Raw genomic sequence first — 144,179 nt, forward strand, 5'->3', positions numbered from 1 at the left:
GCGTGACGGCCACACCATCTTCCAGGACCTGCAGAAGCCTCCCCAAGATGAGTGGGGTAAAACTCAGGATGCCATGGAAGCCACCGTGGTCATGGAGAAGAACCTGAACCAGGCCCTTTTGGATCTGCAAGCCCTGGGTGCTGCCCGCACAGACCCACACCTCTGTCACTTCTGGGAGAACCACTTCCTGGATGAAAAGGTGAAACTCATCAAGAAGATGGGCGACCACCTGACTAACCTCCACATGCTCGCCAGTCCCCAGGCCGGGCTTGACGAGTATATCTCTTCAAAAGGCTTACCCTCAAACTCGACTAGGAGCCTTTGGAGCTCAGAGGCCTTTGAGGGGCCCCTCTGTGTCCGCCTGGCATTGGGCTTTTGCCTGAGCCTCTCCCTGCAACCGCTAGGCAGCCTTCTAACCACCCTTGTGCCCTTGCCCATGCCGTGGACCAAATTAAAACAATAAAGCTTTTTGCAGAAAAAAAAAGTGGTATATATACTCGTATACAATGTAATATTACTCAGCCATAAAAAGAATGAAATCTTATCATTTGCAACAACATGGATGGACCTAGAGGGTATTATGCTAGGTGAAATAAGTCAGACAGAGAAAGACAAATACCATATGATCTCACTTATATGTGGAATCTAAAGAACAAAATAAATGAACAAACAAAACAGAAACAGACTCAAAGATACAGAGAACAAACTATGGTTGCCAGAGAGATGGGAGAGTGGTTGGAGGGCTGGGTGAAAAAGATGAAAGGATTAAGAAGTACAAATTAGTAGTTACAAAATAGTCATGGGGATGCAAAGTATATTATGAGGAATATAGTTAATAATATTGTAAAAACTATGTATAGTGTCAAATGGGTACTAGAATTATTTGGGGGATTGCTTCATAAATGATACAAATGTCTAACCACTACACTACACAACACACCTGAAACTAATATAAAATAATATTGAATATAAACTATAATTAAAAGAAATTGTCATGAGATTTATAATACAACATAGGGAATATAGTCAATAATATTGTAATAACTATATACAGTGCCATATGGGTAATAGACTTATTGAGGTTTTCACTTTGTGAGGTATATACATGTCTAATCATTATATTGTTTTGTACACCTGAAACTAATTTAAAAAATAAATTAAAAAAATAATAATAACACACCATAAACACGATGGTCAAAAACACCTAAAATTCAACCCAGGGCTGCTTTACTGCTTATCTTTCCAAAAGCTAATTATTTGAATTTTGTGTTATGGAAAACTTATTTCATGCTAGCCAGTATCATTAATATGATACACAAAAAACCAAAATGTTTAGGTGGAAAACATGCAAAAAGCTATTTCAGTGAGATGGTATCTCCCCACGAGAAGGACTACATACTTCTCTGAGAGTACTGGTTCTTCAGTTCTGAGTCAAAGCATATTCTCTTTTAAAACCTTTGCTTTTGGAACGATTGGACACACTGTTGGGCATTCCATTCTAGGTTTTAAGAGAGCAGGGGCCAGAACGAAGGGACGTGCTCTATAGTCAGTGAGATTCACTGTAGCCTAACATTCCAGTCCTGATCAATTAATGCTCCCAACTCAACTTCCCTGTTCAGATGGGGATGACAAATTAATAAAGGTAATAATTCATCCAGCAAAGAGCAATACTGTTTGTCACCGTGGAATAGAGAAGACACAATCTTATGTTTTTCTGCATGTTGTTTTTCTTGGGGTACCTATCCTTGAGCAGACTGCACAAGTGATTGCAGAAGATGGGGAGAGGCACTGAGGATACCTGGTCCACTGCTCTCACCCCTGCACTTCAACACAAGTTGCTCCCCAAAAGCAATTAAGTGTCTTCTTAGATTGAGTGCCCCGGCTCTGAGAAGCCCAGGTGCCCCCAGATGACTACACAAGTCCTCTAAAAAGAGTCACTGACTCTTGGGGAGAGAAGCTTCGTTGGCCATCACATTTCTTGAAACTTTCAGTTCTCTAAGGACTGCAACACACAGTACTACACACACACGAGAAAACAACTCTGGAATTTAATGAGCCTTGCTTCTCAACCCTCTGGTTTTGACACCAGTAACTATGACTTGACTGTAGTAATTTCTCTGTCTGATAACCAGGTTTTACCCAACAGTTTCTTGTATTTTGTCAGCATTATTAGCATGAAGCACAGTCAGTCTGAATTAAAGATCTGTTTCCACTAGCAACAGCGGAAACAGTGAGATGCTGGGCTAGTCATGTGACCTTGTGAAACTTCTATTTATTTGCTTGCTTATTTGTTTATTTAGTGAAATAGTCATCATCCTAATAATACCTACTTCTTAAGACTTTATTATCATTAAGTGGAATAATCCATGTAAATAGTTTGTACATCTGACATATTATTAAAGCTTAAATTTTAGCAATAGTAATAAAGGTATAATTAGCTAAAATTATAGCTTAGTCATGATAAATTATCAAACTTTCTCATCATCATCATCATTACGATGGTTATTGAGAAAATTGGTGCCAGAGTTAAGCAAACCTGCTTTTAAATCTTGTATTTACCACTTATTCTCTTTGGGTTGTTTTCCTCCTGTGTAACAATCTACCTCAAAAGATTACTGGGAGGGTTAAGTGAGCTGTTAAAATATGTTAATAAACAAAACCTTAGGGCATTCCTAATGATTCAGTATTCAATAAATAGTTAAATTGCTCAAAAAGAGAGCTCAGTGACAGAACTCTCTTCTCAGCGAAATAGGAGGTCATTGATGCTTTTTTTCCAAGGGTGTTTTATTTTTGTTCGTTTTGAATTACTTTGTAGTAAAGCAATCAGGAACAGAATTGGCATCCTAAGTCCATCAGTCAATCAACAAATATTAATCAAACCTTCTCAGTTCTTGGTGCTCTTAGTTTCTCAGTAAGTGGTTCATTGTTGTCTTGAGCCAAAAGAAATACTTAAAGATGCCATTTATTAAATAATGAAATCTAAACAATTCAGTAAACATTTATGTCTTAACAATGTAGTAGCTATTTGAAAAACAATCCACATATATTGAAAAAAAACAATACTCGTTTTTATTTTGTTTTTAAACAACGTAGAAGGAGCTCTGGAATGAGTGTTAGTGCAAGTTTTTCCCATGTGTCTGCCCTTTCCAATGATGCACATAATGATGTATGTACTTTATGAAAAAATGACCAATAATTGCAATAACTAATGGGATTTGTGCTTTTGCTGGGCACTGCATGATTTCTCAAACTTTGGAATCAGATTGCATGCAGCCGCTCTCATTTCCTGCTCCACGTTGATTTTGGGACGACATTTGCATTTTATCACCACAACAAGCAAAAGCCCAGCTGCAATACGTTTGAGGTCCCTGAAAGGAACGCGAGTGATCAAATGTTGAAGCTGAAGTACTTCAAGCTGATAATCTGCTCTGGGTCCTGTACATGTTGAGGATGGCTGTGTTTCCCTTGAAAATGTAAAATATCTTGGTGCTCTTGCCAGTTTGCTAAAGCTCATGGGAGATTGGGGTGCCTCAGTATACAGTTTAGGAGCTACCAGAGTAGTTAATTACCATGTGCCAGGAACGCTTCCACACTCTGGGTTTAATGCATGAACCAGATGGACGCAGTCTGTGCCCCACGAGTCTTACTGGTGCTTAGTGGATGAAACCAACTTTAATTAAATCATCTGACCAAAAAAATGCATTATTGTTAGGTTGGTGCAAATGTAATTGCGGTTTTTGCAATTATTTTTAACCTTTTCAACCACAATTACTTTTGCACCAACCTGATGCAAACTGTGGTAAGTACAGGGAAGTAAACCCAGCATGTTGGGTTTACTTCAGTGAGACCTTGTTCCCAGGCCTGAGGGAAGAGTCTGTCTACAGTCGGTTCTCAGCAGGTGTTTCCTTTGACAGCCACAAACCTTCAGCTTTGCACTCAGCACCATTCTTCCTACATCAAAGGCCTGGACAAAGAACAAACTGGTATGTCCAAAATTGGGGAATTAAAGATAACAATGTTAGTCTTAATGAGATGCATTGGGTGGGGACGAGGATGCCCACAGCTACCTCAGTATCATCTTGTCACCCCTGGTTCTCAGCAACGCTCTTCAGAGGGAGCTCTCCAAGAGAGATCACTTTATTTCAATAGGTGTTTGTTACACATCCTAGAGATTGGGCCAGGGTGAGTGTCTGGGGCTTTTAGAATAGATGTCTCTTGTCCAGATCCCAGGCAAGATGCTGCTTACAACGTGGAGCAGAATGTCTGGTCTCATGAGCTTTTGTGCCCTGGGCCCCCGCCCTCATCTCCAGATCCTGTGTTTTTTAAACTCACAATGTGTAAGAAACTGAATACATGGGGCAAGGCCCCAGTCCTCCCTTGCCAAACTAGCTGTTTGGAGTAATAAGATTCTCAGAAGATAACATCGCAGGAGAGAGTTTTGACCTTAGCCTCTCATCCCCCTAGCCCAAGATCCCACCAAAATACCCGCAGGCTGCCTTCTAGCCCATTCTAGGGTTGACGGAGAGGCATGAACCTGGAGCTCCCACTAGTGGCAGGAGTGGGTAACCACCATTTCTTGACTGCATTTGTTTTCTTCATGTATTCACGTGGGGTTTAACAAGTAGGCCTATGGCCTACAAGAAGAATTCCAAAACACTGTCTTCACCTTTATGAGGACGTTTCTCCAAACACAGGCAGTTTTCAGTGGACCCACAGGAAACAAAGATGCTTCCAGGCCTTTAAGAATGTCTCTTCATTGTTGAGGTCCAAAGCCTCAGCTACTAGGAGGGAAGTGTAGCCACCTCATTGCTACCACCGCCTCCCCCCACTCCCCACTTCTTTCTTTTTCTGAGGACTGTTAAGAATCAAGAGGTGTGAATTTTACACACACACACACACACACACACACACACACACACACAAGATTAGATTATCCCTGCCTTCTACCAGCTAGGAGATACGTCGGGCAACTGGGGAATCTGGAACCAGTGGCTTAGAAAAGCTCTACAAGGATTAAGAAAAGCACTCTCCTCCCCCGTTTCCTTGACCATGCTTCTCCCCTGTCTGCCTTTTCTCAGCGTCAGAATGGTGAGATGGGGGTTGGGGGAAACAAAAAGGAGCTGGGGAAGTTGCTCAGCAGTCCTGGAGTCTAGGCTGCAGAGCCACCTCCAGCCCAGGAACAAAGGGCCCCTCTACTGCCATAAGGTTCAATCCAGGCCCCTGAGGGATTCAGCTGTAGTTTGGGGCAAAATCTTTACAGTAATAAAGAACGTACAACTGTCTGGCAAATCCCCACAAATCCACCACAGCAATAGCTAGGTGGGTGTAGGTTTGGACATGCAGGGTTTTTAGACCAAGTAAAATACTGTTTCATCACACCGAACTAATAAAAATATTATTATTAATAATAGTTTAATAAATAATCTAATAAAAATGGTGTATGCTACAAGTAAAAGCCAGTTTTTGTGACCCTCATCCAGTGTCCTTCTCATGGCATCTCTGGGTGAGAAAATTTTTAGAGTTCTGATTTTACTCATCTCCTGTGATAGAAAATTTTAAACAAGATGAAACAATTGCCCATCATTTCTAGTTATGAAGATCTTAAAATTTTTATTGATGTGCGGAAGAAATTCTGAAATTTTTCCTGTGTCATTGAGATCTGTGACAGTACTGCAAAGGTTACCAAGTGGTATGGGCGGAATTGTGTCCCCCTCAAAAATTCCTAACCCCCAGTACCTCAGAATGAGACTGTATTGGAGATAGAGCAATTAAGGTGAAATGAGGTCATTAGAAGAGGCTCCAATCCAATATGGCTGGTGTCCATATAAGAAGAGATTAGGACACATGTGAAGGGCCGGAGAGAAGGCGGCCATCCACAAGCGAAGGAGAGAGGGCTCAGAAGAAACCAATCCTGTCAACATCTTGATCTTGGACTTCCAGCCTCCAGAACTGTGAGAGAATAAATTTATGTTGCTTATGGCAGCCCTAGAAAACAAATACATCAAGGTTGGCAGCTTTTCTGGTAAGTTTAATTATGAAGCAGAATTCATAATGACATTATAGAATAGGCTAGAACTGGGATACAAATCCAGGTAATTCTCATTCTGAAATCTATGTAAATGGCAAATGTTATTAATTGTTCACCACCTTGGGCTGTTTTGAAACAATGGCTTTCCAAAGGCTATTAAATAACATTTTGGGGGAAAATGTTTGTTTTGTCTTATGTTTGTTTTATAGAAAGATTGCTTTCTAAGTGGCACGGAGGGTAAGTACATTAGGGTTACTTCATCCCTCCGTCCTAGCATATGAAGCTTCCTTCTGACTGAAGGTGTAAGTCTGGCTCCCGCATCTCTCCCAGGAATTTTCTCCATACCAAGTGCTCTGATGTGAACATGGTTCCTGGAAGACAAAATGGAGGAGCCAGGTCCCTGGGGTCTCCATGAGCTGTGTAAGCACATTCCTGCACTGGTAGCTTCTTGTGTGCACAATGGGTCAAAAACTTGAAACTCCCCAAAGTGACTTTATATGAGATAACAACCTGTTTTCTCAGGTTGCATCAAGAGCGCTAGATGTCCTCATTGTGAGCAAGAACCCTCATCTTTCAGCCAATGTATTCAGAGGAGCTAGGAAGACCCTCTGCCCGACTGGGAGAATACAGTAGTTCCCCTTATCCACAGTTTCACTTTACGTGATTTCAGTTACCCACGGTCAACTGCAGTCTACAAATATTAAATGTCCCCAACCATAGACACCATCTGCTCCTGACATTCAACCACTGACATTGTCATGGCTGGATGACCCAGGATCACTGGAGCAGATGATCCTTCTTCGGAAAGATCACCAGAAGGTCAATAGTAGCCTAATGTTACATCATAACGTCTTCATCATTCATCTCACTTCATCTCATCACATGGGCATTTATCATTTCACATCATAAAAAGAAGGGTGAGTACAGTGAGTACAGTACAATAAGATATTCTGAGAGACCACATTCACTTTTATTATATTGTTATAATTATTCTATTTTAATATTAGTTGTTGTTAATTTCTTACTGTGCCTAATTTAAATTAAACTTTATCATAGGTATGTAAGTAGAAGGAAAACAGTATATACATGCTTTCGTACTATCCAAGGTTTCAGGCATCTACTGGGGTTCTTGGAATGAACCCTATGGATAAGGGGGGCTACTGTATTACATGGTGGCAGGTCTCACTGTGAGAACCAGTGTGTCAACAGGGAAATGGGGCACAAAGCCTTTTTTAAGGAGAATTCTTTGTTCTGGGGGGTTTTGAAGGCAGGACAAACCCTAATCCTCAGGCTAACAGCTCACATTTGTCTAGCGCTTTCCCATGTATCACCCTATTTGGTTCTGACAGCCTTCTTGGGTGATGGATAGGATCAGCCTCACCATTACAGGCGAGGAAAGTGATGTCTCACAGGGTAACCACGAGGGACTACACTGCCAGTCCAGTGAATGGTGTGACGATGTGTACAGACGAGACACAATTAAAGCAGTCGAGTGCAGTTTCCTGAGGCAGTAGTGTCTTAGCAATTGTCTTGGGCCCCATAAGAGGATAGCCACGCTGGGCTGAGGAACATGTTGAACAGACGTGGCAGCTCCTGGGTAACATGGGGAGTGTACTTGAATGAAGGGTGGGTGGGTGGGGGTCCCTACAATACAACGGGGCACTGGCCTGACCATTCTCTAAGTGCTCACTATACCAAGTGAAGGTATTTGAGCTTGTCCTGTTGGCAGGCAAAGGTGTCTGAGGCAGAGTCTCCTGAGGGCACTATTAGATGGATAGTATGCCTGGAAGTAGACTAAATAATTACAAATTTGGAACAATTCCCCTAAGGTAACACCCCCATTTAACTTAATCAGGACCACCCACCATCCAGACTAGAGAAAGGAGGTAATTTTAGAATGGGACGTCTGTGCTTCTGAATTTGCAGACTACTGGTTCTATCACTAAACTTTTTGATATTGACTTCTTTATCTACAAAAAGAGCTTCTCATCTGCTATAAGTAATAATGATAGATAATAATAATAATAGCTTCACTTACTAATAAAAAGCTATTTTCAGATGGACTTCTTGGAAAATCTCTTGAGACCTAAGAATTCTCTTACCTCCTGTGTTTCTGAGTTTTTATCAAGCTACAAGTAACAATTGTGGCATGCCTGAACTTCCTCTTTCTCCACGTGCTCCGCCGCCCTTTCTCCCCCACGGAGACAATCAGTTGTATATATAGGGAGTCAATATGGCTCCTTGGTGTGAGATGAAAACTGCGTTCACCGTGGGCTTGTGCAGCCCTGCAAGCGCTGGGTTTAGCACGCTGGCTGTGTGGAGGAAAAGGCCTCATTCCCCTGGGTGAACCGTCAGGGTGCAACGTTTGGAGGGCCGAGTGTGGGCTGGATTGGAGCTGCGCTCGCCCCCTCAGCTGTATAAATGCACATGGCTGCCCAGTCAGGAGACACTCACCCACCACAGTTCCAAATGGCTAGCTCCCTCTGCCTGCTCATCCTCTCTGCATGGTTTCTAACCATTGCTCCACCTCCCCCTCCCCCAGCTATGACCTTCAGTTTAGTAATCCAGGAAGAGGCCTCCACCTGCCTTGTAGTCTCTGTGCAACTATCTTTTCCTGTCAGGTGCAAACTTCACTTATGCTGTTGCCTCCCTTCTCACTTCTCTATGCCAGTAAATCTCTGTTTCTAGTTGGCCAAACTTGGCCATTAAGATGTGAAAGCAGACTAATTTTCCAAAAGCCAATTTGTCAGAGGAGCAATGCAGCCAATTACTGGAGATTGTATAAATTGTTAGTAGTGCCCTAACGTGCCCCGACTCCATCTCCAACCCCAGAAGCTGTCAGAAAAAAGCTTTCCTCTGAACATGAGACAGTTTGCAGAGTCACAGTAAAAGGCAGGAGCAAAAGCAGAAGCAACTTACTTTGCTGTAAAACAGGGATACTGCTATCTAGCTCTTGGTTTTGTTAGGATTAACTCAGTTAATACAACTAAAACACTTAGGCTGGCAGGCAATATTCAGCGCCCAATATATGTTGGTAATTCTTGCTTTTAAAACAATTATTCCTTTTAATCTCACACATGCATTTAAATTATATGAGTTAAACTATACACTGGATAAAAAATAAAAATAATAATTTAAATTGGAATGCCAGGAAAAAAAGAGAGCTAGCAATCACTAGGGCCAATTCAGTGGTCCATATCTTTGGTTTTGTTATTTCCTGGGGAGGGACGAGGGGCTGGAGATTGAGTTCAATGACCCATGGCCAATGATGTAACCAAATCGTACCTATGTAATGAAGCCTCCATAAACACTCAAAAGGATGGGATTCAGAGGTTGGTGAACATGTGGAGATGTGGGGAGAGCATGGAAACCCCACACCCCTTCCCCATACCTTGTCCTATACATCTCTTCCATCTGGCTGTTTCTGAGTTATATCCTTTTATAATAAAACAATAATCTAGCAAGTAAACTGTTTCTCTGCGTTCTGTGAGCCACTCTCGTCCAAAGAGGGGATTGTGGGAACCTCTGATCTAAAGCTGGTTGGTCCGAAGCACAGGTGACAGACAACTTGGACTTTTATTTGGCACCTGAAGTGTTGGAGCGGCAACAGTATTATAGGACTGGACCCTTAACCTGTGGGGTCTGACACTAACTCCAAGCAGATAGTGTCAGAATTGAGGTAATTGCTTGGTGGTATTGGAACAAACACATATTGGACATATTAATTTCAAGTGTTCAAATGAAAAAAATTGTCTCTTAGAAATATGATACTGTGAGACTAAGCAAATTACTTAAGCTTTGAAGCCTCAGTTCTCTCTTCAGTAAAATGGAGATGATACTGGAAATTACCTCCTAGTTTATTGTGAGACTTAATTGAGATGTTGCAGGTGAAGCGATAGGGAATAGAAAGCACTCAAGAAATGTATATTTTTTAAATGTCTCCAGTCAAATGTATCTCTTCTAAAATACTCAGCTGCAGGAGGAAGACTCAGTGTTGTAACATTTCATTGTCTCTTGGGTACTATTTACTTGTATTAAGGGAAGATATCACTGGCAACACAACTACCCAGAATGTCATTGTGCAGAGATCAACTATCTCAAGATTGATATGGCAGATGCTGGATGTTGTATGATTTCCATGTATTTTATTTTTCCAGTAACCCTCAAATTCTTTGGGGGATAGATTCCAATACTCTCAGAAGATAAAGGAAAACACACAACATTGACTGTCAATGACTAAATAAGTGCAGGAATAGCAAGTCAAACAATTGATGTACCTGTAATTCGGTCTTGTACGATGAGATCTTACATGAGAAATTCGAAGGTGATAATAGCTAGATTCTAAGGGTATTAGTGTTGCTTAATAATCAGCATTTCAACAAGTGAATAAACTCAATATTACAGAGTATGGCATTGGCTTTTCCTCATTGGGTTTGGTTTTTCACTGAAGGTAATATCCAGCTATAAAATATACACAGTACTTGATCCAGACCATCTGTTTCCTGGTGATCAAGTTCAAGTTGCCACAGAATGTGTCTGGTGTCCAGCCCAAGGCAAGCTCACAGGCAAACAACTGCCCTCTTTTGCAGCCAGGAAGGAGTGATTTTTAAGGGAAATAGGGCTTTGTATCTTAGTCAAAAAGCACTAATGGTAAAAAGCAAGAAACAGAGGGCAAGTTTGGGTAAATGCATCATTGGATGGGCCTTGTTTCCAAAGCAGACCCATAGCAACACTTCCTCTGCTCACTGATCTAGCAGGAGTATTCCGGAAATCATCAGACCATGTGAAACCGGCTGAAGACATTTCCAGTGCCCTACACTCAAAGCTGCAAGCCTCCAGCCAGCACGGGCTGATTTGGGCTGCAGAGTTCCACATGGCAGAGCCTGTATGTAACTTATGACATATCTTCACCTTTCCACTGCGCTAATTGATGTCACCTTTGTTTTCCAAAAGGCGTCAAAAATCCACAGAAAATAATTATTTATATTTTTAAGTAAATACAGTTAAGGTGCTACATTTTATTAAAATAAATGATTACTTTAAAGTACAAAAATTTCCTATTGTTATTCATTCTTGAAAAACACAAAAATATAGAAAAATGGACATCTGCTTTCCTCAACTTCCTTTCTGGAACACTGAGGTCATGAGGGTGAAGTCACACACCGCCGTCAGCGGCAGGGAAATATCATTCAACTACAGACAAACATCGCAGTGAAAATGTTAAGATGAGGAAAGGAGGGGAACGTGTGATCCTGTTTCCTCCCACCAACACCATCCATTCACGTAGAGTCCTCTTTGCATACTAAAATAACGGCAAAGTTGTTTTTTGTTTTTTTGTGTTTTTTTTTTTTTTTTTTTTAAGGAAAAGCAATTCTTAGGCACCTTCTCCCCAGATTCTTATTCAATTGATATGGGGTGGGATCTGAGCTTCAGAATTTTTTTTAAAAGCTCCTTTAGGTGATTCTGTTGTGTAGCCCAGACTGAGAACCACGGTCTTAGAGCAGCAGCAGTAAGACAAAGTAGGTGAAAAATAGCATATTTTAATTGTGACCAAGAGACGAGTCCAGGTCTACATTCTGGAAGCCCTCAGCAACTGATGTCCAGTAAGTGTCACATCATGATCCCGGGAAAAGAACTCCTGGAGAGAAGTCAAGAATTACAAGCACTGCAGAATAGTGGGTTAGAGGAGCTCTGAAAAATCATCAGTCCTCATCACTGTGTGAGCACTCGCAATTCAGCTTTTGTTTCTGGGCCTCAGTTTCCTCAGTCATTAAATGAACAGGTTAGATGAGAGAAGCCTCAGGGTGTCTTCCAGTGCTATTATTCTATGATCCTAAGACAGTTTTCCAGTGCAAGGAAAGAGAGGTTGACATTGCACATTCGTGTTGGTATTCTCTGCACATTCCTTGTCTGAAGTCATTCAGCAGCAGTCTCTGCTGCTGGCCACATGGCAGCCTGGGCCCCTTGAGTGAACGGCAGCTGGACCTCCAGCCTCAAGCTTCCCTCATCCCGCCTTCTCTGGCAGGATGAAGGCTTCCGTGAGATTCTTGTAGAGGCAGCCCAGGTGAACTGCAAAAGCAGTCTCTAAGTGATCTCTCTGCTCCCCAGCAAGCGCATGGCTTGACCACTGATGGTATCTGCAGAGGAAGTGGTGGAATGTGGAAGTTACATGACGTCAGTGCACGCACATCCTTTTGTCTTGAGCCTGAGAGCACAGCCAATGTGGTACTCCCTGTACTCCTGCTTGGCAGCTTGGGGCTGCCTCAGAGTCTCCTGCTTCATGCTGTTCTGAGGAGTTGGGCTCTGAGCAGCGCTTAAAGGATTGGTCAAAACACAAGAAAAATGTTTATTGCTTACATCCTCTACAGCAGGCTCTGTACTAGTGATGTCACACTCTATCTCTCCACGCCACATACTCTAACCAAGATCCATTGGCAGGAAATTGCTAGGGTCTGAATATTTGTGCCTCACCCCTCAAACTTATATGTAGCATTCCTAACTCCCAAAGATGGTGATATTAGGAGGTGGGTGGGTCTTTGGAGGCACATAAATCATAAGGGTGGAGCCCTCACGAATGGGATTGACTTAAAAAAGACACCCCCCCAGAGTTCCCTAGCTCTTTCTACCGTGTTGGAATGCAAAGAGAAGTTTGCAACTCAGCCCAGAAGAGATCCTTCACCTGGCCCTGATCTTAGACTTCCAGCCACCAGAACTGTGACAAATACCACCCACGCTGTATTTTGTTACAGTAGCCTGAATGGACCAAGGCAGGAATCATCCCAGCTAATCCCCTAATACAAAGTGTCCTCCTCGCTAGGGCATATATTCACTGGAAAACCATCAGATCTGCCTCAAACTCAAGAGAAAAGTGTCCTGATACATGACATGCTTAAGGTTGTGAGGTAAATGAAGATTTTTGGTGGGAAGAGGTTTTAAAGTGCATGCTGCAGACTTTTTTAGACTCAGTATCTGTGCGGGTAGAAGATGGGATAAGGTAAAGGAGGTGGGGGGCTAGAAAAAGGCAGATTTAGTACATCCTGACCATGGTAGGGCTTTGAAAGTAAACGTGGGAGCTCCAGGGTCCAATTGAGCACCAGTGACATAGGTCAGTCTCTGAGTTCTGCCTTCCAGAAATTGGCACTTTTGTCCAGGTGGGGCCTGGAACTACCTTGTCATGCATCTCATGTGTAGCCTTTTGGGGCATTGAGGACAGTGGCACCAGACTCCAGATCTTTTTTCTTGACCCTTCCTGGAACTCATGAGGAAATCCTGGAAAAACTTTCTTGCATTCCCCTCTTACGGAAGCTGGCATAGGAGCAAGTAGTGGCAACTTAAGCAAGCCAGCTTTCCTCTTGATCGCAAAGAAGAACTGACACTCCAGCTTCTAAAGTTGGAATGGTGGCTCTGTTATCTCATAGTACTGGTGGAAGGAAGAGGACCAGAGGCATCGTGAGACCAGGAGGAAGTTGGGTTTCAAAGGTAGTCTTTCCATTCAGTCTGAGCTCTTGCTCCGAACCAGTAAGATTCTACAACATGGACCTCCAAACAACAGACTTCCGGGCCTCCTCTTTGCATCTTCCCTTTGGATTTGTGATGCCAGCCACTTTCTTACTTGAGTTGTTTTAGCACCCCAAGAATGAGTGTAAGTAACCCATAGGAGAACACAGGAAAGAACACATGCCTGGCAGACCTGCAGACACTTCTCAACCTAAATTAGGTGTTCAGGAAATGTTTCCATGTTTGTTATTCTGTAGTTAAAAAAAAAAAAAGTAAACCCCAGGAAATCAAATATTTTATTGCTTTACTTAATAATGTTCCAAATCAGTCCCCTTCTACCTCCCAATCTTCTGCAAGCAGGCGTCTAAGAGAATGTTCTAGGTGTTGTCCTTGCTCTCCATTGGTCTGGTCCTCTGGGGGGTGGGGGTGGGGGGTGAAGCAGGACCTGAGTAGCAGAACTGAAAAACACTGAGCCCCCGTCTGCATCTTTCACTTTGTGAGTCATACGTCATGGCCACACGCAAGGGGGAAATAACCAGAGGGAAGAAAACAAACAGAGGAGGAGAAAATGTAAGAAAACAAAGGGAGAAAAAGGAATAATGGAGGAAACATGCTCAGGAAGGCTAAACTCTCACCGTGATAACCATAGATTTCAAGCCACTGATTAAGCCATGGGGCTTCAGGAGTTCAAGTAAATTTATGGGAGCAATAGGAAGACATGTGTAAAACTACATGGGTAATACCCGTTGGGAAATCGGACCAGTGGTCTCCGGAGCTGGAAGCACATTTGGGAACATCTATTTATATTTGTTTTTATCTCATCGTTATCCGATTTCTGTTCTGTGTGTGTTTTATAATACACATGACATATCAATACGTTAGTAATACATGTATTTAATTTATAAATAAATAAATATTCCTATATTAGGGGGTTTATGCTCAAATATTTTCTACTGATGGGGTACACAGTCCAAAGAGCTTGGAGACCACCTAACTAGAAAACCATTAAGGACTCTATCATCCTACCTGGCACCGCCTGGGGCCTCACCAGGGGCCTCTTCCAAGCTGGCTTAATGTCAGAGGAAAGTCAGCTGCCTGGTGGAAAAGCCCCTCTCCCAGCTATTCTACAGCGCATCACGCCACTAGAAATCAGTTGCATTTTGGTGAAGCAGAAAAAATATTATTATCATCACTATACTATCTATACTTCCAACCAGCCTCTAAGAAAATCACACCATCGTAGGCCAGCCCTATGTAATTGTGGCCACTGAAAGGCGAGTGGGGACTGGAATCCAGTTTGTGCCCTGCTCACCAAGCTGTGTACCTAGAGAGGACCGCACCTGCTCCAAGGAAGGGGAGCCGTTTACTAACTGTCACAAAGGCATTGTATGGATCAACAGCAGGCCTGTTTCGTTGTTGTTGTTGTTGTTGTTGTTGCTGTATTTGAATATAATTTTCTCATCCATTTTGCTTTCATAAATACAGTTTATTGCTTGGTTTCTCTTAGTTTAGTAATATTTTTGAATTTCCAATCCTTGGACAGTGTGCATCATGGTGGGAATGGTAGAATGGGGCTCTGGCTTCCTTAGGTGCAGCCCCTCAAAACAGCACACACGGTAAACACTAGAAAGCCGAAGATCATTTTCAGCCCCTAAGTCTCAGAGACACCCTGAGGCCATCTGACTAGGTGAGTTGTTTCACACAGAAACCAAAGAATTCAGCCTCAGCCCAGCCTCTGTTGGGCATAGCTTGTTGCCTGGGTCCTGGGATGTAGCCTGCCTCCAATGGCTCCATTGGACATAGCCATCCAGCCATGGAAGGTTCTGTTTCACTCAGCCTGAGACCACAGTGGAATATGCAATCCTTTTGAATATAGCCACAGGCAGTCTTAGATGTCCACATATGTCCCCGCTCCCCTCATCTTCCTACAAATGTCATTGGTCTATGGACTGGGAAATGTGACGTTTCCTCACAAAATGTTCTCTCCTCTTAGGGAGTAATTTTGCTTCCCAGTCATCAGGTAGCAAGAAGAAAGGAAGCAGGGCTGGGCCGCTGCAGCCTGCCTCTGCAGTACTCGGGGAACTCTCATGCGTCCGTCTTGGGCTCCTTCATTGATTTGACAAATTCCTTGACTTCTTCTTCCAAGGCCTTGTTCCTCCTCTCAACATCCTCCCGGGAGCGCTCCACATTGCGGAGGCTGATTTCCAAGGCTGCAGACTTCTTCTTCTCTTTCTCCAGTTCTTCATTGAGCCTTACCACCTTAGCCCAGACGTCGTAATTTTCCTTCTCAAGGCTACAAGGGAAGAAAGAAGAGAATGAAAGAATTGAGTATTATCTCTACATTGCCCCTTCATCTTTGCTCACAACCTCTTCTGTCCATTGTCCTTTCTGTATCACAAGACCCATACCCATCCTGTACCTCTTATTTATGTCCCAACCCCCACGTGAGCACTTCCTAGGAAACCTGAATTCCCAGAGCCTGTCTGAGCTCCTATTTTGTCATTTATCACCATCTTGAGACATCCCTTGTGTTGTTGTTTTTCATGTCATTTTACATTTTGTATCTTCCTCCAGATAGTAACATCTTTGGAAGAAGGGACTATCTCTAATATACGTATATTTTCACCCCCACAGCACCCTGCCTCTCTTCTGCTTAAAAGAAATGTTGATTGACAGCTGAAGCCCCATCCACATTCCAGATTCCCAACACCTTTGCACGTGTGAGTGCCTTCTCATCCTGCTTCAATGGTGGGTACGGACTAGAATCTTCTATTATTATGGTCTGGTAGGAATCAAGATTTGGAGAAGCACAGGAAACTTCCCTTTGGGAAGAGCAGTCTTAGCAGTCCCACCTCACTTCTGGACCCTGCTCCAGGTCAAGAATCTGTTGGGATTCCTGAATTTGGAGGATTTTCATTGTTAATGGCCAAAATCCTACTCCAGTCCCAGGTGCCCCCCTGTAAGCTGTGCTGAATTAACTCTTAGGAATGAGCATACATAGGCCATTTTTAAGCCTATGTGGGGAAATTGTGCAATTGGAAATTTGCTTCAGAATTTCATTCTTTGAGGTGCTGCCTCCCTGTTTCCGCAGTGGCCTGACCATTTTAAATGGAGACTTGAGTTCCTGTTTGAGCCCATGCCTTGCTTCTGTCTTCAAGAACTTTGGCTCAGGGGTATGCAATAGCCCCTGTTCAGAGCCTTGCCTATGCCTATCTATCTCTTCTTAAAATGAAACTGGTCTCATTCCTTTTGGTCCTCCCATAACAAATGTACTTTCCTTCTCTGAGGTCTCCATATACCTCTTGCTTTGGGGGACATCTCAAATGAGACCCTGCTCTATCTTGACCACTCATTCCAGGGGAGATGTAGGATCTGAGTGGGCTCGGCAGCTGGCTGACCTAGGTTCAAATCTCAGGCCAACGAATGATGAGTTGTGTGACTTTCAGGCATCTTTTTATTCTTTCCAAGCTCCCATTTCTTCTGTAAAATGGAGATATTAGCCATTCCACAGGATTGCTGTGGGGATTAGATGAGAAGGTCTGCCTAAAGCATGACGCTTAGACACTATGGGCTGTTAATTCTCCTCCCTCTGCCAAAGATGGGAGGCCTCCTGATGGTGGATTTAGAAAATTTTGTTCCATGGCAGCCAGTTCTTTCCCTAGTCTGTCAATGACACTCATGGTAGCGTACAATGGGAGTCTTCTCTGGGGCTGCTTTGGCCACTGCGAAGACATCACACAAGCCTTACAATTCTATACAGGATTGATTTTAGGAGCTACGTGCTGCTTCTAGACGGCCAGCTCACTGTAGGGAACAAAGGATGAGGGCTCACAAAAGTCTTCCTTTCATGAGCCTGAGTCTTAATGGACTGAAAAGTACCTGTAATTTGAAAACCTCGTTAGTTCACATTTCACTACCTCATGATTAGTGTTCATATGGGCTAAGCTGGATTGAGGCTGCTCATGGAAAAATCAGAGGTGTGGAGAAAGACTTCAGGAAAATAGTTTATCTACCCAGAAGAGCAAATTGTGTCCAAGCATCTGAGGGATGTGCATGAAATTGTGGCAATAGCCACCTCACTGACCTCCTGCTTTCCTTTGCCCTCTGCAGCCAGACTGCAGTGGGCAGCCAATGATCTGGTAAAGCTTCAGCCAGGTCCAGCCTTCCAGGATCTCTGTCTTACTCAGGCTTTAAGGTGGCTGACAAGCCCCTATGTGCTCTGGCCTCCTATACGCTTCTCTGCTCTCTCTCCTCTCAGTTACTCCCCCTGCTCCAGCCAGCACTGCTCTTCCTAGGCACGAACACACTAGCCCTGCTCCCTTCGCCAGCCTCTGCATGTTTGGTTCTGTCTGTCTGACCTGCTCTTCCCCCATATGTGGACTTGACTTGTTTTCCCTTCTGCTTTAGGTCTTTGCTCTAATGCCACCTTCTCAGTGAGGCCTTCCTGATCACCCTATTTAACACTGGAACCCCCTTCTCAAAGCCCACCCCAACCTCCTGCCTTACTTTGTTTCCCTCCATGTCATTTCCCACCATCTGGCATTACTTATTTGTACTGTCTGTCTGTCCCTGCTAGAAGGAAAGCTCTATAAGGGGACTTTTGTCTGTTTTGTTCAGTGCTATTCCCCAACAGCTGGGATGGTGACTAGCACGCAGTAGGTGCTCAATACATATTTTCAGTATTAATGAATCACATTGATATGAAAAAAATTTAAAGTTCCTCTTAATTCATTAAAGCATATTGATCCTTAAATAACCACTATTTGTTTAATTAAATGCATTGGGGTGACATTGGTTAATGAAATTATATAGGTTTCAAGTGTACAATTCTACAATACATCATCTATGTATTGCATTGTGTGTTTACCATCCCAAGTCAAATCTTCTGTCACCATATATTTGACTCCCCTTTACCCTTTCTTACCTCCCCGCTTCCCCTTTTCCCTGTGGTAACCACTAAACTGTTGTCTGTGTCTGAGTTTTTGTTTGTCTTATTCATTTGTTGCTTTCAGTTTTATATCCTACATGTGAGTGAAATTATATAAAGAACCACTATTTAGAAATATTTGACTGAGCTACTTAAGCTACATACTTAACTTCTCATCAATTTAATTTAAAGCTTCGAGTTTTCACTAATTTAGTCATCTCATTACTCCCTTTACCCTTTTCCTTATTAGGCCCAACGTCTATAAATTCCTGTATCTTCTAAACTGAAGGTGTATAATGGCACTCCTTTGGCAGATGAGAACATCCATATTGCTTCTTAAGATGGAAGCCAAGTGGCTACACTCTGTATGTGACTTACTTTTTAATCTGTTCCTCATACATTTGCTTCTGTGTTTCTATTTCCTTTTGCAGCTCCTGGACCATCTTTTGCAAAGATTCAAGTTCTTCTTCTCCAGAGTTCTTTGTCCCAGGCCCGGTTTCAGAATTTGGGCTGGCAAGAGTATCTCTTTTGGAGTCACAGGCATGGGAAGAAAGTGCACCTGCTTCATTCCCAGGGCACCCAGGCAGGGTAGGGACATTATCGTAGGTGGAAGTCCTCTGGGCATCAGAAAAGTTTGGCATACCTTGAGATGCTGTTCTTCTATGCCCTTCCCCTGCCTTCATCTCTGAAGAAGATGACCAGAACTCATTTTTAAAGATCCCCACTTTGCTGTTGTTGGCACATTGAAAAGCTGCTGTCAAAAAGCATTTCCGGTTAGGGAGTGTCTGAGTCCTTTTACGTGACTGTAGTTTCCAATCTCCTGGCTTTTCCCTGGAGGCTTTGCTACTGTCTTCTAGACACTTGTCACTCGGCTGTTGTCCGGTGGGGCTGGTTGCCTCCGAGTCGCTGGTCTACAAAAAAATGGCCATGGATGTTACATAGGTTTTTCCCACATGTGTCATGCTCCAAGATAAGAATGAGAAACTTGAAAGAAAGTATATCTTGGCTGCACACTTATAAAATTATTAATTAGAAGACCATCTCTTCATTTGTCACGTAAGTCGATTATCTGAGTGTCCTTTTCTAAAAGGACTTGAAGGAAATTGTACTTGAAGGAACTCATATTCTAGAGGTAAAGCACTGACGAAAAGCATTGTTTGTTTGCAGTAAAAGAGTCCTAACAACTTTAGCTTGGGGAGGCTTTTCTGACTCAAAATGACTCAAAATCCAGAAGCCATAAAAGAAAAGTTTGATAAATTCAACCTCTATGGGTTTCCTAGACACCTCAAACTAAAAAGAACAAAATTAAAACAAACAAACAAAAATCACCATAGGCTAAGTCAAAAATGAAAGAAAAAATTGGCAAAAATATTTGCAATGTATATCACTGACAACAGGCTGCTCTCCCTAATACACAAAGCTCTCAAAAATTGAGAAGGAAAAGACACATAACCAATATACATATGGGCAAAGAACAGGCAACTGTCCTTTGCAACTGGCCCTCACACATAAAAGATATTTGGACTCTCTTATAATAGGAGAAACAAATTAAAATTGAAATTACTGAAATATCAGTTCTTACTAATCAGATGGGCATCCCCCCAAAAACCAAAACACAATAATTTGACAACACACCTCTGGTGGGGAAACTGTAGGGAGACAGGTTATTTTATGCATTGCTGATGGAAGGACAAAATGGCACAAACTTTATTTGACAATTTTAATAAAAATTCCACATTACAAATCTATTTACCTCTGACTCAGTAACCCCATTTCTGAGAATTTAGCCCAGAAACACATCTACCTGCATACAAAATGAAGCGTGGTCAAAATTTTTCATTGCAGTCTTGTTTGTAATACAAAAACATATGTATAGGGGCTGGTTAAGTAGATTACGATATATGTGCAGAATGGAACACTATACACTTGAGTTCAAAACATGAAATATTAGGTCATATGAGGCAGCTGTCTATGTCATGTCAATAACATAAAAAAGGCTCTAGGATATGCTGTTAAGTAAAAAAATTCAAGATACAAAGTGGAGTGTGTGTGTGTGTTTGTGTGTGTGTGTAGTGAGACAGTATGTATGTGACAGTTTATGTTACATTTTGTGTAAAAAGGTAAGCAAATAAAAATTTACATTAATGTCTGCTTATAATTACATAAAGGAACACTGGGAAGATAAATAAGAAAATAAAACCAAGACTAAAAACAAGAAGAAACAGAAAATCTTGACAGACCTATTACTACTAATGAAATTGAACCAGTAATCAAAAAAACTCCAATAAACAAAAGTCCTGGACCAGTAGGCTTCACAGGTGAATTTTACCAAAAATTCCAAAAAAAAAAAAAAAATTAACACCTATCCTTCTTAAACTATTCCAAAATATTCAAGAGGAGGAAGACTCCCAAGCTCATTTTATGAGGCCACCATTACCCTGACTCCAGAACAAGACAAAGGCATTACAAAGAAATAAAATTATAGGCCAATATCCTTGATGAACACAGATGCAAATGTCCTCAACAAAATATTAGCAAGCCAAATTCAGCAATACATTAAAAAGACCATACACCATGATCGAATGGGATTTATATGTGGGATGCAAGTTTGGCTCGATATCAGCAAATCAATTAATGTGATACACCACATAAACAAAATAAAGGATAAAAATTATATAATCTCAAAAATCTGAAAATGGAACTACCTTATGACCCAGCAATTCCACTCCTAGGTATCTATCTGGAGAAATCCAAAACTCTAATTCAAAAAAATTTATGCACCCCTATGTTTACTGAAACACTATACACAATAGCCAAGACACAGAAATAACCAAAATGTCCATCAGTAGATGACTGGATTAAGAAACTGTGGTACATTTATACAATGGAGTATTACACAGACATAAAGAAGAAGGAAATATTACCACTTGCAACAATATGGAGGGACCTAGAGAACATTATGTTAAGTAAAATAAATCAGACAGAGAAAGACAAATACCATATGATCTCACTTATATGTGGAATCTAAAGAAAAGAATAAACGAATGAACTAATCAGAAACAGTATCAGAGACATAGAGGAAAAACTGAGGGTTGCTAGATGGGAGGGGGGAATAAGGGGGAAAGAGAGGGGATTAGAAAGCACAGTGGGTAACCACAAGATTGCCACAGAGAAACAAAAGTCAACTTGGGGAATGTAATCAATAATGTTGTAAACATTTTGTAGGGTATCCAATGGACACTTGTCTCATTAGGGAGACCACCTCAGGGATAATGTAGATGCCTGAGCACTGCACTGTACACCTGAAGCTGAAGCTGAACAATAATGAATGTCAAATATATATTTACAAGAAGCGGAGTACAGCATTAGGAATAGAGACAGTGGAAATGCAATGGCTGTGTGCAATGTCAGAGGGGTAGTGGATGGGAGAAGGGGGGTTGTCACTGTGTGAGGGATATAAATGATAAATGTCTAACTATTACATTGTTTTGTGCACCTGAAACAAATAAATAAATAAAATTATATGATCATGTCAATAAATGCAGAAAAGGCATTAAAAAAAAAATCCAGCATCCATTTATGATAAAAACTCTCAGCAAAGTAGGAATAGAGGGAATATTCCTCAACAGAAAAAAAAAGCCATATATGACAAACACACAGCTAACATCATACTCAATGGGGAAAAGCTAAAAGCATTTTCCTTAAAATCAGGAGCAAGATAAGAATGTCCACTTTTACCACTTTTATTCAACATAGCACTGGATAGTCCTAGCCACAGAAATCAAACAAGAAAAAGAAATAGAAAGTATCCAAATTGGAAAGGAAGAAGTAAAACTGTCATTATTTGCAGATGACATGATACTATAGAGAGAGAATCCAAAAGATTCTACCAAAAAAAAAAAAAAAAACACAAAAAAACAACAACACCCAACTAACCAACCAAACAAGCCTATTTGAACAGATAAATGAGTCTGGTAAAGCAGCATGACACAAAATTAATATTCAGAAACTGGTTGTAGAGAAATTAAGAAAACAATCCAATTTAAAATTGCATCAAAAAAGAAAATCTAGGAATAAATTTAACCAAGAAACTAAAGACCTGTACTCAGAAAATTGTAAGACATTGAAGAGAGTAACTGAAGAAGATACAAATAAATGCAAGCTTATACCATGTTCATGGATAGGAATAATTAACACTGTTAACATGTCCATACTACCAACAACAATCTATAGATTCAATGTAATCCCTATCAAAATACCAACAGTGTTTTTTTTTTTATAGAACTGGAAATAATCCTAAAATTTATATGGCGCCATAAAAGACCCCAAATAGCCAAAGCAATCTTGAGAAAAAAAGAACAAAGTTGGAGGTATCACTCTACCTCATATCAAATTATACTACAATCTGTGGTAATCAAAACAGTATGGTAGTGGCATAAACACAGACACATAGATCAATGGAACAGAACAGAGAGCCCAGACATGAACCCACGCCTATACAGTCAATTAATCTCTGACAAAAGAGGCAAGAATATACAATAGGGTAAAGACAGTTTATTCAATAAATAGTGTCAGGAAAATCGGACAGATACATGCAAAAAATGAAACTAGACCATCTTCTTACACCATATTCAAGATTAAACTCAAAATAAATTAAAGACTTAAGTGTACGATCTGAAACCATAAAACTCCTAGAAGAAAACATAGGCAGTAAACTCTCTGACATTATTCTTAGTAATATTTTTCTGATATGTTTCTTTGGGCAAGAGAAACAAAAGAAAAAATAAACCAATGGGACTACATCAAACTAAAAGTTTTTGCACAGGAAAAAAAATCAACAAAACGATAAGACAACCCATCGAATGACAGAAGATATTTGCCAATGACACATCCAGTAAGGGGTTAATATCCAAAATTTATAAAAAAATCATACAACTCAACACCAAAAAACAAGCCAATTAAGAAATGGGCAGAGGACCTGAATAAACATTTCTCCAGAAGACATACAGATGGCCAATAGACATATGAAAAGATGCTCAACATCATTAATCATCAGAGAAATGCAAATTAAACCCATAATGAGATATCATTTCACATCTGTCAGAATGGTTATCATCAATAAATTAACAAACAGAAAGAGCTGGCAAGGATGTGGCGAAAAGGGAACCCTCATGTACTGTTGGAATTGCAAATTGGTGCAGCACCATGGAAAACAGTATGGAGGTTCCTCAAACAATTAAAAGTAGAACTACCTTTCTAATCCCCTCACCTTTGCCCTTATCCCGTCCCCTCCCATCTAGCAACCCTCAGTTTTTTCTCTGTATCTCTGAGACTTTCTGATTAGTTTGTTCATTTATTCTATTCTTTAGATTCCACATAAAAGTGAGGTAATATGGTATTTATCTTTCCCCATCTGACTTATTTCACTTAGCATAATGTTCTCTAGGTCCATCCATATCATTGCAAATGGTAAAATTTCACTCTTCTTTATGGCCAACTTTGGGAAATATAGTGAATAATTTTGTAAAGATTTTGTAGGGTAACCAATGGACAGTTGTCTTATTAGGGAAATCACTTCATGGACGGTGTAGATGCCTGACCACTGCAGTGTACACCTGAAGCTGAAGCTGAATAAAAATGAATGTCAACTATAATTAAATATATAGATATATACAGTTACAGGATGTGGAATACAGCATAGGTAATAGAGTCATTCGAATTGTAATAGCTGTATGCGATGTCAGAGTGGTAGTAGATTAGGGGAGGGGGTCATCACATTATGAGGGGTATAAATGTCTAACTATTACATTGTTTTGTACACCTGAAACTAATTTTAAAAGTCATAAAAATAAATGCATCTAATTAAATGTGTGGTCTTAAAAAACAAAAGTAGAAGTATACCTTATGACCCAGCAATTCCCCTTCTGGGTATTTATTTGAAGAAATCCAAAACACTAATTCAAAAAGACATATGCACCCCTACGTTTACTGCAGCATTATTTACAATAGTCAAGTTATGGAAGCAACCTAAGTGCCCATCAGTAGACAACTGGATAAAGAAGAAGTGATATATATATATATATATAATATATACATATATATGTATAGATAGATAGATATAAGTGGAATATTACTAGATTACTAGGCCATAAAAAAGAATGAAATCTTACATTTGAGACAACATGGATGGACCTAGAAGGTATTATGCTAAGTGAAATTAGTCACACAGAGAAAAACAAATACCATATGATCTCACTTATATGTGGAATCTAAAGAACAAAATAAACAAACAAACAAACAGACTCATATATACAGAGGACAAATTGATGGTTGCCAGATGGGAAGGTGGTTGGGGGTTTGGGTGAAAAAGGTGAAATGATTTAGTACAAATTCGTAATTACAAAATAGTCATGGGGATGTAAAGTACGGCATAAAGAAAAAAAGAAATTAAAGGCAGGGAAGGATAGGGTGGGTACAGATAGAGGAGGGAGCAAGACTTCTCCATGTATCTCTTTTACTTCTGTCTTTATTATTTTTTGAAATGTGTATATGTTATACTTTTTAAGTTAAATTAAAAAGAAAAAGAATGACTGCTAAATGTAAACTCAGAAAGTCAGGGCTCTAACTCTCCTTCTAACCCTTTTTGCTAATCACCTGTTCAGCAACCCCATCTGGAATCAAAAGTATCTGGACCTTGGGGTGAGAACTAGACCTATATCCCATTCTGTAACTTTCTAGTGTTGCCATCTTGGGCCAGCTGGACAACCTCCCTGAGACTCAGTTCCTCAGCCATAAAATGTCCATGATAAATTCTGCCCTACAGAGTTACGGTGAGGACTCCAAAGGTGATCTATTTAAATTTCCGAGCACAGTACCTACCCATAGATGCCCATACAGTTACAATCAATAGCAGAAATCTGTCAGATGAACATAATAATGGCTACTCTCAAGGATTCCTAGGATGATTCCATTATATGAAGTATGAGCATTTCTAAACATTAATTTAATATTTGAGTGTTAGTAAGGTGCATTGTGTCCAGATATCACCTATGAAGCATCACCGTCACTATCATCACTACCTAATTTTTTTTTCAGTCCTTTCTTAATCATCCTCAGGATTACCAGTACTGTAAGTAACTTACATTACCTGGACAACCAAAACATTCTAATTCATTTCTTGGTCACACATAAAGAATCAGGCTGCTATATAAAGTTTACATGTTCTTTTTTTAAAAAAAAATATTTGTTTCTATAAATATATAAAAATATTTGACCTTTGTAAATTATTGACCTCAAATAATCTAAATTTCAGAGTCTGCAGAGTTTTCTGACATTAGGAACGTGAGCCCCAACCCTTCATTACAAACGAGGAGGTTGACATTGTTGAGACAGCGTATCAGGAAATGAGAAATATTACACGAACACATCACATACGCTGAGCAAGGAATCACGTTTCATGGATTAGCAGGAAACCAGTTCTCTCTGGACTTTGCCCGGAATTTTCAACAACCCTCACTAATACATTTACAAGGTGGTATATCTTTTTCCCCATTGAACTTCCCTGGATTGTGTTCCAAAGTGTATTCCTTTGGGTTGGGCTTCAGTAAGGAGTCCCACTGCTCAGTCATCTGGTGATGGGCACACAGGTCCCTCATCCCACTACCAGGATGCAAGAAGAGACTACATTTTGAAAGAGGCCAGGCTTTCAAGATGAGTTCAAACGAGTCTGTACCAGCTGTGCCCACGGCCACAGCATCATCCCAAACTCCCCAACTTGCCACCCCAGAGCCGCTCATAAATAGAATGACATGGACTAAAGGAAGTCAGATGGAAGAAGGAAGGCTCTCTGCACCTTACCACGTTACTGAAGCTGTCTGCCCTAGAAATGGGGGCACCTTCACTGGCATCCCAGCCCACAGAGCTTCGAGGCACTGGAGGTTTCTTGGGGTCATTTTTCTGGGCCGGGGGTGACAGAGGCGCATCCTTGGACTTGGGGAAAAGGACTTCATGGTCTCTGATCATCATGGTCATCGCTCTTTGAATTTGAGGAGCACCTGAAAGAAGAAGAAAGATTTGTGGTGCTTGACCGTGGGGCAGGAGACAGGCAGTCCTCTCCAAACGTGGCTCTAAAAACACAGGGCCCCAAAGGACCTCCTTTTGCTCCTCGTAGAACCCTTCTTAATTGCTTGAGGTAGGAGACTGTGGTGAAATGGAAGGGATAGAAGAAGGATGTTGGAATGGGGTGAACGAGGGTTATTTTCAGCCTACACTCTCCTGCATCAGTCTTTAATCAGGAAATGAGCAATCTAACAGGAGAGAAAATGACATCTATCTCTCCTAATGTGGTCCTCAATATATTTGATTTCTTGTTGCACACATAGTGAATATGTGACAGGCATATTGCCTCCCCAATCCACATAAGACATCAGTACTCTATGCCAAGACTTTTTTCACTGAACCCAGACAATCTCAGAAGACTTTTCAACACAGCTTTAACAAGTAGCCTTTTTGTGACTTGGCTTATAAAATGAAACTCATTTTTTCTCTCTGGCTAAGGGTATTTAAACATAATAAACGGTTAAGAAACACTAGCTAACTCCTTCTGTGCTAGCCTATTGTACTGTGTGACCATTGTGTAAATCTTTAACCTCTGCTGTGATCTGAAAAATGGACATAATCCCTGTCCGGGTTTGTTTACAATTCAAACACAATAATCAGCTGAAAATATATGGCAAATTGCCGATCAGCGCACAAACATAAGGACTAGTGTTGTAACGGTTGTTACTCCCTCTGCACCTGCCTGCATCACAGGACCAGCCATACCTCTCATGATCACAGCAGGGTCTTCCACCTTCGACCTGATGAGATTCACACCAATCACAGTAGCCAGATTATCCACACTCATCTTGTTAACAGCAGAGTTCAGCTGGATTTGATGTAGGAACCTGCGGACAGCCAGGAAATCCCAGAGTAGGAAGTAGGAAGTTGCCAGAAGGAAACACTTCCGGGTACCAATGAGATCTCAGAGATGGATCCCAACTCTTGCCTCCTAATCTCAGGAAAGGGACCAGCCTGCTCTGCCCACAAGAGTTTAGATTCACCCAGAAAAGAGGCTCCAAGATCAAGGAAGAAGAGAAACCAGGAGGGGCCTGCCCACCTATGATGGTGGCCTAGGGCTGGGAACGGGGAGGAGAGTCACACTGGTGAAGGCAGGATCCAGTTCAGGGAGCTAAGAGACTAGAAGGACTAAAATAGGTATGTGACTGCCTCTTATTCCGCCCTTATAAGCTTATCTCCCAGGCTCTTAGCACCCATCCCACTCCATCTCGAGAGAAGAAAACTGTGTCATGAGAAAATCTCAGAGATGGGAATTCACAGTGCCTCCTTGCTCTCATTCTCTGATGACAGCACCAAACATCTCAAATTCTCAGCAGGTGCTCAATATTAACAATTTTTACTATAATTCTACCTATTTGAGGCATATAGTTCTCAGAATTACTATTAAAAAAAACTGAACAGGTCAACAAAGGATTTCTAAATACTCTCTCTAAAAACCATTTTTAAATGGATAGGCTGAAGCAACATAAAATTCCAAATACAGAGAAATTATCAAATAAATGTTGGTGGGTCCAACGGAGGCAACGTTATGGAATATTATGGAATTATTTATAATCCTATTTCATGACATAGGGAAATGTTCACAATGTAGCATTAAGCCAAAAAAAAGCAGGATACAACTATATATATCTATATATGATATATAATTCTAATTCAGTATAAAAAAATGTTCCACTATATATTGATGTAAAAAATCTATCATAGAGAGAAAAACATCCAGAAGGAGACACACTCAAGCATTAATAGTGATTTTTGATGGGTGAGGGGATTATAGGTAATTTCTATTTCTTATTTCTTATTTATTTATAGCATTTTCTTGTTTTCCAAATCAAGCATGTATCATTTTTATAATCTAGAAACTGCCAGAAATTATTTTTTAAAAGTAAAGATAAATTTCATCTCTGTCTAGCATGGAGATTCAGGCTCCTAACTCAGCCACACGCTAGGTCAATCCACATGCTACATATTGCCACAGAGATGACACACAGTAGGTGCTCAGAAAAAGAAACAGAAAGGGTGGCCTGAAATGAATGTCGCTGGAGTGTTAAGTTATGGTCCAGAGTCAGGAAGATGGGAGACAGTTCTAGAAACATTATAAGGATGCTGGGTTCTGTTGCATGCATGTCCCAGGTCTCTCTGGGCAGAGCTGGGGAGGGCCTGAGGAGGCAGCATGGACATTTTGTGTGCCAATCAAATTTTCAGGGCATCCTTTAAATTGTCAGAGCTATGTGAATAGAGTTGGCCTTCCAAAGTCTGGACCGGAATCTTTGAGTTCAGAGACACTCTTTCCTCCTCTAACTAGGGGCTTTCTGACGTGGCAGGGGACATTTACCTGCAGATGTAGCTCAGGAGGTTGTAGTTCTCTTGAGGAAGGATGGAGAGCTGTTTCATCAACTCCTGCTGAGCCTGGAAAGAGATTTTTAACACCAGTAAATGAGCCTGCTCCCTTGCCAGCCATGAGACGCTGGAACATAATTGGTGTGTATGTGCAAAAGCAACACTTGGGCAGTCTCTTCTGTGTCCACGGTTCTACATGTGTGTTTTTAATAACTTTTTGTTTTGAAATAACAATAAATTCACAAGATGTTGCAAAAGTAGTAGTGTTTTCAATAACTTTTTATTTTGAAATAACAATAAATTCACAAGATGTTGCAAAAATAGTATTGGGAGGCTCACCGTTTTTTTGTAGTCTATTATTTTGTTTGTCTGTTGTTATGTCCTCTTTCTCAACTCGGAGCTATGCTGAGACAAGTACCATTTGACAACTTGTACTCACAATAACTGTTTGCTTAATGAATGCCTGAGCTGTAACATTCCAATAAAGAATTGGAATATAACCAAATACCCCCAAGTCACTTTAAAAGTCGTTGGAGAGGGAAGATGCTTTGAGAAGGGTTTCAGCAATTATGGCCTTGCTGAGACCAGCTGGGACACAAGGCCAGGCTGACCGATCTGGAGGGCAGGTGAGAGGTCAGAATATTCCAGCTTCATGATGACCCTCAATGTCCGAGACAGTCATACAAGGAATGCATGTGCCAGAGAGAGGAAGGGCAGGAAGCTACAGACCCTATAGGTCACTAAAGCTGAAAGAAACAAAGAAAAGCTCCCTGTCCTTCCTCTTTCTGGCACGTGCATTCCTCGGATGCCCATGCCATCATGGAGCTGGTATATTCTGATCTCTCACCTGCCCTCCAGTGTGGTCAGCCTGACCTCATGTCCAACAAGGCCTTATTGCTTCAAACCCTTCTCAGATACACTCTCCTTCTCATACTAATTTTAAAGTGACTTGGGGGTATTTGATTAGGATCCAGTTCTTTACTGGATTGCTACAGCCCATGCAGGTTGTCACCATGATTGGCTTCATTTGCCTTTTGTTGCCGAGGAAGTACCAGTTTCACAAAGTATCTCACCAAAAGGCATGGGCCCCCTGACCCACTGTTGCTTGTCTACCAGAAGAGGGTTCAGTAAGCATCACCTCCTTCTGAAGCAGTACAACGAACTCTAATGAGAGACCAACCTTTGCCTCGTCTGCATTCATGAGCTGTCCGCAGAGCAGGAATCCCTCATATTGGCTCCAGGGAACTGCGGGCTCTGGGAGGTCTCGGAGGTAGAGCTTTAGCAGGGAGGCCACTGTGTGGACATCTGTGTCGCTGGAAGAAAATAAGCCATGCTCTTTGAAAGCAGAACTCCAGAACTCTCCTCACCTCCCCGCCGGTGATCCACTGACGAGAATCCCAGGTTCCAAAGCAGAGTCTTGAAGAAGAATAGAGTCTGACGAAGGTGTGTCTAACCAAAATACTTCTGCTAATTCTCCCTTCTGGAATAATAACCTCCAATACTTTTTTCTTTACCTCTTCTACCCAACTGCCTCAAAAAAAAGTTCAAGTTTTATTTTTTCATTAAACCTTCAACCGTTTAGTCTTCATTGCTTTCTTCTTTCTCCAAGTCACTTAGCACCCCAGAATTTAGCATTCTGTACTTAGTGTGTCATTTTTCATGTGATAACTCCTTTACATCCTGGTCTATTGATCTCTTTGATCCCTCAGAGCCTTGAAATAGTTCTGGGATTCATTCATATGTTTATGCAATCATTCATTCAATCAGTAAGCACTGATAGAACCAACGAGGTGCATGATACCATGTTTCCCCAAAAATAAGACCTAGCCGGACCATCAGCTCTAATGCATCTTATGAAGCAAAAATTAATATAAGACCCAATATTATATTATATTATATTATATTATATTATATTATATTATATTATATTATATTATATTATATTATATTATATTATATTATAGATCCAGTCTTATATTAAAATAAGACCAGGTCTTATATTAATTTTTGCTCCAAAAGACGCATTAGAGCTGATGGTCCGGCTAGGTCTTATTTTCGGGGAAACACGGTACTATATCAGGGACTGGGATTTCAGCAGTGAACCTGAGGGACATACAGAATCCCTCATCTCATCGAGCCACATTGCTACAGAGATTCAAACATTACCAAGTCATTACAATACTGTGTGGTTAGTGCCATGACAGAGGTAGTCCAGAACCTGGGATTGTATGGAAATATGAAAAAGGGACACTCAATGTGGAGTTAAAGGTCACAGGAGACTCTTCAGACAAGGTCTATAGAGTGACGAGGAGTTAGCATGGAGCAGGCAGCCTGGAGGGTGGGGCGAGGAGGCCCCACTACAGGAACTGGGACAACATTCCTACGATCGCCTCATTAGCTGAAAGAGACACGGTTCTTCAGCTCAGTGTCTGGGTTACAGCAAGGGTGAACACACGGCCCAGGAGCCAAATCTGGCCCACTGCCTATATTTGCACAGCGTGCAAGCTAAGAATGGATTTTACATTTTTAAATGATTGGCAAAGCAGCTCGAAAGAAGAATATTTCATGGCATGTGAAAATCTTATGAAATTTGAATGTCAGCGTCCACCAATAAAGTGTTCCAGGAAAACAGCCATGAGTGTTCGTTTTTATAGTCTTTGGATGGTTTTGCACTGTAAGAGCAGAGTTGAGTCATTGCAGCAGAAACCGTCTGGCCTGCAAAGCCTAAAAATTTCATGGGTAGCCCTTTAAAAAATGTCTGCTGACTTCTGGTTTACAGAGCTTTTGGATTTATTTCACAGACAAAAATAAGTCTCAATCTACCATATACTTGAAGAAATACTGATTTATTTCATACCAAGAAAGACTGGTATTCTTAAGAGGCAGTCCTGGTAGTATCTCGAAAGCTGTCACATATAAGAGATTCAGCGAATCTGAGTGTCTCCTTAGTTGTAGCGATGGGGAATATAGAATCTGCTGGGTATAGAAATACCTCCTGGAGGAGAGACAGGAAGGGTGGATTGGATGGGAGGAGGAGAAGGGAGGCATTGAGGCAGCAGAAACGAGAATCCCAGGACTTGACTGTAAAGCTCTGTTTTGGCATTTTGTGTACATTTTTTGTGTGTTTGTTTTTGATAGCCAGTGGTTGGGGCTGTCTCCTGAATTTGCAGCCTGTGAACTCTGTACCTCAACAGGAGAACTCAGCTGGCACAGAGCTCTGTCTATGCTCCACTGATGCACTCAGGAAATCAGGGGTGGGGATTCTGGAAAAGCCTTCCGTGCTGAGTCACTGCCTAAAAATACCCCGGACAAAGCCCTCTTGTCAAAATACACAAGAAGTTCCCAAGAAAATGTCAGAAAGACAACCAGCTGCCACCTTTGCAGGAGTGGCATTCTCCTAACGTCCCTGCATCACAGTACACATAGCGGGCTGAATCAGAATCCAAGGTCTCTGGTTTGATTGAGGCCTCCCGCTGCCCCACATCCAATCAGTCTCCCAAATACCCTCAATTTTACTATCCAAATGTCGCGTGAATCATTCTAAACCCCTCCCCTCCTCTTTTGCCAGGATTTTGCCCAGCCGCCTCTCTGGCCTCCTGCCTCCAGGGTTCCATTCTCCAATGCATTATCCCTGGCCTGACGCAGCCCCCAACACACAAAACACACCAAGGGAATGAATGTAGAAAACAAAGAATTTAAAATGAGAAAAACAATATGGAAGAGACGTCAAAAACAGACTCTTTTGAAGAGAAACAATAATAAAAGAGAGAAACTGTTCAATAGTTTAATCAGGAGAAACTAAGACAGCAAAAACATCCAACATTAGAATAGGAATTATAACCACAAATATTGTATTGACTCTTCAAGGTTATAATCAAAGGACATCATTAGCTATATACATCATCTTAGAACCTTGAAATCCATAGACAGCTGCCCCATTCGTTTTACCAGGGGAAGATAAGGGTGGATTTATTTCACAGCCAAAAATCAACTCCTCATGCTTGTTTACTGTGTCTCAGCTTAAATGTCCTTTTCTTGGGGATTTCCCTAAATTCACCAGACCATGTCAAAAGCCCCCTCTTCTGAAGTCTCATAGTACCATCTATTTTTCATTTTTAGCACTTCACGCAACGGCAATGATATTGTTATTTCTGTACATTTTTGGTTTAGTGTCTGGGCTCCATTAGAACAGGGCTGACTCAGATGTCATTTTTATAGTGTAAATTTCCAGCATGATTTTTCCTGAGTTTGCTGTGTTCCTCCAACCCAACGGAAATTTTTTTTTGGAAATTCTTGAATGATTTTTTTTTTTTTTAATCAAGGACTAAGGGTAAGTCAGGAGCCAGGTGGCTTCTGAGTTCAACCCCTGATCTGCCAGAGATTAGCCAAGGCCCCTTAAATGGCTCTGCCCACCCTTCCCTTGAAGCACTGATCTTATCATGCAGAATGTCTACGTGTATTTGTCATAGAAATGTGGGTATCGGAAACGTATCATCTTTGTGGCTGGTCAGTATCCAGCCCAGTAGAGACTGGATGAGAGATTTTTAAATTCATATTGATACGTTCAATGAGAGCCAGATACACCTGCACTAGAATCTGTCAAATTAGAGCTCCTTTGTTTTTCTCGTTCTAGAGAAGCAATTTGGGGAATCTCCCAGTGGAACTACACATATGACCAATGTAGAGGCTCCAGATGGGTACCCACAAGAGTCATGGACTCTGTCGCCCGTGCTGATTTCATAGGTGCAAAAGCTCAAGCCTAGGGCAGGTATTTGGCAAACCCAGAAATCACCTCTGTTCTTCAGGGTTGATTGTTCACGTTTCTTTACCAACAGCCCACCTATGTCTTTGATCAACTCAAAGCTAATTAAAAATATAAGAAGAAAACTGAATATAAAGGTGGTGAGTTTCATTGACAGGTGACTGATAATAGCATGAAATGCCATTCATGGTGCTGCCGAAAGGTCCTCGATGCCCATGACCTGCTATAGTTCCAGGAACACCTGCGCCCATTGATTTTATGTTAAAATATAGCACCCTGGGTAAATTAACCTATTACAGGCCAAGGGCAACAAAGACAGACATATGGTGGTCCAAACTAGGACAGTGGCTGTGAGAATGGAAGCAGATGAGCTTTAGAGATGCTTCAGAGGGACAATGGGCAACTTTGAGCACTGGAGTGGGAGGTGAGGGAGAGATGAGCAGTGAGCCTGTCTTTACAGCATGACACGCAGCTATTCACCCTGTTCCTCAGCCCTAAATAAGCTCATGGGGAATTTCAACCTTTTGAAACTGCATAGCATTCAGTCTTACTAAATCCTGGTTTATGGGCTGCTGATTTGGAAAGAACAAAGGCTCTTTCTTGCCAGCAGGACAAGCACACATAGGCCACCAGGGCAAACATTGCACAACAGTCAGACACTGTGCAACGTCAGGGTGGGTGTTGTACTACCTGAGCATGGCAGAGAAGAAAACCTCAGTTGGGTGGCTGGAGGAGGTGGGGTGGGAGGGGGACGGTGGGGAGACATGTCCCTACCCCTGATATGCCCCCAACAGGACTGGACAACCTCCACAGAGGAGACTCGGGAGAACACCAGGCTGCCAAGCTGTCAGTATGTACTCCCTCCATAAGGGCTCAGAACTAAATTCCGAATTGGACAGCACTGTGGTCTCCCAAACTGAATGCTCATTCTGGCCACTTCAGGAAGACTATAGGAACCCTTGTTTCTAGATATGGTGCGTTCTCCCCTACATTGCATGTGCTGTACAACCATCTCAGCTCTTCCACGTTCCTCACCTACCCAGAAGGGTGGGCCTGAAGCTTAGTTCCCTGTGTCTCCCCTACTCCGCACTTCCCCTATACCATAAACATCTCTTGATTCTGCCCAGTGGGCTTTTATTCTAGTTCCCACCATCTCTCAGGTAATTAATTGATCACCATACCCTCCTGTGCTCCAGGCTCCCAGGTTCTGAATTACGAGCAAAACAAAAGGCTCTTTCTGTTGCAAGCCAGGGCTCTTGGAAGTGTCTGTGCGAGACCCATAGCTCAACTGGATGAGAGAGATCCTCTTACCCAAGTAAGGCAGAGGGGAGGGCAAGGTGAGGATAGCGTACCTGTCAAAGGAGGGCCGCTCTCCCGCATCAAAAGCATCTCTGAGCTGCTTTACCAGGTTGTCCTGCCCAGGCAGTCGGAAGATGCCCTCTTCATTCAGGCCGTGCTCAAGGATGAACTCTGCACACTTCTCCACCAGGATGGGTACTAGGTGGAAGCCAAATTTCTGCTCATAGGCCACGGTCTCATCCAAGCGTTGGCCAAACACCGCTGGGAAGAGAAAAACAGGACCCGTCCATCACTCTGACTTCCGTTGGATGAATTGACAGGTCCAAGTGCTTTGCCTATTTCTTGATTTTCAGTGTTACCTATGACCTCAAAGGTTTTAGGGAAATGATACTAAACTAAATAAAGGAAACAAATCACTCCTAATATTTCCTGAGGCTATAAATTTGGGGCTGGAAATTGGGGCAGTCTCTGTCAGTCTTTTTCTATTGACACACATGTTCACGTATTTAAAATAACAACTCACTTCTACCGAGTACTTGTGTACTAGGACTTGTGCTAAGCACTTTGCACAACTTTTCTCATTTAATCTTGACAGCACCCCCATGAAGCGGTAGTATTGTTATACCCACCTTACTGTTAAAGACACTGAGTCTTAGAGATACTGATGAACTTGCCAAGCTCAGGTGCCAGGGCACAGTACAGTCAGAACTCAAGCCCGGGCAATAAACACAAGAGAATGTGCTCGTAACCACAGCAGCAAGCAGGCCATTTTTTATTCTGCTTGTGTCATATAGTATTAAAGCATCAGTCTATCACATGGGTGTCCCATCGTGTAGTACACCGTTGCAGCATTTTTAAACATTTAGATTATTTACTAATTTTTACATTGCCACAGAGAACAGTCATCCTGGAATGGATGTAGTGCAATGTATTATTTCTAATTAATTGCTTAATTAATTATTTGACATTTGGATGGATGAACATGGGCTTCTCATTCTTTTGAACTATTTCCTTAGGGCAAATTCCCACATGTAGAATTACTAGGTGAAATAGTTTGAACATTTTTATCACTCGATGGTATGCAAATTGCTTTTCAAAAATATTTTTCCAAATTACACTGCCTCCAGCAAAGCATGTGTGGACCAGCTTCATCCCAGCGCTATCAGCACTTGGCTCCACCCCAGTGGTATAACAAGGTTAGTTTGTAAATCAGGAGAATTGCTGGCTACTCATTGTTTTCCCCATACCCTTTGTGTCCTGGAGGTTCAGAAGACAGGTCACGGTTTCAGTTCTGTCCTGCCTGAGTTTCCCTCTGTCATAATATGGGTTCTACTGCATCGACCACTTCAATCAATGGACACGGGTTCCCAAAGCCCTTTGGTTTTCCCCATGATTCTCTTTCTCTCTTGTTGGTCCCCTATATCCACTCTCTAATTAGCGTGGGTTCCACCTATAAAAAGCTGTAATGAATTCTAGAATCTCTCATGTCCCTTCCACCCCCACCCACTGCCCTAGGCCAGGCTGGACTCCTCTCCCACCCATGACTGTTTCTTCTAACATGTTTAAACCCTCTTGCTACTTACCTTTCTAAACTACTGATCTACCTGAGTACATTCCCCCCCCCACCCCGGCCCGTTTTTAATAGTCATCCAATTATTTCCCAATTGCCACAGAAATTTTCAAGTTACCTTTTCAAAGTCTTAGTGGGTTCCTCTGCAGCCCCTCCCTCATCACACCACAGGCTAAGAGAGGAGCGCATCTGATGTAGGAGGAGCTGAGCAGGTGGGTCTCTGTTCTCCCTACTCCCAACCAGACCCGCTGGGCTGTTGTCTGTCTTATTGCATTTCAGTGCGACTGATTAAATATTTTTGTGGCTAAAGTCTAAAAGCTGGGGCTGGCATTCCTTACTGAGGTGGGCATTCAGCCTGGCCTCTACCTACCTTTCTTGCCTGACTTCCTGCCACGCCCCTAAAGCACCTCCCCCTCGTGTTCCCAAAGCCCACAGTGCTCTCAGGTCTTCCTGCCCTTGGATGGTCGCTTCTCACTGCTCAGTTTATCTCTCTCCTCCCTGTCTGCTGGAATTCTATTTGTCTTCCTAGGCCTGACTCAAATATTGTTACCTCTGCTAAGCCTTCCCGACCCTGGCCTGAGAGACTCTGTCCCTACTCTGTGTACCGTATTCCTTCTCAAACATCCCAATCCCTTTCCACACTGCGCTATGATTATTTGTATGTCCCTGTGCCCTTTGCACAACTGTAGGCTCCCTGATGCTGGAAACATGGGGACAATCTTTTTATTCCCAATGTTTAGCATAAAGCCTGGTAGAATGTCAACTCATTTTGCTAAATTACTTAATGAATTATTTCATCTTTCTGTGATTAATGATAATTATGGCGTTTCTTTAGTTTAAACACTAGGTGAGATTGTCGATGAGTTCAGCTTCACATGAACATTGATTGAGTGCCCTGCCATGTGCTCTCAGTAGGCCACATGGAATGGACTATACAGATAAGGGAATGTAAGACGTAGTTCTTACATTCATTTAGCTCACCATCGAGTTATGAAAAATGAAAGAACCCATGCAAAATCATGAGAAAAAAATTAGAGGATATATACAATACAGATTTCGGTTCCTATTTGTCTGTGAAAGAAGCTGAATAGATACTTTCATCAAATTGGAGGGAAATTATTGAAATGATCTGACTTGAAATATAGACCACACGGCGTTTGTAAAATTCCCTTTGAGGGGTCCACAGAGAGGTACTTCAAAGGGAAAGGCAGATGTGTTTCAGAGCAGTTGAAACAGTACTCCACAGGGAAAGATCGCCCAAACACAACGTGATGGTGTGTGTGCACGGAGACATGGGAGCTGTCAAATGTGAGCTCCATTTCTGAGGTCCCCAGGCAAATGCTCCACTTTGCAGGTGATCTAGAATCACGTTCTTCTTACACTTCTCTGCATAGCCAGTTCTCTAACTTTTCTCCTCCTCTGAGTCTATCTGCCTTACCCTGTGTTCCTTCTCTATTCCTCCCATCCTCCACAGTCAGTCATTTCAATGTCACTCTCATCAGTATGCTCATTTTCCAATACTCCTTTCCTCTTCATTATCTCCACTCTGCCAGTTTCCACTACCCTCTCCATGCCTCCATCAGGCCACTGAGAGCTACGAGGGAACACAGCATATTACATCATGGAAATTTGTATTTCCAATCCCTGTAAGACCTTGGTTCCAAATCTTTACCACTCCCATTGAGCTCACCACCCATTCCCTCTCCTCTCTGTTTCAGCAGGTGACCTTATCTCCACTTTCCCTTACACCCGCAAACTGAGGATATTGTGAGTGAACTCTCTCATTTCCGGTCCCTGCCTCTGTTATCCTTCCTCTTGTCTGTCTTCTGGGCCCTTCTCAGAGAAAGAGAAGGACCCTACGCTTTCCTCTTAAAATGATGTTTACTTGAACTGTAAGTTCCATCCCTTTTCACCTCTTCCAGGATTTTACTCCTTCTCTTCTGCATCTTAAATTTTTCTTTTTCAATTGAAAACAACCCACATGAGTCTAAGTCTTTATCAATTTATTAAAGACTAATCTCCTATCCCAGGTCTCAAACAACCAACACTTGCCTTTCTTCTCTTCGCCAGGATACTCATCGGAAAAACGTGTCTACAGGAAAGAGTCGTCTACTCTCACAGCCTTTACTTCTTCCCTTAGCATTCACTTCTCAACGTCTCAATCCAGCCCAATCTGGTTTTATCAGCTTGAAGCTTTCCACCTAATCTGTTCAATAAAATTTCTCGTGCCCTTCTAATGGGAAAATCTGGCCTGTGTTCATTCCTCCCTCTACCGGTCTTCACTGAAGACTCTGATGCTGCTGATTCTTCTTCCTCCTCTAGACTTTCTCCCTACATGACTACAAAACCATGTACTCTCATTTTATTCCCATCTCCATGTGGACCTTGTTGTAGTCTCATGTCTTGTGTTCCTTCCTCCATCTGCTCCTTTAGTGTATCATGTCCTGGCATTCCAACTCAGACATCCTCCAACTCTAGACACTCTCCATGGGAAAGTTCATGATTCCATACACGTCCATACCACCTATAAACTGGTAACTTATACATCCACATGTCTGGTCAAGATCTCTCTCTCTCTCTCTGCGTGTGTGTGTGTGTGTGTGTGTGTGTGTGTGTGTGTGTGTATGATCTCTATCTCCATCATTTCTTTCTCTTTCCCTCTCTTTCCTCTATTTCATAAATTCAACATCTAATGGCAGTTCTTGCAGTGTCTTCTCCAATCTTGCTCTCATGCCACTGCCAACACTTCCAAATCACCACTTCTCCCGTAGCCTTCTTCGCGGGCCATAGCATTCAGCCAGCCAATCAAACAATTAAGCACCAGGCACTTTCCTAGGCACTGAGAACACAAAGCCATTAACATAAGGTACCTGCCCTAGACTAACCCAATTAGCAAAATTGTTGAATTATCTATAACACCCCTCTTTCCCTCCAGATAGATCAGTACATTCTACAATACACTTTAAACCATCTTGCTTCTCTATCCTTGCTGCTACTTTCAAAATTACTGCAATGGTTTCTTTTGCAACTCTGTTTCTTCCAAATTTCTTCCACTGGAATTCACAAATTATTCAGCAAACACAGACTGAGCATGTGCTGTGGGCCAGCCACTATGGTAGCTGGAGATCATGACACAAAGAATGAACAATGGTCTTTGCTCTTGAAAATTTGGGAATGAATGCCCTTCCTCCTTTTCCCCACTTGGAAACCTGATCTTCCTACAGCCAGAGTTCAGATGTCTTTACCTCAGCAGGACTTGGTCACTGTCTCCTTTGTACTCATAGAACTCTTGTATATACCTCTATTCTACCACTTCTCATGTCGTTTTATGATGCTTTATTTCAACATCTCTCTCTTCCACTGGACTGTGGGCGCCTCAAAGGTAGACAGCCCGTCTGGCTCACCATCTATTTTTATCTCCCGGCACAGAGCCCGACACATGATGGACCAGCCTTTAATGAGCTGTTACTACCTGCTGTCTCCCATCCCTCTTGTTCTCAGCCTCTTCTCTCCTGAATGCACTCTGATCAGCATTTCTGCAAACTTGCACTCATCAGGATCAATGGCCTATTTTACATTCTTAAATCCTGGGGTCACATTCTCAATCTTCATCTTAATTGCTCTATCAGCAACATGTGACACAGCAAATCACCCCTCCTTCCTGAGACACTTTTTCACATGGCTTTTGATCCACCAAGCTGTCAGTTCTCCATTTATCTCATTGGCTGCTCCTTCTTAGCCTTCTCTGATGATTCCTCCTTTTCTCCTTGTCCTCTGAATATCAAAGTATCCCAGGTCTTCCTCTCCCCATCTGTGCATACTTCATAACCAAAGGGCTTTAAATATCACCCATATGATGAAGACTTCAAACTTTCCATCTCCAGGTTAGAAATCAGTCAAAACTATTCCCTTCAACAAGACATAACCACTGCAAGTTCTAGAGACATCAGGACCAATGGGGTCCCTTCTTATGTGAGAGAAAGGTCATCCTTTTTTTCTTTAATTTGTCCATGTCAGGCTTCATCACTCTTCATCTTAGATCGTATAGAAGGACCTTCGAGTGTAAAAATCTCTGAATCCCCAGAGACCCAATCCTGACTTCTACCTACTTCTGACTTCTGGCTCCTAATTGCTACCCTGTGATACTGGACTGACATAAAATAGCCTATATATGGAGAAATTAATGGACCAAGACATCCCAGTGAGACTAAGGAAGAGGCTGGTGAAGGAGGAAGACAGCAGACAGTGGGGTAGGAGATACGCAAAGACCATTCTTCACCCCCAAAGACACCAAGGGACAAAAACCCAGGCTTCCCCTTCTGTACTGTGCCCTCCTAAGTTGTACCTGCTCCTTCAGGGAACTCGTACCTTATTGTTTTTTCTACCTTCTTCCAGCAACTCATTCACTCAGGACTGTTCATGTTGGATCAGTCAAATCAACAAAAGCATTTCCATTGCAACAGGTACAAATTTTAATTAATTGGCTAAGTGTAATATGTAATATAACAATTATAATTATTGATAAATTTAATTAAGCTAATTTTATGACAAACTATTCTAGAAGCTTTCACATGTGCTCTCATTTAGTCCTCATAAGAACCCTAGGAAGTAGATATTACTGTTCCATTTACCAGATCAGAAAACTGAGAGTCAGATTAGCAATTTGCCTAAGGTCATATTTGTCCCTTGATTCTAAATTCAGTGTTTTAATCCCTTTTGTTTAAAATCCGTGGGATAAAATTGTCTAGGAGAGATTTCAGACATCATCACCTCTGAAGGAGAGGGAGGAAAGGGTGGAGACCTGCCCAGTCTCTACTCACAGGCCATCCTCCAGCCTTTACTTCTCAAGCCCCCTCCCCAGACTTGCTAAAAATGCCCAGGACACAGGGTTGGTGGGGAAAGTGAAATGGAAAGATTAGCTGTCACTTCCTTCCTAACCTGGCCCTCCTTCTCCATTACTCAAACACTTCTGGATTCAGGATAAGCCCTCCAATTCAGCCCAACAAGGCCAGGAGAGCCCGCCCCACCCCCTCCCCACAGACCCTGTCAGCCAAGCACTAGTACTTGCTTCCCAAGGATTCAGTTCCAGGAGCATCCCCATCTCTGATAGAAGAGAGAAGGGGAGCTGGGCAAAATGTCTTTTAGTGGAAGAATTGAATCACAAAAGAGGGAAGAAATACCTTTCTTTCGGAGCTTGGGGGTTTTCCTCCTGAAATTCCAGCAAAAGATCAGTGCCACGGTGGGAAAGCCACAGCCCAGTTCCCACTGCGGCATCCTGGGAATACGAGGCAGGCAAGGGTGAGGAATCGCAGCCTCTGCTGGGCCAGCCTCAAGCCTTTCCTCCTCCCCAACCTGGGAGAACCATCCTCTCTCGCTTCCAGACCATCACATGCTTGTAAATATTGCTTGGGTTCTGAATTCACACAGAAACTCTGGGATCTGTCGGCACCTGCCCCAGCCCTCCCTTCCTCCTTCCCACACCACTTCCCCTCCCCTCTCACCTTTATACACATGACTCTTGGCTTTTAAAGAGTGAACATAAAGCTGTCACGGCCCACAATAAAAATAAGTGCCTCCTTTTACTTAGCAGCTAATTGTCAACTGCCATTCAAGGGATACCATGGAGGTGGGTTAAAAAAAAAATCCCCCACACAAGCCCTTACCAGCATCGCCCCATATATCAAAGCATCTGGCAGGAACACAGGATTTCACTTAGCGTTGATGAAGCCAGCCCACCCTTCCCTGGAAATGCTTTCAGAATTGCAGGTGGCTCAGTCAAGCTTTCCGATAGAACGGTCTTCGAGGTGGGTTGTTAGATAAACTGAAATGATTGCCCCCCTCCCATTGAGATGATTTAGCAAATAGTGCAGGAACGCTACCAGACAGGCCCAGGAGACTTGAAATGTCTCTCGGCATCACTGGGGTGGGGGTTGGGAAGGGGGTGGGGGTGCTGATAGGCAGGAGCAGGAAGGATTGCCAGGAAGGGCCCTGGGCAGTGTGATACTGCCAACCAAGTGTTCATCTCTTCATTCACACACAGGCCAGGGAGAGAGGACTCATCTTTGATACCACAATCTCCTTCCTTGTTGAATTCACTCTTCTGTCCTGGCAATGTCACCTCTGAAACATTGCACAAACCTATTTACTTCTCTCCCTCTCCACCACCTCCCTCTTCCAATCCACCTTAGAAGGAAGACCAACATCTTTGACAAGGCTAGCTTCACTGTTATCATCTTCCTCTCAATCCAGAGCCTATTCTCCTTTCTGTGACAGGACCTTTGCACGTGCTGTTTCTCTGAGACACTTCTCTTCCCCTTTCTCTGCCTAGTTAGCCTCTATTGGCCCTTCAGACTTATGCTCAATCATCACTAGTTCAGGCTTCCCTGAACTTCTTGACAAACAAAAATTTTCCCCCCACATGGTATCATGTGTTTTTCCTTTGTGGTACTTTGCAGAGTCGTAATTTTACGGTTTTATTTGGGGTTTTATAAATTGATTTTTGTGTCTTCTACTATACTGTGAGCTCTTTGAAGGAAAGGGCTTTGTCTTTTCTTTTCTCTCTCTCTTTTCTCTCTCTCTTTCTTACTGTTGTACCCCCAGTGCTAGCACAGTGTGTGGCATATGACACATACTCAAGAAATATTTGAGTAAGTGAATGAATCTGTACGTGTCTGTGTTAGATTTGGGGGGACAGGAATGAGAGAGTTAATGAAAATAAGTAAAAATCATCCCTCTTAATGTCCAGTTTAGCCAGAACACATGGAGTAACAACGAATCACAGAGACAGCACACTCCCACAAGCTAAACTGTGCTGTAGGTTGTGAAATCATGTTCTGAAAGACACAGAGAACTTAAAAAATGAGAGGAAGCAAAGGAACCCTAGGTACTTAACAATTCAACATTTATATTCTCTGTGCCTAGTGCTAGCAAACACACAAACACACTTAACACACGGGGCCAACCCAGGCTCTTATAATCTGGTTGGGCTCAGCAGAGCTATGCACAATTTAGTGCAGTGCTTATACGCCCAGCATGGCCTGAGAAACACTTCTGATGGCCAGCCTCCAGAGGAAGAGGGCAGAGCAGGTCCCAACTGAGTAACGATTTGTAATGTGGCTTGCCTGCTCCCTGGAGATGGGACAGAGACCAGGTTTCAGTGTGCGGATCCAGGAAAAGCAAAGCTCTCTAACTAAAAGGAGGGGGTAGGCGGTTTGGAGAAAATGGGCAGCTGTGAGTCTTGGAACAAGTTACCAGAAGTGGAGATGTGATCTCCTCTCTTCCCTTTCTCCTACTTAATTCTAGTAAACCTGGAATTGCATCCAGAACTTATGGGGAAGTTGCTGACCTCTAACAGGTGATATTATGTTTTACAGTAAGAAATACATATTTGGTCTGTGACTCCTTTCTTGGCACAGAGGTCCTGAAACTCTTGGAATTTCTTGTATGAGAGCTATAAAGGTATCTTTTATCTTTTGGAGAGCACCTAAGGATGGGAGCTGGTTGCCAGCGGAAACAACCATGTGATGAGAGGGTTGGAACTTTCAGTCCCACCCTCCAACTCAGAACTCAGGGGAGGAGAGAGAGGCTGGAGGTTGAATCAATTGCCAACGGCCAATGATTTGATCAATCATAGGCATTTATTACAATGCCTATGTAATGAAGCCTCCATAAAAACCCAAAAGGACAGGGTTCAGAGAGCTTCCAGGTTGGTGAACATGTGGAGATGTGAGGGCATGGAAGCTCCCTGTACCTTTCTCCGTACCTTGCCCTATGCATATCTTCCATCTGGCTATTTCTGAGTTATATCCTTTTCTAAGAAACTGGCATCTAGTAAGTAAACTGGTTTCCTGAGTTCTGTGAGCTTCCCTGGCAAATTAATTAAATCCAAGGATTGGAACCTGGATCTGTATAGAGAGTCGGTCAGAAGCACAGGTAATAATGCGGACTTGCCATTGGCATCTGAAGTGTGTGCAGGGTTGGGGGCAGTCTTGTAGGACTGATCCCTTAACCTGTGGAATCTGATGCTATCTCCAGGTAGGCAGTGTCAGAATTGAGTTAAATTGTAGGACACCCAGCCGGTGTCTAAGACATGTAGGGAAACACCTACGCACCCACATTGGAAGTGGTTCCAGAATCAGATAAGATGAGAGGAATGTTTGGAGCCAGCTACGAGGCAGGAGGAGCCAAGGGGAAGAAGTTGGGTGTGCCATGAGAACCATGTGGGCCATCTCTCCCATCAAGGGAGAAAGGGAGCCAGAAAGAGGACTGGGGCAGGAAGAGGCCTTAGCTCTGAAGAACTGTCACTAGAGTGACCCTTAATAATTCAAGTTGGGATTCATTACCTGAGGTGTGTAGATGGACTACAGGGTCTGAATATATCCTGCAGCTGAATGCAAAATTGTTTTGTCTGAACATTTTTCTGGGGAGAGTATCCATAGCTTTGATCAAATTCTTTAAGGGGTCTATGAACCATAAGGAACTTCACTGAAGCTCACCATTAACATGTTTGGAGGAGATCATTCTAGGGGGAACAACCCATTTACCAAGTAATTTCATAGATAAACCGATGGTCAACTACCTGGAGAGCCTACGGGAGTAGAACACAGTGATGCTATGGGAAGAAGAGGCCATTCCTTTGCCTATTCATTTAATAAATATTTACCGAGCACCTACTATGTCAGGCCACTGTTTAGATTCTGGGATACAGCATTACACAAAACAGAGGGGGGAAAAATCTGCAAAGTAGATTGAAGCTTTCATTCTAGTGAGGGGAGACCAACTGTGAACAAAACAAATGAGTAAAATATTTAGCATGTCAGAAGGGGATAAGTGCCAAGGAGAAAAATGAAGCAGGAAAGAGGGATAAAGAGGTCTGGGAGTAGGGGAAGGAAGGAGTTCAGAGTTAAACGGGATGATCAGGAGCAGGCTCACGGAGGTGGTCTTTGAGCAAAGACCTGAAGAAAGCAAAAGCCCAAGCCATGCAGCTACCTGGGGATTCCAGACAGAAGAAACCGTAAGTGCAAGAGCTCTGAGGTAGACACATGCCTGGGGTGTTTGGGGAAGAGCAAGGAGACTGGGGAAGCTGGAGTGAAATGAGCATGGGAGAGGGTTCTGGAAAACAAGGTCCGAGAGGTAATGGTGGGGGCAGATTGTGTACTATGAGTCATCGTAAGGCTGGAGACTTCTATGAAAGAGAAAAGAAGCTATTGGACAGTGTCGAGTGGAGAAGGGTCTTGATATGATAGGTTTAACACGTTCACTCTGGCTGCTCTGTTGAAAACAGACTGTAATTTGGACAAGAGAGTATGGTACCTCAATCAGGATGGAAGCAGGGAAGGTTGTGAGCTGTGGACAGGTTCTGGGTACAAAAAGCCACAGAAAGTTTCACAAAGGGCTGCAACGAGGCTGCAGCAACATTCTCAGATATTTGAGGGGGCAGGCACTGCTGATACAGTAGACCCAGATTAGGGGTGCTTTACAAGTGGCATCGCGCTGTGGCAGAAGAGAGCTGTTTACAGACGCAGGAGCCCTGGCTCTACCCCTGGGCTGCTGGGCTCCTTGGAAAAATCATTTATTTCTTTAGGACGAAGTTTCCTGACTTACAAACAGGAAGAACAAATGTCTGACTTGCCCCGGGGCTTCAGACCGGACTCCTCAGTCTTCAAATGCCTTCTCATCCTGAGATCTACGATTTGGTTTCAAGGAGAGGCTTAAAACATTTGAAATGCTACCTCAGAGCCGAACTGTTTCTTGAATAAATAAAGAGTGCTGCACTCATGTTTCTCCTCCCTTGGACTTTCCCCTGCCTACAGGATGTATGCTTCACTTGCTTGTCAGGCTGGTGGCCTTGGGTGGGGGGAGGGCGAAATCCCTGTGTGGCTTATGACAGAGTGCAGCAGTTCACTATGACAAGGCTTAGCCGAGCACCGCACAGGGTGCAGATGCTGATTACAGCGCAAAGGCAGCATTTTGACTCAGAGCACGTGCATAGTTAGGCGATATCCACTACCCTGATCAATGCAGACAGCCTAAAGTGCTGGCTGGGGGAAAACAGAAAATGTCAACAATCTCACAATCCAGGGCAATAAGGAAGGTTGCAGCTAAGCTTTTGCAGGCTGGACAGTATCTAATAGAGCTTTAGTAAATAAAAGCCTCATCTCAGCCTGATCAGCGCCATAAAAAATATTGTGTTTAGGAACTGGGAAATGGTTAATGAAATTATGCTCTTTTTTGTAATAGGTTGCCACTGTTCAGGATGATTGGGACAGGCACTCTTGAGTTTGGCTGTCCCATTCAGGTCACTTCTTTTTTTGTAACTCTTACTCGGCAGGTCCCAGGCCACAGAACTGCCTCCTTGCCCCGGATCCTGGGTTCACAGGTGGACTCCACACACCAGTGGAGATCACCTGGGGAGGGAAGCTAGGGGCTCGGCAATGAGTATAGCCTCAGAGTAGTCTTCTTTGAACACTGTTAAGGAAAGATCGTGTCTGGAGCTACCTCCTTTCCATCTCTGAAATAATACAGGTAAGTCTGCAGGGGTCCTTACCTCCAGAGGGCGTGCCAGCGACTCTCCTAAGGAATTTAACCCACTCCTCCATCTCCGCCTGAGAGCTGGCCATCAGGACATAGGAGTCCTGTCCCGTGCGACACTGGTCCCATGAGGCTGGAGGAAGAAGGAACACTAATGAAGGTCTTAGAGTAGCAAAGGGCTGGAGCAAGGGAAAGCAAAGAGATGCCAAACCTGAACTGCCTCCTTGGTTCAACTAAACAACCAGTCAAACAACACCAAAGCATTATCTACTTAGCCTCAGTGGCACTGGGTATCTGTGCACACTTATTGTTTTTGCTGAAGCTTTAATTCTATAGAGAAACCACTGACCACAATGGTTTGCAATTGGGATGACTTGGGTTGAGAGGCGCTCTCTTGGAGGACAGCAGCCATTTTCTACCAAAAAGGAAATTCATGGGGTGGGGAGAGGCAGTTTGAGTATTAGAGGGGACAGGATGAGCACATACAATTGGGAGACTTCAGTCTATCATGCCGATCATGGATACTTCCCTAAGCTACCCTTGAACACAGTTGTGGGACTGAGGAGACACAGTGAATACATGTGTGCCTTTCTCACAAAACTGGTGCTTCTTGTTCAGGATTACTGCTCTCCTGCCTGCACAAGACATCGCAACTCGTAGGTTCTCAATATATACATGATGGACAAATGAAGTTTGTTAGGACTTTCTTTACCATTTTCTCTTCAAACCCAAGATTATAAAAAGACATAGATAGTGTTTCCTGGATTTGTGTTTTCAAATGGACAAAACGGTGAAGGAAATAACAAGGGGGAATGGGGGGGTGGGAAGAAGAGATGAAGAGAAAGAATGAGAGAAAGTGACAAAAAGAACAATAGGGAAAGAGGGAGAAAAGAGGGAGAAGGAGAGCATCAAACATAGGTCTTAGGAAGGACATGAAAATAACAGTAATACCTTTCAATTACAGGATGTTATTAAATTTTGAAGTGCATTTGTAGACATCAACCCATTCTTCTCTCAATGTCAGGGCATTTCCCTTAAAGAGAGCCTGTTCTAATACCACATTTGTGCCCAAACCTATATTTTCTTGCAGGAAAACAAAACACATTTGTGCTTCTTAATTCCTTCACCTTTTTCACCTTACTCCCCACCCCACCTCGCATCTAGTAACTATCAATTTGTTCCCTGTATCAATGAGTCTGTTTCTATTTTGGTGTTTTGTTTTGGTTTGGTTTGGTTGGATTTATTTTGTTCTTTAGATTCCACATGTAAGTGACATCACATGGTACTTGTGTTTTTCTGATTCATTTCACTCATAATACTCTCGAGGTCTATCCATGTTGTCACAAATGGTAAGATTTCATTTTTTATGGCTGAGTAATATTCCATTGTATATTCCATTGCACCAGTTCTTCGTTATCAATCATCTATTGCTGGATATGTAGGTTGCTTCTGTATCTTGGCTACTGTAAATAGGGCTATAGTAAACATAGGGGTGCTTATATGTTTTCAAACTAGTGTTTTGGATTTCTTTGGATAAATACGCAGAGGTGGAATTGCTGGGTCATAAAGTAGTTCTACTTTTAATTTTTTGAGGAAACTCCATGCTGTTTTCCACAGTGGCTGCATCAATTTGCAATCCCACCAATAGTGCACGCAGATTTCTAAGGACACTTTCTTAACATCACCTCCTCCCACTTCAAATTAACATCCTATCCTTATCTCTGTCACAGCAGTAGCTAAATTATCCTGAACATTGGTTATCTTATCATTAAAATCTAGGTAATAACTTAATAGGTCTAAAACTAAAGCCTTGATCTTCCACCCAAAGTTTGCTCCATGCAAAAATCCGTTTATCCTATTGTTTCAGTGAAAACCTCAGAGTCAACCTTGACTTCTCTTTCCCATACCCAACCCACCAACAAATGAAGTCCTCTCTACCTTCAAAATATGTCCAGAAATTGATTATTTCTCATCCCTTCACTATACCCACCTCTGACTTGAATAATTGCAATAGCCTCCTCACTGGTTTCTGTGTTTTGCCCTAGCCCCTTTTTATTCTCAACTCAAAAGAGTTTTAAAACTAAGTCAGATCATACCACTTTGCTGCTCAAAACTTCCCAATGGCTTCCCATCCTTCTAGGATAAGAACTAAACGTTTTATAATAGCCTACAGTGCCTGTAAAATCTGTATCCACCCCTAACTAAACCCCCTACTCTTCTTTCCTGTCACAACTCCACTGTAACTACTTTGGTTTCCTTGGTGTTTCTTACACATGTGAAACAGGCTCAGAGACTTTGCACTGGCTGTTCCCCTTCCTGGGATGTGTTTTCTAGATGTGTACTTGGCTTACTCCTTCAGCTCCTTCAGATCTCGGCTCAAAATTTACCTCAATGATGCCTGCTCTGCCCATTCTATTTAAAATGACAAATCAGTCATCCCCACCTCACAGCACTTTTCCTTGGCTTAAAATTTTTCCATAGTATGTATCCCATCATAAAACTATAATGTACTCATTTATCTGATTTGTTGTCAGTCTCCTCCCATGTAAGCTGCATGCAGGCTGACCAGTTTGTTCTTTGCTGGACCAGTTCCTACAATGAGTGCTAGGCTCATATCAGGTGCTCAATAAACTTACTGTTTAAATTAATGACAACATCTAATAAGGAAATATGAGAATTAAATGCAATATATGCAACAGAAGAAATAACCCTCTTATCCTTGATGACTTCCTTTGGGTGGGAGAAGAGTCAGTTATTCTGCTAGAGGTAAATGGGAAGAGAAAAGTTTGCCCTAAATTTGTTCCTGTCACAAATAAAGAAAAACGTAACTACAATAAGTCTTCTCTATAGCCTTTGTGCAACCAACACTGGCAATCATAGAGAGAGGGCCCTGGGTGGGACGGCCATTTCTTATGCCAGTATTGGCCCCTAAGAATCATCTTGCACAAGAGGATGACAAAAAGAGACACTGAAAATTCTGGGCATCACAAAAAATAAAGAGTTGTCTCACTTTAGGTTGGGTAGAGGCTTAGGAATGATGGAGCCTTTAGAAAAATCATTCTCTACCTTACTAGTATTGCTTTAGAATTGTAGTTTGGAGAGAGGGAGAGGGGAAGGGAGAGGGAGACTGAGAAAGGGAGGGGGAGGGAGAAGGAGAGGGGGAGGAAGAGGGAGAGGGAGAGGGAGCAGGAGAGGGAGAGGGAGAGGGAGAGGGAGAGGGAGAGGGAGAGGGAGAGGGAGAGGGAGAGGGAGAGGGAGAGGGAGAGGGAGAAGGAGAGGGAGAGGGAGAGGTTGAGGGAGAGGGAGAGAGAGAATCTGTTTAAGAATTCCCCTAGCAGCCCAGGAGACCTTTTTGCAAGTACGAGTGATAATGAGAGGACAGATCTTCACCCTACTGGAGCACAGCAATCCTCGAGGGTACTGACATTTGGTGCAAAGCCCACAGTGAATCTGCAGTTCTCAGTAGGGCTACCCCAAATTGAAAATTCAGAATTTGGAACACATGTCACCGTGGATGGTTGCTTCCCATGAATTGTGCTGGGAAAGGGATCCTAGGAATGGAAGAAGCCTTGTGGGAAAGCAGTGGATTTATCCTAGACAGGAGACACTGAAACAATAAGCTATTCCTCTGAGGAGAAAGAGAGATGTATAGACCTTCAGATAAAAAAGCAAGGAAGGGCCCGTGAGAGGCCATCTGGGAAAAGCTGAACTTCAAAAAGAAAAGTTTTTCTTTGTTTTCTATAAATAGTCATAGCCAGTTCTAGGATTGGTTTCTACGATGTCATTTCCTCTAGTTCTCTAATATCTAGTTCTCTAATATCAAACTCTTACATGGCACTAACTGTATTCCAGGTACTCAGTGTTTCATGCATAGTTCTTAATGTAATCCTAACTACCACCATCACTGTTGCCATTTTACAGATAAAATCAGAAAAGCAGGGAAAAATTAAATAACGTGAGCACAATTACACAAACAGTAAGTGGCAGGGCCAGGATTTGAACCCTGGCAGGGTGGCCCCAGACTGGACCCATCTAACCTCTCTGCTACACTGCCTTCTTCATCAAGTTTCTCATGCACACAGCTGCCTTGTGAGTGGTAAGGAGGGAGTTAAGGAACCGGGTGCTGAGGGCACTTGTGGCCTCCCCTGCTGTGCTAGTACCTGCCAGCAGACTGGCTGCACCCTGGGGTTCTGGTGGAGCTGGGGCTGGCCAAGGAGCAAGAGAAGCAGCCTCAGTGTGACTGGTTCACACAAACACAAACTCCCCTGAGACGAATCGAGACAAATTCCCCTTGCCCCAAATGTGTTTGAGGAAGGTAAAGGAACTCTTGATTGGGAAAAGCGCCCTCCGGGGTGCTGCTAACATGTGCAGGAGGTGAATTATAGCACCTCACATGTGCTAGGTGCTCCGTAAGTTGGAGCTATCGTTTCTTATTAGGTCATGTTGAATCATAGGAGACGTGACTGTTGAGTTTTCCACCGACCAAATGGCAATTTCACGTGGTTCAATTGACATTTTAACGGTTAATGTTAAATGTCCCACTCACCTTCTAGGCTGAACTCCGTTTAGCAGCAAAGATAGTGTACTTTTCAGATCGGTGTCCCAGAGCCTAGTGGGAATACCTGACTCCAAGTCTGCACTCATTAAATGCTTACAGAACTGAACCAAACGAGCACCCACTGAGTTCACTTGCTAGTTATTGAGCTAGTATAGGTTTCTTAACTCTATAAGAGCTACTGTGTATTCTTACTAGGCTGCTTGGTTAGTTGTTGACAGACTCACGGAATATAGCTCTGACTTCTAGGATCCAGAAGGAAAATGGGAATGTAATACGCATCTGTCCCACCTTTGGTCGCCTACCTGGAATGACTTCAAAGACAAATTTCCCCGCTTCTTCTGGGTTTACGGCGATCTCTTTGATTGTACTTCCTGGTAGATACATACAACCCTGAAATATCAAAAGTCAGCAATTTTATCTCCTACGAACTAACATTAAGTTAGAGGACAGATAGGATAATGATGGGATTGGGGAGTGGAATAGGTGGAGAAGAGCATGGAGTTAGCTTTGAATGGGACCCTCTGCTATTCAGGCCTCAGTCAAATTAAGTGGTAGCCACGTGAGAGCAAACTGGGTGCTCAGAGAGAAAAGGACAAGGTCCTGACAGGAGAATGAGCTGAGACGGCACCCTCACCAACACTTGCTTCGTCCTATTTTTCCAAGAACCCAACTTCCTGGCGAAACCAGACACCTGATCTTTGTGAAGGCAATGCTGAGCCTGAGTGGACCATACTACCTGCTGGGCTCCCAGAGGGGCCATTGAGGACTGAACCACAGCTAGCATTCTAGGGGATGGAGTCTTCCCCTTTGCTAAGTGCCTTAAATATATTATTCATTTAACCCTCCCAGCAATCCTCCAAGCAAGGTATCATCCTGCCCAGTTACAAGTGAGGATACTGGGCATCGGAAAGGTTCTATAATTTGCCCAGTGTCACAGAGGTAGTACCATGTTTCCCCGAAAATAAGACCTAGCTGGACAATCAGCTCTAATGCATCTTTTGGAACAAAAGTTAATATAAGACCCGGTCTTATAATATATAATATAATATAATATAATATAATATAATATAATATATAAAATATAATATAGTATATAATATATTATGATATATAATATAATATAATATAATATAATATAATATAATATATATATAATGATACCAGGTCTTATATTAATTTTCGCTCCAAAGGTGCATTAGAGCTGATTGTCCGGCTAGGTCTTATTTTCGGGGAAACACAATAAGTGGCTGAATGCTAACTCATCTCAGAAGTGAGTTCAAAGCCTGTGCTCTTCACCATCAAAGTTGTCATAGTCGAGACCCTTCAGCTTAACGTCCCCTGGAAGTGGGGAGGAGGATCATGGATCCCTAGGGGAGGGGGGTGACTGTGCAGTAGGGTGTGTGACGTCTTAGACCTGATTATGTTATTAGAAAAAATAAGTCACTTTCACGACGGGTAGCTTTGATGCTTTACCATTTACTGGGCACTGTCATCTGCAGGATCTCTTTAGATCCTCACAACAGCTTCAGAGCAATAGCATGGCAAGATTTGCCACTTCTACTTTGCAGATGAGGAAACGAACACTGTGAAAGGCTAAGTGACTGCATGAAGGGACAGAGTTAATTTGTATTAGAGTTAGTTACTCATCGTTTACATCTCAGTGGTTACTGGAGGTAGCATGTCTGATTGTGAGCTGTATAGAATAGACACGTGTGTCTTTATTCCAGAACCAAGTATGGATGAAGGAGATTGGCAGCAAAGAAGCTACAAAAGCAAGAGTTTTAAGGAACTCTCAGATCAGCTCAGGAGCCTCAAAGAATAAATGTTTCTTGAGGGTCTAGAAATAAAAATGTCTAAGGCTGAAGGAGAAAGAGAATAGAAGAAAAAGAAGAGGAGGAAGGAAAGGGGAAGAGTAGAAGGGAGGTGAGGAAGGAAACAGGAAGAAGGAGGAGAGGAAAGGAAAAGGAGAAGAAAAAGGAAAAAAATGTCTATAAAAGGGAATTCTGCATTTTTTTACATGTCTCTAATTTTATTACTTAGAACTAGCCTCCACCCACCCACATCTTTAAATATCTATGGCCTCAGAAAAAAATGACCCTAAAGTTGTGCTGTTGGGCTACTTTGCATGAGTTATGGCACCAGAATAAAAGGTCATGTTATTTTTAGATAGAAGGGAACACTGCCTGGTAGGAAGGAAAAGAAAGTGCGATTTCAGGGGTACCTGCCTCTCCTAAGTACCTCTCCAAACTAGTATGTAATACCCCTATTATTTCATTTAAAAATAGTAAAAAGAAAATACAAAATATATAAATACCATTTATTGAGCTGTTACTAGGTGCCAGGCTCTGTGCTAAATGCCCTGAACATATTATCACATTTAATTTTCACAAGAGCTCTATGAGGGATGGGCTAATATTTTCCCCATTGGAGAGATGAGGAAGTAAGGCTCAGAGAGGTTAACTAGCTGATCCAAGATCACAAAGCTTGTTAATAGGAAAGCTATGATTCAAATCTTGGTCAGTGGGATTCCAGAATTACAAGTAAGGCTTTACTTACAAATCCCCTTTCCTTGCTGGAAGAAGTCATGATCAGAATTAAACTTAATCACACCAAGGCATAAATGACATACTATTTCCTCATATTGAGCAAGAGAGTCTTGAACATCGTAAATGAATAGAGGAGAGAGGAAGAGTAGGAAATAGTAAAAGAGACATTAGTGAGGGTGGGGGGGGGACACTGATGGGCAGCAGGAAATGTCCCATACAAGGAAGGGCCTAAGTTGCCCATGGGCACTCTCATGTACTTGGCAAGTTGATTAGGGTAGACCCTGTGCAAAGATGGAAGGAGGGCAAAATTTATGCTGGAGGCCACAATTCCTACAACAATGAAATGGAGAGCAATGGGATGGTGGTATGCCAGAACCCACTTATATTGGCTCAGGAGAACTGTTACATTTTCAGGAATTCTGTGAGCCAGTTGTCAAACAGAGCCATTTTAAAAAGTAAAATTATAATAACTTACAATGAAATATTCTATACTAAAAATAAAGGAAATAATATGCAGAATTCATCACTTCCAAATTACGTACTATATTTGACTATGATTTCTGTTCCTGTGGTTATTTACATCTAATCCATCTGTGTGGTCAAAATACTACATAACATTGTGCTACTGCGTATCTCTTCTCAACCCTGTGTTCAGTGATGTCATGTTGGTTGCTTGAATCAGCTTTGGTGGGAGTATTTACACCACAGAAATTGGCAAATGCTGCATCCAAATTAACTTCCCCCACCAGAGAGACATTTGTTAAACATTTACCAGCATACCACCCATAGACACCTGCCTGGGTAACTTCATAGAAAGCAAGAGACGAGACAATGGGACAATTAAGCCAGGATTATCTAAAACCATCATTGTTCAAGCAGAGACTTCCAGGCAATTTGCTAAGATTCTGTTTTAAACAACTTCCCTCACAAAGAACCTTTTGCAAGAGTTATATAAAGCTAGGTCATAGAGTTACAGAGCATATATGGTGAGAGCTAGACAGACCTTCCTGAGAACTCAGAGAATAAAATTGCACAGACTTCTCGAACCCTTCTATCGAACCCCAAGATTCATGAAAGCGCAGACCCAGGAATCCATCATTAGGGTTCTATAGAACCTATAGGGTTCTATAGAATCTATAGGGTTCTATAGATTAGGGTTCTATAATTTATGTAATCATTCTCCTTAGGTTCAATGTTTCTCATTATACATAGCACTGAATATATCATATTATTTCTTTTAGATAGTTTCTTAAAAATGAAACTAAAATGATTGGGTCTATGGGTGTGAACTTTCTTTGGCTCTTGGAAATCTGGCCAAATTGCTTTCTAGAAAAGTTGTACCAATTTACACACACATCGTCAGTACACTTGAGGGCCTTTTTTCATCTGACTGCTCTAATATTTTTGAAGTGTCTTCTGTTTTTTGAGTTTTTTAGGTACCGTGTGTATGTGTATGTGTGTGTGTGCATGTTCTTTTTAAATTTACAATGAATTTATATTGTAGAAAAATTAGAAAGTAGACAAAAAAGAGGAAAATTAAAACTTATGTGTAACTCCAGTACTCAGAGATAACCACAGTTAATACCTCTGTACATTTCTTGCCAAGCCTTTTTCCAAAAATATAGGCACACTCTTTTTCCCTCAAGAACTGGATTAGTATACACATCATATTCTGTTGTAAACTGCTTTTTTCCCCCAAACAATTATATTATGAATATCTTTCAATTTCAAAGAGTATTAATTTAGGGCATCAAATGGCTGAGTTATATTCTGTTGTATAGATACATACCAGTTCTCTGATATAACTTAGCCCCTACTACTGGGCACTGTTTTCATATCACTATTATAAACAACACTGTGGTGAAAACCTGCATAGGTAAATTTAATTATCTATTCCTGTGTTAATTATCCACTTAGGTTAAATTCCTAGCACTAGAAATTCAGGGTCAAAGGGTTTGCATTTTTAAAAGGCATATTACCCTCCAGAAGGGTGGTATAGATTTTCATTTCCACCAGCTGCTCATGAAAATTCCTGTTCACTAGTCCTTACCAACACTGAAATTTCTAGAAAATCTTTCCCAATTTGATAAGGGGACAATAGTATCTCATTAGCTTACATTGCATGTCTCTAATTATTACTGAGGTTAAACTTTTTATATATGCTTTTTGGTCACAGCATTTTTGAGAAAATTGCCCATTTGTATCATTTTTCTATTAAGCTATTTCTTGTAGAGTTGAAAGAATATATAAACAATATTGTATACAAACAATTTTTCCTATTTATTATTTGCCTTTCACTTTATTTTGTTGGTTTTTAAGGGATAGACCTTTTTATTTACACAAATTAGTCTTTTTCTTGTGCTGTTTTTGTTGCTATGTTCCAAAAAAACACCCATCTTCCAAAGATTATGGAGATAACTGCATTTTCTTCTAGGATTGTTATAAATTCATTTTTTACATTTAAGTTTTTAATCCATCCAGAATCATGAATGGTGTAAAACATAGTGTAGAAATATACCTTTACTTTTCCCCCCAGATTTAGCTCATGTCTGTCACTTTCATTCCATTTCTAGATATTTGCAATGTCTGTGACTCCCAAATAATGTTAAACAATAATAATAAAATTATTTTATTTTGAATAGATTTTTCTTTATCTTAATAAAATAATTATGGATAAATGAAAAATCTACAAGGATGTCCTCTTAATTCTTGTTTGTAAATACAATACACAAACATCAGCCCTACTTCTCAACTAATTTCGAGTATGAAATTAGTTGCATAAATTATACAATGTCTATACCATAGATTATTTTGCCACCATTAGGAATTACACTGTAGCATATTTAATAATAAGGGACAATATTCATGACATATTGTTAATTTTTTTAATTAAAGAATATTATTCTGTCAATTTTGCACTTGGAACAGATGAGTTTATAAATGTTTATGTTTAGAGAAAACTGGAAGAAATGAGAATTTGGTTTTGTATTTCTTGCTGATGGGATATTTTGGTTTTCTACTTTGTGCTTTTCTGCATCTTCCAAATTTCCTACCATGCACATACATATAGCTTTCGTAATAAAAAAAAAATACATATCCAAATAAAGTAAAATATTCTTTCTAAGAAATTAATTTTTTCCTAAAAGCTTTTTAAAAAAAACAACTTTTTATATCTAAAATGAGTGTCGGATCTTATCAAATGCTTTATTCAGCCATCAATGTAGGGGTTGTGTGGTTGTTCTCATTTGACTTATTGATTTCGACCTATTGATCTGATGTATTATATTAATAGATTTCCTACAAAATAAACCATACTTGTCATCCTGGAAGCAGCTTTACCTAATTATCCCAGGCTAATGTAATCCTGAGAGGACTTTGGGTTTCCTTCTCCAGAAGTACGGGAGAGAAGCTAGGACCTTCAATAATTTATTTAACCCTTTTACTTCAGTTTATGCTTTTGCAAAACAGTTTTTTACACTTGCTTCATATCATTTGATCCTGTGACAAACGAAGGCCAGGTATGATTGTCTCATTTTACAAAAAAAAAAAAAAAAAAAAAAGAGGGATCCAGAAAAATTGAATAATTATATGGCCAGATAGTAATAGAGCCAGGAAAAGAACATGAGCTTGGAGATAATGTGCCGTTCACCCTCTCACCCTCTACACTTCGTGGGAGTAAATCTCTCACCCTCTACACTTGGTGGGAGTAAACCGCACCAAGCTGTCCTTTCCGCTAATTCAGGAAGGCCCACACATTGTTGCCATCTCCCTCACTCTCTGCAGGTGGGAAGACTTTTTGCATCTACTAGTAATGCACCAGTCACCATCATGTTTGCCTGTAATTGCTTGGCCATGATAGTGTCTGGTTGGTTCCCAAAGTGAAGGAAGTCTGGTTACCATGCATAGGACACTGAGCAAGAACCCCATCTGTGGTGGGGGTCTCTGGCCCTTCGGCAGCCTTTGCAGTGATAGATACTCACAGCTCTAAGTAGAGGGCCTGGTTAACCAGATGCTGCTGACAAATCACGGATCTGCGAGTCTGCCTCAAAGAGAACTGGTCTCTTCCAAAATGACTGTCTCCTTTCTTTATATACCCTTCCATGCACCCCCAATATCCTCATCCTTCTTGGGGCTTTTTTTCTGACCCCAGAAGGTTCTAGAGTCCGTCTTCCCTCATAAGTTCCTTCTGGCCAAGCCCACTCTTCTACCTCCAAAGACATGAGGTCTAGTTAGTGTGACTAGTTGTCCTGAGACATAGAGTTTATACCTGGGGCCCCAGGGGAATTGTTAACAGTCTCCATTGCATTCTCATGTACCAAGATGGCTGTGAGGAATCACTGACGCAGGAAAAAAAGACTTAGGTCCAAGATTTAAGATCAAAGCCCTCTTTAGTTCCGTCCACTACATCGGGAAATCCTGTCTGCTGTCCTCTAAAGTATATGAGGAATCTGTTCATTTTCCTCCAACACACAACTCCCACTGAGATTCTAAACATCATAACCTCTCACCTAGATTACCCTTGTGCCTCCTCCCTCCAGTCCTGCATCTATTTTTGAATATAGGAGCCAGACACATCTTTTTACAACATAAGTTAAAGAATGTTCCCTTTCTCCTGGGAATGTCCCCATCACCCTCAGAGTAAACACTCAAGTCACTTCAGTGGTCTGCAATACCCTTTGCTATCTGTTCTCCAACGTTCCACAACCACCCCCAGCTCTCTGACCTCATCCTACCCTCTGATTCTCTCATTCCTTAGCTCTGCTTCTCCTACACTGGCATCCTTGCTATTTCTCACGGACATCAGACATGCTCCACCTCAGGGCCTTTGAACTGGCTGTGCCTTCTGCCTAAAGTGTTCTTTCCCTAGAGATCTGCTTGATTACTTGTCTTTCCTCCTTAGTCTTTGCTCAAATGTTACCCTCTTCATCAAATCATTCTGACAACCCTTTTAAAAATTGTAACACCTTCCCCAAACACTTGACCCCCCCCTTAACCCATTCTATTTTTACTTATAGAACACCGTCATTTTCCAACAAACCACCTAACTTTCCTTATATATTTTGTTTATTCTCTGCCTTTCCACCCATCTTCTAAGTTCTACATGCCAGGGATTTTTATCTGTTTTACTCACTGGGTTATTTCAAGTACCCAAAACAGTGTCTGGCATATAGTAGATGCTCAATAAATATCGATTAAACAAACACATGGAAGCCCCGAATCATTTTTCCTATAACCAAATCCTCTGTCTCTCTCTGTGCCTCCACACTCAGTGTCACCCTCAAGAGCACGTCACCAGCCTTGACTTAAAACTGCATTTAGGAAGCTCCACAATGTTCATCTCGGGGCTTCCTGGAGGAGGGTCACACTGTCATCTTTGCAATTAGGGTTATATATGTATCTAGAAAATAGTGAAAACGGGAGAGCGACCTCTCCTCAAATGGGTGTGAGTCTAGTCCTAGTAAGAAGGCCTCTGTGAGTCTGTGTGCCATCTAGCTGGGCTCCACACCCACCTCCTGCATGCCTTAAGAGAGAGAGAGAGAGACAGAGAGAGAGAGAGAGACAGAGAGAGAGAGAGACAGAGAGAGACAGAGAGAGAGACAGAGACAGAGAGAGAGACAGAGAGAGACAGAGAACTAGTAATGGGGACAGAGGGCCCAGCCAGTACCTGTGGCTTCATATCTTCTTCATCCTTGTAGTAGTAGAGCTGCTGTGCCCTCAGCACAAAGTACCTCTGCTGCCAGTTTTTCACAATGGACCTCTGCTTCTTCAGCCAGCCCATCTTGATAGGCCTTTCCAGCGGGTTGGGGGTGGACGATTGCTGAAAGGCCGCCATCTGCTCGCCGGTCATAACGCTCCTTGACCGAGCTATGGAGAGGAACAGACAGGCAGACTGACTGAGGGATATGAAGCAGTGTGCAGAGAGAGGGCGGAGAGGTGCGAGAGGAACCCCCGAAGGGGCTGAGCCCCAACCAAGTCAGGCTCCCAGGTCCAGATCCGTATCAGAGAAAGTCCCCCATGACCCAGCGAGAGGCCTGCTCCGGATGAGGCCGAACCGAGACCGAGACGGAGGCAAGAAGAGCCAGCAGCCCAGGGCGCAGGCAGTCCGGCCGCTGGGGTCGGCCCCCTCATTCTGCAAAGTGAAACATTGGCTGGAGCTTTCTGAAGAGGAAGTGGCCACAGCATCTGACAAAAGGTGCTTCCTTTTTCCTGCGTGGGAGTCAGTATCTGACAAAAGAGAGGAGAAAATAATGCCGCGCTCCGAGGGTTCAGGGTGCGTCCGACGCAGCTGCGGAGACACAGGGCATTCTTCACACGAGGAGGAGCTGATGTGTTCGCCATGGCCTCACTGTCACATAGAGTCCTTCCCTCTCAGACCCCCTACACCCCTGGCCCCTGGCCACGCAGCCAGCATGCAGGAAGCTGACTCCTCCTGAATTTTCCTGCGGAGTGTCCTTGAGGGCCGTTCTGTCCCCTGCCTGCTAAGAGTGTTTACAGCCTTTATACTGGACCAAGGGCCTTCCTGTGGCCCCTTTCCTATACCATATCAGTCAGGTTGTCCCTCTCATGTGGCTCATAGCACACAAGCATTTGAAAGGAAAAGAAATCTGCCAGAACGCAGAAGCAGAATTTTAATCCAGACCCCTCGACTCACTGCATTGTGTAGTTGGCTTTTGTTTTTACACAAGAGTTCGTCCCGCCATTGGATGGGGGCCAGGTGTCCAGAACTTGTCTCCGTGGTCACTCGCATCCAAGACCACTCTCTTCACATTTGCCAGTCCTGTGTCTGCATTCCCCTCCTTGCTGGAGGAAGTCTCCGTTTTATCATCCCTTTATATAAGCTTTTGACACTCCCCAGAACATTCCCCACGTAGTTGCACTAAGTCACCTCCACTCTCTCCCATTGCATCCCACCTAGTTAGACATAGTTTCTTCCTTTCCTGGCACTTTGACCCTGGGTCCTTTATGCAATTTCTCTAAGCCTCAGTTTCCTCGATTGTTAAACTAGGACAATAATAGTCCCTACTCTATGGAATTGTTGTGTAAATAAAACAAGCTAAGACATTCAAACCACTTAGCACAGTCCCTGGTCTAAGGTAAGCAAATGGGACTCACAAATTTTATCAACAGATGACTTGACTTACTGCTGCGAGCACGGAGATTCCATCTTTATTTCAAAATGTTGCTCCATCATTAAGCATTCTCTCTTCCTTCATTCCTATCTTTAATGTACTGAATCGATAACTTTTCCCATTGCTTTTGGTTCTTTTCTTTCTATGTCCTTCTAGGCGTGTGGTTTTCAAGCTTTATTTATGCTCATGGCATACGTGCCAACATCAGAATTTTATATGGCATTACGGAGTCTTTCTTCCACTGACTCTAACTACTGGAGGTGCCAAAAAAATGTATACAGGTGGGCACTTTGGTCAACGTTGTTCAAGTAGTAGTTCGCCATAATCAGAAGTGTCTGGACGCTGATGGTAACCACTTTGAGCACCTCTTGTAATTGCAGAAGTCAAACGTGACTTGTATTTATCTTTTGTTATTATACGTTATTACAATTTTAATAGTTTTTTCTTCCTTTCTTAAAATGTGTATCTTTTTTTTTTTTTGGTATCCTCTATATATCCAGAGTTATCACCCTATTTGTGTGTGTCACCCTCCAACTCTGTATTAATGTCTGAAGAGGACTCTGCCCTACCTGCGCTCCCTTACGTGTCTGTTCCTGTCACATACACTCATTCCCAGGTGCCAGCTTGTGGTCACCCCTTACCACCCACCAGGGACTGGAGAGGTCATATTATGTTGTACACCTGGTAAAATTATGTTGTACACCAGGTAAAATTTTCTTATCTCTTGCTCCTTAGTTAACTGCTATCTTTAAGACCTCGTATCTATAACTCGCAGGACAGTGGGGTTGGTCACTTACTCTAAGACTGTGGAGAAGATCTAAAGGAATGTTAGCAGGGTTTTGGCAGGAATACAATGGGAGAAGGGAATCTGAAGAGCTGTATAAATCTCTGTGTCTCTCTAGGTCAGAGAATGTAACTTGCAAAGACTTGTATCCTATAAAGAGGGCAAGTTGTAGGCAGAGATGAAAAGAATGGTTCACACACACGATCTCGGGAGAAAATGAAAGAGTGAGGAAGCCCGACAGATGTAGGGGGATTCTCCCCACCTGAGTAGCCTCTGTGTCACCCAGCCCCGTGTGACTTTTGTGACCATGCAGCAGAAGTAGTATCAGACGTGGGAGGGAGGACCCCTCCCTAGCAAGGACATAGGAGGAGTCTTCACTCAGCCTCAGGAGAAGAGGGAAATAAGCAGGTGCCACCTGGTGGTTATAGGGACTCAGGCCTCATGAGCTAGCCCCCCACTTCCCCAGACCCCCAGAAATAGTGAGAACCACTGTAGGAGATCAGAGAAACTGAAGGTGTCCAACAGCTTTAAAGAAGTGGGATGGGGGGAGCAGGAGCCAAAAAGATGCTATAGATTAAAGAGCATTAACCCAGCACAGTTGCTGGGATACTATTCTATGGTTCGTTCTGGGAAATATTTTATGTTCTGTTGGGGAAAAAGCAAGAACACAAAAACTGAAACCTTCCCCTGGAAGTATCTGTGCATTGCAGAATGGCAGGGATAGGTATGGGGATCTAATGTTTTCCGACCTGGCCAAGAGGGGGTTAGATGCCCCTGTGGCACGTAGGCAGCCATCTTGTCTGTCTGCATATGGCCAAGGCCTTCACTCACTGTGTTTTATATTCGGGAAATGGTACTGTTAACCCATACATCCCCCTAGTGTGTCTCGAGTGCCTGTTATCATCACCAGTGTAGGCGGTATGACGATGACCACTGGGTCATGTGTTATAAGTTAGCGTGTGGATGACTCAGTACAAACCTCCATACTGTTGAAATTAGACCCAAACATGGAAGAGATGACAGCTGGGGCTCTGATGAGCCCGTGATTGACTAAGCAGGTGAACTCTGTGTCCCATGTCAGAGCCAGCTCCCTCCTTGTCCCTCAGCATTGCTCATCAGCCAGGCACATCATGAGGTAACTCAGATATCACTGAAGAAAGCCTGGTGGGCCTTGAGTTTCATTTGGTTTTGACTAACTTTCCTTGTTAGTTCCTTTGAATGACCTCTCTTCTTTGTGGGTGTGACTTATTCCCAAATAAAGCAAACAAAAAAATCTATTACTATTAATGGAGCTATTTCTCATAATGAAAATAATAACCTTGATGAGCTTCGTTTGTGAGCTAATCATTGCCCACTGAGTACTTACTCCCAGGCTTTCAGGAAAGATTTCAGGCTGTGAGCTGGAGAGGGGGCTGCAGGCAGACCAGGGAGGCAAGATGGGAAGTTGGAAAGTTGGAAGGCAGTTTCTAAGCATTTACAGAACACTCTGGGGAAGGAGGAAATGTGGGTCTCATGAAATTAGAAACCCACCCTTTACTAGAGAGAGAAAGAATAGCCCCTAGCATCATGGTATCTAATACAGTAGCCACTTGCTGTAAGTGTCTATGTACATGAAAATGAATTACAATAAGTTAAATTCAGTTCCTTAGTCACACCAGCCACATTTCAAGTGCTTAGTAGCCCCATGTGGCTCCTGGCTAGACTATTGGACAATACGGATAGAGAACACATCCATCATCCCAGAAAGTTCTATTGTTCAGCACTTCCTGGAATCTGAGTGTTATCATTATTAAGCATGGGACAAAATAGGCCATAAAGGTGGGGAAACATTTCATCAAACAGAGAAATCAAGTTGAAGGACCCAGAGAAAAAAGTGGCTTCAAGTGGAAGACTGAGAAGTTCAATTTTGTCTGAGAGGTAATAGGGAGCTACCTCATGTACCTTAGCAAGGGAGGCCCATGACAAAATACAGACAAGTTATATAATTGTACTGCATATGCTGAATTTTAGTCTGCGGTTGAGTAAGGGCACCAGAAATGGAAGAAGTGCACATTCCTAGGGATGCTGTTTCCACAGTAAAAGTTAGCTCTTTTTTGCCACAAGTTGGAACGAGAGAAAATTAAAGAAGAAAGTATAAACAGGTCAGCTTGGGAAGTGTTATCACTTCCTTTCTTCATTTTCCCATGTTCTGACCACAACCCCCCAAAATAATCACAAAATCTTCTAGGGTCTACTTTTGAGATATTTCTGCTCTCAACTTTGCCTCAGTTGAGATTACATTTTAGATGGCTCTGAATGTTTGCGTGAGGTAGGAATAGTTCATTCAAACCTTGGGGAACCACTGAAGGTATTTTCTCAATATGTTGATATGAGCATTAGTCTGGGAACCATGTTTAAATGAACTTGAAAAGGGAGTATAATTTATATGGCTTTAACCCGGAAACCCTCTCGTGAGCTACAGACCCATCTAGTCAACCGCCTGCACGTACCGTACTGGTAATCTCAAGGTCACCATGTGACAAATCGAACTTATCTCCCAGCTCCTCATCTCCCATCATTCCCCGGCTTTGCACCAACAAACATACCCAAGTCTCCTTTATTTCCTCTGGTCTCCATGATGTGTTGTGAATGACCTTTCCCCAGCCAACCAACCAAATAAAAAAGCTGCCCCATTCCTGCAGTCATCACAATCAACAACTCTGTCTCTCCCTGATCTAACCTTCCTCTCTACACCCACCTGGTTTTGAACACCCTTCTATCCTCTCCTTGGATTTATACCATAGGTCCCTGACCTATATTCCTCCTACCAGACTCACCTTCAGTCCATCAATGACATTGTTTATGGACACAAATCTGATGTTACTCTCCTGCCTAAAAGCCTCGGATGACCCTCCAACACCTTCATCCTGAAAGATGAAGGTGACGTTCTACCACGGGGTTCAGAGTCCTTTGTGGTTTTCCTACGGCCTTTCCTGCTCTTTCTCCATATCCATCTGGCACTTTATCTTTGACAATATACTATTCCGTCTGATGGAATATTCTCCCTACCCATTCCCACCCACTCCCAATTCAACCTCTTGGAAAACTTGTTCAACCTTTAAGACTTATTTCAGGCCATACCTCCCATGAGAACCTTTCTCAGCCCAGCTAGACTCAGTCACTTTTTGGACTTTGTTTCTCCTTAACTGGGGACAAATGCCCATCAAAGCTCTTATCTTTCTACCTGGTCCTTTTTCTTACTCTGTAACCCTCTCCATAGTGCTCTAAGACGGGGGCTGTGCCTTCATGCTTTGGCCTTGTTCATCCTTGTATCCCCAGCGCCTAACACAGTGCCTGACAAAGAGCAGGCAGGGTGAAGTAGCAGACAGCACGGGCTTCTACACATGCAGCTGTGGGTGAGTCATGTTCTGTCTGAGGGTCAGTTTCTTCCTCTGTGAAACTGTGATAATAATATGTACTTTGTGGGGTGGCCAGCCTATAAGGATTAATAATGAAAAGTGCACAGGCCCCAGCCAATGTCTGCAGCTTAGAACACAGCCATTAAATGGAGGCAATTATTATTTGCATTATTATCATACTATGGACTCGATTTTATGTTAAATGAGAAAAGAAGGAAGAAATGAAAGAAGGAAGTGAGGAAAGGAGGAAAAGGGAGAAAGAAAAGGAAAAAAGGAAGACTAGCTGGATGTCGTACAACATTCCAGGTGCAAATCCAGAGGCCTGAATTAGGATGGTGGCAGTGGGACAGGGATGAATAGGAGAGGCAGTTGGGACGCAGACCACCAGACCTCAGCCATTGGCTGCACGAGGAGCAGTGGGAGGCAAGGACTTCCACAAAGTTTGGGGTTGGTGGGGCTCAGGAAGGCAGCCTTCTCCATCCTCTCATTCGATGCACACTGGTTGAGCGTTTAGACTTGGTCCTTGCCTTTAAAAACCTTTTTATAGCTCCAGCATCTTATGAACTGCAGCCATACAATAAAAGCTTGAAGATGTTTATTCCTGAGGCCACTGTGCCTTCAGCTCACCTTGGGAGTCAAACATATCTTTCTAAGAGAGAAAACTGAGATCAGAAACTTGAACACTTCTTTTAAAAGGACCTCTTGCTATTGAGTGGTGCTTTACATCCTACGTGACATGACCTCTCGCAGAACATGGAGGGTTGTGTAAGTATGCAGTTGTACAAGGGTCTTGGCAGAAAGGGTGAGTAGGGCTGAAACTCAGCTGGTGCTCCTCTCATCAAGATGTTACTCTGGTGTGTGGCTCCATCCATCCACTCAGAGACAGAGGAGCCTATTTCTCCACCTAAAGGCACCATCTGCTCCCCAAAGACAGCTTCTGTCCCAGGAGTGTGAATGGGCAAGAATTGACCCTGGGTCTTTGCTGGGCACAGTATGACAGCCTGTCTCCTTTCATTCCCCTTCGAGGCAGCAGTCCCCTGCTCCAACCCCAAACTCTTGGGGATAATGGATTTTCTTGCTGTACTTTCTTTCTCCCATACTTAGACCTAGTGCAAGCTCTCTTTAAAGTCCCAAGGAAAATAGTAATCTTTTCTGTCTTATGTCTATCTCCGTAGCCTCAAGTCAAAAATGCTTCCCCTTCGTGCTAATAATGTTTTCTGTGCTCATCCTTTTCTTTGGTTTCTGAACATCTATTGTGTTACTTTTCAGATCTGAGATGTTCATGTCACTCAAATGTCCTGGCTTCCCCTTGCACCTCTTCCCCCGCCCCAACTTCTTAATCCACAGGCTTTACCTGACAATACCACAACTCTGGGGAAGTCTAAAACTCTCAGTACACCCTCCCATTTCATCATGCCCAGTACGTGACTCTCTACCTGTTCAAACCCACCTTGTTCTCTGACTTGCTTCCCTGCCTCCGGGGTCAACGAGCTGTTGGGAGCAGGGTTGTGTCAGTTGATCGTATATCCCAGAACACAACACAGTTCCTGGTGCATGGTGAACGCTCAGCCAGTGTGCATCGAATGAGAGGATGGAGAAGGCTGCCTTCCCTGAGCCTCTCCAACCCCAAACCTTGTGGAAGTCCTTATTCATTTCAGTATCCTAAGGACCCTCCAGTGTCTGGCTCAGAAAAGTTAATTGGAAGGAATGAAGAGAGGAAGGAACTGTGTGTGTGTGTGTGTGTGTGAGAGAGAGAGAGAGAGAGAGAGAGAGAGAGAGAACACATGCACATTATATGGAAAGAAAATAATGTTCAAATAATAGATTCATAAAATCGGTTCTCTTTAACAAAGAAATTTGTCTTTCTTATCCCTTTAATTAATGAATCAGAAAAATGTATTGGACATTTCCGATCTGCAGGGCATGGTGTTAGGTAATGGGGAGGGTTTGAAAAATAAAGGAAACCCTTTTAGTGAACTCAGGACCTGTGGGATTTCAAATATTTACTGTGGACTCGGGCACACAAAAATGCATTCCTCTGCCCCCTGTTGCCGATGGCTGCCTCGGTCGCAGCCCTATTTCATGATGGGTCTGAGTCCTCTCATGTTCTCCTTGTTTAAAAACGGGGGATTAGTAATCAATCATGAACCGCAAAGTATTAAGGAGAGATTAGCATCTAGTTGAGACTTTCTTTCTGGTAAAATCAGAAAGGGAAGGGAATACCACTGATGAAGAATGTGGAATGGAAGCTCAACCATCAGAAAGTGGGATTTTTACAGATTTTCTTCACCAGTCTAACCTCACCTCCTACAGGAGCATTGGGCCAGTTGAATATTTGTTGAGTGAATAAAATAAACATTTTCAATGAAATGTAAGGCACTATCAGGATTTTATATTTGCAACAAATATTGACCTGTTTACCTATTTGTGGGATTTCTAGATATGTTTACTTTTGCCCACTTTAGCAGAGTAGCCAGTAGAAGACATGATTCCTGACATAATTATTGTTCATAATGGTACATATCAATGTATTTACACATCAAAGTATTTACCAAGTGTCAACCACAATGCAAACACTTTACAAGTTTAGTTTCACTTAACGCCGAGGTTAACTCTTTGTGGTAAGCACCCTATTGTCGTCCTTGTTTACAGACGACAAAATGAAGCTCAGAGAAGATAAATGATGCGTCCCAGCCACATGGCTAGAGATATGACTTCAAAGCCCAATATCCATACCTAAGCCATACAGCCCTCAGAGAAGCATCTACATTGAGAATCAATGTTTAATAACTCACAGGGTTAGACAGTGAAGGAGAGACAGCGCCACTCTTCCTCTGGAAAGGGAACAGAGCCAATATTCCTAATGTATCGCGTGAGACACCTGCCGCAGCCTCCACCCATGCTGCCTTAATTTATGCATAAACAACTTTGTGCTACTTTTTTTATTCAATGTATGCTCTGCAAGGCTCAGCAGGCCTTGGAAAAAAAAGTGACAAAGCAATGGCACTGAAACCTCAAGCCCATCACGGAGGTTGTGCTGACACCCAATGGAAAATGAACATACTAGGTGGTCCTGCCATGTCTTATGAACTCTCTGCCTAAGGTCATTTGAAGAGACCTAAGGATGCTGACCAAAGCCCAATGTGGCCATAACGTGGGAGGGAGGAACATAGAACTAACCTGAGGCTGAGGCCCAGCGTTCAGGTCACACGGCAGCTGGCAGCTGGCACCCCACCACAGCTGAGAAGGGAGCTGCTGGGGAACTGCGTGAAACAGTAGGCCTGTCATCACACCCTGCACACACACACACACTGTCCCCCCACACCACACACATGCAAATCCTCGGTCTGTCCAGTTATCACGCTGTGGGAAGATGGCTCTCATTGATGACAATTAGGTGTGGTGTTTTTGTTTTCTTAACTTCAGAACTTCCAACCTTTCTTTCTTTATCCCTTTTTTTGCTTCTCCAAGGCAAGCTGCCCTCCACTTTAAAGCACCCATCATTCAGGGTGGTGGGGAACTTTTAGAGTCTTTCTACCTTCGAAACCTGGTATTTAGGCTTTAGGTTAAATTTATCCTGTGATCGCTGTCCTGGATTTTGTTTTTATTTCTAAGTTTCATTTTTAACTTTGGGAAAAACTTGTCCCCTGCCAAGGGCAACACGCTGTAAGACTAAGGACAGCAAAGGGGCTGGTTCTGTGCACCTGGAAGTAAATCACACAGGCTTTCCCGGGACACTCGCCCATGAGATAAATGTACTAACCTAATTCAAAGAAATAGCTGAGAGTTGTTCCCTGACTGCCTGCCTCCCAATGCAGGAATTATGCAGGTTTCATTTTCCCATATTCTGTAACTTGTGAAATGTCTTACATTGTTTGACCAGTGAGTATTTCAACCTAAAAGAGCAAATTCTGCTTTGGGAAAGACATGGCTATGTCTTTTGCAGGAAAAGGTAAAAATGTGGTCTCAGTAACAACATGAAGGAGAGAGAGAGAAAGAGAGAGAGAGAAACAAAGAAAGAGAGAGAAGGTGGGGGGTTGGAGGCCAGGAGGAAGGAAGGGAGAGAGAAAACTGGCTTTCTGTTTCTTCTTAGGCTTGCAGGGCCTTCTGCACTCTGGCAAATTCTTGGACCTAGGGTACCTCTGGGGTGCAGGTTTGGAGCTTTCATGTTTCTTAGGAATTTCCAGTGCAGTTGCTCCTTGTGGGTGTGTGTCTCTCTTGGTTGCAACACTTCACTGGCCCCCTCTGCCTATCTTTGCATAACAGGAAGCCAAGCATAATAACACGAAACTTACAGAATTGTGAATGCTTCCTCCTGAACACTGCCTGGGGCTGCCTCTTCCTCAGCCCAAGGTGAAGTGGAGATTTGGCAACTGGGCGGGTAAATGCACCCTGGGTGGCCAGTGGGGTTGTTGAACGGTGCATCAAAGGTAACTGCTTCCCAAACATCAGTGTTAAGGAAGGACTTGGCGTCACACAGGAATGTGGTGTGCTAAAGCCTTAGGAGGAGTACTGACCCTTCCATTGCCAAAGCTAGTCATTTGTTCTAGAGAAGAGGTTTTGCTTAGTCACTAGCAATCATAAATAAATAGTGCCCTGGAATCCTTAAAATATTTGTATTTTATAAGCCCGAATGAATTCTGTGGCCCCAGCATTTTCTAGCAATGAGCCAGCCAAGGCAATGCTCAGGAACTGGCACCCGATAACCAAGCACTGGGCCTTGACAACCAAGCACTGGGCCTTGACGAGGTTACAAGTCATTGCCCACCCTACAGATGTAGCTCCAGGCTGTCCCTAGGGCCAGCACTGGTTCTCAGAGATAGCGATCTTTAATCTTACAACGCTACTAAGAGTGTGAGCAATGAACAATTCTTGCAGTGCATGGGCTTAACACAAATCATACTGTTTCTCTTATTGTACAACCCAATAAAAAGATTCTGTTAAATACTGAGGCAATTAGATTATGGATAGAGGATAGATGATACCAATAAATTATTAGTTTTATTAGGTGTGATCAGGCAATGCGATTAAAAACAAAATGTCCCTATTTTTCAAGATGCTTGCTTAAGCATGAGGAACAAAATTACATAGTGTCTTGGATTTGCCTTAAAATATCTCAGCAAAGAAACGGACAAAGGAAAAAGCAAAGCAAATGTGACAATCTTGATAATTGCTAAATTTCAATAATAGATATATATGGGGGGGTCATTGTACTTATTCTCTATGTTGCTGTTTGAAATGTGTGAGTCATAAAAACTCTTTTTCAACATTCTATTAGGCTTTTAAAAATAGATTCTTTTAGGGGCTTTTTTTTTTTTTTCACACATCAGCTATCGCCCTGAACTTCAACTTGCTCATTTTCCCAGGCCTGCATTTCCAGACCTGTTAGTTATTCCTCTGAGCACAGCGGAATGATATTATGCAGATGCTGTACCACACACGTACACATTCCTTCCAGGACAGATCCGGCCCCTCCATTTCCCCTGCACTGTCATTTTATCAGTTAATGAAGGGGAAGAACGGAGAGGCTCCTCAGGCTTCCAGTCATGGGTAGTATTTCCTGTAAAGTCAACTTTTATTCAAAGAGTTGTTGATGGTCATGGTGTGTGTGTGTGTGTGTGTGTGTGTGTGTGTGTGTGTGTGTGTAATTCTTCAGGGTAGGGAAAGGAGGAGTGGACAGCCCCACCTTGAAAAACAGCTGCTGCAAGGAAGGCCAAGAGACTCTGTCTTCCATGACATTTCCTTTTGACTGGGCATAATGTCTGAGGAAGCTAAGGCCTAGCACTGTAAAGAAGGGAGTGACTGATGATCAGTGTTTGCAATGACAGAAGTTGGAGGAAGTGACAGTCCATAGGTTACCACCGCTGCCTGGTAGACCGCCAGCACTTGGTAGACTGCCAGCTCCCCTGGCCCTGTGGTAGAGAGGCAGGATGGTACGGCGAAAGGTGCATCTGATTGGGCACCAGGAGATCCAGGTTTAAGTTAGATCAGACACAAACCAGCTGCAGGATTCTCTTGGCCTTTCTGAGCCTTCATTTCCTCATTTGTAAAATAAAAAGATGTAAATAAAGCATCTTGAAGGCATTTCCAACTCTAATTTTTTTTGATTGACCTATAAAACATCTTTCAGCCAACTACTTTATGTGGTAATCCTATTTTAGTTGCAACGTGTCTAACTTAATTTGCCAACTCAGGCAGGACTCCAGTTCTACACAAAAAACAAATGCCTCTAGAGATGCATTCATTTAATTGATTAAGAAAAATGGATTTGGAGAAAGACATAATCTGGCTGATTTTAATCAAACAAGATGGTTTGACACACTCCTGGATAGAGTGCTTGTGAATTTTAACATTAGCCCAAAGAAGATGCCCTGAGAGGTCCCAAGAATAACACGGGGTAAGAGGTACAAAGACAAAAGCCGCTGTAACTATTATTCAAACATTAATGGCTCAATAGGCTACAAGGCTGATTTATTCTGGAGTAATACTTTAGCTCCCAAATATTACAGAGCCATCATTTTCTGGATATATCCCTCCAACTCTAAATCAGACTATATATCAAAAACTGCAAACACATCCATGCCCTTTCATCCAAGGAAGTCTTCTAGTAATTTAGTTAAAGAGATAATAATGTATGTAATTAAGTTTATTTATAAGGGTACTCGCTGTTACATTTATTGTGTAAAAAGTATAAACAATTAAATGTCCAACAACATGGAATTGGTTGAATGAAGGATGCTATGCCATAAAGTAAAATAATGTGTAGCCTTAGAGATGATGTTTTATTAGATTATAATGGCATGGGAACACATTGAATTTATGTATTTAGATTAAAAATTGCTTATTTCAAAATAGTATATACAGGGTGACTCCATGTTGTTAAAAAAAAGGACACATAAACATACATATTGTTACAAAAGAAGCATAATACATATGTAGTGTAGCAAAGAAAAACAATCGCAAGATTCACCCCAGACTGGTTGTTTTCCAGAGAGGTAGGATAATGGATAATTTTTACATCTTTATTTGCTGTCATTTTTCATAAAGAAAACAAAAGTTATTTGTAAAAGCTCTATGTCAGTTTTCTGTTCAATGACCTATAAGGCCAAGTCTCCCAATCTAAAAATTTTAAGACTTCAAGTGAGTCAAGAAAGAAGAAATCACTGAGGAGAATCTGTCCCAATCTTAGGAAGAACTTATAGAATCTAAACCAAAGCAAATTCCAAAAGTTTTGAAATAGAGCATTTCAGGATCTACCTCTGTCGTCTTGAGCAAAGCACCCTCCTTTGCCTGATGGAATTGTGTGCCAGCAGGATACAATATATAAATGTCTTTTATGAAATAGAAAGTAGGAACAGATTTCCTTATTATTAGTGTCATGAACAAAAATAAGTTCTCCGGCGCTTAGTTTCTACATATATAAAATGAGGTTGTTGAAGAAGATAGATGCTTGCTAAGGTCCTTCTTAGCCTCTCCAAGTTCTTCTCTTCTCTGTATATTAGCAGTTTCTACCAATATCATAATGTATGCAGAGTATACAATTAGAGAAAGGGAAGCAGACATGAGGGAATCTTTATTTGGGAAAGAAAATAAAAGAGCTCTCAGAGTAAGAAGCAGTCAGTATAGCTTGGAGTTGTCAGCCAAAACATCACAGAAACCACAGAACCTAAACATGTTCTTTGGGGCTAAAAAAGGGCACATGTTAGGGAAAGAAAAAGGACAGCATGGCTGCAGGAGGGAGCATGAGGGGGAGTTGTGAGGGTGCTCAGGGAGGAACAACCACCTGGAATTCCTGGCAGTTTAACCTCATGGTGTAACAGTCCCATTTCCAAATTTCCATTGAAATGACCAAATAATTAATTCAGTAATAACAATAATAATAATAATAAAATGTGAAATGAAAGTAAAAATAAAGAAGGATGCTATTTGTTGGGAGGAGGATTTCTGGAAGATGTACGATGGGCAGGGCTGGACTGAGAAAAGAGCTGACCAACTGATAATTCAGTGTATGTGAGGAACAGCTGCCCCAGAAAAGGTTGTGTCCCAAGAAGAATCTGCAGCAGTTCCTAGAAAGGAACAGCAGCACTAGAGACGAGGAACAGATGGATCACCAACAGCCACTTCTGGAAGTTCTCACAGAACAGAGGCCTGGCTGGGCATGTGATTTCCAGCTTACCCCAAGTGCTGAAAGTCCGGCCAGAGAAAAAATGGTGGCCTGCCGGCTCCTAAACCAGTCACTGTACCAGCGAAGGTAGGGGACACTTTTCCAATTAACCTGGGGCTACTACAAAATGAAGGAAAAACTAAGAAACTCTTCATGAACAGAGGGGGAGATACTCCCCAAACTGAATGCTTTTTAAAAAGTTACACATAAGCTTACCATACCACCCAACAATCCCACTTCTAGGAATCTACTCGTGAGAAGTGAAGACACATGTCCACAAAATTTCTCACATGCAAATGTTCACACTAGCGTTATTCATAATGGTCAAAATGGAAACAAGCCTGAGCCCATCAGCTGATGGATGGGTAAACGCCACGCGGTATAGCCGTGCAATGCAATGCTACCCCAAAATAAAAGGGAGTAAAGTACTGACACAGGCTACAACACGACGAACCGCAAAAGCATCATGCTGAATGCAAGACAGTGTCTTACTATTCATTATATAAGGAACACCCAGAAATGGCAATGTTATAGAAACAGAAAGCAGATCAGTGGTTGCCTGGGTCTGAGGATGAGAGCAGGGATTGACTGCAAATGGGCAGCAGGGAACTTTCTAGGACGATGAAAGTGTTTCAGAACTGCATTGTGCTGATTAGTGCTTGATGCTATAAATTTACTACAATCATTGAATTGTACACTTGCAATAATTCTATGGCATATAAAGTGTACCTCAATAAAGCTGTAAAAAGAAAAATCGAGAACTATGTATGTTTAGTTGCCACATACACACAAAAGAAACTCACAATGGAAGCAGTAAGGAACTGAACGGTCTGTATAGAAAAATGAGGAATAATTCCTATTTCCTTTTATAAGGACCATTTTAAATAGACCCTACATTGCACAAAGTTGTAGATTTGCCTCTGTTTCATCACTGATTTTTTTCCCAAGTGTTGAGAATACTCCCAGAATGGAAGGATATTTTAATATTAGGAAAACTATTAAATAGTTTAGTACATCAATAGGTAAAAGAACTAAAAAGCCTTATGTTTTCAAAAGATTTTAAGTGTACATTTGATAAAGTTCAATATTGATTCATATTAGAAAATTATCAAGAATAGAAGAATACTTTCTTAGGTGTTAAGAATGTATCTCCAAGTTGTGCTCCAATGTTCATTGCAGCTTTATTTACGGTGGCCAAGACATGGAAAGAACCAAAATGTCCTTCAATAGATGAATGGATAAAGAAATTGTGGTATATATACACAATGGAATACTATTTAGCGGTAAGAAAAGATGAAATAGGCCCATGTGTGACAACATGGATGGATCTTGAGATTATAATGCTAAGCGAAATAAGTCAGACAGAAAAAGCAGAGAACCATATGATTTCACTGATATGTGGTATATAAACCAAAAACTAAAAAAACAACAACAAGACAAACAAATGAGAAACAAAAACTCATAGACACAGACAATAGTTTAGTGGTTACCAGAGGGTAAGGGGGGAGAGGGGTGGTAGATGAGGGTAAAGGGGATCAAATATATGGTGATGGAAGGAGAACTGACGCTGGGTGGTGAACACACAATGGGATTTATAGAGGATGCAATACAGAATTGTACACCTGAAACCTATGTAACTTTACTAACAATTGTCACCAGAATAAACTTTAGCTGAAAAAAAAAAAAGAATGTCTATCTCAAACCAGTAGGAGGGAATTGAGAGGACACTCTATGTTTCTGAAAATTAAACTACTGAAAATTAGAAAAATTATAGGTTCTTAGGAATCAGGCCAAGTGTTTGGTGTTTTAGCAGTGTAAGGAGAAATGATGAAGTCCACGTGAGATACTTCAAAGAAACAAAAAACGACATGGCAGAAAATTTCTGACACTTCTACTGTATCATAAAATTGAGGGCTGTGGAATGTGAGAAAGGTTTCATTGCTGTGACATTTTGCAATGCTGTTAACGATTGTTACGGTTTGACAGAAGAAATCATTCTAAACTTTATGAAACATCATGAAATAGAAAAAATAATCAATGTCAATGGCTTGCTTAGAACTACTGACTTGTGGGAAATTATTGAGAATTTACTTTGTCACAAAATTATGTCGTTTACCAGCATTTCTATTCACTTCAGAAGGTGTTTCATAGTATTTGAGTGAGGCTGTGCAGAATGCAGGATTTCCTCTGCGAATCTGCTGCTGACAGTCTGCAGTTCTGTTTCCTCTTCGAAGCTGTCAAATTTATCAGCTGTCTGAAAAAAAATGCTTTAGGGGGTTTCCCTTTTATCGCCCAAGGTCCTCGCAAAAATATTAGGATTTAGTTTGTATGCATCTGTGAGCAACCGTAGTGCCTCTGTTTGACCTCGGCTTTCTTGGAGGTCAAACACAGACCCTGCCCTGATATGTCTCTTTGTGGTTGACCACCCCTTGACACTTCTTACAGCCTCAACCCCAGTCTCTTGCTGCCCAGAGAAGAACTAGAAGAACATCATTCTTCTTTCTTTTTTCGCTATCCTTGTGTTTGCACTTAGCCAATGCTCACTAAAGAACAAACTAAACATTGAAGTCCTGGGTGCAGAAGCTGAAGAAGCAGGAAGCACAGATGGACAAACAGGAAGTGGAAGAAGGGGAACCACGAATGGGTGACTCTGTGACTGATGCGGTGACACACAGAATTCACCCCCAATTCTGAGATGTGCGTCTGGCCTGGCACATCTTATGGCATAAGAGACCCTTTCAAGGTAAAAAGTAACGTGCAATGTTTGGGTTGGGTTTTGTTTCAGTGGAATAATTTCACTAAACTCAGTATGTGCACTAAATGGAGATTCATCAAACATAAAATAACTGACCTATCTTATAATAAACTGGCATGGGGCACATTTAGAAAAAAATAGTAATATTTTAATGTGAAATAAAAATGGCAATATCGTGTTTCCCTGAAAATAAGAACTAACCGGAAAATAAGCCCTAGAATGATTTTTCAGGATGCTCGCAATATAAAATAAGCCCTACCATATTTTTCCCAAAATAAGACTGGGTCTTATATTAATTTTTGCTCCAAAAGATGCATTAGGGCTTATTTTATATTACGAGTATCCTGAAAAATCATGCTAGGGCTTATTTTCCGGTTAGGCCTTATTTTCGGGGAAACATGGTAAGGATTTACTTCATGTGCTCAAGAATCATATTTGTTCTCCTTCAACTCCACCTTTTCCCTCTCTCCTTTTCTTCCTGGCATTTTTTATTGTTCCAACTGTGAAATGGCTGACTTCAAATCAAACCTAAGAGAAGTGAGAGGGGGCTGTACCCAGATTTAAGAGCAGCTCCTGAAAGCATCTCTGCCTTTTAACATACAGGAACATGTTCCAAAATACAAACAGAAAAACTGATTAATTGACTTGAACATTAAGTTCCATTGATATGTAGCATGAGTTTTGTTATACCAGGGACAAATGTAGTTTTGAGGATGTGAGTTTCCAGAATGCTATTTCTATTTGCATAAGTTTGAGAAAGAGGATCCAGAATCATATTCAACCATAAAAATTGCACTGACTATTCCAATCTTCCAGCTCTTTGCCCTGCATAATAAAAAAAACACTTTGGAAAATGTGACTTTTGTCGTCTTTGGGAGGAGGCCTGGAAAGGGAGGGCTGAGTGTTCACAGTGACACAGGAAATCTGTGTTTGTAATGCTTAAGTGTGTGGGTGTGTTCACGTGGGCAGTGCTGCAGAGGAAAAATGAAAGAAAATATTTGCAAACTGTTGCAGGCAAGAGCTGAATAAGAGGCTCAAAGAGTCTGTAACATTCATGAAACATTTGACATCCATAGAGTATCCTGGGTTGGGATTATCAAAAACAACTCTTGACATACAAAATGCAATCTACAAAAGAAAAATATTATACTTTATCAAAATAAAAACTTTTTATTCTAGGAAAGACACAAAGAGAAGGACAAGCAAGCCACAGATTGGGAGAAAATATTTCCAAATCAGATATCTGACAAAGGAATTGTATTCAGAATATATAAAGAACTCTCAAAACTCAACAATAAGAAAACAAACAAACTGATTTTTAAAGTAGGCAAAATATTTGAACAGACACTTCACCAAGTGAAAAGATGCTAAATGTCATTAGTCATTAGGAAGACATAAAGCAAAACCACAATACTAGTTAGCAAATAAACAGAACAAAAATATTGATACAAGCAGAAACATGAATAGATCTCAAATGCATTCTGCTGAGTAAAAGAAATCAGACTCCAAAGGCTACATATTGTATGATTCCATTTATATGATGTTTTGGAAAAAACAAAACTGAAGGTTCAGAGAACAGATGCATGGCCCAGGGTTAGGATTGGTGGAGAGAGGTTGACAAACAAAGAGACCGTAGAAGGAAATTCCTTACAGTGATGAACTGTCCTGTATCTTGAGTGTGATGGTTGTCACATGACTCTATGCGTCTGCCAGAACTCATATAACTGCAGATCAAACTGACTGAATTTTACTCGATTTCAATTTTAAAATATTTTTTTCATCTGCTCACATTTTTTACACATTTGTTACACAGAACTGTGTGACGTTCTCATCTTGTCCTGACCTTCAAAAGTTTCCATAGCTTACGCAAGTTCTGAATGAGACAAAAGTGACACCTACTAGCCTACAGTGACTTAGGTGAGGTCTGTGGCCTCAGGGGGAGGACAAGCATATCAAGCTAAATCTCCCCAGATTATAAAGGACCAGAGTTAGCTGATGGTGTCCCTTTGATGGACACTAGCGTATGCCAAGGGCATGCCATCCCCAGCAACAAGCCCACAATCCTGTGAAAAAAGTCCAACCCTGCTTCTCATCCAGATTATTCATTTTGGTATCCCAAACAAATAAGGGAATATAGCCAGGGGTGTTTCCTTCCATAAACACAATCTCCTAATTCCAGTGGAACTGGGTTTTAGCACAAGGGATAGCACAGTGTTGGCAAGTTAGGGCGGTTAGAGACCCCGCAAAGGAGTTCTCTTGTAGACAGTAGTAGGAGGCCCACTGGGTGGTATTTAAGAGACCTAATATCCAGGCCTGGTTCTGCTGATAACTTGCTGTGTTCGTACTTGGACAGTTCATGTAACTTTTCCACGTTTTTTCATTGTCTTAGTCAACAATTTTTGGCATGAAACAGATTCTGAATCAAGCTGGTTTAATGTAGATAGTTGGATAGATAGAAAGACAGGTAGATAGATAGATGATAGATAGATAGATAGATAGATAGATAGATAGATAGATAGATAGATACATAGATACATAGATAGATACATAGATACATAGATAGATACATAGATAGACAGATAAATAGATGAGTGGTTCTCAACTGAGAATGGTCTTACTTCCCTACCATAGGGGAATATTTGGCAATGTCTAAAGATATTTCTGGTTGTTATAGTGGAAGGGCTGCTACTGACATTAAGTGGGTAGAGTCCAGGGGTACTGCTAAACACCCTACAATGCACAGGACAACCCCCAACAACAAAGAATTGTCTGGCCCCAAATGGCAATAGTGCTGAGGTTGAGAAACCCTGATATAGACACACACGTGCATATAGAGATAATGTATCTGCATGTGTGTATAATTATTTTTAAGGATAACATGTTATCTCAAAAAAACCTAAGAAAGCTTTGAAAAAAAATCATGGCTCAGAATGAGTAGAAATCAAGGTAGAGTTTGCAAGTTTTGAGCTCTTAGCAGAGTTTAAGGGCCTTCCTCTTGGTGACCTACGATTTGTAGGGTTCAGTTCCAAATGCCTATTCTTTATAAACCTCAGACTGGTACAAAAGATAGAGGTAGCTTGAGTCAGATGTTCAGCATGCTCCAGTCAGCTCTGTCCAAAGCAGAAGGGTTACAGGGGCCAAGCCTGTGGCCACCCATGGAGACGGGCTGGGAGCACTCAGAGGGGGAACTGGGGAGAAGAGACCCAAAGAGGCCCATTACATTTATCTGTAAAGTGATAATAATACCACCCATCTTCTAGAAGCTTACTATTAAATAAGTAACTGTGGACCTCAGGTCACCCGGAAGCAGAAATGGCAAGTCCCTCCTTGAAATGGAATTCATTATCTTTCTCTTTTTTCCCCTTTCTATCTTGAAGAACAGTTTGCAATATTTACACTGCTGCAGTACAAATGGAACCATAACTTATGCTCCATACTTTGCAAGGCTGATTTCACGAGTTAATAAGTTTTGCTTCTTTCCAACAGTATCAAGTTGTACCCCTTTAGAGCTGTCAGGGTATGGAAGGTAATTTTTATGCCTACCCTTTATGATATAAAGACCAAGTGAGACGATAGAAAGCACAATAAATCCCTACCCTAACACAATAAGTGGGATCCAAAATTCAATCATCGACTATACCCACAAGGTCACATTATTTTGAAGCTAATGAGATGGCGGCCATGACCTTGCTCAGCTTGTGGGGAGCAGCTCCAGAAGTCTGGCCAACCAAGCCATCCCAGCCCCTGCTGATGTGCTGCCATCTGGTGGCCACCATCTGCTTCAGTTTACACATCGAGGAACAGGATGCCGTCCTATTGTTGGCCAGGACCTGCACTGCAGTTGAGCAATAAGAAGCAGTTCCAGGAATTTCCCAGTTAGTTCTCATCATTGCATTAGCTCCAGCCAGGAAGACTAGACCAGAAAAAGACTGTGGACTAGGGAACCATGTGATGTTTCCTTACTCAGCCTTATCTTTTCCTCCGCATCTCTCTACACACAACACCCAGAAAATACTTTTGGGCAGGAGAGGCAGGACAGAGAACAGGAGCCAATTGCCTATTACATTACATCTGGGCTAATTATCATAGGGTTCCTTACTGAGGGGTTTTTCTCTGCTTGGGAACATCAACGAGAGGTTTTATCCATTATAAGATTGCAGACCCTTTTGAGAATCTGCATGTACACATATAATTTTTTGTACAACTTCAGGAGGGTTGTGGGCTTACCGAACCCAATCCAGGGCACAAACTGGAAGGATATTGAAGTTGACCTGATATAGGTGTTAGTTGGGTATTATATGGATAATCATAAGCTGCTCTGAAGTCATTAGGAATAGAAAGGAAAAATGGCAGGGGTTGGCATGAAAGAAGGAAGAGGAAAGCTATACTAATTGGAGGATAATAAGGCCCTTACTATCCTCTAAAATGTGCCAAATGCCCATATGGCTCTTTAGCCATATGTGTTCATGATGTGTATCCTACACCCTTTCTCTTCACCCTTAACATGAGGTTCTTGTTTTACACACCTGAAATTTGCCTGGCCCTCCCCACACCCCTCCGAGTTCCTGTCCAGAGTCCTTGGCAGACCAGCAGTGAGGCTTGAGCTGGGAGTGAGAAGACTGGCTGGGATTAGGTCAGCGTCCCAACTCACCGAGCAAGCAGAAGCAAGTCCTGCACCTTTTCTGGGCTCTGAATAAGGATAAGCGTCCTTAAACTTTAGGGATGGAATGAGACTCTGTGTGCAGGTGAAAATTATTGAGAGAATTGGAAGTGGTCTACAATTTTGGGATTCTGCAATATTATTCCCAAAGCCCGTCCTTCTAGAATACTCGATAAGCAATTCATGTTTAGATCAGGTGAAATAAGTGTCACCTGGACTTGCTGGGAGACAAAGGATGAAACTTCCCTTTTTCCAGCATCAATAGCTATTGTTAGTGTCCCCTCCCCCCCACACACACACATATCATAAGCAAAAAGCTTTCACCCTTTGATTTCAGCTACATACTAAAACATCATTTTCTTTTCACCTCATGGACTGTTGTACATTACTCAAAGCTATACTCTGGAATATAAAGAATGCTTTAATGTACATTACTAGAGAAGAAAAAATTTCAAAACTCAAAACAATGAAAATGAAGTAACACAACACCAAACATTTCAGGAATCACTGTTTCTGGTCCCCTTTCCAACTTGACACGGGCGTTGCCATTGTGCTGTGGCAGCACTCAGGGCAGCAGATCTCCAGGTTTGCTGCATATCTGGTCACTCGGGAGCTTATAAAAATGCAAATACTTAGACTACACCTCTTGCCACTTAAATCAGTATCTCTGGGGTGGAGCCTAAGCAGCAGAGTTTTAAAAATCCTCCCCAGGTGTCAGTCAAGTTGAACAATCAATGGGTTAGAAGAGGGGTAAGGGAGGTTCAGTTCAGGAACCTCATGCCAACCTTGCATAATTCCCTCGAGTCCTGGAGTGATTGTTCTGATCAGTGAAACTATCCACACACACAGGGATGGGGAAACTTGTAGAGAATAAGTAAAAGACCATGAAAACTGAAGGCTGGGCAATGGTTAGGAGGCTTGCAGTGTAATCTGGGCCTGAAATGGAGTTAAGACAAGTGGCCAGATTTGAGATAGAGGTAGGAGATAGAATTAATAGGTCTGGTAAGCACTATTTGCAGTAGAAAAAGGTCCTGAAGTCAAGGACTAGCTCAATAATGACCCAGTTCCTGGGATACAAGGTGGGAGAACGTCAGGGTCGGCTACATAATTTGCAGGGCTCACTGCAAAATGAAAATATGGGTCCCCTTGGGCAAAAATTATTGACTTTCAAGATGGTGACAGCAAAGCATTAAACCGAACTCCAGCCCTTTCTGAGTTTGGATCCCTGTGTGAATGCAAAGGTCACACATCTATGTGGCTGGTGAAAGTCAACTTGTAAGGCTTTGACGAGTATCCTCCCAAACTGCACATCTACATGGAGGCTCCTCTTCTACCCACCTCACATTCTCCACTTGTTCCTCCTCCTTTTCCCAGCCCTCTCCATCTGAGTGCCTCTGTCTCACTCCCTCTGTCTTTCTTCCATGCGTCCTCTGTCTTGCTCCCCACCTCTTACCTTAGCTTTCCACCTCTACTAACTGATCATCCAACAACACTGATGTATAACTTTTGTATTTGTATTTCCTGAGTAAAGCTACTTTGTGCCTGAATTAGGAACTCCCTGGATGCTAAAGATGAAACCAATGTTAAAGAGAAGAGGTGGAGGGGAAGCAGGCTGATGAACATACACCTCCAGTCCCCGAGTCTGAAGTGAAGGAACTCTGACAACACTTTAGTCTCAGCCATCAAGAAGACTTTGATTATAGGAGCAAGATGGATCCCTTGTGTGACTTGGGTCCTGAACTTGCTCAAGAATAGCTGATACTTAGTCACCCACATGCTGTTCCAAATTAACTGCAGAAACTGAAAGTCCTACTTCCTTCTGCATAAGAAAGTCAGAACTGCCTCTCTAGACCAAACTGTTGCTCAACCCTAATAAGGACAACAAAAAACATACATTGGCCTTAACTTACTTCATTGCTCTGGGGTGGAGGAGCGTGAGCAGATCTTTTTGATCCCCTGCTATGTGCCAGGTACTGTTTTTGGTACAATGACCTAGAAGTAAAGGAAACAAAACCCTGCCTTCAGGGAGCTTACAGTCTAGTGGGGGTTCCAGATCATAGACAGGCAAACAAATGAGTGTCATTTCGGTTACAAAAAATGTCATGAAGAAAATAAAGTAAGATAATGGGACAAAGAGAGATGGGAGTTGTGGGAGCTGTGTTAGGTGGTAGGAAAAACCTTTTGAAGAGATGCTATTTGAACTGAAACTGAATGGAGTGCAGGAAAGGCCATGGTAAGATTTGGGGAAGGGATGCTACCACAGGCAGACAGGCCTTGAGGTAGCCTTGGGAACCAAATGTTTAAGGAATTAGAAGGTGAGTGTAGCTGAAGGACAGTGTGAAAGGAGCAGAGGAGTGGCAGATGGGTTGGGAGAGAAGGGCAGGGGTCAGATCCCACAGGCTGGGACCAGTACTTTGAATTTCATTCCACGTACACTGAAGGTTTTAAAGAAGACATGATATAACTTGACTTCTACTTTTAGAAGATATCAAGTCTAACCGTGTTGCAGAGAATAGAGGGTATAGGACAAGAATGGAGGCAGGAAGCCTAGTTAGCAAACGACTGCAGTAGAGTACGCAAGAAGTGATGGTGTTTATAGTATCAGAGATACTGGAAATCATCATATCAGAAACATTAATCGGTCATGGAGCCAGAAATTTTTTCTGGTGGATTTGATGCAGGGTAGGAAAGAAAAAGACGAATGGAAGATGACTGTAGGTTTTTAGCCCGAGCAACCTGGCGAATAGTAGAGCCTTTTATTAAGGTCAGGCAAACTGGGTGGGGAGGGGTAGGAAGAAAGATCATTCTGAATTCTGTGTTGGACACGCTAGGAGAGAGAAGCCCATGAAACATCCATGTGGAGATGTTGAGCAGTCTAGAACCCAGCAGGGAGGTCGGCTAATGTATAAAAGTCCAGATGGAATTGAAAGCTTTGGAAAGGAAGAGATCACCCAGTGAGTGAGGGTGGATGAAGGGAAGAGAAGGGGACTGGACCCTGCAACCAGGGCTGGCTTCACAGACGTGCAGCCTGTGTAGTCATCCTGGGCCACACTCATAGATGCTCTCTGTGCTTGGCCTAATGCTCTGCCGTCATCAGCTTGAAATTCTTAATAATTTGGAACAAGGGGCTCCATATTTTCATTTTGCACCAGGCTCCACAAATGCTATAGCCAGTTCTCCTGGAGGCACTTCAAAGTTAAGAGGTCTCGTGGAGAAGGAGAGTCCTTCCGAGAGGACTCAGAAAGAGTGGCCCGTGAGGCCAGGGGAGGCCAGGGAGTGTGGTATCAAGGAAGCCTTGAAATTATTTCAAGGAGAAAATGGCTGGGTATGTCAAACACTGCAGAGTAGAGAAGTGAGCAGAGGACAGAGGACTCACACTTGTCTTGCCAAGGTACAGATGACTAGTGACTTTGATGACAACCTTCCTGGAGGGGTGGCATGCACCAATGCCTAATAAGGTTGACTGCAGAATGAGAACTGTCCAGGTCCACCACTGACATTTCAGACCCTGTGGCAAGAAAATACATGGAGGCCCCATTCGGTAGCCCATGCCCCTTCTCTTCCTACCTCCAGCTCCAGTTCTCATAAAGAGGGGCCTCACACATATGCACATACATACATCAGTCCATACATCCAAGCTCTGTTCTGGGTCTCCCTGCAATCAATCATCTACAGAACAACCATTGGAGGGACCCAGGAAAACATTTGTGTAGGCCCTGGAAATAGCTCTGTCCTGTAGGGAATTTCACAGTTCCAGGTGGTCTAGAAGGGCAAGCAAGGCACAGACTACAGGTGGGCACATCCCCTTGGCCAGACACATCTCCCTATGAGGAGGAATACAGCTAGAGCCAGACCAGAGCATGACCCTCTAGGGTCTGGGCCTCTGGATGTGGGTCCTCATTGCCTGGAGCTAAGGGTAGTACTGGAGGTAAAGACGTGGGTAAACAAAAGTACTTGGTGGCAGGAAAACAAAGTGTTCTCATTCAGTCGCACATATTTTTCGTTATGAAATATGAAAGTGAGAGTGATGGCAAGAGAAGATGGTAAGACCTTGAGGAGAAAAAAAGTAGGTTTGGGGGGAAAAGGAAAGTAATTTTACTTGGTAGGCATAGTAGGCTTGTCTGGCTCTGTTGAATGTCTACCTAATAGAATTGGTTACAAATTTTAAGTTAAGTCCAAACTGCTCAGCGGTCTGACTTTTCCCAGCCATGCTCGGCTGCCCAGGTACGGGCACCGAGAAGGTGGATCATTGGTACAAACAGGGTTAGGGGTGTTTCCAGATGGTTATGATAGTGGGAGAGAGGCCAGAGGATTCAAGGGTATTTGTTCAGCAGTTTTACAATATCGGTGTTAGGAATCTATGGTGAAGAGGACATAAGGGATGATTGGTAGTGAAAAAGTGGTAGAACCTGTGGATTGGTAGTTCACTGAGATCAGAGAATTGCTAGAGTGGGCGAGCTGGGCACATAGGGTGTGGTGGTCACAGTGTGGAAAGCCCAGAAGGAAGGTTTCAGAGATGATACAATTATAGGGATGACATGGTTGACCTATGATTATGAGCAGCTGAGCTGGTTGGAGGAAGCATTGTTGGAGATGAGGTCATCAAAGGAGAGATCCTACCAATAACAAAACAACGGTCTGTAGTCAGGCACTATGCTATGTGACGGACTCACATTATTTGATTCTTATAACAAGGCTATAGAGTGGGCAGGACTATCGCCTCCATTTTTCAGATGAGAAAACTGAGGGAACTACTTGCCCAAAGTCAAAGAGATGATAAAAGTCTGGGCTGGAAATCAAATCCGCTTATCTGACTTCAAGGTGGTGTTCTTAAAGACACCCTCTGAACACACTAAACTCACATCTGGCTTCTTAGTGGAGTTGGGGGGGTGGTGGTGGTGGTGGTGGTGGTGATGTGTGTGTGTGTTTTCTTTCAAGAAACTGTTTATGTGGGACCTCACTTTTCATCTGTAAAGACACAAAGATGACTAAATCACCACTAACTTTTATTATAACGTTGGGCATTTCAGGCCACAGAAGGATGAGATGTGGGGATAACTTTGTGCTGACCAGAGACTGGTTAAATCCAGGGCTTTCTGGAGAGAAACAACAAAAGCAGTTTAGCATTGTCTGCGGGCTCCCTCTAGTGGCTATTAATAAGAATAACAGTGTGGGATTGGAAACCTGATTTGTTTTTTGGAGAGCACAGACTTGAATTAACAAGTTAAAGCTTTCCCCTTGTAGATATTTAGGGACTATAGCTCAAGTGGAGCAAGGAAACTTTAATTATAGAACAAACCTTGTGTCAGAGTTTTAAATGTCACAATTGCAATTACATCACTTGTCTGCTTCACTGTCTCTCTAGTGAGACTGTGAGCTACTTGAGGTCAAGATCTTAATTTTTGTTTTCCTACATCCTAAGCCGTGTACAGTTCCCAGCCCATTGTAGGTTTCTGATAAATATGTATCAACTAGAATAGAAGGAAAATGAGCAAAGTTTAATTCCACAGAAGAAAGAGGGATTAATCCTACTTGGGCAATTTGGGAAGGCTTCCAGAAGTAGATGGGTGCTGGTGGCCATAGTGGTGGGGAGGGAGGGGTATAGTTGAAAAAAGAAATCCAGAAAGTAGAATAGCAAACCTTGGGGCCAGATATAGATTCCACAGGGCAGGAATTTTGTGTGATTCTGAAAAGTAGTACCCTCCCATATGACTGACGTGTATGGCTCCCAATCCTTCCAGAGAAAGTACAAGCAAGAATTAAAAAATGTCATAAACCCAGGTGGAGGAAGCTAACATGGCAGATTCAGGTAAGCTGAAGGAAAAAATTGAAAGGGCTTCTCACTGTGGGTACTGAAAAAAACAAAACCCAAACATAACAATTCAAGGTTTTAAGAAAATTTCCCATAGTATCATTTTAGCCTAAACTGTGTGAGTGCACCAGAAATTCAATTCAATAGATATACAGAGCACCTATCATAATAATGGCATTATTTTCTCAAAATACCCGGTTTTCTCAGATATAGAGTGCTGGGATTAGGATGACTTTTCTGGTTTCCGTACTGACAGTTTCATATCTCAGGAACCACTTGAGTCAGAGGCATATCAGAAACGCTGTCAGAGAACTCAGACTGGCTCAGAAGGGGATTGGTGCCAAATGAAGAGAAGGCAGGTAGGTCTCAGAACAGAGCATAAAGGTCCTGGGCTGAGAATGAACCAGGGATGACAACTGTACTCGGTCCTATTATCACCATAACTTGGGGCTGTGTGCATGGTGAGATTTCTCACCCACCAGCAAAATGGGTTTCTGGGGCATAATGACCAAATACACAGAATAAAATGCAGAAGGACAGTTAGAGGGGAAGAATGCACTCACAAGAACCCTTGGGTTGCAACAGCAGAATTGAGGCCAAAAAAAGACAGGGAGTCTCATTTTCAAGGTCCTGCTGTTTCCTCACAATTACATCTAAAAATAAGGATCTGAAAATGAATACTAAGTCACATGCAGGATTCTTGCAGTAAATCAGAAACACTAGCAGTTTACTGCTGCTGTAACCCACATGTAAGTGACCACAGACATTAAACGTTGATGCCAGTGAGGCCCAAACAAACAACGTACGACTTCACTTCTGTGGCCAGAGCTACATGGGACAGTAGGAGACATTAGCAGCTCTGAGGGAAGTGGCTCCTCAGTGATGGGGGAGGGTCCTCCCGGCAGTGCACAATGCAGAGTCTCTCTTTTCCTACCCAAAGTAAGGGAAGTTTGAGGAACTTCTCCCATCACAACGGCACAGAGACGGTAATATCTCTACAGCAGATATTCTGCTGGAACCTTACCAGAAGTTCCTCATTAATCTTATAGGAAAGTCACAAGTCAGGCATTGACTTAGGAATGCAATGGCAAGAGAGAGAGAGAGAGAGAGAGAGAGAGGGGGAGGGAGAGAGAAAGAGAGAGAAAGACAGAGAGAGGAAATTTTTAAAAAGAAAGAAGAAAGAAAAAGGAAACAAGAAGAAAACTCATATAGTTACATAAGCATGATTGATAAAATTCATGGGCATTAAGGAAGGCCAGCACATTCAAACACTGGAGGTAAGAGGAGTAGAAACAAGACATAGCCAGTCAGCTACAGACCAGCATGATTGTTTTGGACCAGGGACTGACATTGGGCAGGAAAGCAGATCAGTGGATGTTGTGAGGACCATTTGTCTAAAGGAAAGAAAAAACTAAACTGCGCCAAGACAAAGAAAACCCTAGCACTGCTGGCTGCAGCTTTCACCAATGACTTGGTTAGAAGGAATTGGTATCATACGTACACGGTAGCAAGGCCCAGAGTGGTGATATAATGACAACTGATGTTTATGAAGCACGTAGCAGTGATGATATTACGGTTTTACAAAAATCATCTCCTTTAATCCTCACAATAACCATATGGGTTAGCCCTATGTGTCCATTTCACAGATGAAGAAACTGAGGATTAAGGTCACATAGCTAGTAATTAGTGATGGTGGGATTCAAATTTAGTCAATCTGACTCTGAACTGACTTTCTGACTATCATACTTAGTTGGCTCATTTTATTACAGCTAGTTCAAACTCTGTCAGAAAATTCTTTTTGTAGAATTTATTAAATTATTTTAAAATTTTAAAAAATTCTATATCAGCCTCAAAATCTTCATACAGTAGCACTTCCTCTTTCACTTGGAAACTCCCAAACCAACAAGGAATCACACCAAAGGTTCAGAAGCCGTAGGCTAGGGGTCCAGCAGTAGGGTATCGCCAGTCCCACCTAGAACTAAGACCTATGTGTGCACATTTTAGGAGCGGGTGAGTAGCACAGGGAGGAAGCGAGGAAGTGAAGCAGTTGTCATCTGAGTTAGTCACAGTTCTGGTGACAGACACTTCACAGCTTATGGAGAAGATCTGGTGGCACCAAAATTGAAAAACACTTTTTTTTTTCAGAAGACAAAGGTGTAGGTGAGGAAGTGCTGTCAGCATGAGAAGTACAACATCAAGAATGCTCCTTGAAATGGACCTATCACATGGAGGGTAGGAAACAGATGTTTTATGAATGAATGAATGAATGAATGAATGAATGAATGAATGACATGAAATGCTAGGCATCAATGTTCTAAAGATACTATCATTTAATGAAACTCCAGGGGGAAAATGTGAGTAGTAGTAGAATTGTTCATGTATGAACTAAAAGAATGGTGTATTCTTTGAACACCATTCTTAGAAAAATTGTAATGCCCAATTGCTACTACCCATAGGCTATCTGAGGAGTGGTGTACTGATATAATGCATATACTTACACTCTCTTCTTCAAATAAAAAAAATAATGGAGTTTTTTATATTCAAACAGAAAACTTATTTGCCATGAACACATACATTTGTATCAAAGACAAAGGAAAATAGTTGAATGGGTGAAAGTTGTGAATGAGCTTCAATTGAGCTCTGAGCTTCCTGTCAGCTAAGACAAAATGAGAAACACAGTAAAGTTACACAACTGTCTTACCAGAGAGGAGGAAGCATGGCAGACCCTCAAAAGAGACATAGTATTTCTGAGCACTGAATGCTCATCAAATTTTTCTCACACAGACTTATACAAAGGACTGTCGTTGGCATTGTCCATTCCTTGTTCTCATTTTTGCAACACAATCAGGAGCAAATTTCATTAAATCAATCCTTGCTGTAATGATTCTTTTTTAAAAAAATGAGGTTGTGACCTTAAAACATAACTCAGTGAGCCCATTCTGTGAGGGTGCCAAGGTAATGTAGTTTGATCTGAGGTTAGATATGAGATTATCTCGAAGAAAAAAAACAGGTGTTTGCTGAACACCTAATGTATTATGTGCGCAAAATATTTTCTTCCTCTCAACATATGCAATGTTAATCCGATTTAACAGTTCAGTTATGCAACTTGCCCTGGGATTCACAGCAAATTAGCAGAAGGGTCCCAAGTCCATGCATTCTTTTCTGTACTACATGGCCCTCCTGCCCTCCCACTTTCCTATCAAGGAGAGGCAAAGGGCAATTCGTCCCTTAGACAGTCTTTTGTCAGTGCCCTTTGCAGGCAATTAGAGTTTATTCTCTCCAGGGAGGGCCTGGAGTGCTGGTGTTGCATGTTACTAATTAACGACTATTTTCTTTGTTCAAAAACCAAGCAGCCAGTTGGTAGGATTGACTCATATCATGCAAGATCAGAAGCATTCATTGAGCTCACCTCAACGGAAGTCTATAGTCTCTAGAGCTATACGCCTCTCTGTTTAAAAAGCTTGGGAAAGGATAACTAGCCTCTCCGTCCAGGGATGTGCAGACTTAGGGACACCCAGAGGACGAGATGGCTACACTTGTGACTAAGGCATGGGTAGGAATGGGGTGGTAATAAAGAAGCCCTGAGTAGACAGGGTTCCAGGTCAATGAGCAGGGAACTAAAAGAGGTGAAATGTGACAGGTCTGGAGTGTGTGTGTGTGTGTGTGTGTGTGTGTGTGTGTGTGTGTGTGTGCGCACGCGAGGCAAACAGGCAGGTGAGAAGGGCCAGATCATACAGACTTTCAGTTTAATCCCTTCACAAGGAGGAGTTATACCAAATTACAAAGATTTTTCTTCTCCAGAGAAACAGAGGCTGTGTACAGGAACACCAGTGTGAGAAAGATGGATTCACTAAGGAACGTACATGTTTCTATCCTTAAAAAAAACAGAAGGAATGACAGGGATAGGATAGAGTGGGTGGGACCAGCATTCCTACTCTTGCTGCCCTCCTCCGGCTCCCAGGGCTGTTCTCATCCCAGGCTGTTCTCGATGTCTTCTCATTGTTTCCTTGTTGGTGCCCCACTAGCCTATAAGCCCTGCAGAAAGAAGCAGAGAGCAGGACTGCCTTTATATTGGGCAGACCTACGGGTATATACCCAGACCTACGGGTATAACTTTTTTGTTTTGTTTTTTTGGTAAGGTAATTTTTTTTTGGTTTTTTAGAGAGCTTTCAAAGGGGAAAAACGGGAGAAAAATGGTGATGAGCAAAGCATAAGACAAAATCTGTACATTATTTTCTCTCTTTGTAACTTCCATATCTCAGTTCCCATCTGGGGAGTCTACAAAATTTACATACTGTTCTCTGGATGGAGCCCCTCTGACTGGCCAGTGCCTCCCCATGGGTCTCCCGTGGTGTTTTCCTGGCTCTCCACAGCTGTCCTTTGGTCTCAATTGCTGTGGCCATCACTGGGGCTTCCCTTTAGCTCTTCACACACTCCCTTCTCTTGTATCCAATTACCCGACCACAGTGCTGCCTCATGAGAGGTTAGTTATACTTCTCTTCTTTCAAGCAGTCTTATGTGTAAAGGAACCATCATAATCAACTTATTCTTCTCAGTAAGTCCCAGGATCTTTCGAACACTCCTACAACGGACATTCGTTACCCAAAGGACCATGCTCCAGCTCTGAAGGCAACAGGCGGCATCTCCCTAGGGTTCTCCTACTAGACGCTCTGCAATCATGCTTTACAGGTAAACTGAGAGCCAGCAGTGGCAGCACTACCGTGTCTGGAAGGTACCTACATAGGGCTCTAGATATATCATGCCAGGACCATGTGGTGTCGCACTCTAAACCCATTTGCAGAGACACATTTACTGAGAGCCACTGAGTTCACCTCTGCCAATCTAAGTACCCTCCGGCTCCCAATCTAACACAAAGTACAGAATCTGCGTCAACCATGCCTAGTGTCTGCAGGGAGGACTACGCCTGCAAGTGAGCGGAAAACGAGATTTTGATTTCCCCCGTCACCACTCTGCTGCTGTTTAGGATGACATTCGTCCCTGTTCCCCAAGAGGCCAGGAGGCTCTCAGCCCGGGCAGCAAGAGGCATATACACCTTTTGGAAAGAATTTATGCTTAAAGGTAAGTCAATGACAACATAGAGACAGACGTTTTTTCTTGAACAAGGAATAAAGACAGGTATGGGCCCTGAGAGGGGCACAGCCCCGTGTCAGAGTTCACTGTCTGAGGAAGGCGTATGCTTGTCCTTAACTCTGCCTGTATGTGTAGGACCTCTATCCATCAGGGACCAGGAGCTGCTCAGGGAGTGTCAAGGCTTCAGCCACAGCACATAGACTACATCTGGTCCACAACCCAGGCTGTTCCAGATTAGGGCATCATAAGTCTGGCAAAGCTGAACACCAAATAAAGATCAACCTGGAGAACCAGCATTCCAGTGTTCAGATAACTATGCTAAAGCAGGCTGGCCTGGTCCCTGTGCAGCTATGTCACTCTTTCAAGAAAACCTGCATCCCGAGTACAGATGCCCAGAAAGTCTACAGGTGATCAGGCGTGGGTTCTAGCTTGTTCCAAACTCTGTAGTCAGACAAGGGTTTTACAGTTGCGTTGCCTATCAAACATGTGCCAACGTGCCTGGCCAACCGCTTTGAAATTCGTTTTAGCTTTGGCTATTTTTATTAACACAACGAATACTGTTTCATTATAAAAAGCCTGCAAAATACTTATAAAATAATAACACATATGGGTGTGGGTATCTCTTACCCATAAATCCTTCACCCCTAGTTAACTACTATTAACAAATTATGTACATTTTTCCAGATTTTTGAGGGTTTATTTACATGTTCGTTTCTTTGTTCATTTGACATACAATAATAAAATAAACTCTCATGTACCTACCACTGGTATTAGGTACCTTTGAAACTTCCCAAATGTATTTCCCTTCCTTTCCCCTCCCGAAGTAACACTCACCCTGAATTTTATATTAGCCAACTCATTTTTCTTTATAGTGTTGCCACATATATTTGTGGCTCTTAATCTTAATATAAATGAATCTCTTTCCACTCTTTCTTAACTTCCCTTTTCTGCCAAGTATTAAGTTTTTGCTATTCAATGTCACTTAAGTGTGTCACTATAATTAATTACATTTTGCTCTTAGGTAGCATTCTGTTTTATAGATACTATCCTTTATTTTTCCATGCTATTATTGATGGGCATTTAGGTTGTTTCCTGCCTCCTGTTATTACAGCAATACTGCTGTGGAACTTCCGTACATCTGTTCTCGTTCACATGAGCAACAGCTGCTCCAGGGGACAGTCTCCCGAGTCAAATGGCTGCTTTGTGGATTTGCACATCATCAATTTCACTAATCAATGCCAAACAGTTTTCCAAAATGGTTATATCCTCAGAGAAGGAAAGTTCCTATTGCTCTACGTCTTAGGCAACACTGGACTTGTCAGGCCTTTTCATTTTAGCCAATTTGGTGGGTGAGAAAAAGTATATCATTATGTTTTTAATTTACGTTTCCTAATTATTGTGATTAAGAATATTTCCATATGTTTACTGGCAGTATTCTTCATAACTTTTAAGACGTCCGCTCATGTTATTTATTCATTTTGAATCATTTTTATTGATTCATAGAACGTCTTTCTATATTGGATTCTTTCTATCCCTGTGCATCTAAATATCTCTGTATGCATGTATCTATCTAAAACTCTACTTTCAAATACGACTTCGTTTGATGAGAATAATAATCTACATTGCATAAAGTCTGACAGTTTTAAAAATTGGTCTAGTTACAAAGGTCTCAAGTAACAAATGTTTTCATTCCCTTTACTCTGATTTTCTAAGGGACAAAACTAGACTCCATATCAAACAAATCATGATTTACCAAGTGGAAAAAAACAAACAAACAAAAAAAAACCTCCACTATTGTCATTATTCACTTTACTACTTGGGAGTCTAAAATAATGAATTTTTGTTTCTGAATATTTTTTTTCAACATTAAATTTCAGAGAGAAAAAAGTTAAAATAACCTCCCCTCCATAGTCACTTTCATTAGGTATGTCAGAGTCACATGCTCTCTAGGGCCTGTTTTCCCCTATTCTGGCTTGGGGAAACCGAGAAAAAATTAAATGTGACTGGATACAATGAGGGTGGTGCTGAAATTCACTCAGCAATCTTCCAACTAAATGCTCCCAAACCACAGGGCAAAGGGTGGCTTTCCCTGGCTAGTCAATACTGTTTCCATAGACCACCTACATGCAAAGCACTAGATGTGTCTGACCCGCAGACAGTTCAAGAAAGGATGCTGTGTCCTAGAAACTGACCTCAGAGTTTGCAACTGAGTTGGAAAGACAAATATGTGAAAGAGTGAAAGATTTGCCTAACAGTGCATGAGAACAGTGGACAGATGTCACAGTTTTAATTATTGGACTAACTTTGAAGATGATAAAGGATCAAAGGAAGAAATGTATGCTCTTGGCTCCACCTCAAGTCAAGTCTGTTTGCTCTGCATTTCCCTTTCTTTTAATCCCCTCCTCCTCCCCACTACCCCATAATAGGACACATGCAAGATGGCCAGGGTCAAGTTCTCAAGCTCTTCCACCACTGCCAGGCCCAGGCTGGTGGTCTCCAGGTCAGCCCTTCCATCCAGCGGGGCCCTCCCCAGGTCTCTGAGGTGGAAGTACAGTAGAGAGCCCCTTTCCCACTCTCAGAGACTTTCACTTTCATGTCAGCTCTGGCTCAGCACTTAAAAGATTTAGAGGAAACTGGATGCACAAATCGCAAAAAGACAAAAATTCTGGGGCCCCTTTCTGGGCCACATAATGGATTAGTTTCTTGCTATTTCCCTAAGGAAGTGCTGAACCTGGCATCCTCCCTAGGCTACTGCCCATCTCCCTGAAGTTTTATCTTAGAGCCTCTTGAAAATTGACCTGGACAGTGAGTCATGAGGTAATACTTGGGTTCCTGTCCTACGTGACTTTATAAACCCATCCTTTAGGTGATCATCTACTCCAGTGGTTCTCAACGAGGGAAGATGTCTCTCCCCAAACATCAGGCAATGCCTGGAGACATTTTTGGTTGTCACAACTGGTGGTGGTAAGGGGTTGCTACCATCATCTAGTGGGTAGAGGTCAACCCACTGTTAACATTCTCTAATGCACAGGACAGGCCTTATCACTAAGAATTTTCTAGCCCCACATATCCATAGTATCCAGGTTGAGAAATCCTGATCTACTCCTCAGTAGCCCAGGCTGGAAAAACCACAGGTCATTGGCGTCCACATGTCTTCTTAATAGGGGGCTTCTTTAACCTATTGTTAAGCCCGTTCCTACATTCACATATAGACACAGGGTGCGGGAGGTGGGATCAGAGTTCCTCTGAGTCCATGAGTCTGTCCCCTTGGAGGAGTCAGCTTGTCATCTGAATTCTCATTGATGTGACACTCGTGAAAATTATTCTGGCTGCAGTCCAATCTCTCAGGATGACAAACTTATAAAATGCTATAGAGAATGACAAGGGCTCCTCTACATTTTATTATGTAGTTATTTGAAATTAAATTATACTAAACAATATCATCTGCTTGTAGTCAATCATTGATTCAGACAACAAATATTCATCACATGCCCAGTAGGACCCAGCACCGTGCTCAATGCTAGATGAGTGTAACTCTCCGAGACTACTCACGTAGGCCGCAGCCCCTACAGCGGGCCTTCTTCCTCAGTGGGATGGAGGGGAGTGCTTGTTCAATTGCAGAGGCTTGGGCCTCCCTCCAGAGATTCTGATTTCACAAATAAGGATGGTGCCTAGGAATTTCCATTTTGAGCAACCACTTGAGGGGACTCTGACATGGGCTTTCCCCAGGACCATGATTTAAGAAATATTAGTAGTACTCATGAAATCTACCCAACCTAATCCCGGGTCTGAGAATATGCAAACCTGAGCTCTAATGTGGTAATTCCCTATATCTCTGGGGGCAAAAAAATGTAACCATTCAACCATTTAATCATCCATTATCTCACATTTCCCATTTTTAAACAGAAGGGGAGTAAGACAAACACAAATAGAGGATAGAAGGATAGAAGGACCCCATGTAAACAGAAGCAGGATCCTTTCAAAGGAATGGAAATCTTTTAGAAATCTTACTTCTAAAAACAAGTTTTTATCACATATAATAGAACAAGCAGTAGCCAAATATAGTGGAGTCAATGGTGTCAACAGTAATTAGAAGAATCTCTTGCTTATGGAAGAGGTAGGCATGCTACCTGCTCTCTGAACTGACTTCGGCATGCTATGATTCCAACCTGGACTAGGATTGCTAATCCTCCCTCGTTACCAAGATAAATGGCATCTCTGATTACTCTCGATTTTCTTTCAAATCCTTTCTCAGATCTACATATTAATACACCATTTCATGACTTGCGATGGACCACTTATTTTAGCAGCACATTAACTGTCTTTAAAAGCCCAAGTCCGAACCTTGTTCCAAGCAAAACTTTTTCAAGCGTTAGAAACACCTTAGCACTTATCTATGTCTAATATCAAGGAATATCAAACTCATCATATAGGTAGAAGTATAAAACACAGGGAATCACTTTGGGCCCAATTGTTCTACCCTAAATTACTGTGATTAACTTAATAGTAGAAGACACCCATATAAACAAATTCATGATAACAATTATATAACAGATTAAAATTCACGTATCACAATGGAAATGTAATGGCTGTATGCGATGTCAGAGGGGTAGTAGATGGGGGAGGGAGGTTCTCACTGTGTGAGGGATATAAATGATAAATGTCTAACTAGTACATTGTTTTGTAGGCCTGAAACTAATACAAAATATTTAAAAAATAAAATAAAAATAAATAAAATCAATGTGTCACTATCATCATTAACGAAAAGAGGTATGGATTAAAGGCTACAACATCTCAGAAAAACATGCCAGGATCCCTTAAGATAATTAATTTAAAATGCACTGTTCTTTTTCAATTCCTCTATCTAAAAATTCCTTCCATTCTGTCGCTTTAGCTAAAATTGTCTATTATACCTTCAAATGTTTCCATGTTCCTGTCTCGTCCTCATTGTTCACTGTTTGCTACCAGCAACCCTACCTCAGCTCAAGTACACAGAGAGGGCCTGGAGACCCCATGGCCTCACAAAACAGGACGGCTTCAGTTTACTCACAGATCAAACACTTCAAAAGACTCTATCTACTCTCTGTGCTCCTATGAAAAACCACTCAAACTATGGATGAGTGTCCAAACAAGACTTCCATGATACATAGAGAAAAACTCACAGTTTTCTGTGTGATCTGTAGCCTTAGCCCATCCAACATACCCCAGAACCCACACACGAGGGAGCTCCATTCCACCGCCACCTCCAAACAAAAGAGAACTCCCTCCCAGTGTTTGGGAACTTTGAGCCAACTTATCAACTTGAATGCAAATTTTCCCCCAAACCCAGACTGGCCAAGATCCATTTTCAAGTAGACTATGCTCCCTGCAGACCAACATGCAAATGGTGGGTGCTCAAGTAGAAGAGCCACAAAGGTAACCAAAAGACATTGACCATACCTATTTTGCCAGCCTCTCCTTTCAGGTTGAAATCCCAGTTTCTTGGCAATTTGAGGGACATTTTTCTTCTGGTTCGGGTGAGTAGCTGCTGAAACGGCGAGTTAGTCACAATTCGCACCTTTCTTGCCTTTTCAATCTTTCCCTCTAGCTGGTGTGTGTGTGTGTTCCCCTTTATGATTGCTTCACAGGCAATCTTCGGCTGGAGGTTGATTTCCCAGCCCGGGTCCTCCTTTCTTTCAGATGAAAGGTCCATTCATCTGTGACTTGAGGATGGCACCCGAACGACCACCAAACTCCACCCACAGCCCCCGGGGGGGCTGGAACCTTGCGAAGTGTGCACCCTGCTTCCCTTGCTTTCAGTTTTACCAGAAATATCCCAGTTGACACTTCGCTCTGCGTCATGGGAAGCAAAGCTCCTGTTCTAAAGAATCTCAGGCCTCACTGAGGAGAGGTCGTGATAAACAACGGCTGCCTCTTGGCTTTTTTTTTTTTAAACTGTCTGCTTCCTTGCATTTGAGGAAGTGGTGGTTGTTCAGTGTAGATGATGCATTATAAGAACTCTTTCTTAAGACAATGTTTTTTGGAAATGCTTGTATAAGTAGTACAAGTGCTTTTCTGATATAAGGCTATAACACTGAGTAAAAGAAAAATAAAAAGAAAGAAAATTCTAAGATTCTCGCCATATACCTCTAAACTGTCCTCCTCACTAAATGCATGAGACATCCACAAATCGTCAGACAACCAGCATTCCCCTAACGTCATCTTGCTTTAAAATGTTCCTGCTATAAGAACCCCATAGTAAGTTCTCCACCTGCTCAGAATCAAGGTTCCAAGTGACCTCAACCCGATGTAGAGAGGATGGTGATATAATTAGCTAATAACTTCACTTTAGATGGGGAGACCTCTTACTTGTTATAACGGGTCTTTGACATTGTGTACAGGGTGTGGGTTTGGGAATCAGACTGACATGGGTTCCAAAGCCAGTTCTCCCACTTCCTAGCTCTGCAGCTTTCAACAAGCATCTGGATGTCTCTGGGCCTCAATGTCTTTGGCAGTAAAATAGGGTTGATAATAACCACCACTGCACAGGGTTGTGAAGGCATCTTGTACAGAACTTGACACACAGTGGTTACACCACAAATGTTAATTCAACCCTCATTCCACTTCGTTCAGTGCCATGACAGGCTTTTATGTGTTTAACTGGGTCACCCTAACCTAGTGATTAAGTATTTGGGCCCAGAGCCAGACTGCCTGTGTTCAAATCTTGGCTCTCCTACTTTCTTACTGTATGACTTTGGACATGTTTCTTGACTACTCTGTGCTTGAATTTCCTCAGCTGCAAATGAGACAGCAATAAAGCCTACTTCATAGGTCTGTTGTGAGGCTTTATTAGCGGTAACAGAGTCACGGCTGGCCCACATGCAAGCTACAAATCCTCAGTCCATTCATTCTTGGACTCTCCTGGACGACTCTGGCATACATTCTTCTTCACCTCCCACAGGCTCACCCTCGTTGATTACCTGGCTTCCTATTTCATTGAGAAAGTTGATGCAATTGGAAGAGAAGGTCTGCAGGCTCCCACTGCTAAATCTGCCCCACGCCCTGCCTATAAGCCTGCACACTCAACCTTCTTCCTGTTGCAGAGAGGAACCAACTATCATCATTCCTCCATCTCTACTGCATCATCATTTTCTTCTCTTTTCTGGATCATTTCCATCCTCATTCAAACTTATTATTTTTCACCCCATTGTTTAAAAAAATCTCTCTTGATGCTACTTGCCCCTTCAGCAAGAGCCCCATTTCTCGCCTTCATTTCTGAGCAAAGCTTTCGTAAGAATTTTCTACACCTGCAAAGGTCTCTACTGTTCTTCTCTCCTGAATCCCCTCAGTTGATGTTTTTGCCCCCATGACTCCAGAGAATACATTCTTATCAAAGACAGTGATGACATCCCTGTCTCTATGCCCACTGATCAATTCTCCACGTCATCTCACTGACCTATCAGCCGCTTAGGGTACATTTCTTCACTGTCTCCAACTCCAAGGCCTCTTCCCAGTTGCCTCCCAGGACTCCTCCCTGGCCTGCCTGTCTGCCCACCTTCCTGGCTGTTCCATCTCCGTTTCTGTGCTTCTTTCTCTCGTCTCTCTGACCTCTACATATTGGAGGAAACTAAGACTCACTCAGTGGACTTCTTTCCTGTCGATACCCACACCTTGGTGAGCTCATCTGTCTCAAAGCTTTAAATGCCATTTTATCTGCTGATGACTCCTTTGTAGATTTCCAGCCCAGACCACCCCCTGAACCCCAAAATCATACACTTCTCTACTGAGATATCTAATAGCCATATCAAACTAAACATGTCCAAAATTTATATTCAGGGGACCAGGCTGAAGGAGCAGTGTTAACCTGAGGCATATTCTCCTCCTTGTGAATGAAAGGAGCACAACAGGGAAGAATCACACAGGTATATTTAAAGCCTCTGCTCACATCCTGTCTGCTTGTATTCCAGTGGCCAGCACACATCATATGGCCAAATCCAAAGTCAATGAGGCAGGAAGTACATACAGCCCTGAGGGGGAGGGAAAAGGGAGGCGGGTGTGAATATTTGCTGATCAAGACTCCAACCCATCACACCAACCTAGTTTTCCCAGCTACCTGCCAACCTCCCCAGGGGTGCTGGATTTCTCTGAACTGGACTCAGCCAGTTGGAGACTTTGAAGGCCCCACTTTGCGTTACTGCCTGCCAGACCTAAACACCACTGATCTTTTTTCTATCCTGACTTGCGGGGGAGGGTGCAGTAAATAGCTCTTCTGAGCCTCAGCCCAGTAGCATCTTCACAGGGAACCTGACACCAAGCAAAGTTTCAGTCCTGAGACCTTTGACTCGGGAACTCTGAAAATCTTTTGAAGGTAGCATTTTGGAACATACAGAGAACTTCCTTTACTTTTAGGGTAGGTTCCTGTAAGGCTTGGAAAAACTCGTGACTGATGGGGAAGTTGGTTGTGAGTACTTGGAAAGGCAATCAGATGAAAAGCACCCCCGGAAAGGCCCCACACAGCCTTCCCTCCAAAGAGCCCACTGTGAGTCAGTCAGCAGCCTGAGTGAGGCTCTGCTGCAATGCTGCTCCCCTTTTCCTGACCTTTAGAAAATGAAGAACTGGGTGTCTTGTCTGGTCCCAAAATTTGAAGCAGCATCTGAAATAACAAAAGCAAAAGCAAAAATTCATTCATCTATTTGCTTATTGAATGCTAACCATGTATTGAGATGGAACTTTATTTTTGCTGGACACGGAAGGAATGTTCATGAACAAACAAACTTGGTTTCTGCTCCCATGCAACTTACAGTCTGTTGAGAGAGAAGAATAATTAAGTAAACAGTTAAATATAGCATGAGAAAGGTTATGTTGGGGGAAGTGTAGGGAGCTATGGAAGTTTATATCAGAGAGGCCTAATTGGGACGTGGGGTGTGAGGGAAGGCTTCCTGGAGGATGTAGCTTTTAAATTAAGGCTTGATGAATGAGTTATGGGGGTAAGAGAGTTGGAAAAGGACTTCCAGACAAAGAAAACAGCATGCAAGAGGCACAGAGGCAGGAAAGAACTCATTAGGTTGCTCCTGAAAAGAATGAAAAAGGGTGGGATGGAGGAGAGATGAAGCTGGAAAGATAGACAGGGTTGAAGTGGAGATGGATTCCTGGTAAGCCTTGGTAGAGAGTTTTGACTTTACCCTGAAGGATATAGAAGGCAGTGAGGAGATTTTAACTGGGGTCAGAATGAGGAGGGTGTGGCAGATATCCAGGTGAGAGTGAGAGAGAGGGAGAGAAGTAAGCAGCAGCCTACAGGTAAAGAAGGGAAAACAAGGCAAGAGCCATTCGCGTGGTGGGATTGATAGCCCCAGGGAACCTCTGTAGGAGGAAAAAAAGATGCCCACAGTCTGACTTCAATCCGAGAGATGAGGAGAGCACAACAAAATGGAGGGCTGCTAATGAGGAGAGGGGAGGGGAATCCAGGTACCCCAGGGAGAAGATGCTGGGCTCAGTTTGGGGAATGTTGTGTTTAGAGACGTAAGGGGCACTTCAGCACAGATGCCCTGCAGGTATGTGAGCCTAGAGCTCAGTAGACAGATTCATTTGTTTGTTCACTCATTCACTCCATAAACATTTATCCAAAACTGTGCAGGATGCTGAGTAAACAAGGATGATTAAGAACCTAATCCTCAAATGACTCATGAATGAGAAGTGTAAACATAACAGCAGTGCTGTTAAAAGAACGAAAATAGTGCACGCACAGGGTAGAGTGAGGGCAAGAAATCATGAGATCTGCTTGGGTGGCCCAGGACAGCTTCCCAGGAAAGGTGACCCAGGAGACAGTAGTTCAGGCAGAAAGCAAGGTGCGGGAGCAGGAAGAGGACTTCCGGGCAGATGAAACAGCAGACAGCTGTTTAAACATGAAACCCATTGAGTAATGGTGTGTGGCTACAGGGTAAGGCTGAAGGAGGAGATGCAGAAGCCACTGACCAGGGCCTTGGGCATTGGCTGAGGGGGTAGACTCCACCCTGAGGTGACAGTCAATGGAGGACTATTTAAACATTCCTTTTTTGTTGTTATTTTTATTATTATAGAAGTTTATGCAAGTTTTAAATGAGCATATAGAAAATAAAAATCACTGTTACCATTTAAGGTGTAATGAAAATTTTTCCCATTCTCAGTCTGCATCTCTCTCTCTCTCTCTCTCTCTCTCTCTCTCTCTATATATATATATATATATATATATATATATATATATATATATATACATATATATATGTATATATATGTGTGTGTGTGTGTATGTATATATATGTTTATTAACATATAATTGACAAGTGTAATTGTACATATTTAAAGTGTACAATGTAATGACTCAGTATACATGTACATTGTAGAATGATTACTCAGACCAAGATAATTTACACATTCATCAACTCTCACAGTTAATGTACTTACCCTTGTCTTGTGTATGAGGTGTGAATGCTTAAGATCTACTCTCAGTAACTTTTAAGTACACAATACCCTATTATTCACTAGAGTCACCATGCTGTGCATTAGATCCTGTAAATACAGAGGGTGCCAAAAAAAGTATACAAATTTTAAGAAAGGAATAAAACTACTAATATTGTAATAATCAATATACACCGATAACAAAAGATGAATACAAGCCATGTTTGACTTCTGCAATTACGAGAGGTGCTCAAAGTGGTTACCATCAGTGTCCAGACACTTCTGATTATGGCGAACTACTGCTTGAGCTACGCTGACCAAAAAAAGTGTCCACTTGTATACATTTTTTGGCATCCTCGATATATGCATTTTAAAATAAAAAGTAGTGGGTATGCTGTTTTATAAACCGTTATATTCCATTGACAAAAAAACAGATCTGTTATTAAGCATTTTTCTAAATCATCATCGTTAATGACCTCAGAGCTTTTTCAGTATGTGGTGAGCGCAAAATTTATTCAACAAATCCCTATATCATTGGGCTTTTGAGATGAGTACAAATTTTCACAATGTTCTTGTACATATCTAGGTCAATTCACTCCCCCCCCCCCACTCCCAGGTGAATTCTTAGAGGTGGAAATATGGGAAAGTGTATTAAGAAAGCATTAGGACTTGATATGTATTTCCATATTGTCCCCTGGAAGGTTTTGTTTATGTCCCCAGTGGTGTCTGAGGGACCTGGATCACAAACAGTTGGCATTGTTTTTGTCTTTTTAAAAATCATTACCAATTGTGCAGGCAAAAATTATTTATCAAATAGTGAAACTGAAGTTATTTTTTAATGTACTTAGTAGTCATTTATAGGAGTCAGATATGTCTAAGTATCTATGCGTCTGAGTGATTTTGTAAGGAATCTGGGAAGGGTTGTTTTTTTTTATATCATTCTTTGTGATTTTCATCCCACTCGTTCTAGGATCTCTTCAGAAACTCTAATTATCTGCATGCTAGCTCCCCAAGTTGTTGCCTCCTTGTTTTTCTTTTTTTCCCCTAAAGTATTTTTTTAATTAAAATGTATTGGGGTGATAATGGTCAACTACATAGATTTCAGGTGTACAATTCTGTAATACAGCATCGATAAATCCCATTGTGTGTTCACCACCCAGAGTCAGTTCTCCTTCCATCACCACATATTTGACCCCCTTTACCCTCGTCTACCACCCTCCTTCCCCCTTACCCTCTGGTAACCACTAAACTGTTGTCTGTGCCTCCTTGTTTTTCATTTCATGACTTCTGTTACTGTCCTTTGCATTTTGAGACAATTTCTCATGTTTATTCTTCGTGTCCCTTGTTTTGTTTTCTTAGCAGCTTTATTGAGATATAACCTACCTACCATACAATTCACCCATCTAAAGTGTACAATTCAATGACATTCAACTCACAGAGCTGTACAACCATCACCACAATCAATTTTAGAACATGTTTACCATCCCTAAACGAAACTCTGAATTCCCACGCTCTCCAGCATGTGTGTCCTGCAATGTGGCATTTGGAGATCCCAAAAGAAAGAACCTCTTCATGTGGATTTTAAGAGTCTATATCTTTAAGGAAGTGGAATATGGAAGGCACAAGGTCAAGATTTTATTCCCTTTCCCTTGACTGCATAGCAAAAACAGGAAAAAAAAAACAACCAAACAACAGAAAAAGCACCACCAGGCAGAGGAAGAGATTGTTTTCTGAACACTCTGCTTGATCGGGGTACTCAGTACAGGCATTTGGCTCCGAGCCTCCTTCCTCGGGAGACTAAGCAGTGAGATGGACGTGTCCTACTCATTACTGATCTCTCCTCAGCCACGGTTTCTGATGTTAGTTCTGCTGGCTGGTCAGTTTTATAGTCTGTTAACTTTCACTTTTCCAACTATCTCATAACCAAAAAAAGATACATCAAGAGTTCTAAAGGTCAAGACTGGCACTGTTCCTGCCAAGGCTCTACCTGTGCCATGGATCATGAGATTAGGGAGAGAAAAGCCTATTTAAATGATAAATTTGTTACCAAGGGATTATGAACAGAAACTGAAGTCTCTGAATGGGAGCACACAGAGCAAAGCAGGGGGAAATGTCCCCCACATAACACCACCTGTGGGCCACTGTTATGGGTTACATTATGTTAGGTTGAACCACATGAAGTTGCTGATAGTTGACTGCTTTTGACCCGCAAAAACAGTCATTTCATATGGTTCTATGTAAGATGCCTACTCTGCTTCCTGCCACTCATTGATGGAATAAATATCAAGTGAAATGTTCACCTATTATATACCAGGCACTGTTCTATGTGCTGGGAGTATGGCCCAAAGCAAGATAGACAAAAATTCCTGCTCCTCTGAGAATTATTCTAGTGAGAAGGGACCAATATAAACCCAATAAATAAGGAAAATAAGTACATATGTTAATAGGTGGTGAGTGCTGTGGAGGAAAGGAAAAGTGCTGTGAGAAGGGGCAAGAGAGGCTGGGCTTCAGGACGCATGGCTGCCGTTTTAAATAGTTGAACAGTACAACATTTGAGTAAAGACCTAGGGAGAAGAAGTGTGGAAAGAGCCAGGTAAATATCTGTGGAAGAACCTTCCAGCACAAGGGAGAGTGAGTGCAGCGGTACGAGCAAGTCAAGAAGGACCGAAGACAGCAGAAAAACCGTGTGCCTACAGCAAAGGGAAGAAGGAGAGATTGTTAGGGACAGGCAAGGAGGTGAGAGGGGATAAATTGTACAGGGCTGTCCAAGACCTGTCCAGGGTTTTGGCTTTTACTTAGAGTGAGGTTTGGAGCAAAGGAGTGACTTGACTTTCCTGTACTTTTAAAAGATTGCTATGGCATCCACAGTCAAGGACCAGAGAAGATGAGATGCGAGGTCCCAGCTCAAGTAGTCAGGGAGGAAGCGGAAAGGGGTGAGTAGTCTGAAAGATGGGGAGGGCATGGGCAGGAGCAGAGACTTTAGAGGCTGTCACAACAGTGCAGGTGACAGAGGATGGGACCTAGGGAGACCAGTGAGGACCAGCCAGCATGCCACCCATGGTTGGGCTGTTGACGCAGTACTCAGGCGTGGGTCTCAGGGGGGCAGGGGCAGCTGAAATGCACGAAGGCCCTGGGCCTAATCTGGAGCAGCATCCCTCCAGAGGAAGGGGCACCTTTCTCTGCACAAAGGTTCTGTCCATGCATTAATTGTGCGGGTGATGTTTTTCTCAATTTTACAAAAGCAGTGCCGTAGGGACCAACACAGGCTCTGGTAGTAGCCGGTGAGTTGGTGCGAAGAGCTGAGATTCTAATTACATCCCAGATTGGTCCTGTGGGGTCTGTTAACAGACTGGATGAGGTTGTGAGACAAAGAGAGGAATCCAGGGAAGGTACATGGATCATAGGCTGAGAAAATGGAACAACAGATTTTCTCGTGCTAAGGTGGGAAAGACAGGGAAGGAGGAGGTTGGGGAGAGGGAGTGGAGGTCAGCACATATTAAGCTAGAGATGGCCAGCAAACATCCAAGTGGAGATGATCCAGGAGGCAGTTGGAGATGAGTCTGTTGTTCCGGGCTGAGTTCTATTGGGTGGACATTTTAGATCATGTAAAAAGACATTTCTTTGACCCTCCATTTTTTTGGTTCCCCAAAGTGGCAGGGGAAGAACATCAGCCAATGTCATCAGTAATAACCTGAAGAGTCCCCAGGTGCCCAAGGCCTCCGTTCTCTTAGCATTCTGCAGAGATGATACACTGTAGGGCTTGCCCCAGCTGGGGTGCTGCCCACAGTTGTTCTTTTTGTGGGACTAGTATGAGAGAGGTTTTACCAGGAGAAATGAACATTATAGGCTCAGATGCCAAGCAGTCTAAATTACAGGTCAGGTGTTTAGGAGACTTAGGGAAATGTCAGCTCCCTAACACCTGGAGAGCTGGAGGCTTCAGTCTAGTGGGAAGTTGAGTCCAGGAGGGTCTCAGCCTTCCCCACTGGAAGAAGAGAAGCCACGCTTCCTGGCCATCCAGAGAACTCCTCTGGTCACTAACGAGACCGTCCCACTCAGCTCCAGTTCTGCTCTCTGACCCCAGCCACTCATCAATCAAGGGCACAGCTGTCGTGTCTGGAGTAAGAAGAGGGAGGTGCTCTTCCCCATCCTACTCACTTCCCAGTGTCAGACGTGCCCAAGCCCAACCAACTGGGCTCTTTCTCTCCTTCCAAAGTGAGCCAGATTATGTATTCATTTCTTTGGAGCAATGAGCTCTTTGGGAATCTGGAAGTCTCTGTCTTGCCACCATAAGTAACCTCCAGGGACCAGAAAGTGTGTTAGTAAAATCACCCAAGACACATCTGTGTGTCCTATATGTGTCCATCTCAGACTGACTAGCTATGGGCAGTAACAGGCCGGTCTCCTTCTTCTCCTCATCCCTCAAGCCCTTTTAAAACTACTTTTCAGTGTCCTGCAGCTATAGGTACTAAGCCCCAGCACAGGAGGCCAGAGAAATATGCAGGGCAACCTGGCCAGCAGCCCAGCTAAGCAAGAGGGTGGCAGGATAACTTGTCGTATCCCCATGCCTCATGCCTCTACTCCCAAGGATCCAGGAGTGTCCCCATGGCAGAGGGCCCTGGGCCTCACGATTGCCCCCTCAAGGAGTACTCCATATCACCATTTCCCAAGCACTCCGTTCACACCAGACCCCAAAGATGGATTGAAATGGTCAATATTCTGTGCCCTTTTTTCCTGCTCTAAGTCCCTGGAACCCAGTGAGGAGTGGAGGCTTGCTCACTGATCCCTAGAGGGAGCCCTAGAGCAAGAAGGGAGCCCTTGCTGCCCTTTTCCCCTCCACCCTTGACCATGTCCTGAGGGTCAGTCACCCTTCTTCTCAGAACTCTAGGTCTTTATCTGCCCTTTCTTATTCTGCCCCAACTAATACAAACCACCCCAAGGAGGTTCCCAATAAATGTAGCCCATTCCTATAATTTTCCAAAGGCCTCTCCAGGTTTTGAGGTAGCCCACTGGCTTTTTGTTTCACAATTGGTCCCACACTAAGTCTACAGGCCTGAGCAGGCTGCCTGGAGCCCAGCATGGGCAATCCACCAGAACACCCCACCCGCTGGCTGATCAGCCACTTCCTTCACCTTGACTCCACTGAGCCTTTTTGCCCTTAACCAGCAGCCACAGTGCAGGCACTTAGGTGGCTGACCACAGGCTCGCTTAAGCTCAGATTCATCCCCCTGGCATTGAACACAGCCCACTGCTGGGAGTGAGCTGACCAAGCCAAGAGCTGGGGTTTACAGCACTCACATGCATTTGCCGGGATTCTCCCAAGACTCTGCTAAGCCTGGCTTTCCCTGTCAGGCTTTCAGTATTTTCCCCAAAGTTAAAAAATTAGAAACTCCTCCATTTATCATTTAACAAAAATGCTGTTAGCCATCATGCTTTAGGTGAGGGGTTCTGACAGCAGTTTGGCCCACCCCTTTTCCCTTTCTGGGCTTCCTCTGGCCTTTTCCTCCTAACTCTTTCCTGGGTGGAACCTAGGAGCTGTACCCATCCTGCCTGGAATCTTAGAGTACACGCTGACAGGGCAGGCTGAGCCCAGGTGGTGCCTGTGGTCTTGGCAGGGGTGTTCAACTTTGCATCTGGGGTCTCTGGGAAATTACCTGCCCACACAGGTATGCAAACGTATTCACTGTGAGTCCAGTGCAAGACTGAGGCAGGTGTGTCTGCCCCACTGGACCAGCCAGCCTAGGTAACTCATTCTACAACAAAAAGTCTTGCATTAACCCTCACCTGCCAGCCATTGGCTTTACTCACCTGCATAGAGGCTCCATCTAGAGATTCTTGCGGCCTGGGCCTTAGGAAGCCTCCTTCTCTTTCCCCAGAAGCCCCCCACCCCCCACCCCCCCGGTGTATCGATACAGTAACTGTTCCATCCTGGGGAAGCATCTCGGGCCCCATTCTTCCCCTAGCCCTTTGCCATCGTGTGGAGGAGCCAAAGGAATGAAGGCAGCAGACTCATGGCCCCAGGTCCTTCTATGTGGGTAATCTACATGCAAGTTTTCTGAGGGCCAGTGACATGACCACCACTCCGTAGGGCCAGTGACCAGCCTTCTCAGGGGCTTTGCTGGCCAACAGTCATTGTGGTCACCTTGGTTACAGCCCTCCCCTGACCTGCTATCACCCTTGGGGTAGGGGAAATATCTTCCACCCTGGAGGGCCCCGTCGACCCCTTCTGCATGCTGAGTTGGGCAACATTCATTCCACATTGGCACACTGTGCCAGACAAAACACTGGTGCCATCATTGGTGCAAGCTGGGGCCATGGGATGAAGGGTCAGGACGTAACTGAGGTCCCCATCTTCTCAGCCACACATGTGGGGTATGCTCTATAGGAGGGACCACTTCTGAGAAAGGCCCCCAGGAGCCCCTGGATGCAGCAGCCATTATAGTACACCCACAGCAGACCACAGCTGCCTACAGGGTCCCTGCTCAGACTCAGTGCAGGGAACGGAACAGCCCCCACAGACTGGGAAGGCCAACAAGGAATCAACATAGAGATATACCTCGTGGCAGCTAAGTGAGCAGGACTCAACCCGCCAAGGGGCTAGCCTGGCCCACAAATGGCAGACTAACTTTACAGGCACCCTGCTTTCCTTTCTTGAACATGTTCTCAGGGCATGAAGTCTGTCTCTCCTGAGTGGATGGCTATCGACTATTAGATTATAAGTGACCTCCTTGTCATGTGCTGGGAAGCTCTGACTACAGGAACTCCATTTATGACCACTGCCTCTCAGTGGGCCCAGCATCATGGAATTTGCTGGCTCTTCCACACTCCGTACCAACCATAGGCAATGTTTCTGAATGAGCACTGGAATAGCCAGCTCAAGAGCAAAACACAGCCACTGTCACACTTGCCCCACAAAAAGAGAGAGTAGAAAGGTGGTGGTACCCCTCTGCTGGAGTACAGGCCCATACACATCCAGTTGAGCCTCAGGCCAAGCTCATCTTTCCCTAGTTTGGAGAGTGGAGAAATAGGGTGCCTGTTGACCACCTGCCCAGGGGTGTCTGCACCAAGTGACACTCGCTAGTGTTTGCCCTAAGTCCTTTGTACAGTGCTTTACACAGCTGTCCTTGAGCACTCATGTACCCATAAGTGATGTGGAAGGATCTGGAGTTCAGGAGCCTGAGCTGGGGTGAGAAGCCCTATAGGAAGCAGGGACCTTAGTGTCAGACTCCCTGGGTATGAATCCTGCTTCCTCAGCTGACCACCTATGTGGCTGTGGGCGTGTTGATTAACCTGTCAAAGCTTTACTTCCCTCACATGGAAAATGAATTATTTTACATGTAAATTATATCTATCTCACAGAGCTGACAAGATCAGATGAGATAATACATCCAAAACACTCAATTCAGTTCTGGCATGTCACCAGTTCTCAACAAATGTTAGAGAAGAAAATAGTTTTCATTGGTGAAGTGGTGTGTCCTGAAGAGCCCTCAAAGATCCAGTTCATGTGACTTAATAAGAAAGTAAGCTGATAGCTAATCGGGTAACATATGCTATATTGGCTCCGACTTGGGGAACAGGAGGGCCCTGCCGTTCTTGTTTAAAAGGCCAAACAGGCTGCAAAACCCACTTGGGACACTTTGGGAGGGGCACAGAAAGGAGCGAGGGCTGTCCACAAAGCACTGCAGTGCTGAGAGGCTGGGTGGGGATGGTGACTAACTCTGGACCACAAACCAGCAGTGTGGTTTCAAGAGCCCATTTTTGCCGGCCCAACACGTGTGCAAATAATGACACACCCAATTTTATCGGCTTGGAGGGACAGGGGACAAGGAAGTGGTGTTGTGGAGAGGGGTGGGGACACCAGAGAAGGGAAAGGGATCCAGTTGCAGAAAGGCAAACTTGTGATCTTCCCTCTACCTGGGGTTTTGCTGAGAGGAAACCTCATCCAACAATCCAAGAACTATATTTTTAAGCCAAATCTGAGATGCTCTACCAGCCGGCTTCTACTCTCCCAAGATCACGAGGTGCTCAGCAGGGCAATGCCAGAACAGGAAGTGACAAAGGCAGCTGATTTTACCAGTGATATGAAACCCACAGTTCACATTGAGTAATTACTCACAGACAGCCAAATCCTGCTGGGGGAAGGGAATGGTTCATGCACTACAGGAGGGACCACTTCTGAGAAAAGCCTTAGTAACTTCACTTTAAACTAATTCTCCACATCAGCGAAGAGAACACTTGACTTTCATGCTCACGGCAAATCCTCTCTCACTGCAAATTTTCCTCTGACGATTTTCATCACGACCCTGTATGTAAGTAGGGCACATATTATTTATCCCATTTTACAGATAAGAAAACTGAGGCAAGGACTGGAGAGGTCAAGGCAGAAATCTATGTATTCTGTCCCTAAGTTATTGCAAACCATAATGGTCAGAAAATATACAATATAATCCTTAAAATAGAGTGTAAAATATAAAATAAAGCGAGGAATTAATTTCTGAATGTTAGTTCTGACGGCAAAAGGATGAAATGAGTTTGGGCCAGTTTCATAAATGGAATCTGCTTTATCTGTTATTAAAAAAAAAAAAAAAACTTTGTGTATGAAATTTTAAGTAGTTAGGGCAATTCAAACATATACACATATTCATTAGAAACATAATTACTTCCAATGTTAATGCAGCGTTGGTATAGCAGAGTTAAAGTTGTTCCCAAGAAGTTTCACGTGTGGTTCTAGACGCATGGGATGGAAAAAAGAATGAGGATGTTAATAAGGCTTTGAAGTCTGGGGGTGCCTTAAGTGTTTCTGCATTCAGTCACATCTGTAAGCACAACTGGATTGCTGTAAAACTTATTTCAGTTTTGAAAGATAATATTGGCCAAGCAGAGGAGTCTATTAGCATCATCCTCAAATATTCCAAAACATCGGGGTGGAGGAGGGGGGTGGTAGGGGAAGTATCAGAAAATAGCCTGCAAGTTTTAAAACCACACAGATCGTGCCCACCTTGCTAAAGGACATTTGAATCTGGAAGGTGCAGACATGCTGAAAGCTGACTGTGGTCCTATGCACACAGAACTTGCCCTTTGGGGTGATTCCAGTAACAAAGTGATTATAGCCACATAATTGAGGGGAATCTGCTCTCTGCCCATAGCAAAGCTTCCAGAGCAAGTATAGCAGCTATTTTTATAAAAACCTGTTTGACATCCCAGCTTTATTCCTCTGGCCCACTAAAAGTGTGAGCCCCAGTGTACACGGCCGCTGGTCAGAGAGACCTCTCTGAAGCTGCCGCCTACCAAGGGACAGCACTTCTGTCTGACTCCTGTGATTTTTAAGATGGGGAACTTTCCTGTCTGGGTGTGTGATTTCTAGAAATGAGCCCTGATCAGTCAGTTGATAGTACACAGGAAGTTGCTCTGGCTTTGGTCTAACAAAACCATCCCTTTAGTCTTGCATAACATTTAAAAGTTCCCTTCTCAAAATAAGCATGGGTTTTAGGACATAACAGGGACCTGGGCACCCCTGGACTGTGACGTCACTTGTGCTGAGTTTGGGACTATGTTGACGACATGAGCCAGGTGCCAAGAGGTACTCAATAAGCTTGGATTCGTGAGGGTCGGGCTGCCAATCCCTGTGATTTCTGCACCCCAGGTTTCTCATTCACAATCACAGGACATCTACTGTGGGCTTTTCTTAGGAGGATTAGGTTTCCTGTATGTAAAGTGCCTGGGACATAGCAGGCACTGTTAGATTGTAATGTGAATAACGCTAAATTTCCTTAAAACAATATCTGATAAGGTTGTGGAAGGTTGTATAATGTCGCCCCAAAGACGTCCACATTCTAACCCCTGGCAGCTGAGAATGTGTTACTTCACAGTAAAGGGACTTTGCCAGTATGATCAAAGCCAAGATGTTGAGATGGGGACACTGTCCTGCATGATGCACACGGGCTCAGTGTAAAGCACAGGGGCCTTAAGCGGGAAGCAGGGGGAGACTGATGTCAATATGGAAGCACGGGTCAGGGGGGTGCAAGGAAGGGGCCATGAGCCAAGGAGCACAGATGTTCTCTGAAAGCTGGAGGAGATAAGGAAACAGAGTCTCCCTCAGAGACTCCAGCAGGAAGCATCCCCGCTCACACCTTGACTTGAGCCCAGGGAGACCAATTGGGAGTTTTGACATCCAGAATTATCATAGAATAAATCTGTGCTGTTTTAAGCCAAAGCGCTTGCCGTAATGTATTGCAGCAGCGAGCGGAAATGCAGACAAAGGTGATGAAACTGATTTTCTTGGGTGGTCCATAAGCTGGCTCTGGAGGCAACTTCCAACTAAACAATCCTTTGCATTTTTTCAGAATGAGATCACCCCATATTTGTCACGTACCTATTTTGTACCAAGTTCAAATGTAGCTGAGCCCACCAAGGGAGAGTGTGCAGCGTGGGAAGAACAGACGTCCCAAAGCATGCCTAGAGCAGTGATTCTCAGACTTTCTGGTGAATTTGAATCATCTGGGTTCTTGTTAAAATGAAGATCCTGGTTTAGGAGGTCTGGGGTGGGGCCTGAGACTCTGCATTTCTGACACGTTCCAGAGGATGCGATGCTGCTGGTCCCCAGACCACACTGTGAGGCTCTAGCGGACCACTTTAAAAGGAACATATTTAATTGGCATACAAGAAGCTCCTGTTATGGACCTGCCCTTACTAACTTCCCTTCTCTGTGCAGTCCTTTGCAAAACCCCTTGGTGGGTGCCCAGGGTCTGCTGAGTGCTCACGACTGGTAGTACGTCATTCACTTCTCTCACCACATGAATTGTACATATTAACTCAGTGGGATCTATTCCCAAGCAAATGCATCCCAAGGGAATACAAGCTGTACTTATTATTCCGATTACATGGTGAGGTCACTTATTTAAACCAATGAAACATGAGCGCAAAACGAAAACAACAACAAACACAGAGCTCTTTTATGAAAATTAAGTCAATTGCTTAGGAAAGAGAATAAATGCATATCACTATAATATATGTCAAATCATATTTCGGTAAGTGGAGGGGGTGTCACAAAAAGCTCTACACTTAGAACGCTTTAAAATATGCTGTTAAGGTTTCAGTCGCGCTTTAAAGAAACAAAAAATCCCCTGCAGTGCATTACAGATAAGATTTAGACAAGAAAAGCTATAGGGATGGACGGTCATCTCCTTCTTAAGTGAAAATGGAAAAGGTCCGGTGGTTGCTGACGCTTTCCATGGCGGCGATGGTGTCCTCGCTCATGCTTCAGGCCTTTGGCTTTGCTTCTACAACACTGACGTTGTTACAGACCTCAGGCCTGTCAAGCCTCAGCACCACAAACCTGTCAGGGGCTGTGATTAATCTCCACCTTTTGTAGAGGAAGAATCTGAAGCTCACAAAGAAAGGAGTGAATTGACTCAGTTCTAGAGCCAGTGGAAGCCTCAACATCCTGACCCCGGGTCAGACGGTGAGGCCTCTGCTATGCCTTGCCCTTGAAAAGGAGGCCGCTGATTAGATACAGCACTGGACCAGTAGTGTAACATCTCTTTAACTGTAAGAGGAATATTAAGGAATACACATAAAGCAAATCCTTCCAAACAAACACACTGTCACATTCTGACATTTCAAGAGAGAGAGAGAATCCACAGGTATTATTCAGGGAGGATTACAGAGCACAGAGAAATATCTGATGTGGCAAAACCACATCAGGCTGAACAAAGTTTAGGTCAGAAGACTATAAAGGAGACTACAGATGGCTATCTGAGATGGCCCTAGAGATCTCCTGGTGGTTTCTCACCAGTGTAAGTGCTACCTCAAACTCATATCACGTGGTTCAAGGTTTGAAGAAAACTAGATATACATTCTCCATCCATTTGTGCTGGACAACTGAAGCTTCCGTTTCATAAAATTATGAAGGTACAAGGACTCATAGTCCACATCTTCTGAGTTCTTTTCTGGGAAGGAAGGATATTGGCTCAAACTCCAGGGGGGGGTAGAAGCAATCTAAGGCAAGCTTAGGAGCCCTGCTGACTTCTGCTGCCAGGTTGAGTCACTTCGGTGTCCCTGTCTATTTGAAGGATCTATGTTTTAACTACAAGGTTACATGGGTGTTCCAAGTAGACTTCACTGAACAGATCTCCTCCTTCTTGATGTACTTCATATTTTTTCTTCTTTTGGAAATGGATTACAAGGGACAATTTGTGTCAAGTCTCAATGAGAGAGCAAACAATCAAATTGGGCCTTCTGATTCACATTGGCAAACTAAGTACGTATACTCTTTTCTCTCTCTGCCCTTTCCAAGTCCCATCTAAATGACAGACAAGTAAAGAAGGACAAGGAGGATTATGGAGAGCATAGGAGATCACCAGCAGGCCAAGGATTTTCATGAGTCTCTGGAAGCCAGTTGATGGGTAGAATGACACTGAGACATAAACATTGGCAGAAGAGATATCAGCTTAGATACCCAAGAGAAGACTACAACAGAACAGGGGGCCTGGAAGGGCTCTGGACTCAGAAATGGGGTATGAAAATGACTAATCAAATGCCTATGGAATAAATGGTGAAGTGGGTTTGTTCTCCTATCCCGTCTCCTCACCCATTCTCACAATTTGTCCACGTTAGGATGATTGCAGGATGGTTAATGTCAGGGCTCTAGGATATCATTATACATCCAGATCTATCCATCTTTCACCTCCACCCTACTGGGTGTGTCAGCTCACCCCACGACCATAAGTAGTCGGCAACAACTCCACCATCTCACCTAGACACCACAACATGTGGAAGGATTGAAAATGGCTCCCAGTCTTCCATGCATGTCTTTTAAAGCAAGAACTCTTTTCCCAGAAGCCCCCCAAACAAACCTCCCATCACATCTCATTAGCCCAAACAGGGTCACATGTCCATTCCTAATCACCGGCAAGAGGAATGGGATTTCTGTGGTTGACTTACAGCAGAGCTCTTCAAACTTGGGTGCATGACAGAATTGCTTAAAGAACTTGTTGAAACACTAGTTACTGGGTGCCGCCCCCATAGATACTGATCCAATAAATTCTGGGGTGGCGCTGGAAAATTGGCATGTTTGCCGAGTTCCCAGGCAATACTGGTGGTGTAAGTTTGAGAATCACTAAATTTGAGGAGGCAACCAACAGTGAAGGGGCCTCTCTTCTTTCAGCAGAGGTTCTAACCTAACTTCCTGCCCATGTGTTTCAAGTTAAGCCTTCCAGTGCCCATGACCCACCCTCATGCTCTGAGCTCAGTCATCCCTCTCATTCAGGGAAGTTATGGTTGCAACCATCAGAAGAACTAAAAGCAGAAATGGTCAAAAGTGGCTACCTCTGGGGAGCAGGTGGGAAAGGAAGGAGAGGAAAGAAAGTAATGAGATATTTTATTATGATTATGTGATCATCTGAACTGATTGGATTTTTTAAATCTGTATTATTGCTTAAAAAGCATACTTTTGTAATGCACATTTATCCTTCACAAGAATATTTGCAACTTTCTTCGTTTCTCTAACCAGCAGTTTCTATGGATCAAGATCAAGGTTGTAAATGGAGCTCAATGTAGGTGGAGTATCTATTCTTTCAAGGATACCAGTAATTGAGTTAAAATCATCGTAACAAGATTGACAAAATCTTAACTTAGGGCTTGTACCAAAATTTGTCTTCAGGAGGGCACTCTTCCCCTTTTGAAAAATCATTTGAGAAGGATTTAGGGAAAAAGTTCACCTCTACTCCTCCCCACACTGCCACTACCACCACCGTGCACCTCCATGTAGGCTAACACCAAGGCTAAAGAGAAAAGGGCAGAAATGCTCTGCAAATAAAGAGAAAAGCCTTTGGATCTTCTTGGGAAATCCACCGGAGAGAAGAAGAGAGAGAAATGGGTGCTATTGATGGGGAGGGGGTGGCTGCATTTTGACCTGTAACTCTCATCTGGACATCCTCCATCATGTCCCTGGGACTCTCTTCAGTGAAGAGTCTTATACATGCTTGTGTGACTGTGTGTGTGTGTGTGTGTGTGTGTGTGTGTGTGTGTGTATTAGAAACTAAAGTGGCTCTGTTTCATGTTTGACATGGACGACCCAGACAATCCAGTCGACGTAGAAGGCCAAGAAGGCAGAGGAGACTCAGAAAACAACTTCAGGTTGGTCTGCCCTAGGGAGATGTAGCACCTTGGTTTTCACTTTCCACAGGCACAGTTATTAGAGAATTGAAGGTAATTTCACCCACGTCTCAAGGAGTAAGTCAGCCTTCAGTTGACACTAGTCATATAAGAACTTGAAAAAGCCACCAAGTTCCTGTCCTGGAGGAAAGATCTCAACCCTGTGAACTTGCCAGATTACTGGGGGCTCTGACCTCTTGAGAAGACATTATCAGTCACCTGATGTGGACACGTCTCCCTGTAAGAGAGGGTGGTCCAGCAGTGTCTACAACTACCTGGGCGGGGAACTACAGACAAAAGCTGAGTGTGTCCTTCCAATGAAACACCTTGAAAAAGTTGACTGTTTTGCTCCTAGGCTGGCGTTCATCTACAGAGAAACCAGAAAAGTCAAGTCTGACCCAATGTAGGGACCTCTCGGAATAAATAAATGAGTAAATAAATAAATAATAGCCCTATTGCAACTTTTAAGCTGAGTCATATTATTTCATTCACCATTTGAAGAATAGGGACTCTGATTCGAATAATACTTATGTTCCATTTGGTTCTGACCATCATTCCCCACTAATACCCAGGAAATTATCTGAAGTTCTTCCATTAGTATAAAATTAATGTTATTACTCCATTTGCTCAGAAACTTAATGGATTCTACCCATCAGTACAATTCTTTCATAATTCAAGTTTGTATCTTTGTTTTTCTCCATTTCTCTTCGCCATTGCAAGGCTGTTTAATTTTGATTTTTTTCTCCCTTTCTACGGCCGATTCTCCTTTTCACTTACAAATTACCTATTTGACCCATTTGCAGAACTAGCATAAATCATCCTCAGGCTGTCTGCCCTGCGTAATTAGCTATTTCCTTTACAGATCAAATGGAAGGGCTTGTCATCAGATTCCTCAATAAGGCATCTCTCAAAAAGAATAATACTATTTATTACCTTAAGGAAAATCATTGCTAAACTCACTAGAAAAAGAAATCTCAAGAAAAATGCACTGGTCATTTTGTCTGGTAACCCAAAATCCAGTTTGACTTTGCTCTCTTTGGCTCTAACCCAAAGAGGACCATAAGTCAGCACAGACACCCACGTAGGCTGACGTGTACTATACTTGTCCCCCTATCAGTCAGGAACAAGGACCACATGTCTGGCTCACTGAGGCGAAGTGGGACTGAAATACAAGTCACCCTCACTTGCCAAATTCTGGGATATTAGGATGTTGGTTGAATCTGTTCCAAATTATAACCTAGAGAAAAGTTGACTGTTTTGCTACATCTGCAGCCATGGGAGTATTTGGCAAGAGGATAACTTATTTCTCAGCTCCCTCTGCTGGCCTTTCAGAAAACAATTTTTCCTCTTACTACCAGATTCTCTGCTTTGTAGAAAGAAGGCCACCTTCCTGCCGGATGTGAGCTGATGGGAAAGTTAGGTCCATGTCAACTGGGAAAAACTTCTCAAGGAACCCAGTGCTCCAGAAAGATGAAAAGCGAAGAAGGGTCTTCCCAATGGTAAGTCCAAACCACGATGCAGATTCTTCAGCCTACCTGACAAAGAAGAAAGCCTGAGACGGGGCCCAGGCACGTTTATTCTGAGAAAGAATCCCTGCACCTTCTGGTTAGGAATCGCAGGTCCTAAAAGTTTTGTTTTATGTTTAATACATATTCTGATTGCTACAGTTCACATTTTTATCTATTTCTCAGGCGCTGTGTGTGTGTGTGTGTGTGTGTGTGTGTGTGTGTTGGGTGGGGGGAAGGAAATGCCTAATCATTAACCTCACCTGATATGCTTGGTTATTTAAATAGCTCCTATAGCCTTGCTTCCTCTGGCTAAAAATCCCAATTCTGTTATCCTTCCTTCACAGTTCCTCTCCTCCTGAAATAGTCTCAGGAACTAACAATAGCAGTTCAGGGAGGTATTCAGCACTGCACCCAAGTTTCTGAAGGCCTGCTGCTGTCCTGCCTTTGGTTTCCTCTTTTTCATAAAGGTTTTGTTAATATTAATGAATTCCCTCAGAAGTTGGTGAGCAGCCACCCAATGACAGAAGGGTCATACTTCCCAACCTGCTCAGTGCCATTCATTGTGCATGATGGCAAGGAAGACGGGGCGTGGCGCTAAATGACACACAGAGCATAGTGAGCCCGTTGTCTTGAGGTTTGTACATCAAACCTATCCCTGACGAAAGAAGAGGTCTTGAGGTGTGAGCTCAGTGACTAAGAGATTGCTCCTCACTGGCCACGGCACGAGTTACACCCGAATTCTATTCACCCCAGTCAGAGCTGCACCGAGAAAAATGGTTTCAAGTCTCTAGGTTATATCCAAGACCTTGGCCAGATGCTTTACAACTGTGAGGTCTTGGTTATTTCCTACCAAGGGAAATAACTCAAAATTTGCCTAAATAACCATGGGTCAGTCAAAGCACACACAGATAAGAGAACAAAACCTTCACATAGTTTGTTCTACCTAGGAAAATACTTTACACACAATATACCTTCCCATAACCCTTCATTCTTTACAAAGCATGTTAATACGTGTTTTATAATCAAATTTCACAACCACAAATACATGTCAATTTGTTACAATTGATTTGTGTATATTTGTATGTGTGTATGTGTGTATATATATATATATATATATATCACATTTTATATATATTTACAGATATACCTATAATTCTTAAATCAGGAAATTTTTTGAAAAAACAGATTAGCTCCTTTAAGATAAATTCCTCAATTAATATTGAAGATAATGCTTTAGTTTTGACAAATATAAACCCAAAATATTTTTAAGAACTCAATTAATGGCACAATGCACAAGCACTGAAACTTAATCCCCTGTGAGTAGCCTGCTAAAAAAAATACCAGTAACAATACACTGAAATGATCTAGGTTCTGTAAATAAGAGAAGGACTCTTGAGATAAATATAGGTAAAGCTCTCTGGATTTTATAGAGACTGGTCTTTAAAAATAACTTTTTTTAAATTACAGATATAACATAGGTTCAACATGCACCAGGACTGGGGGACTCTCATTTGTAACATTATCAATACATTGCAGTCATCTGTGACTCTGCAAGGTGAAGATTGATACACACCTTTAAGCATCCACTAAGAATGCTCCTTATTTACTCGTTTGAATGTTCATTCTTCCATTTACTTTATCTTTTGTTACCAAACAGCTAAAAGATAAAAGTAAAGCTCACACAAAGCTGGGGAATTAAAGTGAAAGTACAGTGGATACTGGGAAGAATTAGGAGACTGATAGGCTGGGCAATTTCCTTTGCGTGTTTTACACCACAGGGGTGGAACCAGGAGGCAAATAGAAGGGTAACGGTGAGGCGAGACCTCCATAACTGGTGAGGTAACTGGTATGCAGAGCCCAGGGAACTGATCTGAAGGAGCAAGACTTATGAATAGAGGGAAGAAGTTCTTCAGAACAGCAAACAATAAGCATGAAGGCTATGAGATCTTCATTGAATACCTACTAGTTTCCGGGTACTATACTAGATGCTATATATACAATAGTGGAACAAATGGGTATGAACCACTACTATGATCCTTACAAACTATGGGGGAGGCGGTGTTGTCCAATAGGGTGATAAGAAAAGATAGTGGTGAGACTGGGAGTGAAACCAGCTTACTGAAAATGGTTAGGAAATGCTGCTTGGAAAATCTGACACTTACATGGAAGATGACATTAGCAAAGAAGCAGTTGTGGTGACAAAGAGAATGTTCCTGGCAAAGAGAATGGTATCCTCAAAGTCCCTGGAAGATGAGTTGCCCACAAAATTACTCCAGCTAGTCATCTCCATGGGCTGTGTACTTAGGGAAATATAACTCCCATGGTATCTGCTTGGTTCAATAGGCTTGTACCATGGTCTCTCTTCTAGTCTCCACTGGGCATAGCAGTTTCCCGACTTGTGGTCACCATTACTCCACCAAGTAAGTCCTGCCCTGCTCCAGTGCAGCTCTGTCTGGGACAATCATCGCTGCCATTCCCCTGGGCTGCCCTGCTGCAAACAGTGAGCCATAGGGCACCAGAGCCATGCAGCTTTCTAGAGGGAAATGAAAGAGAATGGTTTCCTTTCCTTGTGTTATGGACTATATGAGAAATCCCAAAGCAGGATTGCTTGAGTCTGATGTATGACAGAATTTCCAGTTTTTCCTTCAGTACTTTTCCTCCTAGACCAAGGTATACATGTGGGCAGCTAGGCTAAGGACAGATTTAAGAAATGGCAATGACGTCCTCCAAATCTCTTACCCCTCTGGGAAGTGTATCTTCTTCATGCGTGTTTCCTTCCTGCCTCAGGATATAACCTCCCACAGCAGGCTTCTTTCAGACTATGCCACCAGTTCACAAGATATTCCCACTTATTCTGAAACCCAGCAGCATATGCAGCTTGAATCCCACACACAGACACAGCACTCATCAGAAGACTCTTTGGCCCCAAATGCAAGTAGCCATCTGTCAGATCTGTTCTCCAATAAACCAATATGTATGAACTGTTGGAGTAGGCTGAGTCTCCAATTGTAATTTCGATATTGCAAATGTGTTTTTCATTAACAAAGGTGATTTTCCCCAAAGGAATTTAGAAAAATGCAAAGCAGCTTCAAATGTTCATAATGCAATTGGAATTGCCTCATTTTAATCCTACTAATTGACATTTGTAGGTTTTTATCCTAGGGAGTGAGGAGATAGAAGAGAAATGTGTCCGATGTCAAGAACAGAAAAGATCAAATAATCTAACCAAGAAATCATTTCTTGGAAGTGATTTAGTGAAACTAAAGAAAACACAAAAAACATTTTTATAACAAAAATATGTTCACTTGTACGTGTGTCATGTTAAAAATGAAGAATAAAGACACACACCCAGAGTATTAACTTCAGAATGTATACTGTGTATGCGTAGAACACAAAATCTCAAGTTTTCACACCTGATTTTTTTTAGATCATTAAAAAGAAGATGTGGGAGAATATATGTTATTTTATGTCACTGAGATTTAGGAACACAATTTGAGATCATTTAAAATTTTTTTTCATTAAATTCATAATTCATAGAGCAATACAGAAAAATTAATATTTGTTTGTCACGTGATGTGTACCCTTTTCTCCCATACATGCTGCAAATTTTCATTAGCCCAGGTACAAATATACCCTCCGTCTCTCCACCCCACTTTGTCTACTAGTGTCTCCTTCTTTCACTCTTCTACTTCAGATTCCTACTAACCTCCTATATGTACTTTTGAATAAATCCTTTCAATCAGACATCAGTTCTTTATACCTTAGTGTGACTTATGCTAATGTATTGTCTCTGTCAGGAATACTTGCATTCTAAAACTGTATCGCCAACTGTATACTGAAAAGCTTCTTTGTAATGAAAATCCAATATCAGCTGTCCAAGGGATCCAGGCAAACTTGACTCCAAACCCCAATTCCACAGCCCTCTTTATGACTTCTGTCAATTCCCAAGAGTTATTTATTCTGTTGGCACTCTGCCAGTGGATCCTGAGTCTGTGTGTGTGCACAGTCTCTTAATGCATCAACTTGGACTCAGAAGTCAGCACTATTTTTTGAGTTTAGTAGGATTTGCTAAAGATTTGGAGTTGCAACGGACAGCACACGTCCCTCCACCTTCTCCCATGTTCCCTTCTCCCTCTTTCCTTCTTTTCTCTGTACACACCCAGTTCACCTCAAATTCCTCCCTTCCTATTAGACAGAGCATTTCTTCTCTCGTATAGATTCTGCTCTGAAACTTGCAGATAGAAACCCATCAAGGTAAGCAACATAACTGAGAGCCTTCCATTCATCAAGGAGCAACCTTCCTTAGAAGATAGCTGGGATGATAAAGAATGGGTTTTCTCCTTTTGCCTCCATGTAAGATAGTTCTGACAATTGGGAAGGCTGGTGGAGGACAAGCACCTTTGGTAGTTTGGGTTGAATGAAGACTATACAGTTCCTGTCACCTTTGGAGCACCACCAAGAGAGGGGTTGGGTGAGGAGGAGCAAGAATGGCATTGGCTTGCAATTGGTTCTTGGCAAGAGGCTGCACCCCTGCACATTTAGCAAAGTGTTGTCAGCAGCGATTAAGCATAGTGTTGCTACAGTGGTGAGAGCAACGAAAGTAGGCAACTTATCCAGCTCCCAAAGAAGAGAGGTTTGGGGGAGATGCAGTGAGGTCAGAACACTTCAGATTGTTCATTGGACAAAGTACTTCTCGTTACTTCTGGCAGGATTTATGCATTTGGTACAAAGATAAGCTCACTATGGTTTTCTTTTTGAAAGCACATGAATATAATTGCCCTCACCCCCTGGCCCAAACTTTAAATAGTGCCTCCCAATTCAAAGAAAAACAATTAGACAACTAAATAGTCATTAAAAACAATTCAGGGTAATTCAAATATTGTGCCTTCTTCTGAGGAACCACCTTCTTTTCCTACAGTCAGACGTCTTATTCCTCCTCTCCCCCTTTAGCTCTTCTGTCTCAGCATTCCCCATGTACCTGGAAGTTACTCCCCGAGAATGTTTTCTTCCCCATCCTCAACTACCAACATAAAATTCTCTGAAACCTACCATTCTGGACTCTTCTCGCACTTCATCTCATTCTTAGATTTATTGTTTTTTCTATTCTTCATTTCCAGTATAAATTCTCTAGCTAGCACTTCTCCTATTCTCTAATAAACAAGACCCTTATATTAAAAATGACTCTTGGGGAGGTGGCAGGGGTGGAAAGGAGAGTAAGGAGGAGAGCATGGCAAAGGGAAAATGCAGAGTCAACAATGCTAGAATTTCCAGAATTTTCCTTATGGGAAAGGGGAGGGTTAGCGAGAGGGTCAGAGGTTCTTTGATTTCTTTGATTTCATGTGTATTCTCCAAGGAAAATAGGATCTCTTGGAAAGAATTGAGGTGAATTTTTTTTGATAGGAAGGAAACACCCCTCCACTACTTTTATATCTGAGTAAAGGACTTTATTGCAAAAACAGAAATAAAAAAGAGAAGCTTAGAGTTGGATTTTCTGAGGCTGGCCTCTCTTCACTAGAACTACATATTCAAGCAGGCCCTTTCTCCCAGTAGATGCTGCAGTGCTGAAAGACTTAACCTGGAGCACGAGAATCTTTGACACTGAGGACTCCTGTGAACTCCCTGAGCAAAGGGTCCCAGAGACCTTGGGTGGGCTGAGTCATCCACAGCGATGACCCAGGGAAGGTCTGCCCTGCTCTGCCATTTGCTCTTTTGCCCTTCACATTTTAGTAGCATATTTATGCAACTGTCTAGAACTTTCATCCCCACCTGGACAAGAATTTTCCAGGCTAGATCCCTGTGAGAATCAGGGCGAGACACTCCTGCCCCAGCTATTGGCAAGGAGTTAGCCTCATTCATTTACTTTAGCTGATAAAGCCTCACTCAGGCCTTACAACACAGGTGTGGAGAGAACATCCCCTCAGCAGCACACTTTCCCAAAGCTTTGTTCTCCGCTGAGCACTGAATATGTCCCTTCCGAAACCCAGGGACATTTGTAAAACTGGCTTCTCCTTCACATGTTCTACCCCTGGGGTTCTCAGTGCAATGAACAAACCATTTCCTACACAGCAGAACCCAGGCCAGGTGTGTTGGAAACAACATAGGCCCCTGCCAAACACCTAACTGTCCTCCGTTTGAGCATGTTTTACTGACCTTCAACTTGTAATCACCATGTGTTGGTGATTACAAAGGGCCTTTTCATTTTAGATGTGCTTTTTCATTTTAATTCCAGACAGCTTTTACTCCTATGACACTCTTACAAATAGTTGCGTAACTCTTTGGAATTAACACGCTATATTCAGATTTTAAAACAAAAGTACAAATTAAATACTAAGTTGTTAGATTGGTTAACAGTTAGAAGGCCTGGTAACACCTTTAAGTCAGAGGACATGCTGTACTATGCTTCGTAAGCATATTGCAATGATTCAGGCGCTAACAAACATTGAATACAGATTGTGTGTCAGGCACACGTTATGTTATTTCATTTATGCAGTGGCCTGCTCCTGCCAGTCACTCCTTCTTCTGCTCTTGCTCTGACTTTCAACACTGAAGGTGGGTTCGGGCTACCAGGGAATGGACACAGCACAGAAGGCACAAAGTAACCACAGGCTTTGTTCCAATCCAACAGGGAATACACTTCATTATGAGAGTGAATACAAATGAACACAATTTAAATGAAGCCCTGCTGAATGACTCAACGGGGAGGCGATGCAAGATTACAAAAGGAGCCTTGCCAGGGAGAAACAGGAGATGCCTGGGTGGTAATGGCCATCTCATTTCCTGCCATAATCTTCTCATCACAGTACACCACTTCCGGTTTGCTGCTTTATCCATCAGTAAAATGAGAGCCTCATGACAATAAGGCCCACAGTCCAGACATCATGACTAAACGCAATGTGCAAAAGCAGCTTCAACAGAAGGAAGCTCTCACTGAGAGGAGGGTGAAAACAAATGGCTTAACCTCTCTAGTTTCAGTTCCTGTCCTATGAAATGAGTTGCTGAACTTCCTTTTCTGTAGACTCTTTAGTATCCAGCATGCTTCTCACCTGCCTGACCAAAACCTGCAAGGAGACGGATTAGTGACGGCAGGAGGAAAGAAGATGCATACATAGTTCGGCTTCTGAGGAACAGGGTTTGTGAAAAACTCTGTAATTACCCTACTCTCCCCAAAGCTGACACTCGGTCCCCATCAGGTCCCCGAAACTAAGATGTTTCCAGGATTTTTCTTCTTACCTGTTTGCAATGAGGAAAGAACAATGAACCAAGAGTTATAAGACCAATTCTTGTTCCAAGTCTCAATTACAATGTTTCCCTGAAAATAAGACCTAGCTGGACAATCAGCTCTGATGTGTCTTTTGGAACAAAAATTAATATAAGACCCAGTATTATACTATGTTATATTATATTATATTATAGTATAGAATAGTATAGTATATTTATATTATATATATTATATTACATTGCATTACATTACATTATATTACATTACATTATATTATATTATACCCAGTCTTATATTATAGTAAAATAAGACCAGGTCTTATATTAATTTTTGCTCCAAAAGACGCATTAGAGCTGATTGTCCAGCTAGGTCTTATTTTCGGGTAAACACAATAGCTGTGAGATCTTTGCTTAAGTGTTTCCGTCTCTAAGGTCCCTTCTAATTCTGAAATTTGAAGTAATACAAGTCATATGGAATAAAGGAATTTTCCTAACTTAAAGTTCTCAAGCTTTGAACTCAGCAATGACCCAGAACGCAAACTAACGGCTCCTTAGATGGAAATGGCTTCATTGAAGTGTTATTGATAAGCACATGACTTTCATACTAGATTTACATTTCATACAAAAATTACCCGTATTTAGAATGTTATACCAATTTCAGCTACAGTTACAACGTTAATTTGAGCATAAAATTTCACCAAAAAAACACATTTCTTCTAATTACTGATTTCTGCTCTGCCCTATAGCTAAGAGGTAATGGATACATTAGAATCCCTATGATTCTTGCTTATATTTTAAAGTCTTTAACCCTTCTGAAATTAATTTTGGAGTATATAGAGAGATAAGAGTTGAAGTTTATTTTTGCCATTAAGTATTCAGTTGTTCCAGCACCATCTGCTGGGGAAAACAAAAATTCCTTTTCAACATTGAATAGTCTGGGCGCCTTTGCTAAAAACCAATTGACCATATTATGTGTGGGTCTGTTTCTGTGTCTACTCTTCTGTTCTCTTGATCAGTTTGTCTATTCTTAATGCCAAACTACACCATCTCTATTACTATAGCTTTATAGTAAGTTTTGAAATGAAGTAGTATATTTCGTCCAACTTTGTTCCTTTTTTAAGATTTCTAGATCTTTGCATTTCATACTTATCTTAGAAGCAGCCTGTCAATTTTCACAGGAAAAAGAGTCTGCTGGGATTTTAATTGGGACTTCATTTTAATTTCTGATTTTATCTTTATTGTTTCTTCTACTCTTTTGGATTTAATTTATGCTTATTTTTAATGTCTTCATATGAAATCGCAGATCATTAATTATAAATCTTTTATTTTCAAATATAAGCATTTAAAGCCAAAAATTACCCCCTAAGAACTGCTTTAACTGCATCCCACAAATACTGACATGCTATGTTTCACTATCATCCAGTTCAAAATATTTTTGAATTTCTCTTATAGTTTATTTAACTCATTGGATCATTAAAAAATGTGGTGCTAAATTTCCAAATTTGGGGAAATTTTTTACCTGCTTTATTGATATTAATTTATAATTTCATAACATTTTCTGAGAACATAATCTGTGTAACATCAATACTTTGAAATTTATTGAGACCTGCTTTATGGACAACCATATAGTCTATCTTGATGAATTTCTTGAATGTGTATGTTGCAGTTGATGGGCATTTACATTTTTTAAAATATACTGCCATAAAGTTATTTATAATAATCTCTAATGATTTTAAAAATATCTACTCTATTTGTAGTTATACCCCATTTTCTTAATATTGATTTCTGCCATCTCTTCTTTATCAATTTTGCCAGAGATTTGTCTCTTTTACTAGTCTTTTTAAAGAACAAACTTTATTGGTTTTATTGATCATCTATACTTTTATTATTGCTATTTTTCATGTTATTAATTTCTAATTATCCTAATTTTGATTTGCTAGGTTATTGACTGCCTTCCACCATAAGAATTTAAGTTCTATGTGGGATGAGAAGAGAACTTATCTAAATAAATATTTTAATGAATAAATTCATAAATGAATGAATGTTTGTGTGCAGCTTCCAAAGTAATTGAACAACCTGGAGTACTACAGTTCCCCAGATTCACCTGTTTAATTTCTTCCCTATCGACACTATTTCTTCTTCCACTCAGCCCCTTTTTGCTAGATTATTCCAGAACTTAATCATTGCACTTCCTTCTACACTCAAGTTTCAGACAATCTCATGCAATTCAGTTGCATTAAATATTATCTAGACATTCATAATTCAAAATTTTATATCTTCATCCCCAATCTTCCTTGTAACCTCCAGTTGCTTATCTAAATAACTTCTCAACTTCTTCATTCTATCTTAACATGTAAAGTTGATATTTTCAAATACTCAGTTTATCACTTTCCCCAAACCTGATCATCCCGTGATTCCATCACATGAAATGTCATTATTTGCCCAGGATTTCAGGAAAAACTCCAAAGGCATCCTTGACTTCTATCTCCTCCTGTACAACATTTAATACTGATAAAGTCCTGTCAGCTATTTACTCAAAATATAATGCGTAGCTATCCATTTCTCCTCATCTCTACCATTACCATCCTTGCCGATGACCCATCTGGACTATTGTTTCCTAACTGGCCCCCCCTGCTTCTACCCCTGTCTACCACAATGTGTTCTACACACAGCAGTGGGAGTTATCATTTTAAAAGGCAATTCATGTTAGTTACCCCAAAACTCTCTGATGGTTGCTCAAAACTTTCCAATGGCTTCTCACACACTAGGATAAAATCCAAAGTCCTTCTGTGCCCTAGAAGATCTTGTATAGTTTCGTGTCTGACTGACCTGTTCCCCTACTATTTTTCCCCTACTATTCACTGTGCACCACTCACCTTGGCTTTCTTGTTGTCCCTTAAACACTTCAGTATTTTTCTCATTTCAGGGATTTTTCACTTGCTGTTCCTTCAACTTGAAACGTTCTGCCTCAGATATTCCCAGTTTGCTCTTTTCATTTTATTATCTGGTCATGCACCACTTCCTCAAAGCAAACTTCTTGACCATCAGTCTAAAGTAGCCATCATCCCCTACTCACTGTCAAACTTTTACTTTATTTTCATGTTGTACATTATATATTTATTGGTTTACTTGTTTACTCCCTGTCAATCCCCACCAGGCTATGAGCTCCATGAAGTTGAAGCTTTGTGGTGTTGTTCACCCCGGGATCCTTAATGTCTAGAGACCTGCCACATAATAGGCCTGTAATGAATATTTATTGAGTGAATTAATGACTTTTAACCCCCAATGAAACTCTTTCTGAAGGGGAATACAATTTTTCTAAAAGTCTACTATCAGTTAGTTATAAGAAGTGGGGCCTAGCAAATTCCTAGGACCAAATTTCCTTTTCTATAAAACATAAAATTTAGATAAATTAATTGCTAAGGTCTCTTCCAGCTCAAATATGGTCTGATTATAAGCCTTGAAAGTTCTGTAAAGATGTTCTTCAGTTGAGGTATTTTTAAATGAGAGCATCTATTGCAAGTGAGTACCAAGGGTGAAATCTGGGTTTGGGGAGACTCAGCTATAATTACTGAAATGGAGGCCCAGATCCATTGGATAGTGGATTTCTTGCAGTTCTTCATGCCTCAGGAGTGTTCCTGGCCAGAATCATGCCGTGGTGTTCTTGGGCTGGCAGGTACATACTGATGACATGCCAAGACTTGTAGGTGACTATTGTTCCGAATTATAGCAGCACCAAGAATTAAGCCTTCTGACACATATTATTGCAAGATCTTCTCTTTCATAGTTGAGATATTCACAAGCCAAAAATATAAAATCTTTAGCAGATAACAATGTCTCTTCCTCCTCCCTGGCCCCTATTGCTATAACACTTGTCCTCTCCTCTTAGTTTACTTTATTTGATCCTGGCCCCTGATTGGGTTACCATTAATGCCATTTTCCCCAACTCCTCATCTATACTTCATCACATTGCTTTGTCTTATACACATAGTCTCATAGCCAGGTTGTATTCTTTTTTAAGAGGAAATCTCTATAATGTTACTCAAAAATTCAGGGGAATTTCACCCTTTTTATGGAAACTAACTTATTAAAATGAGTAGCCTCCCTCACATATTAGCCTGCTGTGAGGGAAAATAAGAAACTCTAATTGTTCTCCAAAGTACAGATGACAATGTCATGGGTAAGGAAATGACAAAGATAAAGAATTGCAACTTTCTAAGCTCTCTCAAACTTTAGTGAAAAGCTAGGAGCCTTTGCTCTTGGCCATTTAAAACACAAAGAAAATTTGCCCAACTTTATCAGATCAGGTTCCTGAGGCTGCTCAGAATCAGGGTGAAGTAGTTTTGAATGCCTGTGTCCCCCACCCCCCAATTCATATGTTGAAATCTAATGCCTAATGTGATGGTATTAAGAAGTGGGGCCTTTGCATTTTGCTTAGGTCATGAGGGAGTAAATGGAGCCCTCATGATGAGATTATTGCTCTGATAAATGAGACCACAGAGATATCCTGTACCTCTACTGCCATGTGAGGACACAGTGAGAAGAAGGCTGTCTATGATCTGGGAACCAGTCTCTCACCAGACACTAAATCTACCAGCACTTTACATTGTACTTCCTAGTCTCCAGAACTGTGAGAAATAAATTTCTGTTGTTTATAAGCCACCATGTCTGTGGTATTGTTATAGCCACCTGAATAGACTGAAACAGTAGGAAGAACATTTGACCACAATCAAAAGACCTCAATCCCATCACCATGTTGTCTCCAACCAGCTATGCACTCTCCCTGGATATCATGCTTCAAATCTCTAAAATAAGGGGCTGAGGCTCCAGTTACAAAAGACAAATTAGATATTCACATGTATCGCTGATACCGTCCTAGTGTCCGTGAAAACAACTGCAAAGGGATTTTTAACAAAGAAAATGGAAGAGGAAAAATGGCAATAAAATTTGGAAGTTGGAGAGCAGATGGATTCAGCTGTACAAGAAATCAAAATATGAGGATATAAGGAGAGCTCCAAGATGGTAAAGTAGATAAACACTGTGTCTGTGTCCTTCCGTGAACACATTAAAATTACAACTAAATTATAGAACAATCAACCTGCAGAACCATTTGAAGTCTAGCTGAACAAAAGTCCTATAACTGAAAATATAAAGAAGCCACAATGAGACTGGTAGGAGGGACAGAGAGGCTGAACGGACCCCAAACCTCTCTGTGGCAGTTGAGATCAATAGGGATATCTTGGCCGTGAAGGTTCCCCCCACAGAGGAGCAAGAAACACCAGGCTCCCCAGCCCAGAGCACTGGTGCCAGGAAGAGGAGCCCCCACAGCATCTGGCTATGAAAAACTGTGGGGATTCCAACTGTTAGGGTAGGATGGAAGGCTGCAGGAAACCCAGACATCCTCTTAAATAGCCTGTGCATAGGATCACTCACTCGTGGGCACTCACCTTGGGCTCCAGCAGAGGGACAGTGACTCCAAGTGCTTGGAGACATATAGGAAGGTAGACTGAGGATTGTGACTCCAGGGGGAGGACTGGAGGACAGTTGGCAGTTTTTCCGGTGAGATGTCCTCATCTTGTGATGAGCCGGCAGGTGGCCGCCATCTTTCTTATGTTGAACCCACCCCCACGGGCCAAATCTGAATCTGATTGGTCTTGTGAGCTCTGCTGCTCTATCCTGCTGACTCAGCTGGGGCTCCTCCTTATCCAACTCACACACAGTTGAAGGCACTTTCTCCAAGAGCAGCCAGCCCTTTTGCATTGCACTCTTTCTTGGAAAAGTTTCAGAGTCCACAGGCCCCAGGGAGGCAGCAACTGGACTTGGTGTGCTCTGAGACTTTTGCTGAGTGGCTCCAGGATCAGCACTTGCACAACACCAGAGTCTACATCAACCTCGTGACCATAACTCTTCCCACTCAAGTGATTCCCTGAGACCCTGCCTCACCCAAGTCACATACCATACAAGGCTTTATCAGTGGTTGAACCTTAAGGGAGCCAGCAGGTGGCAGCAGGCCTCCAGGTGTCCTGGCTTTTTGTGGAATTACCCCAGGCCTGGTACTGGTGGCAGCCATCTTCGGTTCACAGTGTGGCCTTTCCCATGCGCCTCCAGGTTTAGCAACAACCGTGGATCACCTTGTAGCTCCCGCCATGTCACGCCTGGCCGGACACAGGCAGTGGCTGACTTGAGCCTGCACCAGAACTCCTCCCAAGAGGCCCCAGAACCAACATACAGTGGTACCTCGATTTTCGAACATAATCAGTTCCGTAAGACCGTTCAAATTCTGAAACGTTTGAAAACTGAGGTGCGGTTTCCCCATAGAAAGTAATGCAAAATGGATTAATCTGTCCCAGACCTTTAAAATCAACCCCTAAAACTGGAAATTTAGCATGAATTTTACTATCTAATGATACCATAGGTCCATAAAATTTACGGCATTCATAAACCAAAATGTTTGTCAACGGAGACATTCGAAAACTGAGGTACCACTGTATTTGGAGGTTGGCTTCAGACCATAGCAGAGCATCACCCAATTAGCCTCAGAAGTGGCACACACAACATGTGGTCCCAAAAGGCACCAGAGTCCACTTGGCCAGATCTCACTCAGTGGGGTAAGACACCTGCACAGCAGCCAATAAGCTGTAGGTGTGGCCAAAGCTCACTGCCAGTCAGCCTAAGGGTCAATCCCACCTACTGATGTGCCAAGAGCAATCAAGGCTCAACTATAACAGGAGGGTACTCACAACTCACACAAGGGACACTCCTGGATCACCTGGTGCAGGTGATCAGGAAGAATGTGCCACTGTATCCCACAGGGCACCTACTACATAAGGCCACCTGGCCGAGACTGGGAGACATAGCAGATCTACCTAATACATAGAAACAAACACAGAGAGGCAGCCAAAATGAGGAAACAAAGAAATGCACCCCAAATGAAAGTACAGGAGAAAAATCCAGAAGAAAAACGAAATGAAATGGAGGCAAGCAACCTGCCAGAGACAGAGTTCAAAACAATGATTATAAGGATGCTCGAGGAACTTAATGAGAACTTCAACAAAGAGATTGCAAGCATAAAAAAGGACACAGAGACCATAAAAAAGAACCAGTCAGACGTGAATAATACAGTAATTGAAATGAAGAAATCATTAGAAAGAATCGCCAGCAGACTAGATGAAGCAGAGGATTAAATCAGTGATTTGGAGAACAGGTAGCAGAAAACACCCAATCAGAACAGCAAAACAAAAAAAGAAATTTTTAAAATGAGGATAGTTTAAGAGACCTCTTGGATAACCTCAAGGGTAATAATATTCACATCATAAGGGTACCAGAAGGAAAAGAGAGAAAGCAAGAGATTGAGGACCTATTTGAAGAAATAATGACTGAAAAATTTCCTAACCTGGTAAAGGAAATAGACATACAAGTCCAAGAAGTGCAGAGAGTCCCAAGCAGGCCAACACCAAGACATATTACAATTAAAATGTCAAAGGTTAAATACAAAGAGAGAATCCTAAAATCAGCAAGAGAAAGACAACTGGAAACTTATAAGGGAGCTCCCATGAGACTGTCAGCTGATTTCTCAGCAGAAAATTTGCAGGCTGGAAGGGACTGCACAAAATATTCAACATGATGAAAAGCAAGAATCTACAACCAAGACTACTCTGTCCAGCAAGTCTATCATTTAAAATCAAAAGACAGATAAAGAGCTTCCCAGAGAAGAAAAAGTTAAAGGAGTTCATCACCACAAAACCAGTATTACAAGGAATGTTAGGGGATTTCTTTAAGATGAAAAAAAAGTAAAATTATGAATAACAAAATGGCAATAGCTATATATCTATAACAATTACTTTCAATATAAATGGATTACATGCTCCAATCAAATGACATAGGAAAGATGAATTGATAAGAAAACAAAACCCTTACATATGCTGCCTACAAGAGACTCACTTCAGATTGAAAGACACACACAGACAATAAGTAAAGGGATGAAAAAAGATATTTCATGAAAATGGAAATGAAAAACAACAACAAAAAAAGCCGGAATAGCAATATTTACATCAGACAAAATAGACTTAAAACACAGGCTATAAGAAGAGACAAAGAAGGACTCAGTAATCCCACTTCAGGGTATTTATCTGAAGAAACCACAAATGCTATTATACTTTGAGGGGATGTGTGTGTCCATATGTTAATTGCAGCATTATTTACAATAGCCAAGATGTGGAGGCAGCCTGGGTGTCCATTGATGAATGAATGGGTAAAGAGTAGGTGGTACATATATACAGCGGAATATTGCTCAGCCATGGAAGGGAATGGATTCTTGCCATCAGTGGCAGCATGAATGGGCCTGGAGCATGTTGTGTTGAGTGGAGTATATCAGACAGAGAAAGAGATACAATGTGATTTCACTTATATATAGAACCTAAGAACAAAATTAACGCCAAAAAAAGAAATAAACTCATAGATACAGAAAACATGTTGATGGCTGCCAGATGGTAGAGGCATTAAGGGTATGGGGGGGGGAGAGGGAAGGGGTTAAGAGGTACAAATTGGTTGTTACAAAGTAGTTATGGAGATGTAAGGTATAGCATGAGGGATATAGTCAAAAATATTGTAATAACTATGTGTCGTGTCAGACGAGTAATAGATTCGTTGGGGTGATAGAAGGGAGAGGGTTTGGGGGCAGGGTGAAAAATGTGAAGGGATTAAAAAGTACAAATTGGTAGTTACAAAATAATCATGGGGATTTAAAGTGAAGCATAGGGAATATAGTCAGTGATATAATAATAACCATATATAGTGCTAGGTGGGTACTAGATTAGTCAGGGGGATCACTTCTTAAATTACATAAATGTCTAACCCCTATGCTGTACATCTGAAATTAATATAAAATAATATTGAATGTCAACTGTAATTGATAAATTTAAAAAGAAGGGAAAGGGGGGGAAGACAATAAGAGGTCCAAATTTCCAGATATAAAACAAATAGGTCATGGGGATGTAATGTACAGCATGGGGAATACAGTCAATAATATTGTGATAGTGTAGTGTGGTGTCAGATGGTTCCTGGACTTACCATGGTGGTCATTTCTTTGAGTATATGAATGTTGAATAGCTATGGTGTGCCCCTGAAAGTAATATCATATTGTATATTAGCTATATTTTGTAATAAAAATCTTTTTAAAAAAAGGAAAAAAGAAAAGAAAGAAATCAAAATCCCCCAAATCAGTGAGGACAGCTGAGAAATTGCCATGTTTGCACCACTGAGCTCCACTCCCCCCTGAAAAGGCCCTGGTATTCATAGGACTTGGAGTCTTCAGAAGTGAGAGTAAAGATGAGACTAAAAACAGGGTATGGAAAGTGTGTTGATGAGAAAATTGGATTCCAGATCTTCTCCCAACCTTACAGAGATGAATGTTTGTCCCAGCACACCCAGGAGAAGACTGGAAGGCTGTTCTTTGGAGAAGATTAAAGAGAAGGACTTTTTTATGAGATGGTGCAGCCCAGCCTATAACTTCTAGGCAGAAGACAAAAATGTCCTTCTCTGACTTTGACCAGTCTGAGAAAAAAGAACAGAAGTTAGGTATTGTTCCCGCCTTCCGCCAGCCATGCCCAGAACTCCAAAACAGCCCATTGGTGCCCCTTTCTTAAATTTGTACAGAAAGTCAAAAATCCCCAGACACTTGAGAAAGCATCTAATGTAACAGATAGACCAAAGCAAACGACAAAATAAGAGCTGACCCTTATTGAGCACATATATGAGCTAAGCACTTGTTCTAAGTACTTTACATGTATTTAGTCATCTAATCCTCACAATCACCATTTCAGTTAATACCATTTTATCTCCACTGGAAAAAATGAAGAAACTGAGGCATAAAGACATTAAGTAACTTGCGCAAGATCACACAGCTAGAAAGTAGGGAAACTGGAGTATTTGTTTGTTTGCTTGTCTTGAACTTTTGTTAATTGAGGTATAATTGACATATAACATGATATTAGTTTCAGGTATAAAATGTAATGATTCAATATTTGTATATATTGCAAAATGATTACCACAATAACATCCGTCCCCATTCATAGTTACAAATTTCTTTTTCTTATAATGAGGACTTTTAAGATCTGCTATCTTAGCAACTTTCAGAAATGCATATTAACTATACACACCATGCTGTACATTGGAAAGATTCTGACTTGAACCTATACTGTTCACCACTACACTAAATAAATAATAAATAAATAAATAAATGCATACATACATACATACATAAAACAAAACACACTTGTTAGTAACAGACAATTCAGAGAAAATAGAACTTCAAAAAGTGACAATAATATCCTCTGAAATAAGAGAAGAAATTTCATCTAAGAAACAAAAGAATACTATAAAAATGGAAAACTAAGAAAACCAATCAGTCTTCTCAGCAATTAAAAATATGGAAACACAAGGGAAAAACTCAGTGAAATGGAAGTCTTCTAGAAAGTAGAGCAAGGCATAACTTTGTAGCTGGTATCCTGGCTTCTAAACTTGACCTACCCTATCTCCACCACCACCACCACCACCACCACCACCCTAGACTATTCTCAGCGCAATGGACAGAGTGCTTAATTTCAAACCCTAATTTAGTGCCACATTAACTCTTTGCTTAAAACTCTCGAGCAAACTCCCCTCACATTTAGAATAAAATTCACCTACTTTACCATGGCCTATGAGATCCTGCATGATCTGGTGTGTGGCCCACTCAACAATGTCAACTCTACTCATTTCCTCCTTACACATTCCAGCCGCACTTGCTGTTCCTCATCTCACCAAGCTAGCTTTTGCCTCAGGGCCTTTGCACTTGCTGGTTCCTCTGCTTGTAAAGCTCTTTCCCCAGATCTTTACAAAGCTGACTTCTTCATTTCTAGTCTCCAAAATGCCAAGTTATCCCTGACTTCCCAAACTAAACCACCTACAATTTCTGTCTGCCTCATTCCATGAATTGGCACTTGCCAGGTCTTTACCTTGCCTGATTTTTTTCATAACACTTATCACTATCAGAAATTATATGTTTATGCATGTGCTCTTGTTTGATTGGTTGATCTAGATTATAAACTCCACGAACACTGGAACTTTGTCTTGTTCACTGTTGAATCCCCAACACCTGCATGGTACTAGTACAGAGTAAGGGTAAAATACATACTTCTTAAATAAATAAAGAAAGCTAGAGGGTAAAAACAATACCAGCTACAATGACTGTTTGTTTAGCAGGACTTTCAATCTGCAAGATAATACAGTAAAAGTTTGTACAAAACAAAGGAAATTGATCTCATTTTTAAAATGCCCATTAGCACTGGAAGGGGTGGCTGCAAACACAATATCTGGGCTGAGAGATGCAGTCTGACGTCTCTTCTGTGAGCCCCAGTGGTGTCTTCCTTCCGGCAGAGCCTCAGAAACAGCAGGGGAGCAACACAGCACTTCTGTTAGCTAAGTATGTAAACAAGCCAGGCTGCCTCTGCGAAACTCACCTCCAAGTCCAGTCACTGTTTTCAGTCTTAGTTGCAGCAGGCGCAACCCACCATCCGTTGCGGGAGTCGAACCGGCAACCTTGTTGTTGAGAGCTTGTTCTGTAACCAACTGAGCCATTCAGCTGTTCCTTCTGACAGCTCAGTGGCAGCTCATTGCCTTCAATCTAGTTGTGGAGAGCGCAGCTCACTGGCCCATGTGGGAATCAAGCCGGCAACCCTGTTCTTAAGAGCTCTAGCTCTAACCAACTGAGCCATCCGGCTACCCCAGGAAAGTGATTCTTGACCAATGGCTCAGAAGGAATTCTTTGAAGGAAGAGCAGCAGCACTGATCTCCCTTTTCACAGCTGGGAAGGTTTTCAGTCTTAGCTTCAGTCTCAGCTCCAAGCCCTGAGGACAAGGAGGAAGATGGATCTTTTTTAAACCATGAAGGAGGCCTTTCTGAGAAGAGCATTTAGACTGTCAACTCCCATGGAATATCTCCATTATAACAAAGGGTGTAGAGAGAACAATGAAAAGAAATCCAGTGGTGACCCAAATTTCCCATCTTACCACAAATACCAATGTCATTCCCCAAAAATGCCATGTTTCCCAAGGAAGGACTTGGCAGTCGCCACTGGCATGACAGTGTAGGGTTGGTGACTGGAGCCTGGAATCCAACAGCCAAGGGAGTCCAGAGTCTGGGGCCTGGAATTGAGAAGCCCTGCACTGGAGTTCACGCAAGCTGATTCGCGCCTCCAGAGTGGACCCAAGGCAGCAATCCCTAAGGAGAGGTTGGTGTCATCTTCTAGTTCTGGAGGTCAGAAGTCCAAAAGTCAGTTTCACTGGATTAAAGTCAAGGTGTCATCAGGGCTGGCTCCCTCTGGAGGCTTTAAGGAGAGAATCCATTCCTTGCTCTTTTCAGCATCTAGTGGTCTTGACTTGTGGACCCTTCTCCATCTTCAAAGAGCATCACTCCAATGTCTGCTTCCATGGTCACACTACCTTCTCTCCCTCTGCTTCCTACTTATAAGGATACTTCTGGTTACATTTAGGTCCCACCTGCATAGGCCATCTCAAGATCCTTGACCTAATCACATCTGCAATGTCCCTTTTGCTATATAAGGTAGTATCCACAGATTAGAGGGATTTGGACCCAGATATCTTTGGGGCCTAGCACAGCATACAAAGTCAGTTATATGTATATAACATATATATTATATATATTATCCACTCATTGCTCATTGTTCCTGGAGAAGACACATTACCTGACTGCTGATGCTTCAGACTGAGATTAGATTTTTATAACATAATTTAGTGACACTGTGCCCTTGAAGCCAGAAGTTATCCTCTCTCTCTACAATAGACATACCCCATATGTAGCTTGTGAATAATCCCTAAAAATAGGTGTTTATTTTTAGTAGATGTGTGTGTATATTTCTGCCCAAGTATTTACCAACTGAAGGTCACATTTGCAAGACTATCCATTAAGGCCAATTGCTCCTTACCTCTCACGGGATGAAAGAAGGAGTTAGGCTTCCTGGGCACACGTTTATCTGAGGTGGGCTACTGGTGCCCCACCCATTAAAGACTTAAATAACTCAGATTTTAAGAAATATTAGTAAACTACTCTGAGTGGGCGAGAGACAGGGAATTATGCCAAAGGAAACGCATGTGGTCTGGTCCTAGACTGAAGGAGCGAGAATTTTGTCCTCTCCTACATTGAGGGACTTCAAAAGAGGCAGAGAAGCCCCTACACCATGCAGGCCAGCCGGAGCGCCCTTTTAGAGGGGCGCAGCCTACAGACTCTAGCAAGAGCTGATTCCCTGTAGAAGTGAGATGCCTGGCTGAAGTGATGAACAAAAACCAAGAAGAAATGTGTGAGACCTAGACTTTCCTCAGGGAATCTTAGCAATACTTGGAAAGGATCATGCCTCAGGATGCCCTGCTGTTATGCAACTGTGAAATGTAATGACAATTACATTAAGCAAATGTAATGTCATTGCACTCTATGGGGTGGATGGTGGTGTACTCACTGGGTTTGGAGACACTGATTGACTCCTGAGAACATTTTATCTGAAGACACCCCCCCACCAGGAGTCCTAAAGTTCTTTAAATATCTGGGCACACCCAGAATGAGCTAGAGTTTGTTTTACAAAGTGCCATTTTAAGAGTCTTTAGATATTTTTTTTTCTTGGTGGAGTCAAAAAATAAAGACACTAGAGTTCACATGCCTACTCTAATTCAAGCATTATATGTTTCTGTGTCTGTCCAGATGAAGATTACTTTCTTTGTCCCATATAATTTTTAATACTATTAAAAAACAAAATGCACTCATTTTGGTTGTTTACTATTTATGGATGCTCAAACTGTTCTTCCTTGAAATTCATGGAAGACTTTGGTCAACGTTCTTCCTAAATAAAAGGCCAAAGAACTATAGGAATATATTTTAATGCCTCATACTGAGAACTGTTCTAACCCTGGGTTTCTGCAAGCCTACTACCACCAAATCATCTATTAATTTTAGCTTAGCTTTCTAGTATAAACATTTCAGAGAGCTTAATTTTAAAACAAACATCCTCACTTCTCTACTATCCACAGCCTCAGAATCCCCACGTTGGTGACCAGTTTGGGGTCTTTTCTAATTAGCAGTGAGTGGAAGCTGACAACTCCATTGCATCCATTTGCCCTACCTTTTTGCTGTAGGGACAAGGGCAAAAACCCAGAAACTTTATGTGTTTAGAACTCTCATTATGATGGAGCTAAAAGGTGGAGTCTTTGTCTTCAAACACTTTTCTGTACATTAGTAAATATAGAGGGGATAAAGCAAAGACCAGATGGGGTGGTTCCAGCTTGATATCATTCAAAAGTATCCCTTCCAATCCTTAGCCTTGTTCTTTAAATACAAAAGTGGTAGAGACCCCAGAAGCTTACAATATAGTGCAGTCTAATGAATTCATGCTCTGAAACCAAACCAGCTTGATTTTGAAAGGTAGGCTGACTATTTATTAGAAAGTGACCCTCAGAAACAATACTACCACCTAGCTCATAGGGTTATGAGAATTAAATAAAATCATGCTTTTAAACTAGTCAATACAGTACATGGAGACACTTGATTAACTAGAATTAATAGGGTAGTATGTTACTATTATATTCCACGTTACAAAAGCCAAAAAGAACATCTAAGCAATTTTTATCCATAAAAAGAAAAATTGACCTATGATAAAGGGGATGCACCTTGAGGTTAGGTTAAAATTTTTTCCCTCATAGGTGTGATAGAGATTAAACTAGAATTGTTCAGGTTACATTTTTATTAAGGTACTAATATGCTGGGGAATATTGATATCCTGTTCATGTAGTTTGATCATCTAACCTTGATAAGGCATAAGAACTCTAACTTGTGAGCCTAGTTTGGCAACTGTTGTGAAAAGATGGGGATTATGTGGAAGACAAAGTGTAGTCAGAGTGGACACCAAGCCATTCTAGGTGCCCACGTACATAGGAACATAACTCCTTAAACAGTGACTTAAATCAGATGGCAGTTTATTTTTATCTCACTTAGGATAAGTGTAGAGATAGTTAGTCCGGTATTGATATGGACACCCCAGAGGTATCATGGCCCCTTATCCTTCCAGCTCCCTTGTCCACCATCCCTATGGTACAAGTGTTATTTTCATTATTCAAGATGGCTACATTCTACACAACATGATTTTAAAAGGAAAAGAGAAAGGCACTTCCCTCCTTGGTAGGGATGTAAATTCCATACTTTCATAAGTTTCCTTTTAGGTTTAATGATAGCTACTTGATCACATGATCCTCCTCAGAAGCAAAAGAGCCTGTGACATACAGTCTTTTCTCTGAAATAATAATTTGGTTCTCTTACAAGGGAAAAGAGGGTACTGGAGAGTGAAAGGAACTTTCCAGCCACACTAAATTAACTCTTCTTTTCTGAATAGTCTCTATTTCTCTCTTTCCCTTTCTATTCCTGGTTCCTCTTTCTCCTATTGCTCAGTGACCATTCTACTTCTCTCTACAGATTCTGTTCTTTCATTTTTTCATCCATTCGAAAGACTTCAATTGCTGAGTTTATGTGAGGGGAAGAAGGTGTTAAGCCAGAGTGTTTGTGGTCCATTTATCTCTATATTACCAAGAGGGTGCTCCCTGGGTGAGAAGGCTGGTGGCCCAATTTAATCTCCTTGTAAACCTGCTGATCACTGGATCTCCTGGAGTTGACTAATGATTTCATACGAAGAGCTCTTATCTGTGAAATTTTCTTACTAGAATATCCCTGTTTCAGGATTACTTATGTTAAATAAAACTAGATTCTGTGGATTTCTGCATCATGACCTCTAAAGTATCTCACAAAATCCCTGTGATCATCTGTGTATAAAAAGCAAATGGAAATAGCTGATAACTTAAATGTACTCCACTCAGTGTGCAAGCCTCATTTAGAGACCTCATTTTATTTTAGGGCAATGACCATGTCTGACATAGAAAGGAAGGACCTGTGATAAGCACTGAATTGTCTTAGACAAACGCTGCTTTACCTGAACCTCTTGATTTCTTGAAACTTGAGATTATTAGTAAAGCTTGATACTGAATAAAAGCTCTAATTTGTGAGTCTAATCTAATATTTTGTGATAGTTCAATGTTGACAGTAGCGACATCTCTCTAATTTACAATTTTCTCCTAAATTCCTCACCAATATTTCTAGTTACTTGCTGGATATACCTAAATATTTTATCAGTACCTCAAAACCAACATATCTAATAATAAACTTCTGATCTGCCCCCTAAATCAGTTTCTGCTCCTGAATTTCCAATCATCCAACCACAGACACCAGCATCATCCTTTCCTACCCCTCAAGGTTTCCTTACCTTTAGTAACATTTAAAACCTTCACTCCATTCATCTCTTCTTTTGTATTTTTACTCCATCCTAATTGGTCTTTATGATTCCAGTCCCTCTGGCCGTTAATTCTTCCAATGTAGCAATCTTCCTATAGCACTCTTCTACACAAGCACGATGGACTTCTGGGGAATTATGGTGAAGGGGACATAGGATTATAAAATCGAATGAAATGAAAAAAGTAAGTATATATAGAGAGATCTATATACATGGTCACCTTGGACAGAACCAGCTCTAATACCCAGTGTATTGTCCAACGTGAGTAAACTGAAAAGAAGAAACAAGAAAATGATGTGCCATTCCGCAAAAAGAAAAAAGGGGGTGGGGGGAGAAAGAAAAGAAGGAAGAAAAAAGAAGGAAGGAGGGAAGGAAGGAACGAAGGAAGGAAAGGAGGAAGGGAGGGAGGGAAGAGGAAGAAGGAAGAAGGAAGGAAGGAAGGAAGGAAGGAAGGAAGGAAGGAAGGAAGGAAGGAAGGAAAGAAGAAAGGAAGGGAAAAAAATTGAGCCTGCAGAAGAAAAATGAATAGTCTACTCTAGAAGAAATAAACATCGTGGGAAACAAATGTGGGAAACAAAAAAGAAATGAATACAACAAATGCTGGAAATCTCACATACATAAAAAGAATGGAAACAATGAACCAAGAGATACACATATCAAACACAATGAAATAAAAGGATATATTTCAGAGCAAAAGATAGTCTAAACGTGCAACCAAGAGTAAAAGCTCTGCTCAAAGGGAACTCACTCTCCTAATCATTTATAAGATACAAGAAAGAATAAATGCAAAGGAGATGTGTATTCAACTCATGAAGGTATAAAAAGGCCAACAAAATTAAAATGAGGAAGGCAGAAACAAAATAATGAATATAACAACAGAAAGTAACAAATGAAAAGAGAGCAAAGCAGCCAACTTGCTAAGTAACTCTGCAGTGCTGCTTTGGTGGGATTTTGCCTTGTGCTTCCCAGCAGCCACAATGCCGTCTCCCTAGAAGCATCATTAAGGGACAACAGCTGGAATCGTGTCTACTTCATCTTTGTGACTTCAGTGTCTAGGCCAATAAATGTTTGTTAAATGAAAATATGAAAGAGTCCTGCACAACCAAGTTATAAAGAGAGACCTTCCCTGGCTTCTCAGATGAAGCTGTGTCACACAGATGAGACCTGGGGCCACTGAGAGGGCACAGAGCAGAGAGTTGGTGAACCACAATGTCCACGGAGGTGTCTTTACCAGAAGATGCCAATCTATTGATTGAATTCCACCTAAACGTGTCTGCCTCTTTCTTCCTGCCATCTCCATTTCTACCAGTGGTCCAGTCGGGTGTGCTTGTCTTAGCGTCCCACTCAGGGAGGTCTTCTTAATCAATTCAGGGGCCATGAACATGGATAGAAAAACATCCGTAACTAAACTTTAGCATTTCCTGCCATTGTAACATAGGCAACAAGCAACTCTAGCAGCAGCAGTCCTTGAAACTGTCCCCCAAGTGGAATCACAGATATTTCAGATCACATTTGAGTTTCGGGAGAGATCTCAAAACTTCATTCACATTCATCATTACTTCAGAATTATCGTAGTTATAAGCCCCGCTAAATCTTGTTATTTAAGGCATTAAAGATTTAACATAAATAAATTTACTATAAAGATTTATACAAAATATTTTAATAGCTATTAAAAATATTGGGACAAACTATAATTTTATATATATAATGTGATGGTTCAGTGTGAGGTCGGAGGGATAGTGGATGGGGGGAAGGGGGTTCACAGTATGAGGGATATAAATGATGAACGTCTAAGTATTACCTTGTTTTGTACACCTGAAACTAATAAATAAATTAATTAATTAAAAAAAAATATTGGGACAACTGCATTTCAATATAATTGATTTCTTTGGCATTCCTATGTACTTTATTTAATAAATTTGAAAACATTATTTTGAGAAGGGCCTATAAACGTCACTAGATGCCAAAAGCACCCATGACATTGGAAAGTTAAGGACGTCTGCATTAGGGTCAGCTGTTTAGGGTGAATGATGTTTTTCACAGAAGGAAAAATAAAGGTAAAAGTTGCGCTATTCTCAGTTTTTGAGAAAAACCTAATATAAGAGAGATGATTTATCACATAATGGACTTAAGGAGAGGCATTTCTTTCGTTTACTGGAAAACACAAGGAAGGGCTAGGAAATCATTTAAAGGCTGCAGCACAGTGTGATGAGACGCATGAGCTCTGAAGCTCAAATCTCAGAGCACCACTCCTTCCTTGTGTGACCTTGAGCAACCTCTCCAAGTTGAGACTGGATTTCCTCATCTGTAAAAGGGGAGTGACACTCGCCCCCACCCTGGAGGGCTGTGAGGTCTGAGCAATTCAATTCATGTCATGTGTTTGTCTCTGCCCCTGACACATGGTAACCACTCCTCATTGTTAGAATTAAATTCGGCCAAATTTAGTTTTCAACTACTTTTTCCTCTGCATCCTTTTTCTTACTGTTTTTTCTAATTATGAGATGCCTGTCTCACCCCATCATACAGACCAGCTTCCTAAAGCTAA

General features: G+C 42.2%; 1 protein-coding gene and 1 pseudogene across 2 annotated transcripts in view; one reads left to right on the plus strand and one right to left on the minus strand.

Annotated features, from left to right (window-relative positions):
- The window catches only part of LOC308505782 (ferritin light chain-like), a 530-nt pseudogene extending 215 nt beyond the window's left edge, over positions 1 to 315 (plus strand). Inside the window, exon 1 of the transcript in view lies at positions 1 to 315. This exon is cut by the window's left edge and continues 215 nt beyond it. The product of the transcript in view is annotated as a ferritin light chain-like (transcript).
- An 11,072-nt stretch (positions 316 to 11,387) lies between these two features.
- ARHGAP25 (Rho GTPase activating protein 25) lies at positions 11,388 to 97,840 on the minus strand. The gene is made up of 11 exons (XM_081069085.1): positions 97,406 to 97,840; positions 59,838 to 60,037; positions 51,929 to 52,016; positions 47,085 to 47,201; positions 35,022 to 35,229; positions 30,088 to 30,220; positions 28,903 to 28,976; positions 27,276 to 27,397; positions 26,310 to 26,506; positions 18,831 to 19,363; positions 11,388 to 15,818 (listed from the first exon to the last, which is right to left on the minus strand). Exons 1-11 carry the CDS (start codon positions 97,656 to 97,658, stop codon positions 15,611 to 15,613), a joined length of 2,133 nt encoding a protein of 710 aa, XP_080925211.1. The 5' UTR covers positions 97,659 to 97,840; the 3' UTR covers positions 11,388 to 15,610.
- Positions 97,841 to 144,179: the final 46,339 nt, after the last annotated feature.

This window comes from Rhinolophus hipposideros, assembly GCF_964194185.1.
Source record: "Rhinolophus hipposideros genome assembly, chromosome: 12".
Classification (NCBI taxonomy): Eukaryota; Metazoa; Chordata; class Mammalia; order Chiroptera; family Rhinolophidae; genus Rhinolophus; species Rhinolophus hipposideros.

What these genes read in the sequence shown, in the direction of transcription:
- ARHGAP25 (XM_081069085.1), bottom strand. Translation starts at nt 97,658, where the DNA reads ATGGACCTTTCATCTGAAAGAAAGGAGGACCCGGGCTGGGAAATCAAC. An exon ending in CGCTGGCACGCCCTCTGGAG is followed by an intron (nt 35,230 to 47,084) that starts GTAAGGACCCCT and finishes TTCTCTTCCCAG; the next exon opens with CGGTGTTTGGCCAACGCTTG. An exon ending in TGAATGCAGACGAGGCAAAG is followed by an intron (nt 28,977 to 30,087) that starts GTTGGTCTCTCA and finishes ATCTCTTTCCAG; the next exon opens with GCTCAGCAGGAGTTGATGAA.